Below are 111,917 nucleotides of genomic sequence, written 5' to 3' on the forward strand. Positions count from 1 at the left end.
TATCCTCCATGTGAGGTTAAATACGGGTTGCAAAATAGGGTGTCAACAACCGTAATATTTTGTTACCTTCCACCACCTTTACGCCAGGAATAAAAGATTCCACACGAGCTCCCGTTCTGCGGCGTGGTGGCAAGACTAATAAGGGGATTGGCTCCAAGTGTAGATAAGGTCAAATCCGCAGGGATCATGCAAATACATAGGCCCCTTCCCTTCTCTTTTGGATGAATGGGGTGGTTTAGAAGGTGCTTTCCAATCTACGGTCCCTCGGAGATTTTACACCTAACTCAATTTTATTAAAATCAAAATGCATGGACAGCAGGACAGGGATCATTTTAATAGTAAAAGGAAGCATATATATGTATGTAACAGTTCATATCTTTGCTTTTTGTTAATGACATCGCCACTCAATCCTCTCCAGTCTCCACTCTCTCTCTCTCTCTCAGCTTTCTTTTTGCTGTGCTATACGGCTAGTACAACTGTTAATGGATTTTGGGCCTCATGAGCTAAGTTCGGTTGTAAATGGATTGTTAGTGGGCTATGAAAGTTTTGGACCATGATGCTATTGTAATTTCTATGGCCCGACCTTTTTTGTTTTAGACCAAATTATATTTTAGGCTTTAGAATTTTGGTTAGGTTTTATTTCAGTCCATTTCTGTCCATTCAGTCTAATTCGATCTATTTGGTCTAATTCAATCCATATTGGTCCATTCAGTCCACCTCGGTTTATTTCAGTCTACTTTGATCCACTTTAGTTTATTTCAAACTAATTGGGTCTTAAATTGATTATTTTTGTAGGTTGCCTTTTCAGTGTTGGGCACAAAATTTTTTTTCTTCTTCTTAATTTTTGGATTGGGAAGTATGAAATTTTATTCTATTTGGGAAGAACTCTTTAGTTTTGGGCTAAAAAATTCAAACAAAATAAGCATAATAAATTAAAGATATAAGCCCTAAAAAAATAATAAATATGATAAATATTCAAAAGATTACCTTAAAATTCAAGTTTCAATAATATAGGTATTATACTTATATTTGGAAAGAACAAAATGCTAAAATTGTAAAATTATATAATAATTTAAACTTAATTTAAAATGTTACATGTGTTCCATGGAATGTGAGTGTACATTAAAAAAAAAAAAATCTTGGTTATGTTCAAATTAGTCAAAAAATTATGATATATTTTTTAAAAAATCCTTTTAATAATATCTTTTCCATTTATATAAAACAATACTATAATTATGTAATTTATATCTGATGATGTGTGAAATCAGTAGGCCGTATGTTTCGAACTTCAACGATGGGTCAACAACCTGAAAAAGAAAGAAAGATTATCGAAGGTGATTAGGGTGAACTAGCCAAGGACCCTTCGATGGTTAAGTCAGTTTCTCTCAAGGACTCAAATATAGTAAGTGGATGAATAATAGTACATACCTTGGTTTGGTGAGGCTTGGTCACTTTTATAGAAAGTTTGGAGTATGTCTACTTGTTAGGTGCCACTAACATTGTGGGAGATGTGTGAACTTAGTGGGGAAAGTAAAGCAAATTTAGGGGAATTCACCCCACATCTTGGAATAGTGGATCGTGGTGCAACCGTTCTTGGTTTGCAGAGAAATCCTTAGAATTTACTAAGTGTTTGTAGGTCGTCTACATTCTCTCGTCATGTAGATGATCTATCTTTCTTGGATGACCTTTCTTCTTGGTGTCACCGTTTTTCCTTCTTCCTTTCAGTTTTAGACCATTATCTTGGACGAACCTTGTTCTTGTGGACGACTCATATCGACAATAAACACTTTTTAATTACCCATCAATATCTTTTTATTAAATTACATTTTTCCATATATATACATATATATATATGTGTGTGTGTGTATGTATTATTGTTGAATGCAAAATACATTATATGTTCCATTACATAAAATTAAAACTTGTAAAAATAGAAAAAAAAAAATTTAAATAACACATACACTATTTAACCTACAAATTTTACATTACATTCTTATAGAATAATTATATTACAATTTCCTATATATCACACGAGTTTGCGACTAGTTAAATAAATGACAAAATTTGGCTCCAAACATCTTTAGAGACTTGAGCTTCAACCACCAATAGGAAGATAGCTTTAGTCATGAACATGTACATTGCTCATAACTCACTTAACCTAAGTTACCTAACCAATTAAGTAAGTCATGCGCATTATGCAAGACAAATCAAATGTCATCCTCCTAGTTATGATTGGACCCCAAAGCTTCAAACATGTTTGAAAGCCAAACCTTTACCTTAAATAAAAGGATACTCCAAAGCAAATAATCAACATGTCTAGTTACTACTTGCTGGCTTGAATTTCAAAATCCATTATTCCACAATATCCAATACTTTGTACCTTTCAGTTTTCCTTTTAACTCTCATTTGTTTTCAATATAATTCTTTCGTCTATCTCGATCCAATCTCCATCGTTAAATCCATCAAGATGATGCCATTCTGCTTTTTTTTTTTTTTTTTTTTTTTTTTAATATATCTAAAAATAAATAAAGGAAAAAAAAATTCTTGAAATAACTGTTTTAAAATATACCCTCACATATATAAGGTGTTAAAAATGATATTAAATCTCTCTCTCTTTCTCTCTGTCATGTCATGGTAGTAGTTCCCTATAGCAACCCAGCTCGCCAACAGATAAAAATTGAATATAGATAAAAATGAATATGGGTAAGGATCTATTTGACTCTTGAAATGATAATAATAATAAGATCAACCCAAAGTCGGCCATTAAAAATGATGGGTTGGCGTGGATTGGTTGACAAGTTAAGTGGATCGAACTCTCCTTTTTAGGAAGAAAAAAAAATCACATTTTCTCATATGATTATGATTTTGTTTGTTTCACAATTTCAAACTCTATAATATGTCTCCTTTTCACTATTCTCAATTTTCTCTTTCTCTAAGCTTGATTAGGGTCTATTTTCCTCTAAAGAGTGTCGTGACTCATCTTTGTCTCTTGGTCTCGCATCCATCCATTAATTTTTGCATTTAATTTAACCTTGACAGTATTTTATTTTTTCATTCCAAACACTCCTAATTTTTGAGCTTGTTTCTAGTCAACCTTATATTTAGTCATTTATATTACACCAAAAATTTATTTTTAAATTCACTATTTGCGATATGTATAATTTTTCTATAATATATTTTTTAGTTTTAGTTTTAGTTTTTTTTTTTTAAATTAAAACTAATTTAAATTACTTGGGCTAAAAAAAAAATTGTCCTACAGAGTCCATGTGTAATCCTACTAGCTAGGATTAAGCCTTTCATGAGTAAATAATTTAAAATCCTAAATATCATACTGTTAACTTTATTTCACATTGCATATACCACAACAAATGCATTTGAGGTTGATATTTAGTCCGTAAAATCATGTATTTCTTTTAATGCATTTGAGGTTGATATTTAGTCAGTAAAATCATGTATTTCTTTTATTCTTTTGTGATATTATTAGTTTAATGAGTTTCGAGTTCTAAATTTAAGAATTTATGTGTAATATAACATTCATATTTTTCGTATTTTCATTATTTGTTTTCTACGTTATTTTGAAGGGAAGAGAAAGAGAATATATATACTCAAGTCTCTTTTTTATTTATTTAATTTGTTTGCACGTTGTTAGTGTATAACTTAGACTAGTTTAGCCTATTGGGCTTAGCCCAATATACTGTACTTGTAGTTTACTCCTATTACTTGTACTGCACACATACCTAGCCTATATAAGACTCTCTATTGTACATCATTATACACACATTAATATACAGACTATTCAGTCTCTTTCTCTTACTTTATATTGTTAACATGCTATCAGAGTCATTCCTTTGACTTTCTGGTTCCTGTGGACATCTCTGGCGTTCTTCCGCTGCCCTCGCCTTCATCCAGTAGTCACTGTCAGAAGCGAGTCACCACCGTCACGCCCACAGTCCTTGCAATTCTCGAATCTCATCGTTTTGATCATCCAACTACCAAAGCAAAGACATAGAGTGACAGAACAGCCAATCCCGAGCAAAACCTAACCAAGAATGGGCAGAAAAAAACCTCACACACGCCACCACGCGCAGGTTGAAGTTTCTGCCTCACGAGCACGCGCTCCATGCTCCACCACTCTCTGTCACGCGCCACCATGCGCTCACACGCGCCTCACGCGCCAGAGTCATCTACGTCATGCGCCTCACACGCATCACATACGCCACACGCGCTTGCCCCGTATCGCCACACGCGCTTGCCCCGTATCGTGTCCTGCCACGTCAGCCCTAGAGTGACGTCAGCACACATCATCACCCTGAGGCGTTGACCGAGATGTTGACTTTGACCAAACCGTTGACTTTGACCAAAGTCAAAAATTTTCACCAGGACCTGTCTTGCTTAGTTTTTTGCGTAGATTCCGATTTTGAGCTTCGTTTCTGCATTTGAGGTCTCTAAATCTCACTTTTTGGTCATTATGGCTCAACTAAATGAACGAGATATCATACGCCCTATCACTATTATGTTGGATGGTCCTACTAGCTATCATGCATGGTCTCAGAATATGATTGTCTTTCTCAAGAGCCGTAAACTATGGAGATATGTGACTGGTTCAATTCCTAAGCCAGTACCAAACCCTAAGTCGAAAGCCACAGCTGTTGAAGATGCATCCAAGACTGCTGTTACAGTGGATGATTATGAAGAACGCCTAGAGGAATGGGAGAGTATTCAGAGTAAGATCTTGTCTTGGTTTATTAATACCTCTATTCCCTCCATTCATAATCTTCTTCCTCGTCTTGAGACTGCTGAGGCTACCTGGAAATTTCTGGCCGATCGCTATAATTGCACTAATGATTCAAGCTTGGAGTTCCACATTGAATCAAAACTTTATCAAATGCGCCAAGAGACAGGTCAGTCTATTTCTGATTTTTATTCTCAGACTTCTACTATGTGGGAACAACTCTCTGTTGCAGATCCTCCATTGGTGTGTTCTAAGGACATTGAGCTCTTTGTCAAATATCGGGATCGTCGTAAATTTATGCACTTTATGATGGGTTTACGTGAGGATTTTGAGTCTACTAGGGCTTCTTTGCTTAGCCGGTCTCCTATTCCTTCTCTTGATGCTGCAGTCAAGGAGCTCATTTTTTAGGAGAACCGTCGGCCTACTCATCACATGTCATCATCTGATCACGTATTGGTTACACCCTCTCCACAACCTCCCATTGTTGCATTCACTGCTCCTCCACGAATAAACTCTAGGCGTCCCAACTCTCAGTCTTCCAAAGGTACTCACTGCAAGTTTTGCCGTGCCAAAAGCCATGACATCTCTGTTTGTCGCAAACTGCAGAAATTTGTGCAAGAGCAAAATAAAGCTTCTCTTCCTCGGGCAGCTGTTGTATGTTCTTCAGATCCATCGGTTCCTACAGGTCCATCTTTGGCTTTCTCACTTACTATGGCTGATATTGAGGCAGTTGTTCAACAGGTTTTATCCCGCACTTCCACTACCCTTTCTATCACCTCAGGTAAACAACTTTGGTTTTTTGATATTGCATATTGTAACCATATGACTCCTGATGAATCCTAATTTTCTGATAAGGCACCCTTAGAACATCCAATTATCATTTACACTGCTAATGGAACTCCTATGCCTGTTAGTCATAAAGGAACAATCTCTTCTCCTTATTTATCCCTTAGTGACACTTTTCATATTCCAAAGTTATCCCTCAATTTGCTTTCTGTTGGTCAACTTTGTGAATTAGGCGTAGATCTTCTATTTACTAATCATGGTGTGGATGTGCAGGATCCTCGGATGGATCAAGTGCTTGGGACAGGCCGTAAGGTTGGTCGCATGTTTAAGGTTCATGACTTGAAGATTCCTTCACAAGTTGTTTCTGCAGCTACTACCACTGCCACCTCCTCACCTGATCTATGGCATGCTCGTCTTGGTCATCCATCCTTATCTTGTCTTCAGTTGTTAGCTTCTCAAGGTCATTTAAATTCAGTTCAGTTTCAAAAATTTGATTGTACTTCCTGTCATTTTGGCAAACAAACCAAATTACCCTTTAATAAAAGTGACTCATTTTCTTCTGCCCCTTTTGATCTTATACATTCTAATATTTGGGGTCCTGCACCCGTTCCCACTGAAGGGATATCTAAATATTTTGTCATATTTGTGGATGATTTTTCTCTATATACTTGGATTTATCTGCTTCACCATAGGTATGAACTTATGTCTATTTACCAAACATTTCATAAAATGATTGAAACACAGTTCAATCACACCGTTAAAGTCTTTCGATCAGATAATGCTCAAGAATATAATGATAAATCTTTCCTATCCTTTTTAGACAGTCATGGTACCCTTCCTCAGCGGTCTTGTCCTTACAACTCTCAACAAAATGGTCGTGTAGAACGAAAACATCGTCACATTCTTGATGTTGTCCACACTCTTCTCATTTCTGCCTACACCATTAATCGTATTCCTTCACCAACTAAACACAACAAATCACCATTTAAGCTTCTCTATGCTCAAACTTCTGACTACTCCTCTCTTCGAGTTTTTGGTTATGCTTGCTTTGTCTCTCTTCCTCCTCATGAACGAACAAAGCTCCAATCTCGTACTCGTCTCTGTTGTTTCCTTGGTTATACTGTATCTCAAAAGGGGTTTCGCTGCTATGATCCCATTTCTCATCGTCTTCGTGTCTCCCGTCATGTTGAGTTTTGGGAACATCGTCCTTTCACGAGTCTTCAGCAATTTCCTGCGTCCTCTTCCTCAGAGTCTCCCATTTTATTGATCTTTTCCTCCCTCTCTATCCTGAACCTCTGGAGGATTCTTCAACATCGGCTGCCTCTCCAGATGACTCATCTCCGATTCTGTCCCCGACATATGACCCTCCTGTCTTGGATCCTATGGCACCACCCTCTCTTAAGTCTCCTGTTGGTCCTGAACTTCGTCGTTCCACTCGAGTGAGCATTCCTCTCCCTTATCTCATTGATTATCATTGCTCTTTTACTCTTGCCATCCCCTATGAACCTCACACCTATCGTGAGGCCCATACTGACCCTTTTTGGCAGCAAGTTATGAACGAAGAATTAGATGCTCTTTATAAGAATCACACTTAGGATATGGTTGATTTGCCTCTTAGTCAGTCTGTAGTAGGTTGTTGGTGGGTTTATAAGATCAAGATCAAGGCTGATAAATCTGTTGAACGATACAAGGCTCGCCTAGTTGCCAAGGACTTTACTCAGGAGTATGGTATTGACTATGAGGAAACATTTGCTCATGTTGCTTGCCTTACATATGTCAGATGTCTCATTGTTGTGGCTGCTGTTCGTCGTTGGCCTTTTTATCAAATGGAAGTGAAGAATGCTTTCCTCAATGGAGAGCTCCATGAAGAAGTGTACATGCAACCACCCCCTGGCTATCCACACTCAGGCAATCAAGTTTGTCTCCTTCGTCGTGCTCTTTATGGCCTTAAGCAGGCACCTCGAGCTTGGTTTGAAAAGTTTAGCTCAGTTGTTGCTCAGCAAGGTTTCACTTTGAGTCCTCATGACACTGCTCTCTTTGTCCGAAGATCCTCTGCTGGTATCACTCTTATTCTTCTTTATGTTGATGATATGATTATTACTAGAGATGATTCTGTAGGTATCCGCTCTCTTCAGCACTTCCTTAGTCAGCATTTTGAGATGAAAGATCTTGGCACTCTCAGCTATTTTCTTGGGCTTAAGGTTACCTCATCCTCTGATGGATACTATCTTTCTCAGGATAAATATGCTTCTGATCTTCTCTCCAAAGCTGGTATCACCGACAACAAGACTGTTTCCACTCCTTTAGAATACAATGCAAAGCTCACACCCTTGGATGGTGAACCTATATCCGATGCTACTCGCTATCGTCAGTTGGTTGGCAGTTTGATCTATCTCACTGTTACTTGTCCTGATATTTCACATGCTGTGGGTATGGTTAGTAAGTTCATGGATGCCCCTCTTTCTGTCCACTATGTTGCTGTTCTTCGGATTCTCCGATATGTCAAAGGCACACTTTATCATGGTCTGCATCACTCCTCTCGATCTTCTCTTGAGCTTCATGCTTATTTAGATGCTGACTGGGCAAGTGATCCGACTGATCGATGCTCTATCACAGGTTTCTGTTTCCTATTAGGTACTTCTCTTGTCTCGTGGCGTAGTAAGAAGCAGGATGTGGTTTCTCGTTCCAGTACTGAGGCTGAGTATCGTGCCCTTACCGACACCACTTGCGAGCTTGTCTGGCTTCGTTGGCTCTTGGCTGACATGGATGCTCCACAGCCCACTACCGTGACAATCGTAGTGCTATCTACATTACTCATAATGATGTCTTCCATGAACGCACCAAGCACATTGAGGTCGACTGCCACATCACTTGCCAGGATCTCAAGAAAGGAAATCTCAAGTTGTTCTCCATCTCCTCTACTAACCAGCCTACTGATATCTTCACCAAGACTCACCCGCCTGGTCGTATTCGAGATCTTATATCCAAACTCCAGTTGGCTTCCTCCTTGCCACCTCGAGTTTGAGGGGGGATGTTAGTGTATAGCTTAGACTAGTTTAGCCTATTGGACTTAGCCCAGTATACTGTACTTGTAGTTTACTCCTATTACTTGTACTGCACACATACCTACTTACCTAGCCTATATAAGGCTCTTTATTGTACATTATTATACACACATCGATATACAGACTATTCAGTCTTTTTCTCTTACTTTATATTGTTAACACACGTTAAAAAAAAACCCTCGACACATCAAAATTTGGGTAAAGATTATAGACTCCACAACTAGATCTAAATCCATCTGACTTTCACCAGAATCCGATCTGACTTGTATATGGTTGAATCAAACCTGAACCCATCCAACCCGGCCTGTTTGCTAGGTCATATATAAGAGGAAGATGGACTGCCTCAAATTAACTAGTGCCTTCCCTGGTTCAGTTTGATTACTACCAATTCAAATTGATGACAAAAGATAGCAATAGTTGCCACATGGGCACATATAACAAGATTGTGATCCTAAATATGGAGCTTAAAGCTCTATTTGTAGGTGTGCACAACAAGTAATGTATTGTACAAGTATAGTAGACTGGGCCTGAGCCTGAGCCCAATGGGCTAGGCACATATAATCCCATGCAATGCATCGACAAAAATCATTTTGACAGTAAAATGAAGCATATGTAAGTGTGTGTAACAGTTCATGCTTTTTGTCAACGACACCGCCACTCAATCCACTCCACTCTCACTCTCTTTCTCTATCTTTTGCTCAGTGCTCAACTTTCTTTTTGCTATGCTAGACGGAAAATTCTTAGGTAGTCCCGGAGTATAGTGAAATGGTGCTCCCTCTTCTCATATTCATGATGAATCTCACTATGAATTTAATAAACGGATCCCATCACGAATATGAGAGGAGGGAGCACCATTCTTCGTGCTCCGGGAGTACCTAAAAATTACTCTAGACAGCTAGTGTGTAGAAGAGACGAATTTATTTTTGGGCCTCATGGGCTGAGTTCGGCTGTAAATGGATTGTTTTAGTGGGCTGTGAAAGTTTTGGACCATGATGCATTTGTAATTTCTATGGCCCGACCTTTCTTTCTTTTTTTTAGACAGAATTATATTTTAGGCTTTAGATTTTGGGTCAAGTTTCATTTCGGTCCACTCTAGTTTATTTCAATCCATTCGGTCCATTTGGTCTAATTCAGTCCAATTTGGCTCATTCGGTCCACTTCTGTCCATTTGATCTAATTCAGTACATATCAGTCCATTAGGTTTACTTTAGTTCATTTTGGTCCATTTCAAACTAATTGGGTCTTAAATTGATTCTTTTTGTAGGTTGCCTTTTCAATTTTGGGCTCAAAAGTTATTTTTTTCTCTTGATTTTTGGGTTGAAAAGTATGAAATTTTATTCTATTGGGCTAAACTCTTTAGTTTTAGGCTTAAAAAAATACAAAAAAAGGCATTATAAATTACAGAGGAACCTTTTAACTTCTATAGCAGTTGTGAAAGTTAAGTTTGAACCTTCTAACTTCCATACACGTTGAGGAAGTTACCAAACAAGTAACCACTCCAAAGCTCACTATATAAGGACTCATTCACATCAAATGAAAGTAAGTTTCCACTATTCCTAAAGTTGGAATTCTTGAGTTCTAAAGGAAAAACTAACTTAAGTATCGGAGGGTTCTTGGCCGGTTCACCCCAATCACCTTTGATCTTATGTTTCTTTCTTTCCAGATCTTTCAAGCAACCACTAGCCCATTGAAGCCTGGAGTATTCAACCTACTAGTTTTCTTTGCATCATCAATACTTATATTTGGAAAGAAAAAAAAAATGTGAAAATTCTAAACTTATATAATAATTTAAAATTAATGTAACATGTTACATGTATTTCATGAAATGATAAGTTTTTTTCTTAGTTATGTTCAAATTAGTCAACTGATTATGGTATATTTAAAAAATGTCATTTCAATAAAATCTTTTCCGTTTATATATATAAAACAATATTATAATTATTCAATTTAAATCTTTTTATTAAATTACATTTTTCATATATATATACACACACACTATTGTTAACTTAAAATTACATTACATAAAAGTAAAATTTGTAAAAATAGAAAATACTTTTAAATAACACATACACTATTTAACCTACAAAGTTTAGGTTTTTCTATATATCGTGTGGGTTTGCGACTAGTTTAAATATATAAAAAAAAGATTAAGTTCAGTTCCAAACATTTTTGGAGCCTTAAGCTCCATCCACCAATAAGAAGATGACATTAGTTATAATCATGTGCAATGCACATGATTCATTCAACCTAAATTACCTAACCAACCAAGTGAGTCATGCGCATGACACATAATAGGACACATGTCATCTTCCTCAGTGATGATTGGATCCCAAAGCTTTAAATATATTTAAAGCAAAACATTTTCCTTAAATAAAAGGATAGTGCAAAGCAAATAATCAACATGTCCACTTACTGCTTGCTTGGACTTTAAAATCCATTATTCCACAATATCCAATACTTTGTTTCTTTTCAGTTTTCCTTTAAGGCTTTAACTCCCATTTCTTTTCATTGTTAATGGTCCATTTAGATGGAGGGGGAGGAAGAAAGAGTAGAGTAGAGTAGATTTGACCCAAAATTAATTTATTTTTAGCCAACTCTACTTTACTTCCCTCCACTCCCCCTCCTTCTCCCCTCAATCCAAACAGGCTCTAAATCCACCAAGATGATGCCATTTTTCTATTTTTTAAAATTTCAAAACTAAAAATAAATAGAGAAAAGTAAAATTTTTTTCCCTGAAATAATTTTTTTAATATATACACTGACATATAAAAGGTTTTAATAATTATTTTTGATAGGCCACAAACTGAATGACCCCTTATGATAGAAATTTATTAATTAATTAGCCAAGTTATTAATTAATCAATTTATTATGCAAACACGTGGTAGCACAAAAAAATTACCAATAAACTAATAATGCAGCAGAAAATAAATAATACGGTGATTTGTTTACGAATGGGGAAAACCTAACGGCAAAAACCCCACCGGGTGATTTTTAGGTCACCACTCCCGAAACTCCACTATTATCACAACAAGCGGTTACAAGTAAAGAAATCACAAGTACCTTACCAACCTACAGTTGAATCATTACCCCAATACCCAATTGGACTTGTTCTGTAGTGATAGTTCCCCTTTCAGATGCACGACTCCCAAGTACGTGACTAACCAATTGCGTGGATCCCAGTACGCGACTTCAATCACCAACTAAGAAGGTTGTTGGTTGCAAAGTTTTTCAGTTCATCCACACGATGAAGATCAAGAAGATGCTTGGTCACAAAACCCTACGATGCACATGCATACACAACAACTTCTTCAAGAGAAAGAGATGAACTAGGGTAAGAACTTCGTCTCCGGTCACAATTTGCTTGAACAGAATTTGCTCAATGCTTGTGTAACTTGTGAACTGTTTGACGGCCCTTAAAACAATCCTTTTATATGTCTAGGGTTAGGAGAAAAGAAATCCCAAAGACAAATTCACGGATCCCAAGAAAATCATATTTGAATTCTGAAAATCTTAAACCTCGACAGATAGAAGGTGTCGAGCAGTTGTTGAGCAGGTGTCGAGCACACCGAATGAAGAATAGCTTTCTTAAGCTCGATAGATACAGCTGTCGAGCCAGCTGTCGAGCTTTAATGATTTTGCACTATAAACTTGTTTTCTTGGACAGACTTGAAGGCTTCAATACTTGATCTTGAAACATGGTTTCTTAAAGTATTTAAACACATCCTAAATCTACTCAAATACAAGTAAAGTGTGTTTTGTCAAAAGATAAGCCAATTACATAAAATTATGACATATGTTCTTAACATGTGAAACACATATGTCCTAACAATTTTAAATCTCACTCTATCTCTGTCTTGGTATAGTAGTTCCCTATAGCAACCCAACTCGCCAATACCATTGTGGTAGCATAGCTTTTACCAAACTCATCACAACCCATGCCAATCCTAACAAATTCCATTGGTCCCAAAACCATTATCAGATATATTCCTCTTCTATTGCTATGTTTTGAAATAGTTGTCATTTTCTTTCTTTTTTTTATTGTTTAATGTCCTAGTCAATAGCAATTTTAGCTGTTTGAGTTTAGCCCAGTTGCTAGTTTTTACTATTATAGAGTATTTGTACTACTATATATGTTGACAATTATTGTATTTCTCCTTTCTTTCTTTTTTAGTAAATAATAATACTTATTAGAACACATACAAAAATAGTAAATTTGTATTTTAAACTAGATTTATAATACATTATTTAACCAGAATACAAGTACAAAAGGGCCTAATAACCCCAATCTATGACTACAAAGGTTAGACCCTTTTGTAGTTGTACTCTAGTTAAATAATGTATTACAACCCAGTTTAAAACATTAATATTACATTATTACTATTTTCGTGAGTCACTACAACAAATGTGGACTATGGTGACGAAACCTTTCGTCACAATATGTCCTTATTTTGTCACTTAATACATATGGTGACGAAACAACATTCGTCACCTAAGCTCCATCATAGAATGTATTGGTGACGAAAATGTTTCGTCACCAATAAAAAAATGATAGGTGACGAAATTTTTTTGTCACCAATAAAAAATGATAGGTGACGAAAATTTTTCATCACCTAATATTTTCGTCAATAAACTTTATTTTCAGTGATGGAATATTTCGTCACCAAATGTATTTTTTTTTCCAATTTCAATAGATTAGGTGACGAAGTTTTGCATCACCGATTTTTTTTTTATTTAAAATTTCAATAGATTAGGTGACGAATTATTTTGTCACCAATTTCTACTTATAGTCAGATATGGCGACTAAAATTATCGTAACCAATTTTTTTTTTTTTAATATTCTTTACATTTACTTTCCATTACTTTAACCTGTTCACTTCTAACCAAATCCATAAATAAATAAATAAATAAAAAAAAAGACATCCATTCATTTCTAACCAAATCCATAAATAAATAAATCCATACAATCTCAAAATGCAATAAAGATGTTCACAAAGTAATTACAACCATTTTTATACAAATGATGTCTTAGCTTCCAAACTTTATAGAAAATTATTTGAGTTCAAATAGTCCCACAAAAGCTATCTTTTTGCCACCAATCCCATATCTGCACAAGTAAAAAAGGAAAATACATCAATATCAAACTAGATTGCAAACCTATATCCCTGGTAAGATGTAATACCAAATATATATATATATATATATTTATTTATTTATTTATATATTATTAGTAAGACAATGCAAAAAATGTCCACAAAAAACCCAATAACTAACTAGACAAAATAATCATAATACAACATCATATGAAGCCAAACTATCAAAGAAAGAAGACCCACAACACTCTCATCAAATAAAAACCAAACCCCCATTACAAACCATGGAGAATCATAAAGAATGCAGAAAAATCCCAATTTAAAACAAAACAAATAAAGTGAAATCTAAAACAAAAACCCAACCACCACAACAAATAAAAAATCCAGCCAACACTATTAAAATAAATAAATAAAATAAAATAAAAACTAGCCACCACCATTTACACAAAACCCAACCACCACCTTAAACAAAAAACCCAGCCATCACAATAAACAAAAAACTCAGCCACCACCATAAACAAAAAAAAGGATGTTTACTAAAAAAAGAAATGATGTTTATCCTATATTGGTTGTATATATCTAGTGTCTGCTGTTTATAACCCCAGTCTACAACTACAAAGGTTATGCTTTTTTGTAGTTGTACTCTGGTTAAATAATGTATTATAAACCCGGTTTAAAAATATTACTATTTTCATATGTGTTGTAATAAGTATTACAGTTTACCCAAAAAAAAAAAGAATGTTTATTTCACATTGGTTGTGTGTGTCTAGTGTCTGTATTTCTCCTTTTTTTTTTTATACCAAAATAGGGAGATAAGCAATACAAACGTTTACAAAAGAGTTGGATTAAACCAGCAATAGTTCAATGGCATTTGACATACCAATTTAGCAACTGACCAAACAGATTTTACAATCAGGTGAGGCACTAAGAACATATTGCAACAAAGTTCATTTTGGTTCAGAAAATCTAGATCAGCTAATCTGGTCTGTTGAAGCCAATTTGAGGTCTTCCTATGCTGAAAGACTTGGACTAATTGTCTATTAGCTCCTAGAAACAAAACACACTGGAAATCATGATTCTTAGCCTTGAGTGCAGCTTCTACCATAACATCCAGCATTTCTTGCTACACTGCTAGTTACACCATAGAACATGCTATCTCCCTGCATTTTAATAGCTTCATAAGCAGAAGACCATCTGTTAGGCTTCCTGCTCCTAGCCCCAGCAATTTTAACAATCAGCTGCCACTGCCCTGAGGGTGGATAGTGGTCTGGTTTGGGTCTTATTGGCTAACTGGTGTGGCTTGGTTGATCAAGGAAAGCCTCTTTGTACTTGCAAGCCATAGATTGAGATGTTAAAATCACATTCATAGGATTAGGATTTAAACCATCATAGAGCACCCTATTCCTATGTATCCAGATATGCCAAAGAGTTGTAAAAATGGCTTGTAAGTAGGCCATTGATGTTGTCTCCTTGGTTTTAAACTTGATGAGAAGGGAGGTAAGCCATTGCTGTACACTTGAACTACTAAAATAAGTGGAATGAATAGCCAAAGTGGATCCATGCCAGCAAGCTCTAGTGAAAGGACAGAGGAGAAAGAGGTGAGTTGAGGATTCAACTTTAGAATTGCATAAGGGGCAAGAGGTTTGGGTTGGTATGCCTCTGTTGCTTAGATTAAGGAGGGCAGGGAGTCTATCCTGAATGAGTTTCCAAACAAATGTATTAATTTTCAGTGGTACTTTGACTCCTCAAATCAGATTCCACACACTCTCCTAACCATGTGTATTCCAAGAAGAATGAGAATTAATTCTGCATAAGAATCTCATAAGCTCTTTTGACTTGGTAAGTACCATTACTTTCATTTGAAAATTTCCAAAGCAGCTTGTCTTGCACATCATGAGTTTTGGGTAAGGGAATCTGTAGAATTTGTTTGCTCAAAGGAAAGGGGTATAAAGTTCGATTGAATGAATAATTGATTAAAAAAGAAAAGACAAGAAAAAGAAGATGTCAAAATAAAGAGGCGACCGTCCCAAAGAAACGCTATCTAATTGCTATTTCAGAACCATCTACAACCATAGTTGTCAGTATCATACGATACGCGATACGTATCGTATGATGTACAATACGTATCGTATCGTGTGGAAAAAGTTCGTTATCGTATCGGCGTATCGTAAGTACTCATGAATCGTACGAGCTCATGAATCGTACAATATAGTATGTGTATCGTATAAATCGTATCGTATCGTACGATACATAGACAAATGCTTTAAATTGAGATTTTTTGTTAAAATTTGTACTTTTATTTGAATCTAACAAGTTGTTAGACTTGTTTTTAGCAAAAAATTATTAGTTTACTTAATTTCGCCTACTAAAATAACATATTCATAAGTATTTTTCCCTTCTCTCCTACAATTGGACTACACAGTACATATACTTACCTTCCACTTTAATATTTAAAATTTTATTTAAAATTTATTTTATTTTTATCGTTATTGTTATAAGTCCAAGAAACTATAATGCCAAAAAAAATGTATAAAAAACTTATTAAAATAAAAAGAACAAGAAGAGATGGTAAATGTTAATAACGAATAACGATGAAGAAAATTTTAATAAAGAAATAAATTTGCAAAATTATATATATGATGATAGCGTTGACTTAGATGGGGTTGATTAGGCAATTTGATAAATATGATGAAAATAAATTATTTTTTTGGGTCATTTGTAATATATTATCATTTTTTAATTTAAGTAATTTGAATGTGTATATTATAAACACATGCTAGTTTGATTTATTTAGTTAGCTTATTAAATATTATTACATAAGTGATGAATAAATTAGTCATTAGTTGAATTTATTCAAAATTTATAATGAATATACCCTTTATATATGTATATTTATAATTTTTTATAAATTTTATTAAGTGTTTGTGTATCTTACGATATACGATACGATACGATACACGATATAGAAAAATTAAAAATCGATTCACAAGATTCACGTTTTGACAATTATGCATTTAAAATCATGATGATGCATTAATGGCATTTTATTTTCATATCATACTTTCCTCGTGTCATTATTGTGTTGTCGATTACATTACCTAATCTTTGTTTTATATTCCTCTATAGTATATAACAATACAAATTTATATCCAAGCTTCGATGTTATCAATATCTTTAATTAACCAATAGATAATTAGAGGAGGCCATCATCAAAGTGTAATATTTGGAGTCACATGCAATTATGCAAACGACACGCAACACAAAGAAATATTAGAGGAGGCCATTATCAAAGTGTAATATTAGTCAACCTTATATTTACTCATCTATTACACACACAAAAATTTATTTTTAAATTAACAAAAAGTTAGTCACTTTTTCACTTTTCCATAAAAAGTTTCCTAAAATGATTTATCGATATATACTCTAAGGACATACATTAGTAAAATCCGTATTAAATATGTAACATTTTTTTTATGAGAAATACTAACGAATGCCCTTAAGGCATTGGTTAATAATTTATTTAAAGAAAGTTTTTATGTGAAAAGAAAAAAAAAAATTTAATGTTTTGACAATTTTTTTCATTTCCCATAAAAATGGTTTCAAAACTTTCCTAAAATGGATTTTTAACCATGCCCTAAAGACACTCGTTAGCATGATCATTTTTTTATTATATACTTTTAGTGTTAGTTATTTATTGTATTTTTTTTTTTTTTGATAGGGTTATTTATTGTATTTTGAAAACTCTTTTTAAACTAATTTTAATTAATTAGGCTAATGAACACATTGTCTAACAAAGTCCATGTGTCTACTAGGATTATGTCATTGAGTAAATTTAAAATGCTAGTTATCATATTGTTAATTAACTTTATTTCACATTTTATATACTACAAACAAATGCATTTGAGGTTGATATTTAGTCTGTGAAATCATGTTTTTCTTTTATTCTTTTGTGAAATTATTAGGCTAACGAGTTTCGAATTGTAAATTTAAGAATTTATGTATAACATAACATTCATGTTTTTCATGTTTTCATTTTTTTTTTCTTATTTATTTTGAAAGGAAGAGAAAGAGAATATGCTTAAGTCACTTTTTTATTTATTTAATTTTTTTTGTATGTAATAAATAAATAAATAACCTCTTGACACATTAAAGGTCAGGTAAAGATTATAGACTCCACAACTCAGTCCAAATCCATTCGAGAATCCAATCTGACTCATGCATGACCGAATCAAACCTGAACCCATCCAACCCGGCCCGTACCCTAGTCCATGTTTAAGAGGAAGATGGACTGCCTCAAATTAACTAGTGCCTTCCTGGTTCAGCTTGATTACTACCAAGTCAAATTGATGACAAAAGATAGCAATAGTTGCCAGATGGGAACATGTAAACAAGATTGTGATCCTAAATATGGAGCTTAGAGCTCTATTTGTAGGTGTGCACAGCAAGTAATGTTCTGTACAAGTAAAGTAGGCTGGGCCTGAGCCCAATGGGCCAATGGGCTAGGCGTATATGCACTAACAGTAGCTATGAGATCACTTCCTCTGTAGTTTTGCTCTAAAGCATATATAATCTCATGCAATGCAATGCATGGACAGAAATCATTTTGACAGTAAAATGAAGCATATAAGTGTACGTTCATCTTTGCTTTTTTGTCAACGACACCGCCACTCAATCCTCTCCACTCTCGCTCTCTTTTCTCTATCCTTTGCTCGGTGCTCGGCTTTCTTTTCGCTGTGCTAGAGCATATGCCGGGTACAGGATATACAAAATCGTGCTAGACAGCTAGTCAGCCGCGGTTCTAGGATTTGGTTTTTAGTGGAGTTCAATAGTGCTGTAATTTTGGTGTATTTAAAGTGGTGTAATTTTTTGCTTATGAAGAAGAAAAATACAAGGAAAAACAATTTCATTCCGCGGCCGTCAGGCAAAGTAAGCTAGAGTCCGAAGAGAAGGTTTATTTATTTATTTTTTTATTTTTAAAAACGAATGAGCAATTTTAAACGTAGAGATACTAACACAACACTTTCACAACAAAATCTAAGTGACAAGTTGTTAAAGATATATATATATATATATATTTTAAATGTTAATTGTGAATTTAGATAAAAGCCAATTAAAACTTGTCACTTAACTATTATTATGAAAATAATATTATGAAAGTTACACTAAGATGAACATATTCAAATTTATTTAAGTTGGGATTAAACGAAAATTAGGATTAGAGTGTTCAAAATTTTATTTTAGGGGTCAAAACAAAAAATATATACATAATTAAAAAATTTTATATAATTTTTGTTTTTTGGCCAGGTCAGGGCTGGCTGTAGAGCCGCCCCTGCAGCAAGTGTGTAGAAGAGAAAAGAGAGTAAATGGATTTTGGGCCTCCATGGGCTGAGTTCGGCTGTAAATGGATTGCTAGTGGGCAATGAAAGTTTTGGACCACGATGCTGTTGTAATTTATATGCATGGCCCGACCTTTTTGATTTTAGACAAAATTATATTTGTAGGCTTTAGAATTTAGGACAGGTTTTATTTCGTTCCATTTCGGTCCACATTAGTTTATTGGATTCATTTCGGTCTATTTGGTCTAATTCAATCTACATCAGTTTATATCAGTCCATTTCAGACTAATTAGGTTTTAAATTGATTCTTTTTGTAGGTTGTCTTTTCAATGTTAGACTCAAAAATTCTTTTTTTTTTCCTTAATTTTTGGGTTGAAAAGTATGAAATTTTATTCTATTAGGCCAAATTCTTTAATTTTGGGCTAAAAAATACAACAAATAGGCATTAAAAATTACAGATATAAGCCCTAAAAAAGTAATAAATATTATAAATATTCAAAATTTTACCTTAAAACTCAAGTTTCAATAATATAGACATTATATTTATATTTAGAAAAAAAAATGCAAAAATTTTAAACTTATATAATAATTTAAACTTCTATCTTTTCTCTAAAAAAATAATTTAAACTTAATGTAACATATTACATGTGTTCCATGGAATGGGGGTGTACATTTTTTTTGTAAAAAAAAATTCTTGGTTATGTTTAAATTAGTCAAACGATTATGATATATTTAAAAAATTAATTTAAATAACATCTTCTCCATTTATATAAAACAATATTATAATTATGTAATTTATATCTTTTTATTAAATTACATTTTTCCACAAACACATATATATACACTATGTATTATTGTTGAATGCAAAATATATTATATATTCCATTACATAAAAGTAAAAATTGTAAATATTTTTAAATAACACATAGACACTATATATCCTACAAATTTTTCATTACATATTCTTATAGAATAATTATATTACATTTTCCTATATATCGCATGAGTTTGCAACTAGTTTAAATAAATGACAAAGTTTGGCTCCAAACATTTTTAGAGCCTTGAGTTCCAACCACGTACCAATAGAAAGATGACATTAGTCATGATTGTACGTAATGCATATGACTCACTTAACCTAAGATACCTAACTAACTAAGTGAGTTGTGCACATTACACAAGACAGAACACATATTTAATCTTCCTAATAATAATTGGATCCCAAAACTTCAAACATGTTTGAAAGCTAGACCTTTACCTTAAATAAAAGAATAGTGCAAAGTAAACAATCAACATGTCCACTTACTGAACTTCAAAATCCATTATTCCACAATATCCAATACTTTGTTTTTTTCAGTTTTCCTTTTAATTCCCATTTGTTTTCAATATAATTCTTTCATCCATCTCGATCTAATCTCCATTAAAACCACCAAGATAATGCGATTCTGCTATTTTTCTTAATTTCAAATAAATAAATAAATTTTTTTTTTCTAAAATAATTATTTTAAAATATGCACTCATATATATAAAGTTTTAAAAATGACATTAACTCTCTCTCCATTATCAGTTGGGCAAGGATTTGCTGCAAACTAAATTACAGCAACTCCTATATAATGCACAAGTATCAAGGGGCTATTTGGTGAAAAATTCAATCTTAACAAAGAAATTTTTTAATTTAAATACAAGTTTAAACAAGTGTTTATCTGAGATATTGACATATGTACATTTTTACAGGGGTTACTGCAACTTAGTTTACAGCAAATTTTTCCCCTTATTAGATTCCTTCCTCTTTTTTTTCTTTTCTTTCTATTGTTATGTTTGAAGTTTTTGTTGTTTTCTTTCCTTTTTATTGTTTAATGTCCTAGTCGATAGGAATTTTAGCTGTTTGAGTTCAGCCCAGTTGCTAGTTTTTAACTTTTTACTACTATAGTGTAATTGTACAAAATTGTTGATAATTGTTGTATGGCTCTATTTGATCGAGTGAATAATTGATTAAAAAAGAAAATCAAAGAAAAAGAAGATGTCAAAATAAAGAGGCGACCGTCCCAAAGAAACACTATCTAATTGCTATTTCAGAACCATCTACACCTTTAAAATCATGATGATGCATTAATGGCATTTTATTTTCATATCATACTTTCCTCGTGTCATTATTGTGTTGTCGATTACACATTACCTAATCTTTGTTTTATATTCCCATATAGTATATAACAAGACAAATTCATATCCAAGCTTCGATGTTATCAATATCTTTAATTAGCCAATAGATAATTAGAGGCCATCAAAGTGTTATATTTGGAGTCACATGCAATTATGCAAACGACACGCAACACAAAGAGAATGTTTGCTTTTTACTGAAAACTTTGTTTTGATTTCCTTCCATGTCTCAAACAATCCTAACCACGTAGGCAATGTAGTTGAATTGCTTTTGCAAATAAATAATAATATAGCTCTTAATCACTCACTAAAACATAGAGACAAAAGCATTATATATATATATATATATATATAAAGATCTGATAGACTAAACACTACTATGAGGCTTTTTTTTTAAAACCGGAAAAGCACTACTATATCTTCCTCGAGATTACAACAAAATCCTAGAGCTTTGAATGTCTTACACACAAGACAACAAATTAGAACGAAGAGATCAAATATTAAATTACAAAAAACCAATAGTAAGGCGCTGAGGGCAGTCGTTTTTGGACCATAATGCTTCTCATTCACACTGAGATTGTAATAAGACCACCTTCATAGAAAGAGAAACACAAAAAACAACCTTTCCATCAAAGGCATATAGATACAGAGATAGTTGGACAATCTAAGATTAATTTATGCGAGTGATTAAGTCATTTATCACACCAACCCATGATGATAAACCTTTGACTTTGTGGATAGGTACTCAAGATTAACTAGCTTAAACTAATGGATTAGTCGTGGATGGTCCATAACCATTCATCATGCCAGACCAAGATCCTAGACCGTTGATATAAGCAAACGAGTCCTTTCCAGCATCAGAACAACCTTGGTCTTGCCAATCAAGGGACAAGAGCTTAGTGTTTGGCTTCACATCCATTGCATTATGGTCCTGATCATTTGCATGATCATATGGTAGCATTAACCTCTGGCATGTGTCCATGAAAGTCCCACTATTCCCATCAATATTGGACATCCCAAATGGAGAGCACAGACCAAATTGTGGTGCCAAACTATGACCACTAAGATGATCACCAAGCCCACCAACCATACCTAAGTGATCACCATTCCCCATGAAATCATAGTTCCTAGAATTCCCAACTATAGCTTCCAACTTATTCTCCATAAAATCAATAGGCCTAATGGAATTCTCAAGCATTCCATTATTATTATACTTAGCCTCCATGAAAGTAGGGTTACCAAGTGCCCCATGTGTGCCAAGTATATTACTAAACTGTGAATATTGCACCTCTGGAAATGAAAGCTGAAGATCAGTAGGGTTGTGAGATGATGATGATGATCCAAGGTGGTTTTGGTTGGGTTGGTCATTGGGTTTTTTAGATGAAACCTTCTTGTTCTTTCTACACCCACCACCCACAGGAATGTTCCTGAGGGTGCCACCTTTGGTCCAATACCTTCTACAGGTCTTGCAAAAGTACCTTGGCTGAGAGAGGCTGTAGTTGTTGTAGTAGCAAAACTTGGTGTGCGTTGAGTCACACCTTGGACACTTGAGAGCTTGGTCATGCGGTGGCCTCAGCCGCCTCTCTATCAAGGGCCTTGAACATGTTAGCATGTCCCCAGAGGGTGAAGAAGAATCCATTCCAGATTCATCGTTAATTGTGCCCTGACATACATATCAAAAGGAGATAAGTGATTGAAATAAATTATGGAATTGTGTCAGAAACATATACGCGTTTTACGCGTCATCACAATAATGCAAAGTACTAGACATTCTTTGTCCTTTCAGATATCAATCAGAGTGTCTGAATGCTTAACCTATATAGAAATATTATATTGTAAAGTACTACACCTAACCCGAGGAGTGAGTGAGCAGTGATATGGCAAAATTTTCATCCACAGCTTTTAACATGAATTCATCAAATTGTTTGTTTGTATCTCTAATGTGGTACATGGTTGAAAACATTGACATATGAAGTTAAAAACTTGAACTTTAATTCCTAGAATTGCAACTTATAAGCATGCATTGCTGTTCTAATCGATCTACAATCAAAAGAACTCCATTTCCTCTCCAAATTTTCTGCTTCATACATAGGAGTAATACAATCTGTCAACCTAACTGGCATCATTGCAATATGATTAAGATGAAACTAAATGCTCCTTCAGGCTTAAAATTGAATTGAATTTGTTGTTCTGAGTGGCATTGATTACTAAATACTCTATACAAAAGTGTGCTCAGTGTACAAAATCTTCACTTTTTGTAAAGTCTGGAAGAGATAATTGATAGGCAGTTTTAACCCAATTGATAAATAACAATTTATACTAATTTAATCATGGCCCAGAAGATGATTTTTGATCTGCCATGCATAATGGATATAAGTATATATATAAACTGCAGTTTCAAAAGCATGGCATATATACCTGTAACCAGTCAGAAGAATCCATGCAAACTTGCAAAGAAGTAAGACCCATTAACAAAACCCAATTGCCAAAGATAAGAAAAAGTGCCAAAAAAAACAAAAACACAGGTCTAGCTAGCTTCAACCCCTAGTTAGCTTTTAGAAACACTCCATATATAGCACTCTTTCACTTCTATTTTCTTATCTATCTCAGTGTTTGTGTGTTGGAGAAGGAGAGTGATATTGTAAACTAAGAGAGACAGAGAAAGAGAGCTGAGCTAAGAGTGAGTGAGGAAACTGTTAGTGTTGTGTGTGTTTGGGAGTTGGGGTTGGGCTGTGAATAAGAAGGAAGAAAAAGGTAGTGTAGAGAGCAACTCTACTCTACAGCTACAATGTATACAGCGTCGGTGGGAACACAACATGGTCCCACAGTCTGTCCACTGTCTCTAAAGACACTGGCCCCACAGCATTACCTCAGCTTGACTAAACTCACTAAATGGACGGCTATGATGTGATGCATATTCATGATGTTGGTGGGGTTGGGAAAAGGGAGAACCGTTGATGGGGATAGGAGTGTACGTCAGAGATATCGGCGTGGTCGTCACATTGTAAGTCTTTGTTTGATGTGACACTGTTAGAGAGAGAGAGAGAGAGACAGAGAGAGAGAATATTTGGGACCCCGATAAAGAGCGCTAAGGGCTAGCTAGCAGAGAGAGTGTGAGCAGCAGCAAGAGCATACCGAAAGAGCACTCCACTTGGGGGCCCAAATTTGAGTGGACCCCACTAAGCTCTCTCTTCTCGCAAGCAAAGGATATATTCTAGTTTTACTAACCACACATGACACACGGCGTCTCAGGTGCCTCATGCTTATTGCCGTTCAAATGGGTTTGGAAGAGTAACACGGCCTAATATGCGCCCGTATTCACGACATAGTTAAGAGCTTGTTTGAATTGAATGAGAAGGAAGGGAGAGTAGAAGAAAGTAGAATAAAATTGATTAAAAATAGATCAATTTTAAGCTAATTTTACACTATACAACTCTATTCTCCTTCCTTTCCTCTCAATCTAAACAAACCATAATTGTTAAATTATGATTGGTTTATACAAATAGTATAAGTGGTAGTTCTATCTATAAGCGATGTTGTTTAATCACAAGTTAACATTTAGCCATATTGTTAAATTGGATGTGTTAGTAGGCAAACTGCTCACTAGTTTAGTTCAAAACTCATACGGTTCTTACTTCTCACTTAGTACTCAGGACTAGTCCAGCCATTGTTGAGTATATAGGCTGTTCCATTTCTCAACATTCTTTCAGATCTCTTATAACAATAATACGAAGTCATTAATTTAACAAACTAACAAGTAAATATCATTTGAGAGGTTGGTCGATTTAATTATAACAAAGAAAAAGTAATATAAAACAAAATGATAAGTTTTGTTAACTTGTTACATAAATGGTTTAAGTATAATTGTTGCTAGGATACTTTTTCCTATGTAATCTTGGTCATGTCATTAACAATAAGTCTAGTGACGTTTTTGAAAAGTTTTATATCTCATCCCCGTTTCTTACTAGTCTGTTTGCTTAGCTTTCTAAAAAACTCACCATTTGAGTGCAATTTTTTTTTTTTTTATGCTCGTTCTTCTATGTATGGTTCAGTTTTATCCAACCTAATTTTTAAAGCAAAACAAACAAATAAAAACAATCTCATCCAAACACATAATATGTTTATTATATTGGTATCACATACACATACATTAAATTTGTCTTCAACGTTTAATTTTATATGGAAATGTGCTTCTTACATGAATTAGGGTAAAATGACTTGGAATGTGACATATATGTTCATGTCTTACTTACAGATTACAATGTGCTTTACTTCCAACCATTTTAACTGAAGATTTAACAATTAGTCTATTTCAAATACTTAGAACTTGGATTTAAGTAAACACTATTTTACAGAAGATTCAAACTTTGCATTCAAATCAGACTTCCCCAAGATAGATGCCGAAAGTAACACAAAAGAGAAAATAATTAACCAAATCGATCAACTTTGAGAATAAGAATTTCAATTTCTAGCCTGTAGTTACACTTTTATTTTTATTTTTTTCAAAAAAATATAATCTTTTTGAGATTTTAATCAAAAACTTATAGGATATACAAAGTTTTTCAAATGAAAGTTCTCTTCCTGTTAGGCGGGGTTGGTACAATATATGATCTTAAAATGAAGATTCGAAGGTCTCTCACAAGGAATAAACATGATGGTTCACAATGACACTTTATGCGCTCAGAAGAAAATGAAGAAGATATAGCGTGAAGAACACACTCCAGTCAACAGGGCCCAAAGTACACATTGTCAGGTGAATAAAGTGAGCCCAGTGTCCACGTTCCACCGTACACACACCTTAAGTCCTCACTGGTTCCTTTTTGTGAGTAGTGAATCATGCATTCGATTTTTCTTTTCTTTTTTGATCTCTTCCTAGCTAGTTATGACAAAGTATTAACAATCATGCATGTCAATCATGAGGATGTTATTATTATTATGATCTCAAACCTTTGTCATCCTAAGATGTTTGGCATGAAATGCATGAAGGACCACCTACAATGTTTGGCTATCAAAACACAAATGTTTTCTATGTTTTCTAGATCTATTAGTGGGTTTTATTGGGTCTTAATTAGCTTCTTAATCTGTCTCACAAGAGAGATTGCCAATGCATCATTACATTTGTAGTTATAGGGTCTTGCACAAAATCATGATAGTTTTGTTTAAAAGAAAATAGTAAAATCATTACCAAATTCATTATAAAATATTTAACAATTTGTCATAATACAACATCAATAACATAATAAATAACTTTTTTTTTTTGTCTTTAAAAGTTGATGTATTAATTTGTAAATAATATGTTGCAAAATTTGTAATATTCTAATATCATTCTTCCTTACTTAAAAAGTCTCTCACAGAAACTATGAGGTGAAAAAAAATGCTAAAATCACAATTTATTACACAACTTTTGCTATAATTTGTCATATGACGAGTTATAAATATTAGAGAAAAAATAGTAAATTCATGTGGGTCCACACTTTCATCATTCATAATTCATCATGTGAGAAGTTTTAACAAAAAGTTGTATAATAAGTTGTGTTTCAAGCATTATTCTCGGGAAAAAGTATTGACAAAACTAAGTGAAAACCTTCATGCAATAATATGTGGGAGATGTTTTAGCCGGTTTCTAATCTATTTCAACATCATGGCAAAAAGGGGAGTGAGGAAGGGCGCATTACAAGTTCACCATATATTTTGACACCATTTCCAAAACATAGCACATGCATGCCATGCAATACTGGTTTGTTGTATATATTATTCAACAAATGTAGATTCCTCGTGAAACAATAAGATCACTTTGGAAGTATCTTCACTTTGATCGATTAAGTTAATAACAAATCAGGGAAATCTTGAGTTTCAAGCTACCTCAATCAACCTATAATCTATGATATATCTTTATGTACATTTTGCTTTTACTTTTTTTTTTTCTTTTCTCCTTTAATGTTTTTCCTAACTCAAATGAAAGTTTTGTAAAGGCCGATTAACACATCAATTCAAAAGCCTTTTTTTTTCTCTCTCTTTCAACTCTAAATCCTTTATGCTTTGTTTTTTTTTTTCAAGTATAGGATAGGTCATTACTCATTACACATATACCATACAACTACATTTATACCTTGTCATGTGGCTCAAAGGTAAACTCAAAAATGAGGTGAGGACCATTGCAAATAGATCGAAACCATTGTGGTAACAAAGAAAAGGTGATCCAAAAACACCATTGAATAATAACATTTGCAGCAATGTGTGTCAGTTTGAATTTAAAATAGTTAGGCCTGTGGCTTTTAGACACAGAATCAATGGTTTCAAAATTGATCAGCATCCTCTCTGATCATCAGATTCTGGTGTGCTCTTTGTCATGATGATGGTCAAACCAACAGGGTCTCGTAATTGGTGCAGTCAATCTGATTAAGTTCTAGGCCAATGAATTGGTCCCACCATAGGCCTATTGATCCCAACGCTTTAAGGCCACCATCCACATGTATGGCAATGATGCACTCAATGAACCCACAAATTGGTTTTTATTATACCCTTTTGGGACCAATATCATTGCTCAAAAAGGTTTTGGAATGATATGGAAAAAAATTGTAAACTATATACCTCTGGATCCAACGGTTCCTTTAGTTTCTTGCACACATTATGCTAAAGTGTATATGGGTTTGGTGTGAATTTGAGGATGGACACGTAGATTATATCCGAAGTTGTCTCTGTCATGTATACATGTGAAAGAATATATATATTGTGTGTGACAGTGAATCCCATTGATATATACGTTTAGAGCTTGTTTATATGGAGTAGTCTTTTTCGGTGTGTACAAATTTTTATTCAGAAACCATGGTAAGTATAAGTCTAAAGTGATATATAACTAAGATACGACCTTCACATAGTCCCACCAAGCAACAGGACCCAACTCTCATGCGCATGCGCGACACTTCTAACGGTGACTGCGGCGCAGGGCTTAGCATGTAAGTCACAAAAATATTCTACGTCTCAGAATTCTAATATACACGAATCTATTGGGGTCGGTGGACAGGATCTTCAGTCATACATATTTTAAGCCTATAATATTGTCGTTGTTTGTTGCTTTTGTTTTTGTTTTTGTTTTTTTTTTTTTTTCTCTCTTTGTTCTCTATCTTAATTGCCCTAAGAATGATTGGTGTTTCTCTTAGTATTTTGCAATGTATCCAAGTCATTTGGGACCCACTTTAGCATGGAAAACCCGACCATCAATTAACTTATTGTGTTGTGTCCCTTTAGCATCATCTTCTTCCAAATTTTGTGTCATTGTCCTGTTGGTCCTGGCTTGACTAAGAGGATATCCATTATCCAATGAGTCAAGTGACAAGAGCAAGACATTTTTGGTTGGACCGTATAGATTGGGATTGGAACGTGTAGATTGGGTTTTGGGTTACTGTTTTTGTCTGCAAATGAACATTGGAGAAAATGTTCACACTTGGTTTTATTTAATGGATGGACTAGACTTCATGCTTCAATCTTATAATATAAGACCCACGAAACAACAACTAGACATTAGCTATTGAATTGGTTAATCAAAGTTGACTTCTATGTTTGATAATCACAATGGAGTATCAAGATGCATGTGTATCTGTGAATAATCAACATGATTGGCTTGAAGAGCTATAACATTAATTTGGTTGGATAAGTATAGATTAATGTTAGCAAACTACATAATTAAATGTAGAAAGAATCTTAAATGATGGTAAGATTAGTACCAATCTTAGCACACTTATTGCAGTTGTTGTTTCTTGGTATTGGCCATTTTTTCAAATGGATATCAATAATTTTCTTAATGATGACTTGAGTGAAGAATTCTACATGCAGTTTCCTCTGTCATCTTCGTCATATTGTATGGACTTAATATGTACCTCAGTATGCGTAGTTATTTTCTTGGGCTTGGCATCTTTTCTTCTTCTTTAAATGGTTACTAGCTCAAATAGACCAAATATGCCTCTGATTTTATTTCTCCTCTTGATTTATTGACAACGAAATTATTAGCACTCCACGAGAGTCTATGCTTGACTCACTCCCTTCAGTTTCAAGCCTACACTGATTCTGATTGTTCATGAGACCATACTAATTATAATTAATTGTTGCTTCCCCATAGGTTTTTTATTTTTTAGTTGTAATGGTTGTTGCAAGATATTGGTGTCACTCTCTCCTCTGGCACTTCTTTCTATTGTGATGGTTGTAGCACGATTCAAATTGCATACAATGACATTTTTTTTTATAAGCAAACTAAACGTATTGAGATCGAGTGTCATTTTGTTCGTCATCACTATTAATCTTCTTCAGGGTACTTTGCGGCTTCACTCCATGTCATCTTGAGACTAATTTGCCAACATGGTTTTTACTGAATCTTATCCATTAAGACAATTTTGTGATCATTTGTCCGGACTCAAGGTGTTATCCCTAGACCTAAGCACATTTTGGCCCATTGCACTTACTTTATTCTATGATTGTATTATGTACTATTAGTTCTAGACTCTACTTGTATATATTATAGGCTTCCACTATGCATTATGAAAGTTACTATTTAGACCCTTAAATGGCTTAGCTACCAATTTTAATCAATTGTTTCAAATATTAATTGAGTAATTTATTAGTCAGTGTTTGAGTCATACGAATAATGGATAAATAAATAAATAATATAACTATTAAGAATATACGTAATAAACTTATACACAGAGAGACAACATTCGTTCACCAAGTGAAAATCCAAAATTGTAAAAACACTTTGAGAGTGAACCCCAATAAGCAAATCCACTATAAAAGGTTGTTGTTGTGTAAACAGTACTCACATGACTTCCTATACATGTAATCGAATACTGTATTGGAGCAAACCTGCTCCTTTTAGTTTTTGCAAACTCTACCTTCTGCCTTATATGTTATCTAATGTGTAATGCGATACGCAGCTTGCGAACCGATCTCTCAACTACTCCAAGATCTCTTGAAGATTTGACATAATTTATGTGGTTTCAACTTCAACATCCAACACATATATGGTGATCAAGTGTTTGGAACAATATAATCCATTCAATGATGAACAATAAGAGGGGTCAGAAGACAAAGAATTCTTAGATCTCATTTTTCTTGTGAAAGTGCAGTCGCCTTCCACTCTATGGATTAGTGTTTATTTTTGTCTTATAAAGGTGTAGTGTTTGGGCTTAAGAAGGTTACAAAATTTGTCATGAAAAATTAAGTTGGTGCTTTCCATAATAAGGTTAATTAGCTCGACAGGGTCTCAATAGACCCTCTTAACAAAAATTTATGTCCAACTTCCAACTTTGCTCAACCGATCATAGATTCCCACTTGACCAAGTTCTTCATATTTGCACTCTAAATGAAACTTTCAATCTTCAACCTACACCCATACACAATACAAAGTATAGTATATTACTAGAATTACAACACAAATTAAATTTTGTCATGGAACTAATCAACACTAAAAATCCTCACACATTATATTACTTTTCAAGACATCTAACTAAAACCCTCACACATTGTATTACTATTGAAGATATAATCCATACTTTTAATTTCAACAGCTTCAAATATTTTATCCCAAAAATCTCTCTTATGTCTTAACCCTCCTATTTTGTCACACTGAAGGGATAAACACTGACTAAAAAAATAAACAGCATACCTATTAGGAATATCAAATCTTATAGGAGTGTTTAATTTGATTACGTCTCATTTTCCTTAGAATATAGATGTAGGATACAACAACCTCCACGCCAGCGTGAGACAACCCTCTTATCATGAGATGTAAATGTATACTTGTATATAGAGTGGTGGCAAAATGGAATTTTACCCTTTCCGCACACAACGGCAGCTCCATAAAGTTTTTTCAATGTGATCATTAAAAACACTTAATTTTAAAAAATTTATTAATAATAAAACTTGAATTTATTAACATCACAAAATAAAAACATATTCAAATACATAAAGTTTTAAAATTTTCTTTCACAAGTTTTCATATTTTAAAATTGTTGTGTGATATGATAGTTTCACTATTAATATTATCAGCTTCCTCTTTTTCAATATACACAATCAAACAATTATTAAGCCACTGATCTGCTATTTAATTACTAACATATTGCCTAAATAAGTACTAATATAAACAAAATACATTATCTTTTTGAAAAAATATATCACATAAATCCAAAAAATTCGGTTAAAGACTAAAGCAAATGCTAACAAACTACCTATTTGAAAAGTGTGCATTTTTTTATATAAAAAAATAGCAATTTTAAAATATGCCAGTTGAAAAAAAAAAAAATTTAATCACAATTAAACATTTGATTTGAGATTTTAGGCTAACATGTTTGTTTGAGCAATTTTTAAGAAGTGTTATGTTCAAAGCATTTTTGTAACAATTTCACAACAAAACTTAGGTTGTAAGTTTTTACTAGTTCTAATTTGAACTTACCATTGAAATTATTTTCTATTCATCAATAACAACATGTTATTTAGGATTTGTTATAAAAATATTGCGAAAATGTTGTGAACATAACATTTCTTGCAATTTTTTTTTTCAACATTCAACAGACAAAATTTTTGAAGAGGTTGAATTTTATTTTTAATGGGCTCAATTGTTATTAAGGGCATTCAAGTGTTTTTTTTAGGGTGGTCAAGTTTTTTTTTTTTTTTAGAATGGTCAAAAGACCCATATAAATTTAAAACTCAACATTTTTTAAGTTATATTAAAAAAAAAAATTTAAAATCAAGGTGGTCCTATGACCACCCTGATTAACACTTGGTGCCGCCAGTGTCCACACATATGATAAATTTTATTTATTTATTTTTATTAAGAATGAAAAATGTTGGTCTACTTATAGGGAAGACCAATCCTCCTATAGCCATGCTTGCGTAAGTTTAGAAAAAAATTGCCAAAAACTTTATAACTTAATTGACATCTGTCATGTACACAGAGTTTGTAAGTTTATAAGGGAAAGAGTTCGAGTTGCAAGATTAGTAGTATATTATAACTATTTCAAAAAAAAAAAAAAAAAATTTATTGATAGGGATAAAATCTAAAGTCAACAGAGCCAAATGAAGGTGATAGACTAGTTGATATACTAACCACGAAGTTAATAAATAGGCTCACTACTTGTACGGGCTTACCTCTCAGACGAACTTACCACATGGACGGACTCATTACTCGGACGAGTTTCTTGCTCTAAGGAAGACGAATCCAGGGTAGACGGACGGGCCCAACTAGAGCCAAGTGGCGCCTACGTAGCATGTGTGGTTTCCAAGAACCCCAATATGGAGAGACCTTGCGCCATATGTATAGCCATAAATCCAAAATTTCCTATAAGGAAATGATCCATTAAAACATAGGCATTAATGAAAATCTTCTCTATAAAGAAAGACCTTCCTCACCAAGGAATAAAGGTCAGCTCAACACAACTATAAAAACCCCAAAGGCTCTCGCAACAGGAGGTACGCATAATTCTCCAGTTTTGACACTCTAGAGTTGTAGAGATTTTTTTTCTAACTTAACCTTCGGAGGGTCTTTAACCGATACCACACCAGTACTCTCTATAAGGTCTTCTCTGTGTTTGTGTTTTGCAGGTTCTGTCAAGAGCACGTGAGGACCGTTCAGCTTACTGGCAATTTTGTATATCATCAATTATAATTGCCGTTATTAATTTCATCATCAACGATTGTGTATATGACCCTACAAAGGTGATTGACAATAATAAAAATTGTGATAAAAGCAAAACTACTCACCAGTCACCACGCTAATTTAATAATTCATATTCTAAAGCTAATAACAATCCCATCCAAGCAGAACTTCTTTGTGGTTTGTACTTCATATGTTCATTTCCACGAAGCAACCACACACTGCACTTGCATTTTATTTTACAGATACGACAAAATTTCAATCTATAACATCCGATTTTTAATTATTTCTTTTTATTATTAGGTTAAGATATTAATTAGTTTTATGATGTATGTGAAATTCGAATCTCATATTTCTCTTATTCGATGACAATAAACTTTAGCATTTGAACTAACTAAAACCCATATCATTACACTTGCACCAACAATATTAGGGACACAACCATTTTTACATCAAATTTCACAACTTTTTAACTTGTGTGGTTGTTAAAATTAACAAAATGTGGTGGCTCCATATATATATATATATATATACACACACATGCATAAAGCGTCCATCATTCACAATTGTATATGTTAACAAATTGTGAAATTGGATCTTTAAAATTATTTCACCTGCACCGTATCAATGTAATCATTAAAAAGTGGATTTGGGAGAAAACTATTTGTATATAGTTAAAATTGTTAACCTTTATATAAGATACACTACTGCAAGTCTGCAATGGATTCAACTTACACAGAGTCAATGCAGAAGAAAATGATTATTCACGAGCAAAATAAGAAAAATAATTGGACCTAAAGATTCCCAAAGTCATATCTGAAGTTTTCTTTCACACCAAATGACCAAATAGAATTTTGATGACGACTTGTATATATATCCAGGATAGGTCCATGCATATAGCTAGTCCAGCCTGCTATTTGCCTAAAAAATTGACAAGTTTCAACAATGTTCTTCCCTCTAATTGGATGAATTTTAATGTGATGGAACACATGGATTTGGCTCTTTGTGGCAACATGTGTTGCACAAGGTCGGCGTGGCGGCTTGGTTTATATTTTAGTTTTGGCCTTAATGGGCTTTTAAATTTTAGTCCAATTTGGCTACCAAATTAAAAAAATTACTACCTTAGTAAAATATTTAAATCAAAGTAATGCACGTGTAAAAGAAAGATATATAATTAATCATGGATTAAAGGATGTTTTTCATTTTAACATGGTTCAAGAAAATGACATGCAAAACATACCAGAGAAATATATAATATTGATAGTTATGTAACATGGATAGAGGAAATCCATCGCTGATTGAGTCAGTTGTAACTCATGATGTACTGAATTTATTTTCTTCTTAATAAAGGATGTACTAAATTTATCTTCTTCTTAATAAAGTTACAAGTTTTTCATCAAAAAAGAAAATGACATACAAGCAAGACTGCATCCTAGGTGTCCTACTTAAGCCAAGATTCAATTAATCTTTTTCTTGATTGAGACATAATATGTGCTTAATTTAATTTCTAAACCACATTAGCGTTAATGGATTGATGGGGATGTTGATTCGTTGTATTTAGGGTCTGTTTGAGATTTGCTTATTTTGTTGAAACTAAAAACTTTTTATTGAAAGTGCTGTAAATAAATGTAAATAGGAATGTTCACCAAATCACATAAACCACAAAAACTGCACCAAAACCGCTCGTAAAATGGCATAACTGCACCGCACCACAAGTAATAGTGCACTGTACCACACAACACCGCATGGTGCAATGCAGTTTGCGGTTTTATAATAAGAAAACCGCACAAACCCTCTCTATATATTAATATATTTATTTATTTTTAATATTAAATATATTATTAATAGTTTAATAATCCAAGTTTTCCAAAAAAAAAAAGTTTAATAATCCTAGCAAGTGTTGACTAGAAAAGCCAACCCAAAATAAAGAAAAACTAGCTCAATAATTTAAAACTTTGTCCAAAAAAATTGAAAAATTAGTTTTGGGTTGAGTAGGAAAAGCCCAAAATTTGAAAAATATACTGACTTCAAACCGCATCTTATACATAGTATCGCACATGTGACAATAAAAATAAGGTGCGGTGCGGTTATGGTTTTGGCTAAACTCTAAACCGTACCACACCGCACATGTGACCACAAAAATAAAATGCGGTGCAGTTATGATTTTAGCTAAACTGCACTCCAAAATGCGATGCAAAAAATGGCTCAAAACTGCACCGCGAACACCCCTAAATGTAAATGTTAGTTGAAATAGTACAATAGGACCTATGAATAGTACCAAAAAATATAATGGGGCCCATAAATAATAGTAAAAATAAGTTGAATAGTAAAATAAGCTGGCTTTTTAATTTAAAGTCGAATGCACTTTTAGTCTTTGTTATCAATAATTTGAAGCTCATTGGGCCATGGAAATGAAACTTAACTTGTGAGTTTTTTTTTTTTTTCCCTTAAATGCCCACATTTGAAGTGTGTCCTCAAGGCCCATTCTAAAAGGAGTTTGCACGTTACTTATTCATTTTGAAGCCCATCATTTGGTGTCAATTTTGTCTCGCAATTGCCTCTTGGATCCTTGAAGCCCATCCTTATTAGGCGTCTCTGTGCTGCAAACAAGTTCGGCAAACAATTGTCTCTTGAATCCAAGTTGAAACGGTGAAACTATTGCATAATTTAACTACAAATTCCATAAGTAAATATCACAAACAATTTATATCAACCACAATATCAAATACCAAATCTAAAAGCAATAATAATAGGCGGTTAAACATGTAAAACAAAGATTTTGGTAATAAATAGGAAACCAATGAAGAATCTCTTCCCAAAAAAAAAAAAAAAAAAACCCAAGAGTCCAATCTCATTAGAAAATCCATTGTAAAAGAACATTTATAAAGTGACAAAATTTAACTAAAAAATTAGTTGTAACCTAAAACTACAATCTTACTTAATAAAATAAATATTACTATATATTTTGAAAATTTAACTGTTGAATTACATGTTCTTTATGCTCTTAATACACATGTCAAATTTAAGATTGGTATAAAAACTCTCCTCTAGTAGGAGCTCTCTCCCTCGTTAGGTACAAGTTTCTTCCTCCCTTAGGTTAACTAAGGGTATTGAATTTTGTCTTTTCTTTCTTGTTGGTCTACCCAAGCAATTCACGGGCTTCTATCATGGCGGAGGATGTCATTGATAGTTTGGAGAATATGCGGTTAACAGCGGATGAAGAAGATGTTATTGCTATTCCTGACAAAGAACGTATGGCAGAAATAGAGATTTGCACTTTGAGTCTCATTGGTAAGTTTCTCACTTGTAAGCCCTTCAATAAGAGGGCGGCAAAGAATACTATTCGGAGAGCATGGGGGTTAGATAAGGATCTGCAAATTGTAGATGTGGGATCAAATCTATTCCAGTTCAAATTTCAAACCAAGTTTGATCTGGAACGGATCCTTAAGGGAGGGTCGTGGACCTTTGATAATCAGTTGCTTATGTTGAAAAAATGGCAGAAGGGTATGAGTGCCAATAATGTAAAGCTTGAACATGCTTCCTTGTGGGTTTAGATCTGGGGGGCTCTGTTTGACATGTCATCTCCTCAGGTTGCAGCATTGGTAGGAAGTAAATTGGGAATGCTGGAGGAAGTTGAGAAACGGAGTAGGCAGGATGATCAAAACTACTTCATGAAAGTGAGAGTTGGACTGCCAATATCGAAACCACTGAGAAGAGGGGCATATCTGGCTGGGTCGGAAGGTGAAAGGATCTGGGTTACTTTTAAATACGAATAGCTCCCATTGTTTTGGCATTATTGTGGCTTTCTCGGCCATGATATTCAACACTGTGCGGGTTACTTTATAGTCGAGAAGAAGGAGGGTTCGGTGCAATTCCAATATGGGGAGTGGCTTAAAGCAGTTAGGGGTTGACCCCGGTCTCCACAAAGGAAGACTAAGCCAAGTGGATCAGAGGTTGATGGAGATGGGCATGAGCACGTTGACAAGAATGGTGGAGCTCAGTCGTACAAGGAAAAGGAGACGACGGCGAGAGATGAACAAAAACGGAACCCTAGCAGCACTATGATACGTGAAAAAGGAAACGACGTGAATCATGGAAGTTGTCCGGATTTTCAACAAGATGCTCCCGTAACGGCTGGCACAACTAAGACTAATATGGAAAGGGGAGTTATTGGCGAGGTGGCTGAGGTAAATCACAATTTAATACTGAAGAGGAGTGATGACTTAGTATATTTGAAAGGGAATGACAAAAATGTCAACGGGGCTGATGGGGCTTTTAGGCCCAAACCAAAATGGACCCGTATTGAGTGCATGGAAAGTGGGCCTGTATCAAGTGAAGGAAATGATTTCAAGCAAACAACTGGGTAAAAGGAAGGCCATGCAATGCGCTGATGAGAGCAACTACGAAAACTTGGATGCAGTGGTCTTGAAGCAGCAAAAGGCAAATGGGCAAAAAATAATTATTATTGACAGATCGGCGAGAGTGGAGACGCACTCTTGCTGGGAGCAATGAAGCTTCTAAGCTGGAACTGCCAAGGGCTTGGGAACCCTTGGACAGTTCGAAGCCTCCGCAAAATTGTGCGGGATAAAGCTCCCAAGGTATGTTTTCTAATGGAGACAAGATTAGACAAGGATGGCTTTGAAGAATGGTGTGGGGATTTACCTTTTCGAAATAAAATTATTGTTAAACAATCAAACACAAGAGGTGGCTTAGCTCTAATATGGAAGGAGGATGTACAAGTGGATTTAATCAATTACACCATGCACCACGTGATGGTCAAAGTGACTGAGGCAGATGGATTTGCATGGTTCTTGATGTGTTTCTATGGATGACCGGAAGCAAATCAACGGTTTAAGTCATGGACCTTGCTAAATCATCTCAGATCATTTGTGAACGGACCGTGGATGTGTATAGGAGATTTTAATGCTATCCTAAGCTCATCGGAAAAATTGAGCAAACGTCCACCACAAGCTCGACTTATAGATGATTTTAAAGAAGCATTGGAGATGAATGAGCTAAAAGATTTGGGCTACAAAGGTTACCAGTACACTTGGAACAATAAACGACCCGGAGAAGCTAACATAAGGGAGCGTTTAGATCGGGTTGTGGCGAATGGAGAGTGGAGAGAAAAATTCCCATTGACCACGGTAACCTGTCTATCCTCGCACACCTCTGATCATGCACCAATAATACTCCAAACAAAGTCCCATATGGATCAGATAAAGACTAGTGGTGGGCGTAGCTTCAAGTTTGAAGAATCATGGCTTCTTTGGGAAGATTGTGAGGGGGTAATAAAGGAGGCATGGGAGAATAATATTGAGGATAGCTCGGGTTTGGAAGCAGTAAGGCAGAAAATAAAAATTTGTGGAGATGAGTTGCAAGCGTGGGGGTCATCTAGAACACACCCGAACGCTGAAAAGATTAAAAAACTCCAAAAACGGGTTAAAGTGCTTCAAGCAGCGAAGTGTACAGTGGAAAATAGAGCTGAATTTCTGGAAGTGAGTAAGAAGCTTGATAGTTTACTAAGGCAGCAAGAGATTTATTGGGCTCAATGATCTCAAGTATCTTGGATGAAACATGGTGACAAAAATACAAAGTTTTTCCACTCAAAGGCTTCGCAAAGGAGATGACGGAATTTTATACAAGGGATTAGAGATGAAGGAGACAATTGGGTTGAAGCACAAAAGGACATTGCACGGGTAGCAATTAGTTACTTTGGGAATTTGTTTAGTGCTGGTGTGTGTGATCGAATTGAAGAATGCTTACAGGCGGTTCCATGTAAGGTGACAGAGGAGATGAGACAATCATTATCCAGGGAGGTTAGTGCAGATGAAATCAGGGAGGCACTGTTTCAAATGGGACCAACAAAAGCACCCGGACCCGATGGTATGAATGCTTTATTTTATCAAAAATTTTGGCATATTGTTGGTGATAATGTGGTTTATGCTGTACTTGATTTTTTACAATCTAGTGTTATGGTGTCTGAAATAAACCATACAAATATTGTGCTTATTCCCAAAGTTAAATCACCCGAAAAATTGTCTGACTTCCGACCAACCAGTTTATGCAATGTCATATATAAAATTACCTCTAAGGTGTTAGCAAACAGATTGAAGCAGGTTCTTCTCCAAATTATATCTCCTACACAGAGTGCATTTGTACTGGGTCGACTTATTACAGATAATGTGTTGTTGGCATATGAAACCTTGCATACAATGCATGGGAGGAAAAAAAGGAAAGAAGGGCTCTCTTGCTCTGAAGCTTGACATAAGTAAAGCTTATGACTGGGTGGAGTGGGATTTTTTACGAGGTATTATGCTTAAATTGGGGTTTCTTGAAATCTGGATAAACTGGGTGATGACATGTATTACTACTTTTTCATTCTCTGTTCTCATAAATGGTAAACCTTTTGGAAGTATTTCACCCTCTTAAGGACTCTGTCAAGGATATCCTATTTCGCCTTATTTGTTTCTTTTGTGTGCAGAGGGTTTTGCTGCTTTGTTAGCAAAGGCAGAAATGGAGGAGCGTATACATGGTGTTCCAATTTGTAGGAGAGCACCAAGGATTTCCCACTTGTTGTTTGCTGATGACTCTCTACTATTTTGTCAAGCCACACGAAGGGAGGCCATTGCGATCACTAATACCCTTCAGACATATGCACAAGCTTCTGGCCAATGCATAAATATGGAAAAATCATCAGTTCTCTTTAGTAGCAACACACCAGTTTCACAGAAGGAGTGGATCAAGACCACTCTTGGAGTAAAGGAAGTGGAGCGCTTTGAGACTTATTTGGGGCTGCCTACGATGGTGGGCCGTGTAAAGTACCAATATTTTGCTTATTTTAAGGATAAATTTTAGAGGAAATTGCAAGGTTGGAAGGGCAAGTTGCTCTCAAGAGCTGGGAAGTAAATTTTAATAAAAGCGGTGGCCCAATCGATCTCGACATACACAATGGGTGTCTTCTTGCTACTTGTAAGATTATGTGATGAGCTAAACCAAATGTGTGCAAGATTTTGGTGGGGACAAGCTGAAAATGAAAGAAAGATACATTGGAAGAGTTGGGGGCTGCTATCTCAATCAAAAAGGAAGGGTGGTATGGGTTTTCGTGATCTAAGAGCCTTTAATTTAGCCATGCTAACAAAGCAGGGTTGGCATATAATGCAGAATCATGAGTCTCTCACATTCCAATGCCTAAAACACCGATACTTCCCCCGGTGCAATTTCTTGGAGGCAGATGATTCCATAAATAGTTCATACGTTTGGAAGAGCCTAATGGTTGCTATACCCATTTTGAAACAAGGAAGCTGTTGGAGGGTAGGGAATGGGGCATCAATTAGTGTTATGCATGACAAATGGATTACAAACCATACTACATGTTAGGTCCTTCACCCCCCTATAGTGCAGGAGTGGGAATGGAGGGTCTTTGATCTAATAGATCCGAATAGGAGGTGCTGGGATAGAGAGCTGATCTGGAGTAAATTTCATGAAGAAGATGCGGAAGCAATTTGTCGAATGCCCCTGAGTAATCGATGTGTGGCTGACCGGTTAATGTGGCTTTACAATAGAAATGGCAAGTACTTGGTAAAATCTGGTTACCACGTGGCGAAACAGGTACTTAGAACGGATGAATGGGTTGAGTGCTCATCGGGTTCGGGTGGATTAGAGGTATGGATGAATCTGTGGAAATTGAATGTCCCTAGCAAGATTAAACTGTTCGCATGGAGGGCCTATCAAAATATATTTCCAACACGTGTGAACTTAGCTCGAAGGAAGATTATTGAGGATGACTTATGTGAACTGTGTAAATGTGCTCCGAAAAATGGAATTCATGTGTTATAGGAATGTGGGGTTGCGCGAGGTATTTGGGCAGGAAGCTTGGTGAAATTACAAAAGTTCACTCAAGGCCAAGGTGATGTCTTACAACTTTTAGCTGAATTGTTGCAAAGGTTGTCGACCGAGGAGTTTTAAGTATTCTTGCTTATGTCTTGGCTTATTTGGAACCAGCGGAATTCAGTGATTCATGGAGGCAAGTGAAGGATCCACGATAGATTCTTAAAAGGGCTGAAGATTTCTTAACAGAGTATCATCAAGCGCAAGACCAGTTGGTGCTTCCGCAGAACGTCCAACAACAGTCAAATGGGTGGCAACCTCCTCATTCTGACCATTACAAGTTGAATTTTGATGCGGCTATATATACAGATTTGGGATGTTTAGGGGTGGGAGCTATTATTCAAAATGAGAGGGGAGAGGTTATGGCAGCTCTGTCTGCTAAGGGACCATTTGTTCAGGATAGTGAGGAAGCTGAGACTTTACCTTGTCGAAAAGCACTTGAATTTGCTATAGATGTGGGATTTTCAGACTTGATAATTGAGGGTGACAATGTATCGGTAATGAGAGCCGTGGCATCAAATTGTATGGATGGGTCCAGACTAGGCAACGTCCTTGAAGACATTCATTGGCTTGTAAGGGGTTTGCGATGGAGTTCCGTTAGCTGCGTGAAGCGAAGTGCCAATACCGTCGCCCATTCTTTAGCCCGTTTTGCTAAAAATGTACCAAATGAGCTGGTTTGGATTAAGGATAGTCCACAACCTGCTAGAGAAGCTTTGTATAATGACTCATTGATTTTCAGTTAGTTGAATGAAAGTCCACGTTTCAAAAAAAAAAAAAAAAATACACATGTCAAATTTTGTATCAATCAGATATTATTTATTATGTGATCTATAGCTAATATTAAATATAAAATAATAATAGGACAATTATTCCACATTCATAATAATATATATTTATTATTATTATTAGAATCTAAATTTAAATTAGAATACAAATAGAAAAAGAATGGAATAAATTAATAAATAAACAAATGTTCCACTTTATAACTATAATTAATATACTATTATTCATTATAATAATAACTTATTATCATTAAATAAATCATTAAATTATGAAATTGAATGATCAGGTTTGTTACTTTTTTAATTTTAGTAGAAATACCACCAATATCTCTATTCTCCCTTGAAATAAGAATACTTTGACTAGGATTTTATGAAAAAAGCCAAAGCCCCTTATCGGATTTGAACCAATGCCTTACGCCTTACCAAAGCTTATATTTTATTTATAATTTTAAACTACAAAAATTTGCAATCTAAATAATTTATTGATGACATAACTATTGATCTTTAATTTTCTATAAATTTTGTAAGTATGGAGGATATAAGAAGAAGATGTTATTCAATGGTGAATTTGTCAAAATTCACCTTCAATAAAAAGATATTGAATAAGGTTGTAGCCTTAGGCTATAACTAATTTTGTAGTTAAACTTTATTCTCAACAAATTACAATAGTCTATACTCCTAAAACATTGTCTTAGGTTCTATATGCAACCTCTGCAAAATACCATGCTTGTTTTCCTACTATTATAGTCCCTGAACCACTTTCATCCTGTAGTGATCTTGCATATGAACAAATCTCGCTCGCATGAACTAAAAATATTGGCAGCCTAAAGAACTACTCGAATATTTGTAGCAACAATGAACTCTTTGGAAGCAAATTCTGCACATTTAACGATGGTTTAGTGCCATGGGTGCATAGGAACAGGGCCGGCCCTAGGCTTAGGCCAATTAGGCCATTGCCTAGGGCCCGCTCACTAGAGAAGGCCCCAAATTTGGGGGCAAAATTTTTTTTTTTTTTTATTTATAAATATTTTTAGGAGATATTAAAACATTTTAGTTTACATTTTTTTTTCACTATTAAGAAGGCTCAAAAAATTAAGTAATGCTAAAAATAGAGATAATTAAAACAAATTTAAATAAATAGGTCTTACAAATAGACGTGTTACTAATTACAAGTAATTAAAATAGAAAAATCTTAAAAATACTATAAATTTCACTACATAACTTTTATTTATTTAATTATTTTTATACAAAATAAAAATTATACTATAGTCTAATCTAAGTGTATATGTGTGCGAAACTCTTTTCTAAACACTTGAATCTCGACCATTGCCCCCCACACCCCATAAGAACTTATATTTGTGGAGTGATCACTACACCAAGGGTGCGTGGTGGTCTTTATAACTTTTATAATTTGATGTGACAATGAATATGATAGGTAGATTTTAACAAATTATTGAATGCATTTTTGAATTAATATTTGTGATTTGTGATATATCTTTGTAATTCTCATGTTGTAAATTTTATAATATTTCTAGTATCTTTGTGAGCCTCATGTCATTGATCACATTCATTACAACACCGGTTTGTAGTTAAATTTGTTATAACTTTAGCATTTTCTCCCAAAAAAAAATCATATTAAAGAGTAAAAAAAATGGATTTAAAAAAATTATTATATAAAATGCTAGTTAAATATTATTTAAGTGATAATATAAAGGCCTCATTTGAAAACTTCGCCTTAGGTCTCCGAAACGCTTGGGTTGGCCTTGCATAGAAACACATAATGGTTTTTCTTGTTTTTGCTATAGGCATGGTGATGCTTTTCTATGTTTAGGCTCAAGAAGGATTTAAGATCCGAATGTTTTAGCTTTGGAATGGTACCTTCGTTGCTTCTAAAAATTGTGCAACAAGTTGTTTATATAGGTGTGCTTGTGCACAATAGGGTCAAAAGACTCAAAACATATCAAAATCCCCTTCTTTTAGTAGAATCCAAATCATAGATTCCAACAATTTTGAGTGAAATTCTTAGAGGCAACATAGTACCATCTTCAAAAATTATATCTCACTTGATCATTTGCAGTCCAAATTTGGTCAAATTCGTGTCATCAAAGTCCTGAATTCCACATTTCAATAAAACAAGTTTCACTAAAATATTAAATATAGCACGAAGAAAAGTGGGCAAAATATCATAAAACTTGTTCTCTTTGAGTGAATCGAAATATTGTTGTCTATGAATGAGATTTAACTAGGATCCCGTGCTCACATGATGTAGTAGGGGAACTCGAACCCCTGTCTTGAGGCAATTTGGCCCAACCTCTTACCACCAGACTAATAGTGTGTTGTTTCTCTCACACACACACACACCAAAAAAAAAAAAAGAAAAGAAAAGAAAAGAAAAAAGAAAAAAGAAAAAAAAAAGACTAATAGTGTTTTTTTTTTTTTTTTTGGTGAGAAACACTACTAATAGTGTGTTGATTGCATAAATATCTTGCTTACATGAATATTTCTCCAAACAATAGAGGGAGGTCTTAGAATTACAATAATCTTTAGGGCATTACCATAATTCTCTCGATCTTCTCTCCCACAAAACACGATTTGGTGTATTAACAAAATCTCCGCAAAAATCGACCTCTTCTTCCTGTCCTCTTCAAAAAAAAAAAACCATTTCACATTCATTTATTCACAGTTTCACACTCTCACTCTCTCTAAAACCCCAAACCCTTTCCCCTTCATTTTCCCGCCATTTCTCGCTCCCCAAACACAGCTCGACGAAGAAGAAGAAGATGAACGCACTCTAGGGCATCTCCCCCCTTCACTCTTACCTGCCACTCCATTTTCCATCGCTCTCGGAGGAAAATCGGGCGATGGTTACTTCGAGAGATGTACAGGAGATCGTCTCCAAGCTCTCCTCCGATAAAGCCAAAGCTCGCGAAGTAACTCTCCTCTTTCCTTTCCTTCTTTCACTTCTCTTTTTCTCTTCCCTCCATTCCGACGGAAAAGGAAAGAAAAATGATTATTCGGTTTAAAAAAAAAAAAAAAAAACACGATAATGAAAATTGTTGACTGAACTTAAGACTAAGTTTAAACGATATGCGTTTATTTAATTAGTATGTGATTCACCAAAATTTGAATTTCGGTGAATTTGTACCTTTATTTTTGCTGTTAGTTCTAATACTGAAATGATTAGAGTGAATAGTTCAGTTATACGAAAACCCTATTGTTTGATTTTTCCTGTATTTTCTTGTTAACCAAACAGAGATTTAGTGTACTCATGTTTCTTCTTGATTTCATCCAGAAACCAAAAGAGAAAAAAGAGAAATCCTACGTTCGCAACATTTTCAGTTGTTACTGGTTGATACTGATGTAACAACTTTTACCACCTAGGATTGGCTATGAAAGTGTTGTGGATAGCGCTTTGTGAAACCAAAAATGTGATAAAAAAATATGAACTCAATTGTGCGAAGAAATAGTTGTATGGGGCTTGGTTTGGTGAATCGGTCAATCCGTGATACGAATTATGATTTAGTTTACATGTTTTACTTGGTTTCCAAAGTGAATTTTTATGGAGGTTACTCTCATTGTTTTATTTGGAAGAATGAGTACAAAGCTCTATTCAATTGAGACGGATTGCTTTGGTTCATGAATGCTTGTGTTTTCCTGGCTTAATAGTTGAAAATTTCGGTCCTCTCATTATTCACTCTCAATTATCTACAATTAAATGAATGTTATTCTATGCTTCTTTTTGTCTAATTTGTGTTCTGAGTTAATTCATGCTTTAATATAAGCTTGTTTATTTCTTGATTTCACCCTGAAATTAAAAAGAAAAGAAAAAAAAAGGAACCCATTACGTGAAATAGTTGTATGGGGCTCAGTTCTGTGATACGGTCACACAGTGATACAAGTTCTGATTTATTTTCTATGTTTCACTTGGTTACCAAAGTGAATTTTTGTGTAGGTCACACCCATTGTTTTATTTGGAAGAATAAGTACAATGCTTCATTTAATGTTTGTGCTTTCCTGGCTAAATTTCAGTCTCTCATTATTTACTTTAGATTATCTGCATTTAAATGAATGTTATTCTATGCTTCTTTTCGTTTAATTTATGTTCTGAGTTAGTGTACGATTTAATGTATGCCTGTTTGCTTCTTGATTTCATCCAGAAACCAAAAAAGAAAAAAAGTCAATTATGTGAATTAGTTGTATGGGGCTTGGTTCGGTGAATTGGTCACAATGTGATACAAATTTTGATTCAGTTTCTATGTCTTACTTGGTTACCAAAGTGATTTTTCGTGTAGGTTATTTGATACAATCTGCTCAGGGTAAAACTTTATGTGGATTTGATGTATTCCATTGTTTTATTTGGAAGAATGAGCACAATGCTCCATTCAAGTGAACCAGATTGCTTGGCTTTGTGAATGATTGTTTTCATGGCTGAATAATCATAATCTTTGGTCTAACTTTAGATTATTGGCAACCAAATGAAAGTAACTCTATGGTTCTTTTTTGTTTAATTCATATTCTGAGTTTGACGTATGTGTGTAGGAAGGGATAAAGTTGTTGAATACATGGTTAGAAGGAGAAAGATCGATTGCCTTTTGTAAATTTCTTGGTCAGAACACTGCAAATCTAAGACCTGATGAAATCCCTCATTGTAAGATTGAATTTTAATCAAAATTACATGTATTTTTATGGGCATGGCCTCATTGAAAGCAAAATTAAATGGTCTTGTTTTGGTTCTGCAGCTGAGACATGGCCTTTTCTTGTTACTTTGCTGATTCAATGTACATCATTGGAAATATCCTCAAGCAAGAGACGATTGCCGAAATTGATATATGCAAAAACTCTTCGAATTGTTGTTCAACGGGCTGAAGATGCTAAATTTTCTGGTAGTTATTGAATGACATAGTTATTTATAGGGTTGATATTGATATTGAATGTATGTGTCAGATAATTTTTAGAAAAACATATGTCTGCCTTATGTTTTACAGGTGCATGCTGAAACCTAGTTTCTAGTGGGTATTAAATTGACTTATTTATTGATATACCATAAGTTTTTATTTGGAAACCACTCAGCTTCTCATTGGAGTTCTTTTCTACAATGCAAATCTTCTACTTTGGTGGAAACATGGTTAAACTGAAAACTTGTTACTAGTATGTAGCATTTTAATTAAGCCGATGATGAAGTCTAATAGATGGCTGTCAGTTTTTGGTTAACTGAAGCTCTGTTTTCTTGCTTAGAGAGCAGAGCGTAGGACTTCTTATTTGAATGTAACTTAGTTTATGCTGGTTTTCTTGTATGTAAATCAAAATCCAGTTATTAATTGTCATAATATCTTCCCATTCCATTGCCAGTTTTCTCAGCAAAAAATGGAGGGATTGTTTAAAGAAAGAATTCTATATTGTACCATCCTGACATGATTGTTATTTATGAAGTTATTTGTATGCATTAATAGATATTATTTTTCTTGGAATTGACACTAGGAGATTTTGTTTGGGTTCATCCTCATTTCAGGCAAAATGCTGCCTTTGTTATCTGCGGTTAAATCGCTTTTTAATCACATATGGGATGTCTTAAGCAATGTTCCAAGCTTTCAGTCCGAATATGGGGTTATTCTCCGGCATCTTTTGGCTGTTAGAGATTATCGTTTCCACATGAGAAAGCGCATATATTGCAGTGAGTTTTTCTTTTAAATGATCATGAGGCAGACGTGTCTCCTTCTAATTGTTAAATAATACAGTCATTAACAATCTTCTCTCTTTTTCATATTCTGTTTTGGCAAGACTTGGTGCTTCTTTACATGGAGAAAGTGGAAACAAGTTTGGGTGAGAAGATTGATGGTCAATATAATCCCAAAGAGGAGGTCTTTCGATGCATCCTTACTCTCCAATCACTTTTGGAAAATCCTCCTGGAGATTTCCCTCATACTTTTAGGGATTATATTATTAAGGGGTTTGTTGGGATTTTCTCTTACATAAGGTAAGTCATGAATTCACCCTGCTCCTGGTGAAAGGAAAAAAAAAAAAAAATCACCTTGCTCCCCCCCACTCCCCAAATTGAAATGATGTGCTTTTTTGTGATTTCTTTTTGCTGATAGTGGTTGTGTACATGCTTTTTTCATTGTTTTTACTGTTTCAGGGATGAGGGAAAGATTTCACGCAAGCTTATTGAGTGTGTTAATACATTCTTGTTAAAGGATGGGCCAAATCTGGGCAGTCAATCCCTGGAAATCCATAATTCTGTGCAGCAATTTGTGTTCCGTTGTTGGTTGACAACCCATGATCGAGCACTTAAGGTTTCTTTATCTTATATTTTGTAATGATTTTACTTATCAAAAAAATATTTTGTAGTGATTGTCTATTTTGATGGCTAAAGTAGAATTTTGGTCATTGAAATTTAGGATTGATTCTATTTTAGTCTCTAGATTTTAAAAAAGATCTAATTTTGACCTTGAAAAATTTGGACAATGTAATTTCCATTCACATTGATGATGATGCCGTTATAAAAATTACTGACAAGCTATTGTTTATCGAATGGATGGAAGGCTTGCATCACTCAAAAGTTAAAAATTTCAAGAATGAAATTGGAAAATTTTAAAATTTATGGAGCGAATTGGAAACTTCTCTCTATTTCATGGACCAAAAATATGGTCTATGCATTTGAATGTTTCAAATTGCTTATATATATATATATATATATATATTGTGTTGTGTGTGTGTGTAATGTCCATACTTTATTTTGCAGGATGCACTTATTCAATATGCCAGGTTACAACTAAATTTAACTAGAGGTGGTGCTGATGCGGGTTCTTTGGTAGATCAACTTTTGGACGTAATTTGTAAGGAACTAGATCAAAGCAATATATCCAGCACTGGTGTGCCTTGGTGAGCGTTCTTAACTTTCCGTTCCCTCTTTTTTTCTTTTCTTTGGTGCGTGTTTATTGGTGGATTTTTTTGGTATTGATCTGAGTAATGATTATTTATATATTCTTTGTTGTTCAGGAATGATGCCACTAAAGATGATAAATTTGGGACTTTAAATAGTTCACAATGTGGTTTGGTGGAACTTGCAGCTGTTGTATTTTATCGGGTAGTTATTCGACTCCTTTTGTATCTCGTACTTGTATTCAGTTAGCAAATGATGCTGTGTGATCCAATCGGATTTGTCTTTATCATAGAGCTTCTTCTCAATTTGAAGGTTACATAAAGTAACTTCAAGGACTGTTGCCAACCCCTTTGTGTTTGCTAATTTAGTGGTTTTAGGTGGTACAGTGTTGTAAAAAAGTGCCCGTTGGCCATGTATAATTTTTGCTTACTTTATTTGTTTGATTTCACATTTCAAACAATTTACCAATCATGTCATTTTATATATATATATATATATATATATCTCAACTCCTTATTATCTTTTGTTTGGATAATTTGGAGAATTAGACAACCTGAGAAAAGTTAAGAGTAATGCTTGTTTCAGTCTAGTTACTCCCCAGCTTATCTTGTTTATCTGACTAAGGTACATTTTTTCAAAGTCTCACTTTTTTTTCTTCCTCCCCTGCCCCCTTCTGTTTATTGGTGTAGCTGTACTTTTACATACCTTATTTTTTAATCTATAAGCCAAGAAAATAAGCTACCCCAATTCCTTTATTATTATTATTATTATTATTTTATTACTATTGTTCTTATCATTATTATTGTTTTCCTTTATTTTTTGTGGTGGGAGAGAAGCCCTGGTTACTGGCTAATATGATTTCACTCCACAGGCGTGTATTGGCACAGCCAAAGCACCATCAACTCAAAAGCGCCTTAAGAGGGAGCATGCTTCTGCCCATTTAAAAGAGGCTCTCATGAAAGGAAAATGGCTATGGTAAGTTTTGAGACTGATTGGTATGAAGTTCTCTGCTGTTTAATATTTCATTGGACCTATTGTCTGCAGGTAGATATTAATCAAAGTTCTATTCATCTTCCAATGTCACTCATATTACTATGGATAATTAGTGATTAATATTTTTTTTGATAAGTAATAAAGATGTAAATTCAAAAATACTACCTCATGCAGAAAATCATAAGGCAGAGATAAAAATTACAGAAAAAGATGATAAAAAATAGAAAGAAAAGATACTAATTACAAAGAAGGGAGTTAAGGAACATAGGGAGAGAATCACTAGAGGTGAGTTCCCAAGCCCTAGACCAATCAAAAAGGGAGCCATTGAAAGAAGCCAATAACTGATCATCGGAACTTTCCATGTCCTCAAACGTCCTCCAATTTCGCTCCCTCCACAGACATCACATTAAGCACAGCGGAGCTAAATTCCAAATGCTAGACTAATGCTTTCTAGGCCAATTCCACCAACCAAAGAGAGTATCGGCAACTGATCTTGGCAAGACCCAAGAAATCCCAAAAGATCTAAACACCAAACTCCACAACCGGTAAGCCTTACCACAATGCAGTAGCAAATGATCCACCATCTCCCCATTACAATGACACATAATGCACCAGTCAACAAAGTCCATCCCTCTACCCCTCAAATTGTCACCTGTAAGGATTTTATCCCATACAGCAGTCCACACAAAGAAAGAAACACGCCGAGGGGCCTTAACCTTCCAAACACTTTTCCAAGGAAATATAATGGGCAAGGGTCCCCTTAACTTATTATAAAACGATTGGATATCAAAATCCCTATTCTTTGTCAACTTCCGTCGCATATGATCTCCGTTCTTTAGCGATTAATGTAGTAGTGATTCATGCGTACTTTATTGGATGTCATGATTTGCTATATGGAATAAATAATATTTGGATACAAATGGAAAATTTCTTCCTATCTATATGTTCTTCCCACTCTACAAATTTGTATTTAGTAAAATTTGGTATTGGAAACATGTTGACTTAAAATAATAGAAGATGGATGAAGCCAATGAGCTATAGCTTAATTGGCACTTCCTTTTCCCATAATAATGGGATGGAGGGTGAGGTTGTGGGTTCAAGAGTGAGACCCACTAAGTGCATGTGTCACCTTTAAAAAAATGAAGAAGATGATGAATTCCGCCATCAAGTAATTTCTTTTTATTTTAGGTGAATAGTAACGTGTCTTAACTTTCATTTTGATCATTTTGTTTTGGAGAAGAAAGGTTGACATCATGATCATGAGATTACAATGCTCTGTAAGGGTTGGCTTTGAAGAGGAATTGTCTGTTGTCTTATAAAAAGATCTACACATGAGGAATGTTTGGAGAAAAGAGTTTCCATAAATTTTTAGTCTTTTGAATAAAGTGGAGAAGTGCTTTTAGAGTTTGAAGAAGGATTTGCAAATAAAATCATCATTGTCCTCCATTTATTCATAACAAAAATGTTATGTATGTCAGTTAATTGAGTGGCATGTTCCCATGCACAATTATGATTAGACCTTTTGAATATCAGTTTATGAAATTGAGCATTCATGCATGCTTTTTATTATATTTTATTTTTATAGACAATTGATGCTTGTCAATAATTGGCTTGGATTTTCTTGTTCTCTGACATACTAGATTCAGTGTAACAGAGTTACAAAATCAAATCTTTATATACATGGCCCATGTCCCATATACCTGCTGTTATCTTCTTCTTTTTTTAGAGGATAATTCAGTGAAAATTTTATCATCACAAGAACAGAGAAATACAAAGGTAGAAAGACCCCTTAGGGAACTCAAAGAACCTGATCCAGATCAAACTACAATAATACAGAGCACAAAGCCACGCAATCTATATTACCCACCAGCGATTTGGCATTGCATGGATCATACCTAGAGGGATTCCAGACTTGCTCTTTGTCTGGTGGAATTGGTTGGGGAAGCATTCATATAACATTTGGAATTTAGTCCCACTGTGTTTATTTTGGTGTCTTTGGAAGGAGCGGAATCGGCGAACTTTTGAGGATTTGGATAATTTTGGAGATCAAATGCTTGCTTCTTTTAGTGCAACTCTTTTCGATTGGTCTAGGGCTTGGGAACTTACGTCTAGTGATTCTCTCCCTTCTTTTCTTAGCTCTCTTCTCTTTTGTAATTAATTTGTTGTTTGGTTTCTTTCAGCTTGTTTGTTCTTTTTGTTCTTTTTTGTATTTCTTGGTGTGTTTTGTGCTTTTTATGCATTGAGAAGCCTTTTCGTATATATATCATTCTTACTTATAAAAAAAAAAAAAATTACCCACCAGCTCACAGGAAAGGAAGCACCCAATCAAAACAGAGTTTACACTACTAAAAACCAAAAAACACATCAGGTCTGCTAGTGAGGTAGACACTCCCTTTGGTTATGATGATTAGCTATTACACAATAAAAGCCCCAATTGGAGGCAAGAATGCTACTATTAGAGGCTTGAATATGGAGCTTAGCCTCCATTCTTCCTCTGACATCCCTTTCAATGCTTTTGATCAGCTGGTCTTCTGTTTTAATGCTCCCTCCATGATTTGCAGAGTTACTATAGTTTTTAATTCTTTACTACAACATGTAGATATTAGTACTACTTTGAAATATATGAAACAAAATTCCCTAAATAAATGGCTGAGTATTTGAATGGTAAAATATTGTTACACACTTTTTAGTGTACATTTTGCACAAACAACGTCCATAATTTCACACACGTTGTCCACATTTTTTAAGCATGTCCATACTTGACAGTTGACACATGAAACGGGTGATGTAATGCGGACAATGTACACTAATCAGTTTGCAATAATTAATGCCCTATATGAAAAGACCAAGTTTAAAACTAGTTTTTGGTTGGAATATGTATGTGAAAAAGCCTAAATTTAAAAACTTGTTTTCACTTATCAAAAAAAAAAAAACTTGTTTTGAAAGAACTAACTCTAAAACTATCTTTTTTATGGAAATATGTTTGCTCCAATTTAAATGAAAATGGGTAAAATTTATAACCGGTTATATAGTTCCTAATTAGTAGGATTCTAATCTATGGCATCTCAAACACGTTCTTAAAGTGTTTTTTCTTTCCCCATCCCAGCCCTTAAGTATATATAATTTTTAAAGAAGACATGTATGTGTATAAGATCTAAAGATTACCACAAATAAGAAACAAAAGCAGATTCTGTCATCTACCACAAGTTCTTCAATAACAAAATATAAAGAAATTATTTGAAAGCCCGAAGAACAAGTAATTTTACCTTCAATCTGACACAAATTTTTGTATTAGAAGCTTCGTTGTTTGTTTTCTTTGCGAATAAAGCAAGATGTATGCATCGGCATTTGTTTGATAGGTATGTAAAGCAGCCTTCAGCTTTTACTTAATCAAAAGCATTATGAAATGAATCTATATGACTATAACTATGACAAAGAAATCCCTCCTTATAAGTTTATGTTAAGTTACTGATTGTTAAAAAAACTTAAGTTGTTTATGTTAAGTTACTGATTGTCCAAAAAAATTAAGTTGTTAGGAAATGGTGCATTTAATCATTTAGTCTAACACTCTACCTTCATGCGTGGGCCTAAATTGCCCGTATTAGGTGGGGCCCTACATGTGATTTTATTTTATTTTATATTTTTAATGGGAGGTAAGATGAAGACAAGATTTGAACGTAGGACCTTTTGCTTTGATACGATGTTAAGTTATTGATTGTCCCAAAAACTTAAGTTGTTAGGAAATAGGGAATTTACTCATTTAATCTAATAGATTAAAATACCTAGGTTGTTAAGAACTTGTATTCTCTATAACCATGTAAAATTGAAATCCTATTTTGTAAATTTTGCTTGTATCTTTGATGTTCATAATTACTTTCTATTAATTAACGTGACATCTTGTGATTTTATATTTGGGTGGTTGTGGATGATTGGCATGAACTAAGTTTCATTGATGTACTTGGGTTGGACAAATATGATATATGTTGCTTGGATCTATTCTTTTTTTTTTTTTTTGGATAGATAATCAGAAAACTATTATTAATGAGAAAATAAGGAAAAGTACAAGTTGTTCATGACGATGAGCAACAAGAAATAATAGAAAAAACAGCACAACAAGACAAGAAATCAGGAAACTAAGCTAAGGGAAGACATAAACTCAGAGAAAGAAGAAGAATCAGTAAAACCCCAATAACGAGACCACTCCAAAAGGCTACGTTGGCATAAAACCTTTAACTCATCCAACGTCTTCTCATTATCCTCAAAGGAACGACGGTTTCGTTCCAACCACACAATTCACATTAAGCACCTTGGAACCAAATTCCAAATGTCCGAATTATGTTTCCCAAGCCACTGATGCCAACAAGATAACAAACCCGCCACTAAACTTGGCATAACCCAATGAATACCAAAGGCCTGAAGCATAAAAGTCCATAGGGAATGAGTAACAGGACAATGAAGAAGAAGGTGGTCAACCTACTCCCCATCACAACAACACATACAACACCAAGTAGCCAACGGGCGACCCCTAAGCATTAAATTATCCAAAGTGAGGATCCGACTATGAGCAGCTGTCCACAAAAAAAACGCCACTCGCCTAGAAATCTTTGGTTTCCAAACACCCTTCCAAGGAAACAAAGACTTCGAAGCACCCCGAATCGCAAGGTAATAAGACCGGGTGTCAAACTTACCATCACCTTTTAACCACCAACAAAGAGTATCACTCCTATCCCCCCGAGGAATACGAGTTTGGATAAGCTGGAATAGGGAATAAGATGCAGCTAGCTCCCAATCTTCAAAAGCTCTATAAAACCTTAAATCCTATACTCTAACAGTATCCCCTTCTGGAATCCACAAAACCTCAAAGATACAAGCCTCCTTGACCACTGAGCACACATAGAGCTCAGGATAGAGATCTTTTAGAGTATTATCACCAATCCACCTATCATGCCAAAAGCGGATACGAGTGCCTTCACCCACTACAAAAGACTGATGCTTAGAGAAGCTCTCCCACCCTCCATTAATGCTTCTCCATAGGCCACAACCATGTGTCCTCCTGCACACTTTAGTACACCACCCCCCTTGACCCTCACCATATTTTGTAACTCTACATTGAAGGATATGCTTGTGTCATCGACAAAGTTCTTTAGGACATTTTTTGATATGGTTCTGCATGCATTTATTGGTTTATGTGCAGATGTATGTGCTCATTAACATTTTTTCCCTCTCTTTTTATACGCTTCTGGATATTAATGTGAAAGGGATGTACCACAGGAATGCTGCATTCTGTTATCTTACTCACAACTACAACAACCGCATTAGTAAGGATCTTTTGGTCTATTGGTTCAAGGGCATATGTTCAAACTTTGAAAGGTGATTCTATGCATATTATAGATAGCGTTGATTGTGATTTGCTCTAGTTTTTATTAGATTTATTGTCTCTTTTATGTTTCTCTTTTCACAGGTTTAATGTTATTGCTCTTGAAAAAAATACTGCTTATAGCGTTGAAATATGAACAGAGAAATGCTAGGGTCTTCTCTGTTTCTAATTGTTACCACTTCCATTTTCTTGTTCTTCCGAATTATTGTCACATATAATACTCTGGAAATGTGTAATTTTCTGGTTACTAATAATCAAATCTTGAGTTTATATGCCTCTTTTTTTTTTTTTTTTTTTTTCAGTTTTCTTTGTATTTGTCCTTGATTATTGTTTTTCAAACTCATGCACAAACTCCTTAATTTCATGATCTTTAATGGATGAAAATCTACACTAATTTGAGTGGCACGTGCCCTTGCATGCACAGTTCTAATAAAACCTGTCAAGTATCTATGTGTGAAATTGCATCTGTGCAGGCTTGTTTACATAATTTATGCTTGACAATAAATTGGTTAGGATTTTTTTTTTGTTCTGACATACTGGATTTAGTGTAAAACAGTTACAAATCCGCATTTTATGCATTCCCAAACACAAAGCCCTACTTGTTATCATGAATAAGAATTTGAGCTGTTTTAGTTCTGTTCTTTATTGGACTGACACGTGGGAATATATTGCAGAATTTTGAATGATGCAAACATGGGACATGATTATGATGGTTTGCTGTGGACTCTACGGTACATGCCCTAATTAAGTGTAACCATACATTACTTTTTATTTAAAATTTTGTTTCTTCAGCACTTGTTAGTAATACTGTGGGGATTGCGTGCTTTAGGTTTCAATATTAAAAATTGTTAGTTCACCCCCATTGTAATGTTCATATATCTGCATCAGTGCTCATTGTTGGTTTGGCTTAGCATGCATAGATATGGCTTATCCCCTTCTTCCTTTAGAGCTCATATGTATATTTACTTGCATTAAAAGGAGTTTGCAGGAACTCTCTTCTGTACTGCTGCTTCCAGATTCAAAGGGGGAGATATCATCTATATCATCTTCTACTTTGAGTGAGGTATCTAATTTTTTTTTTCTCCAGCCTCTTTCTTGAATGTATCTTTAACAGACAGCACCTGAAGTCAGCAGACTTTATCACTTTCAGTTATTTTTTTAATAATCAAAATGGTTAGGGTTTTTAAGTACTGTTAATTTAGAGGTGGTGGGAAATTGTCAGTCTGGAGAATCAGGAAAAGAAATTAGGGTGGGATTGTTGGTTCATTTTTTTGTGGGGTGTCACAATTTTGAATAGTTAAATGGTGAATAATTGCAGCAATTAGGAATAGTTGAAGAAGAAATCCAATTCCCTAACCTCTAGATTGAATGACACTTCTAGCCCGCATAGATGGGATGGTGGGTAAGGTCATGGATTCAATAGTTACCTGATTTTTCCTTTGGGCTAGGTCTATCTTTTTATGTTCTCTGGGCATTGTAGAGTTCTATAAATTTCTTGAAGGGATCCTCTTGTGCACTTTTGTGTAGTTGAGTTCCTCTTTTTTTGCAAGAAATGTTTTTATGTATCACAAAATTATAAATGCTATTAATGAACATATATGTCTTCTGTATTGCTCTGATTAATATTGTTATCATCATATTGAACTAAAAACTGACTCTTTTTTGGGAGAAAATTTTGCAGTTTGACTGTAGTTGGCAAGTAATATGGAGTTGTCTCATGCATGGATTACCAATGTTCAGCTCAGTAACTGCAGTTGTAAGTTTTGTTTATGGAATCTTCTTTTGTATTGTCAATATAGCTTTTGTAAGTTCAGTTTGTACAATCATCTTTGGTAGTGTCAATCTTCTTTGGTAGTCTCAGTATAAGCTATTGAGGGTTTGAGTTCTTGTATAGTTCTTCAACTTATTTTTCTTTGAGCACCTTAAATTTTCACTCAACTTAACTCTTTTTTTATTTGTTTGTTTGTTTTTTATTTTTATTTTTTTGTGTACTTTTATTTTATAAGTAAGTTATGCCTTACTGAATTATAGTTATGATGATAGACAACCTTTCTTTGGTTTGTTGACAGTAAGAAATAAATAGCCTAAAAGATCTAATTGTTGGGAAATTTACTAACATAGCCTGCAGGTTTTTTCTAATTGTTTGTTCGAGTGCCACTTTAATGTACATTTTAATTTCCATGCAGGTTGATGCTGCTTTGGTGCTCCTTGGAAACATAATTTCATATGTGAGTGTCAGAACGTGTATCCTCTTAGACTGTGTTCTCACACTTTATTTGCATTATTCTTTTTTCTAAGCAATTAGGCGATGCCTTCTATAATAGTCCATTTACACCAATGTACATACTTTTGTTCTGAAAGTGTTTTATGTCACCTATTCTTCTTTCCAGGATTTAATAAACACATATATCATACCTCAAGACATATGGGATCTTAGGTTATTTAAAAGAATGCCATCAGTGTAAGTGCATTTTACTTTGATTACATGTTAGTGGAAACAAATTCCTTTTGATTCTCCATGCTTGCTTCATTATAGTCTTTTAAATAGAGGAACTGAGGAGAAAATATTTGCATTGCTCAGTACGTTTGTATGTTTTGTCAATTTTAGTTGGCTGTTTGATTTATGTGATATGTGCAGTAAAGACATTTTTGCTAGGTACAAATGTGCATGTAAGCACTCGTAAATTGTTGGTTTTCCATTAAGTGGCAGTCACCATATTATGTTTTATTCTTGTGCAAGATAGAATTTGTTAGCATGATGCACTCATTTTAAAGGTGGAGGGTTGAAATTTCCACCCAGGATGTGTTTACAGCTTATACAATGGCACTGCCATATCAACAGTTAACTAATCAACCTTTTAATTTTTGTGGTTACATTCTAGAATTATTGTATTGGACCTTTGTTAACATTGTGACATATTTTGTCACTTGTAGCCTTTTGTTATTTCTCAAACTCTTATCTCTTGAGGAAATTTTGTGTCGGGAATAGAGTGAAAATTCTGAGCCATCCCGGGGAGGGCAGACGACAGAACTAGTTGGTGACTTGGTGATTGACTTTTGGATTGATAAGTTTCCCAAATTGCATCTGATTGTCCATCTTTGTTAAAACCAAACTGTCATAGAATACCTAATAGTTCAAAACTTTTTCCTTCACACACTAGTTACTGGCAAGTGTTATTCTTTATTGATTTGGCGAATTTCCCATGTAGATATTAATGAGAAAACATAAATGCATGATTGTAGATGTTAGTGTATATTGTTTCTATGAGTATATAACCATGTTTAGCATCCCCCTTACAAGTCATGGAAAACCCAAAAGTCACATTTTGTCATCTAAAATGGAAAAATAGGTTTTTTTTTTTGAGTAAATATCATTGAGATAAAGAGAAGGGTGGTACCCAAGTAGATGAGTTGTATACTGCGAGTGCAACACAAAAACATGAGAAAGCAAGAAACAAATCAATTTAAAGTATAGAGCTAGTGAAAACTTAGGCAATGCAGGCATTCTAGGAATCCCTTGACAGAAAAAAGCAAAAGACTGAAATCCAATCATATAATGCCTTCAGCAATAAATATTTCAATTTCGCTCCTCTCAATTCATGGCCCTCGAAAGACCTAGCGTTACACTCTCTCCAAAGAAGCTACATGAGACACAAAGGAGGTTCTTGCCAAATCCCTCCATTACCTTGATGTCCTACACGCCCTTTCCAACATGCTAGCATATCGTGCATTGACTTTGGCATTTACCCTAGACACCAAAAATACATGATACTTTAGCCCCCTCTTTTCGTGTATACTTATGGAACTTAAAGTCTATCTGTTCTATTTATTATGTGGATTTATCTAATTATGTTTATAATTTTTTTTAGGTCTGTTTTGTACTTCATTTCATGTTACTTTTCAAGGAAAGGTTCTCAAGTAAGTGGCTTAAGCTGGCGTCTTTTGGATTTTTCTTGTCCATTATCTGGCTTATATTTGACTTATGTTTGTTGAGATGGATGATTTTGTCTTTATACATTAGATGAATATCATTTGCATTTTCTTTGGGAGGGGGGTTTTGGGCAGAAAGAAGAGGAACAGGGAGGAATATAGAGTATAGTGTTTGCCTCTTGTAGATTTTCGAGGAAGGAAAGGGAGGAATTTGGAAGGAGAAACCCACCCATTTTGGTTCCCTATCCTTTCTTCCCATAATCGAGCGATTTGGGACAGGTTGGAATGTCTTTTAATGAAACATGTGTTTCCAAAAATACAGCTAAACCAAAAAGAAAGAAAGGTGGGTGTAACTAGGCTTCAAAGAAAGCCCCTATCCTTTCCTCTACTTTATCTTCTACACATGTAAAAAGGAGTGACAGACTCCTTTACTTTGCATTAACTATCCCTCTAAAAATTCCCAAATAATTTATAGGCTAAACAAATGAACACGCAAAAGTATTAGTCATAGCTCTTGCTAGCCCGAACTGAATTAAGCATGTTACAAGTAGTATATAAGCTAGGGGAAAATTATTAATTTTTACCCTACACGCTTCCCTGTAATAACATGGTATTAGAAGCACAACACACCTCCCACCACCTACCATTGCCAACTCTGACATTCCACATCGCCAGTGACCACATCCTTTGTATTTTGTCTTCCTGGATCTCTTGATTGGGAGGAAGACTTTGGGTGGACATGAGTTTGGTGGACTCTACTATCTTGATGCTTGTGACTCCTCCTAGTTAGCAGCACTTGAATAATCTACTTCTCCTCTTCAACATCAATGTCACCACGATCAGCCTTCTCTTCAGTCTACTTCATATTATTCATCTCCTTCCTCTATGAGTGTCAGTCCTCCTCCGTGTCTTCCTTGATTGCCTCCATTGCCTCCTTCACCAGCATTGATAGTTCTTTGGCCACACCGCCTGAGAAGCCATTACAACCTGAGAAGCCATTACAAGTGTTATGAGTAGTATATATGCTAGGAAAAATTATTTATAATGTTTAGAAACTTCATATAAATGAAATGTCTTGTCTTAGGGTAATTTAATTTTTACCCAATTCACTTCTTGAGAATAAAGAAACACAAGGTACTTGTCAACTTAATGAAGCTGGGTTAGAGTTGTAGAACATTTAAGTTTCATGTGAGTTTGGGTTTGATTGACTTTTGTATGAGTTTGGATGTATTCTTGGATTGGCCACGCATCAGATCCTTCTTCAAGGAATCAAGAATGCAAATTTCTTTAATGCTTACATGGGTTGTTCTATGTAATGAGTTTCAGTTATGGGTTGTGTACCAACATGTGTACTTGTATGTATTCACTTTCTTCATTTTTGTGCAGGGTGACATTCGTGACATTTTAAATCTTAGGAAAAGTCTCCTTAGAGCAGTTTTGGGACATGCAAACTGGAAGGTCCGTTTGCTTATAGTATCATGAATATGACATGCTCTTTAGTTTTCTAGTTGTTCTCATTTGGTTTACAATATTTCTAATTTATTGAAGCATTGATGTTAATGTTGATGTTGATATCTGTTGTGGTACTTGTGAATGTGATCTTAAAGACTGGAGCTTCAAATATTTTAGTTTACCATGCATAAATTATCCTTATGTGTTAGAATTCTGAAGTTTTGTCTAAAAGATCTTGCGTCTAAGAAATTTGCATTATTTTTGTTAAACTTGACTTTTAGGTGGTAAGATTACTTTCATCCATTGTGCTTTGTAGTCTCCCTGTACTGGATATCCATGACTAAAAATATCTCGGTAAGCTCAATTTTCCATGGTCTGGTTTTAGGTGATGAAGGAAAGCATCATTTAGTTGATTGTGTTTTCTCATCCCTGAAACTTAAAAGGGCTTGAACCATTTGTAGTATTTGAGAAGTTGACTAGATGTACTCGCATTGCTGGCCTGTGCTCACCTTGATCACCGCAACTACCGTCATAATGTGGCCATGATAAAAGTATTTTGTCCATTATTACTCCTAGAAAACAAAAGAGGCAGGAATTTTCTTTTAGTAGGGTAAGAAATGTGTATAGACCCCTAGGAAAATGTATGGTTATGCCAAAATTATTTTAACTGAACCCTCAGCTTTATGAAACCTTAAATATTACTCCTTCTGTCCCACTTTGTTTGTCCTGTTTGAAAAGTCAAATTTTTTGAGGGAACATCATTTATTGTCTTGTCTACCTTTTAAAAATGTATAAGTTTCCCAAACTACCCTTAAATAAATTTATCAAAAAATTGAATTATTAATAAAATAAGGTTATAATAGGAACATTAGTAAATTAATGACTTTTATTTTTAGAAACAGGACAATATTTTGGGACATCCCAAAATGGAATAGAGGACAAACAAAGTGGGACGGAGGGAGTATTAAAAAAAATATAATCTATACTTCAAAGAGCTAGAGATTGACATGTTCTTCTTTTGGAACTATTGTGATAGACTTAAAATTTAAATTTGCATATGGACCTTAGGTGTTTTATTTTGCTATTAGTTGAAGATGTTTTATATGATGCTTTATATTTCCTTTCTTCTATTTGATGTGTATTTTTCACTTTTGAAGCCTGCACACTTGAATCATTGATAAATTATGTTAGTACTTGGTATGGATCTTATATTTGATTTGTTTTTGAATGTTGTGGTATTATGTATTAGTAACTGTTTTTTTTTAATTATGTAGGAGCCTTCTATATTAAATGATCGGGTGGTATTATTCTTGCCTGCAGCAGTGTATGCTCTATGTGCTGGTTGTGCTCCTTTTAAGCAATGCTACAATGGGTTTCCTCTGTCGTACTCTTTTGTAGATGATACTGAGGCCATACTAGAACAGGTTAAGGTTTGTGTTGACCTGTTCTGATTACCATCCAACTTTGGATCACATGCATGTTGGTTTTCTCTGAGAAACCCAAAATTTGATTATGCTTGTAGACAGAAGACTTTGAGCATGATAGTCTTCATGAAGTGTTTGAGTGCTCTGTTGAAGTTCTTGCGAGAATTGATCAGGACTGTGGCGTTGAGGTGCTGAAATATTGTGTTGAGAATCACTTCATCTCTTTGGATTTTATATGATAAATTTTGGATAAATCCCTCTCTTTTATTTTTTTCAGGTTTCCCCACTTCAAAGCCATCAGGGTGTACGGCTTCCCCGTCAGTTGAGAGATCAGCTGCTGCAGGAAATGGAGACTTATGTTCTTGGATCTCTTGTGGACAAGGAAATTGAAAAGAGTCCTATTTCAGATATATTCTTTAGATGCGCGCTATTTTCAAACTTCATATATGGCTCATGTTTCACGAGGTTTGTGTCATCTTCTGATGCAGGACAGTAGCTTGAATGAGCTTTGATACCAATTCTGATATAGGATCTTTAGGCATTCTGCACTAAATTAGATTCTTGATGTAGGATCTTTAAGGCATTCAGCAATATCAACATTATGGTGTTGTACTTTGATATTTTGCATCCATTGGCATCTGATGTTGGCCCCTTGTGTTTCTTCACTGTTATGTATGCTTACAGGCTTTGTTAATTTTTTCAGGAAAAGTGAAGAAGTTTCACCATTTCTCTCTGAAATGGGCAAGTGCTTGTTAGAGTTGCTAGATCATGCTCGTAGTGTCATTCAAGGAAACTACACTAATTTTCGATCTCTCAGTTGCTTAGGCTCTGACTCCATTTTTGGTGGAACAAACACTCTGGTTGCGTCCTTACGAAGTTTCATTTGCTGTCCAATTTTCATGAAATGGAGAGATCAAGATGATCTGGAAGTATTCCTCTATGGGTCGGTTATGCAATCCATGGAAAGGCTTTTACATGCACTGGTGAAACTATACGAAGAATATTCTGAATGTGTAAGGAACTTCCGTTCTGAGAATATCTTGCAGGACTTATCTGTATCTGATAACTCCGTACAAAATTCTTTTGCATCTGATGGTAACAAAAGTAGGATCATGGATATGGAGTTGGATGTGAATGAAGATTCCAGAGATGTGGATATTTTAACTGTCGGTGTGAAGATTGCCACAGGCATATCCTTTTCTTCAGAGAAGTGGAAGTTTAGCATTATATCAGTCATTTCGAGTTTTTTCTCAGTTTTACCTATTGTTACATGGGATATCCTTTTTGAACTCATGGGAAAAGAATCTGATCAGAAGGTATATTCCACATATATAAATTCATGTAAAATTTTTCTTAATTGATGTGTTAAAGGTTCTATTTTTTAATTCAGGTGTGTGAAAAGATCTTATACAATCTCTGTCAACATCCTTACTGGTCCTCTTCAACAAAAATTACAGACTTGGTAAGAGAATAACTTGATGCTGTTTGCATACATTTCATCTAACAATCAATTAAGATATAAATAATAATATGCTGTACTATTTTTGATCCTTTGCGTCATTTTGCAGGTGAATTTATTTAATGACATGATTGAAATGCAAGTGAGTCTTAAGCTCAACTGTGTTAATATACTTGCTGCTATGCATGGGTTACTTGCTTCTTTATTATACGTGGTGACTGTCAGAAAGGATAAATATGCTGGCCCATCTTTGGGGGAGAAGGATTCTAAACAGGTATTTCAAATCTTCTTGTTGCCAATGAACCCTAGCTCAAATGCACTCCCTCCTCTCATAAGTGTGGGTGGAGGGTGAGGTCATGGGTTCAAAACCTGCTGGGTGTGTTTAACTTACTTACCAGTTAATAGGTATTAAATAAATATGTTGGGAGAGGAGAAAATTTTATTAAATGAGATATTTGAATTTGTTCTTGTTCTGACTTATCATGATGAATGTTGCTGGGTTGCCTTTGTTGTGTGATTGTAATTATGGTATTCATCTAAACTTCAATTGAGAAACTTCTTGATTTGCTTTGCAGAGATTGACACATCTTGGAGATCTGGTGAATAAAGTTGCTGACTTAGATCTTCTTGACTGGTTTGGTCGTGTTAAGCTGATTGATTGCACATGTGATTTTGTTTTACTTTGTCCACAGATTGGTCAGGTGATTATCTTTTGACGCAATTATTGGTGTGAGTGCTGAGGGTGGTGGGGGTAGTGGGACATTTAAATTTACTCATGATGTCACCCAGAAGGATTTCCATAAATTTAGGTTGGAGGACCAAAAGAAAATTGTAGGTTATGGTAAACAATGAGCAGATTTGCTGTGTGTTGAGTTTTCTATGATTTCAGTAAATGAGGCTCAAGATAACAAGATATTGGGCTAAAACGTGAAGCCCTATAAAGATTTTTTTTTAAAAAATTATTATTATTATTATTTTTATTTTAATTGGGAAGGGGGTAGAGGAGGTACTGTTTGAGCTATAACTCTTTGTCATGCTAAATGAAATTGCCCCCCTTCCCCCCCACCCTAAAAAAAAAGAATCTTTGCCACTAGGTGTATCCATGGGTTAGGTTCGTTCAAATTCCCCACCAACCTGCCACTCAGTTTGACTTGATTGGGTCTCAAAAACCCACTATTGATGCTGACTGATGGACTTAAAATTTCTATGATTGAGATCAGTTGAACCAGCTGCCTTTCTCATCGATGGTGGAGTGTGGCAGAGATCTCGCCAGATCCAATGAGATTTGGCAAATCTCAAGTGGCAAAGAGTGGCAGAGAGCTACGAATGGTGGCACTGCTACGGACAACGAAGAGTCAGACAGGTTGGTGAGAGTCAGATTTCTAGATGGGAAACCTATTGCCTGTCTGCCTGTCGTTGACTGACTCACAAGTTGGTTAGTCATTAATGTTTCTGTCTGCTCTCATGAGTAGGATTAATATTTATGAATCTGTCTTAAGTTGCAAGGACATAGCCTGAGGTATTTACCAGTGTGAGAAGGGTGGTATAGGTTCTTACAATACTTTTACTTTGAAGTAGGTATTGTTAGTTGGGTCCGATTCTGGCACGACAATTGGTGTGGAGATCAGCCTTTGAGGGAGGCATTTACTGTTCATTAGCTAGAGAGGTGTCAATGGATTCTTTGTTGGTACGATGACATGGGGGGGAAGGAGGAGCTGGGATATGAGATTTCATATGGACTTTAATGATTGGGAATTTAGTTTGTTAGCCCTAAGGTTGTAATTTTGGTGTTTAGGATATCTGAGGCCATTATGACTCTCTCTCTAATTGCATGCATTGTTTTTTGGAATTTCTTTCAATTCTTTGTTATATGTTTGCTGTGGTGTATCTGTTTACAGGCAATGATTGAAGGGTTGCTTATGTTGCTTCGAGATCCTGATTATCGAGTTAGATTTTTCCTTGCTAGACGAATTGGTGTGCTTTTCCAAATGTGGGATGGTCATGAAGAGCTATTCCAGGATATTTGGTGTGTTCCACCACAAAATTTACTATATGATGTTGACCTTTTTGTTTTTTTTTTTGGGGGGGGGGGGTGTGCAATTTGCTTTAATGTGCCCTGTCGTGGTTATTCCTAATTTTTTTGAGGCCATCCTAGTGGTAGATATTGTTATTGAATTCTTTGGCAAGTGGATATTTTTGTCTTTAGGGAGAAGCAATACATGTTGCAAGGAGAATGTCAGCATTATTCTGACATTTTGGTGTACTGAAATTGTCTTCTGCAAGAATGTCTGTGAATCTGTGATGCTGATGTCTTTAGATTACCATAATCCATAAACGCAAATCAAATCAGATTTTCACCTGATCTCATTCCTGATAACAACTCTGTGTTAGTCTCTTAGTTTGAGCATTAATGTACATCATGATTATCACCAAAAGTACATTATGGATATTGTTACCTTCTCTAATCAGTCTGATCATCATTAGCTGTGATTTCTCTTTGGTGCCCATTTATTTGCTTTGTTGCAATGCCTTAATGTATGTACTCATTTATTGAGTTGCTGCCTAAATTTTGTACCTCTTTTATATTTCTGTTTGCTAGATTGAATCATGACTACTAACTTCACTTATTCTTCTCCGTTTGGTTGAAACCATTACTGTTATTAAGGATTTTCAGGATTTTTAAATATTAGAAAGGCCATCAGTAAACCAGGTCACTGTTGAAAGCTATTGATTTTAATTGTTAAATAATAATATTGGATAGTCATATTCAACTATTACTTTCACCATTTTCCTAAGAATTTCTCTTTGAATAAGTTGATGGTCATTTTGCAGAAATACCAGTTTTAATATTAAGTGGAAAACCTATGGGTTCAAGATCCATTGGGTATGTGTGTAATTTACTAGTTAAAAAAATTTAGAATTTATGTAGAAGAAAGACGTAGTTGACCTATGACTTAAAATGCACTTGGAAATATTAAATTATGAAGGGTTTCATGGGGCCGCAAATAGGAATTAAGGATGGAGGATTTAGTTTTGCAGCATGTATTTGAGGGAATTAGGGTTGTTGGGGTTAGGGATTTGTGGTTGGTAATGCTGGAAAAATAGTTTGATTGAGATTCAATTAGGGAGTAACAAGCTGGGTATATTTTGGAGCTCAACAGTTGAAAAAGGTGTGAAAAAGGAAGAAAAGCAGATCTGGTTGGTTGTTAGCAATAACTCAGTAATGCAGATATAGGTTTGTGGATTATACAAGGGTTTTTATCCTATTCTTTTTAGGGTTCTCAGGGTGTGGAATTATGATCTAGTTGCAAGACTTCAGGTTAATGGAAATTAAAGAGAAAGGAATAAGAAAAAAGAAGATAAATCTAGACATTGCATATATATTTTTTTGATAGGTGACATTGCACCTAGTTTTTGCAGGCGTTACACCTTTGGTCCTTGACATTGCTTAGGGAAGGATTGCATCAAACAAACCTCTACACCATTATAGCTGTAAATTTATCTTTTTTTAACCATTAAAAACCACAAAGAAAAAAAAAAGCCCAATAAAATAACTAAACCCAAAGTAAAACGACCCAATGGTCTGAAACTACAAGCCGTTCTGGAAAACCTTAAAGCTCCAAAAAGACCCTTGAATACGAAAAGAAAATACCACAAAAATATAACAAGACCAACCTTTTGCCACCTGCATCACTAGAGACTCGAAGTGCTGAACCATAAGAGAAGTAACAGAATCAAATAGAATTTTGCACTGTTAAAGCCCTATTCTTGTTATGGTCAATATTTTATTGTCATGTGGTTGCAACCGTATATATTACTGTCACTAGATTCTTCTATGAATGTGAATGTTATTTTGGTTAACAGAGATTGATATTTAGATTTCGAAAAAGTGATTCTCAATACTAACGTCTATTAATATTCTCTTCTAGTTCGAACTTTGGTGTTACATTGGTGGTTTCCTCAAAAGAAAAACTTGTTACAGCAAGGGAGGTCCTAGCTGCTGGTCCTCAGCCTCAACCCACGCTGGAAACTGTTATTATTACTCTAATGCACATTGCTTTTTATAGTGAGAAAGTAGAGCTGGAGGTATACATAGTGCCTTTCATTCATTTATTTATTCAGAGCATTTTTTTATGTGAGGCAAAGGACAATGAGGTAAATACAAAGAAAAATCAAAGACGCAGTAATTAGAATATGAACCAACCCTTCCCCCCCCCCCCCCCCCCCCCCAATTTTTTTTTTCCCAATTATGCAAAATGAAAAATTAATATGCATATGCATATGCATATTTATTCATTACATATCTGAATTTACCAATAAAAAAAAAAGAATATGAAATGGTGGTGAAGATGTCCATTCTTGTAATGCCTAGCTTCGTCAATAATGAAGGTTACCAGATCTCCACCTAAGATTTAGTGCAATCAAAGTGGATGGATACCAGGTAATTTCTCATGATGGATGAGCATGAATTGAATTCTGAACGAGGCCAATTCGTTATTGTTAAACAATTCACCATTGGTAAAGTGGTCAATCTCCAAAAAGCATCTTACAACCTGAATCTTCAATGCCTTTTTGCCTTTATACACGAAATCTTTGTTTATTGGCATCTCTCATCTTGATGTTGAGGCAAAGAAGACAACATCAAGAGTTGATTGATTTGTTCCCCTTAACAAGAGTTAGATAATAAGTTTCATCACAGCTATTGGAGGGTATTCAATTTGCTGGTAGAAGATTGGATTATTTCTTAATGCATGTTCATATATACATACTTTGCATATAAGTAGTCTTTTTCTTACCGATCTGTTTCTTTTCCATGGTGTGGCGTATAAAAAATGCCTAGGATGTTTAAAACTTGCTACAATCCTGTTACTGGAATTTCAAATTCATGCGTATATATCAACTCATTATGTTTATTCACGATTCTTGATGGTTCATCCAGGCTGTATTTATGATGTGTGCAGTTGCTGCTATTGATCCTTGTCAGAGGTATAAAATCCATCCTATTTCTATGGTTTTCATTATCAATTAGTAATGGTTAGTTTCTTATTATTTGCAGCCTTTTTATTTTTTATTTTTTTTCAGGGAATTGGTCAACACAGTACTTCATAATCTATCCAGACAGCTTAAGTACACATCTATGCTGAAGGTAATGAATATAATTTTCTTCTTTTGGTAGTGTCTAAAATTTCATGAAACTAATTGAACTATCTACTTTTTATAGGATCTGTGAGAACATTCATCTTAATGGACTTAAATTTCCTGAAAGTTGAAGTACTTCTCTGATATTCTTGAATTTCCTGTGTTCTTTGGCAGTATTTGGAGGAACTAATGGGATCCATTCTCTTTTGCTGGGTTGCTTGTGGTGTAAGCTTAGTTGCACTTGTGGAGGTAATGTTTGTCTTAGTGTGTGTGAACAACCCTCATTGATAATATAGTTTTCTCCAACATAGGTAGGGAAACTGCTATCATATTTGGCATAGGTTGCACGTCAGTTAATTTGAGGACAGAGTTTGTAGAGATAGGGAGACGAAATTTAAAGTCTTACATCGAAAAAATTAAATTATAAGTTTGTACTAGCTTTTTGATTTTTTTTGTAAGTTTGTCCTTTTACGACTTTCCCCTTTTGTCTTCTTAGACCAGACAAAGGGAAGAACATCTAGAATTGATGTTTTTCTTACTTACAACCTAACATGTTGGAAAAGGAGTTGACATAAACACAATGCTCACAAAATTACTAGGGGCCGATATGTGTCTACGGTTTAATGTATTGATTTAGGAATCAGACAAGGATGGCATCTGCTCCCTTAGAAAGAAACATTAAGTTGTTTCCCACTTTATAAACTGGAAATAAACTTGTGATATTCCTCCTTGCATTATTTTTACATGACATTCTCCAATACAAAGTAGGGTGACCTCAGTTTCAAGTGTTTCAAAAGCTGTCCTTTTGTTGAACTGGAAATGATTCAGGGTTGCATAATTTCTACCCCGTAATCAAATTGTTTCTGTTCCATAAGGCATGGATCTTTTGAAAATTCAAAGATATTGATATATATGCTTGACGGGAAACTTGAATATTATGTTTTAAGTATGTATTTTTACCAAAAAAAGAAAAGGAAAAAAGGTTTTAAGTATGCATTTTTATACTATATTGCCAGGAACCAAATTCTTTACAGGTTAATTCTTTAAGTCATATACTGCCGTACTGGATGCTTCTATTTTTAAGCTAACCAATGTGTTTGATCTTCTGTTTGAGAAATAGATTAAGCAATGGTTATTTTCTTGATTTGAGTTTATCCTAAACTACATTGATTTTTATGCCTGTTTTATTGCAACTATGTCTTGTGCTTTATCCTTTTATGTGGCATGTCCATCTCCTGTTCATGGTATTGCATTTTAACATGTCACATTCTGACCCTGCCACCGCTTAGCAATAAATAAAAAAAAGAATTAATTTCAACACACACACCAAATCAAATCTTGGAAAATATTTGGAGTTGTGGGAATTTCAGAGAATTCACTATTTGAATGCTTTGGTAGCTTTTTTGGTAGCTTTTTGGTATAGTGTGTTGTAACCTGTTTGACTTATTCTGGTGGTTTAATTGGAGTTGGTGCCTTTTGGTATGACCTATTTCAAAAATCCAATATTTTTCATTTGTTTTAGTTAAAAATGATTCATGAAACTGATAAGAAAATGCATTTGTGAACTTTTTTCTTTTTTTTTTGGGATGAAATGCATTTGTGAACTTTATAAGTCTAAATGGCGTTAACCTATAGTCCCTTTTTATTTGACCACCAATGTGTTATTTTGTTATATTAATGTTGTAAACAAAGTTGATGCTTTGAATATTCAATTGCTTGTTGCTTGTGTAGTGCCTTTATGTGTATGCAATGCTGGTAGCTCAACTCCAACCTATATTGAAATTTCCACATTATCAATCTATTGTTGGCTATTTAAAGTTTGTTAAATTACTGATTCTCCCAAAAGTTTAAACTATTAAGAAATGATGAATTTAATTACTTAACCATAATTCTAACACTCCCCCTCATGTGTGAGCCCAAACTCCCCCTTAATAAGTGAGGTCCAATACGTGGGATTTTAACATTTTAAATATGAGGTTGAGTGGAGACAGGTATTGAACTTAAGGTCTCTTGCTCTAATACCATGTTAAATTACCAATTGTCCCAAAAACTTAAGTTATTAAAAAATGGCGAATGAAATCACTTAACCATAATCCTAACAAAGTTTATATTCTTCTAATGGTTTTTTCTTGGTTTGTGTTATGGTGTCCATAAGTGTTCCATCTGACCACATTGCACCTGTTCAATGTAGATACGTCAACTTTTTGTTTCAGATGCCGAACCTAGTTATTTCGTACAGTATTGTTGCCATTGGCTTCTTCCAGCTCTGGTCCTACATGGGGATATCTCCAACCTAAGCTGGGTTGCTAAGGTATGAGCATATTCTAATATCTATCTCATTTTTATAACAAGGGGATGGGAACCTCTAATTTCAGCTTGATATCAAGTTTCTTTGTTGAAGACTTGAGTTTCTAGAATGTCATTGTTAAATATATAAGTTATAACTGTTGTGTTCTGTATATTGCTTGTTGATTGTGCTGGTGTCTGGTTCTTTTATCTGTCTTCTTAAAAATATATTTCCTTGTAAATTTGTCATTGAATCTGATGGTTGTTTGATACCAGGTTGCTTGTCACCCGTTGGCAGTTCTGGTCAAAAATCACTTTGTGCCAATCTTTGCTATTTGTATGGCATTGCATTGCGGTAAGAAATCTGGGTGGGAAAAGGGAGCAGTTGTGCTTCAGAGTTCAATTTTGCGTCTTGCTGAGATATCTGAGAGTGAACGAGACAAACTCATAAAGAAACATATGGTTTGCTCCTGCTTTTCATCTCTCTCTCTCTCTCTCTCTCTCTCTCTATATATATATATATATATAAATGATTCAGGAAGTTTAAGATCTATGACATGCATAAAAATATTAGTCTAATTTAAAAGACATCACATAGTCTCATGCTCTTTGAACTGTGTAATCTTTTTCTTTTTTTGGATAAGTAATGAGTAAATTTTATTGAAAAATGTATGTCACCGATACATCATATCTTTGGTTTGATGAGTATGCTGGGTGTCTTCCTCCTAAAAATAAAAGATCTCTAAAAAATGTAAAGAGGATATGAAATCTACTGAACCAGTTGGTCACCCCGTATCAACTAAAAGCCACGAAAACAATGAGCTTACCAACATCAACTTAATTCTTGTAGTTGACAATTGCTGCGCCCTAAAAATCCTTTGATTACTTTCCCTCCACAAAGTCCACATCAAACATGGTTGTACTAAATCCCAAGCTCTGTGTCAGAAAGAGTTTGGCTTCCTTCTTCAACCTTCAATCAACAAAAGCACAGTCTTGGCCATCACCCACCAAACTCTGAACATCCCAAGGACAAACTTGCACAACTCCCTTTAAAAAGAGCAGTGGAATAGGAAATGATCCGGGTTCTTGCCCCTTCTCTTGCATATGCAACTCCAATCGACTATTATCTGATTTATTGATATGCTAGAAGGATTGAGAAATTATGCTAAATCCTAGAAAGGAAGGCTTATGCTAATTTAATATATTTTTTAAAGAAATAATTGGTTATCAAATGTGTGGTGATTGCTATGTATTAGTATTTTGTCGATTTTGGTGTTATGTTAATTGAAACAAGGCAGCAGCTGAGTCCTGCACCTTCTAACTCTATTTTGGGGAATAGGGGTTAGGGTTGATGTAGAAAGTGGTAGGGCCAATTAGGATTTGACAGTGAAAAGTATCTGGAGTAAGATTTAGGGTTTAATAGGCTTCTAGGGGTGTTTGCACTTTGCAGATCTGATTTGATCTAATTTTTAGATCAAACAGTTAAAGTAGAGAAATAAAAAGAGTAAATTAAAGAGCAAGTAGAAGATGAATGAGAAAGAAACAGAATGATAGCAAGATACTGGGAAATCAAATGTAGCTCTAATCTGTCAGTTCTCAATAATTTGCCATATTGTTAAATGTGCATATTCTTAAATGTGAGTGAATAATGGTTAAACAATTAAATTCACCCTTCCCATCAGCTTAATCTTTAGGGACAAGTGGTAGTTTATCATGTTATTGGAGCAAGTGATCTTGAGTTGAAAGCTTGTCTCCACTTTACCTCTAATTTAAAAAATTAAAAATTCTACGTGCTAGACCCCACATATTAAGGGAGTTTGGGCCTACACGTGAGGGATAGTATTAGAATAAAAGTTAAATGATTAAATTTACTATTTCCTATTAGTTTAAACTTTTGGAACAAGCTGAATTTTACATTTCCTGTCAAAATGAGGAAATTCTTTTAAAGATCAAGGTAACTTCTAGTTTAAACTTTTGAGATGGTTTGGTCATATCTAGAGAATAGCAATTAATGCACCAGCTAGAAGAAGTGAATTGATTCAAGTTAATGGAATGAAAAAAGGTCGAAGAAGAACAAAAATAACATAAATAGAAGTAGTAAAAAAAGGATGTGTCAATTAAGGAAGTAACAGAGAGTAAGACTTTGGATTGAATGGAATGGTGGAAAAGAATACATGTGGCCAACCCTTACTAGTTTGTTGAGGATCCATGTTTGAGCCCAAAGTGTCTGGACTAAGGCTTGGTTATTTTTGTTGAAGGTTATTTATTAGAATTTCATTTTTTTTTTTTTTTTTGTAATGCTTAAGAAAACCCTAAGAAAAAAAACTCTGGCCCCACCATTGAGTAAATCTGGCCCTACATTAAAACCTTAATTTAAAATCCTGAAAAGGCATAAATGGTCAAAACAATAATCTACTATATATCAGCTGACTTCCATGGACTCTTATTGGATTAAAAGGACTTCTTAAACTTAGTAGGGTTTATGAGCTAGTTTAGGGCATTGACAATGGAAAATTCTTCTCCATCCAGCCCAATGGTACATCATCACTAATTTCCACGTGCATCTCTCCATGAGAGGTTCATTATGCAAATGCTGATTTGTTCTGATCTATATTATAGTTGATAAAAAACTAATTTATATTTCTTGTTAGTCAGGACTGAGTGAATTTTTTAAAGATTCTTTAGTTATAATTTGTTGTCTGGCTTCTTTGATATTTGTAGGTATCTATTGTCAGCCACATTCTGTCTCTAGCCTCTTGTGCATCAGATCCTCCGGTCCCTTTATTTTCCAAGGATACCATTGTGCATGCGGTTCAAACAGTTGTTGATGGTTTTTTGGAAATGTGCCTTGCCTTTCTACACTCTTTGATTTCTTTGTGTTCCTTCGTGGAGCCTTATATTCATATTTGTTCTTACTGGACTCATGCAGGGAGGACAATCCTATAACTGCTGGTGTTGTCGATAAGATAAACATTTTTCGCCCAGATAGAGTTTTCATGGTGATGTTGCATTTTCATCTAATATGCTTTTCTGTTTCTGTGTTTCTGAAAATTTTCATGCAAATTCCAGGTCTCTTTCTTATTTCTTAGAGTTTCCCTGCATTGTGCAGTTTATAGTAGAAATGCATTATAAAATAGCAGCAGCTGTTCATCATAGGCATAAATGTCATCGGTTGGCCGGAATTGAAGTTATTATAAATATTCTCGGGCACAGAGCTGCTGTTTCAAGTACTTCCAAGTGAGTTTACATTGAAAAGCTTTATGTTTTAGTTGTTAATGTGAAGTACTTAGAATTTGCCCATTAGTATCTATTTTGGTCTGTTAAGCTGTGGTTGAGGTGCACAGGAAGCGGAGCTGTTGTTTAAGGCCTCATATGTTTAAAATCCCCTTTCAAAAAGTCTTCTCAGATGTTGTGGGGCCTAGAGGTTTGGATTTAGGCTTCAAAAGATTTTATTTTACTAGCTCTGTTCAAGTAGATTTGAAGTCAGCTTGCAGCTGCTTTTGTTGTCTTTTCTTCTCTCTTCTTTCTTCTATGTTTTATAATTACTTTGTCTCCCCCCCCTCTTTTTTTTTTGAACTTGTTCTCCAAGTTTCAATTATTAGCGAGGGTATTAGACTTCACCTTGTGGGAGAAAGAATTAACTTCCTTCTTTGGATTTAGCTTCTATGATTAATTAGAAAAGGTCAAGAGGATGATCACTTGCTGGATGTTCTTAATGTAATTTGTGATGGTTGCTTTCTGGTTGGCTTAAAAATATTTCAGATTTTCTAGGTCGGGGAGTGCTTCACTATTTTTTTCTTTATGATTGGTGGATATTATATTTTCACTTAATGCTGTGAATTTTTACAGTGTTGTTGTTTGAAAATTGGGCTATTAATTAATTTTCATGTTATACAGTGCTAATTTTGTTCAGTTATGTCACATTGCAGTTAATATGACTTCTCATTTAGATTTTCTAATGTTGAATTTATGCAGTTATCTTTTCAACTTAATTGGGCAATTCATTAGTTCTCATGCTTTACAAGACCAATGCTGTGGTATCATTTCCGCATTACTGAGGACTTTTAAAAGTAACCCATCCGAGGAAATGATCAGTGTGCTGGGTGAACAACTTCAGGTATATGTCATATATTGATCATAAGATCTTTAGTAGTTTGCCCTTTTTCTCAGTCAAAAGTTACTGCTCTCCTTTGATTGTGTGTTGCAGTTTTTGGTGTCAAAATTGGTGGCTTGTTGCATTCCATCAGAAGCTAATGGGGAGGATTCTGGAACTAGATCGTCTCAAGTTTTATCTTTGTTACTCCAGCTAACTGTAGATTCTGATCCAGCCTTTTATGATTACATCAGAGTAAGGTTTTTAGAAGCAGATTTATTTCATTTGTAATTAAGTCTTGAATTCAATTTAGTTGAAATATTGTCTGAAAATTGACAAAGATATCTTTATGGCAGGAATTGGAACCATTCCCTGAAATAGATATCTTTGATAAAATACGAAAGTTCCATCAGGAATTATGCCGTGCCTACTCTCCAAGAGACCACTTATTGAAGGTAGAATGTGTTCAGCTTTTAAAAGGTTTACATTGGTGTTCAAGTAATTAGATATTGTTCACACCTTGTTTTCACTTTTTTTCCCCTTCTATTGGTCCCATTTTCAGTTTGTGAAGAGATCTTCCTATCTTCCACCGAGGTTACTTTTGTGGAGGTGATTTTCCTATTTACCATTATTGTCTGTACTCATGAAGGACATCAAATCTGAAGTTATAAAATGATATTGCTTTAAATGTTCAAAATAAGGAATAGAATTGCATAGTATTAACTTTCTTTTTTGGTGAAGAGTATCAACTTTTGATGTACTAGAAAGTTGGTTTGATTGCCTATTATTAAATTATTCAATTTGCAATGTTCTAGTTCTGTTAATTGAAAACTTGTGATCTTACATGGCTTGTGAGATCCTTTATAAACTTGGTATATTCTTGCAGTCTCCAAGCACTGCACAAGAAGTTACTCATGGGTGAAACTTGTCTGAGTGGAAAGAATTCAGAAGATCTTGTGACAGATAGATATTGGAATGGTGACCATGAGATAGTGCATGCAGTCTGGACTCTTGTCCGTATGTGTGGTTCAGATGATGCTGATAGTGTTAGAGCATTGGCTTCGGATTTCATTTCTAGGGTATCATTATTAGATAGTTTCACTTCATATTTTTTTATTACAGGTTCATGTAATTGGGCTTGTGACATAATCTCTGTTGATTGACTGCAGGTTGGTATTGGGGACCCACATTGTGTTGTTTTCCATTTGCCTGGAGATTCTAGTCACATTCATGTTTGCCAACCAATTAATCATGACACTGCTACAGGAATCAACTTTCACATGTTTACTGGCATATCTGATGAACTTTTAATGGCTATTTTGAAACTTCTGAAAAAGTACCTGATGGATGATTCTGTTAAAATAATTGATATGACATCACAAGCTCTTCGGGTGAGTGATAGACATAACTACATAGTTTTGTGCGCTATGTTTGCTTCCCCCCCCCTCCCTCTCTCTCTCTCAACTTGCTTGATACCTGGTCTCTGATTTGGTTGTATAATACAAAATTCATTAAAACAATAGATAAATCATTTTTTTTTTGGGGGGGTGGGGGGGAGTTTTTAACTTATTATTTTGAAGGCTTGTGGTAAGGTATAAAATAATATCTTCATTAGCTATTCGATTAACAAAATCATGTTTGTTTGTTTAAATCTCAATGAAATTTAGTTTCAAAATTTTTAAGATGATACAGTCCTTTTTCCTCTGTTGTCTTGGTACATGGAGCAAGAGAGGATATAAGTTTGACTGGAGGGTTTCACGGTATTTGTTTTGCACAGGAAGTCATTTTTGGATGTAAAAATAACTAAATGTTCTACAGGGTGTAACTTGATCCTTAACGGGACAACCAATCCCAGGTGAAGGTGTGATGTTTGGCAAGTTAGCCTGCACCTTATGATTAATATATTTTTATGTCTCTTGGTGTCTGTTCTTTATCTTTTGCAGATATTACTTGGTTTAAGAAAAGTGATGATGGAAATGGAAAGGTTTAAAATATGGTTACTACTCTTAAATGCATAGTCAAAATGTTAGCCATTAAGACTAGAGTTGTTGAAGGGCTACAAGACAAAACAACTACAAAGAGAACTGTAATTGTAAATCATTGTAAAATGTACAGACCAATGGAGTTTTAGTTCATCATCCACTTTCTTAACATAAGGAACATTGTAAAAGCTAATGGATTGTTTGTAGTTGATCAATTGATTAATTATAGATGAAAATTGTCAACAGAAAAACTCATTGGAAAAGTTTAGATTAGAGTGTTACAATGTTGATGAGAGTAATAATTGAGGGATTTAGATTGGGGGAAATGAAATGCAAGGACTTGGAGATTCATGGAAAGTATCGGAGAGCTTATCAAGATGGGAATAAGGCAGAGGACATAAGTTATTCTAAAAAAGATGAAGAAATTTCTGGTAAGGATATGCCTTTAGGACTGCATTGAGGCATGATATGATTTTCAATTATATCATTATTGTTCAAAAATTTGGAATAGTTATGAGAAAGACTAGAAAATAGTAAATTTTTTTGATTAGTAATGAAACTTCATTGAAAAGAACTGAAAAACAACAAGCAAGCCTTCATGTACACAGGTAGTATACTAGGGACAGGAAACAACAGAAAGTACAAAGATTTAAAAATTCTATAAGAGAAGAGAAAGAATGACCACTCATCATATACATCTAATCATACAAAGAACAAAAGAAAAAACGCTGCACATCCAACAGAGTGTTCCTCCTTTCAAAAGTGCATTGATTCCACTCTCCCTAAATTGCCCACATAATTATTTAGAAAAAAAAGTTGGGTTCCCTTAGTTGAAATACTTACCTACATGCTATTGTATGACGATATAAGATTTTGACAAAGTGATCTCCTGCTGCATACTCCTTAAGGTTTGTGGTAGCTGTCATGTTATTTTTTTTCCGTTTCTAGACTTTGAAGCTCATGACAGTTGAATGTATATGTGGGAAATCTAGTTTTAGGACCTGTGTTCAAAATGTTTTGTTTGAGAATTAACTTTGCATGTATGCCTTTTGTTCATAATCTTATTTTGTTACTAACAGTGCTTCATATAAAGGTGTTTATTTTGCAAGATTGACTTTGTTCCTGTTGAATTGTCTTCTAGTGTTTATTTTGTTACTAACAGTGTATTTATGTGTTTATGATTGTTTCTTCGCCTAAACCAGGGAATTCTTTCAACTGAAAGTGGTCAAAGAGCTTTAATGTCATTTGATTCTTATGAGAGGTCTCTTATTGAGGCAAGTATTCTTCTATTTTAAATTTCTATTTTTTAATATTATTTTTTTCAAGCCATAAAATGCTATAAAATCATTTTGGCAATATGGTAAAAAGGTTCTTGTTTTGGCTTAAAGGCTTCAAATCTTATTGTTAGGGTATCAGTAACAGCTTCCTCAGCGTCACTACTTTTATCACTGATTCATATTGAATTTTCCACGTTAAAGATGAGTCAAAGTTATTTTTAGGGACTTTCAGTGGTTAGGAATTAGATGCAATGTGGTGGGGTTTGGAATCAAATTTGTATGAGATTTTTGTGAAATATTATTTTGATTACAGAGGAAAACCAAAAGATGATGAATCAACCATGTTGGAACCTAGTGCGCAAATTAACTTTTACTTTCAACATTTTGTGAAAATTGAAAATTCATGTATATTTGGTCGTCTTGCAGGTTCACTCAAAAGGAATAAACATCGATCTAGTGGAAAAGTTCCTTTTGGATCTGGAAAGGAAGTTCAAAGGTACACGGTGCTATATTTTGAAGCTTATTTGTATTTCTGATGTGATTTTTTGCATGTGATGCTTTTTCCTTATGGAAGTGTTTTTGGTAATTTTTTTAATGTGTAATTACATGGTGTTGTCAGCTCTTACTCATTATAGTCAACGTTTTTCTTTCTCTTAGGATAGGTGGATGAATGATTCTTTTTTCAGTTGCTTTTTGGTTGTTTCTTTTCAATAGCCTGTTAACCATGTGCTTTATATTTTCCAGTGAACCTCTGTTACACCCTCCGCCCCTTAGAAACTTATTAGAAGTTTTCTTCTCTGTCTTCACTCCTCTTTTTTGTCCATCTCCTTTCTACTCTATTTTAATTCCTCTTATGGTCTCTTTATTGAGACTACAGAAAATGATTGTTCTTTGATCCTTTATTTTGGCCTTGAATCGTTGGTTTTAAACTTGCATTACCTGTATTTTCCTATCAAAACACACATATTCATATGTACTATGTATATGTGGAGTCCAAATGTAGGAGTAGCCTTTAAAATTACACGACAAATTGTTGCATAACCATGTCTCTGGTGCAACGAAGTAAAAAGGATTTGAAGAGATCTAAATATAATAGTTGACAAGTGATGTTCAGGATTATCAATTTGGAATGGATATAATGTCATCCAACAAGTGTTTGAGTAAGGATGATAACTATCTTGTATTTATTAATCATGTAGCCCAGCTTTGCAGGCCCTTATTTAATTATCATAATTCTACCATCTGTTTTTATTGGAACTGTAAGTGCCTCAGTATTTCACAACTATCATCTGAATTTAAAAAAAAAAAAACTAGAACTAGGCTAATTTATGCCTTCAGTTTGGTATAATTCACATTCTGATTTTATTTCCTTGGTACATTTTAGTTTATCCTCTGGAGTATAGATCTCCCCTTCTTTTTTTGATGATTAGTGCATTGAATATTCACTAATATGATTGTATTTATATTATCAGCTGGAGCAATTTCGTTGGAGAAATCTACTGCATGGGTGACACAGGGTAAAACCTTTGAGATGTGGATTTGTCCACTTGTGTATGCACTAATTGGATATTGCAATGATGTGATTCTAAGGTATTGTATTTATACTTCCTAGAGATATCCTGCGAGTCCTAAACCAAATTCTTTTTACTGGTATTCATTATGGTTGCCTCATATTTTGGTTAATTAGGTTCAATTTTTGTATGCAGATTATGTCAGGAAATTGTGTTGTTGAAAGCTGAGGTTGCTGAGCTTCTATTACCAAGTGTTATTGTCAATCTGGCTGGTAGGAACGATTTGGAAGCTGGTCTTCACAAAACTATCTCCTTGCAGGTTGTATTCTTGAGCTCTTTTGGTTGGTTTCTTGTTATAAGTTTTTGAAGTTTATTTTACTTTTAAAATCAGTGGAATATTTAGACATTTTCTGTTTAAAACCGATCACTCTTTGGGAGGCAATAACTCAGGGAGTGTCTGTGGAAAGAATTGTCACTTGTTTCTTGTTTGTGGGCTATGCCTTTTCTTGTTCTCAAATAAAATGGGAAGATATCATGAGGTGAGTGTAAGGTCAACCATGCTCTATAATTCCAACTGCTTTCTGAAGCAGCTCTGAAAGGAGGATTTTGACAAGGACAAGTGATATCCAAACAGAGATAAAAGATTAAGAATTTAACATAATCCTTGTATATTGGATGTGGAACCATTTGAGGACAATATGCAAATACTTTATGCATGAGAAACAAAGGTACACTGCACTAGGTTGTACTGGCCCTTGTAACTGTTTGCAAGTAGCTGGGTATTGGCTTTGTGGTTGAGTTGTTCACTGACAAATGTGCATCAGCATCATTACAATTAAGCTTAACGTAATTATAGTCTGATGTGCCATTCTGCTATATCTTTTGCATTGTTGCTCTCACAAAGTTGCTTTTTAACTTGGTTTCACTTGCAGTTGCAGGAACATATATTCACAGAGTCTAATAAGTTGATCAAATCAATTCAAGTTTTCTTGAATGCCCTTAATGAACTCCGATTATGTCATGTCATGGAAAGATCTTCTCTGCCACCAAAGAGGGAAAGTTCTAAGGTGAATTTGTTAAACTATCCTTGAGTTGTTTGTATTTGATGCTCCTTGAGTTCTTGGATTTTCTCAGATTGTTAAATTTTAAATTCAGTAAATAAATAAAATATTGTCCTCTACATCCATCAATTCCCACTTAATTCATGACTTTGTGATGCATTTGTTTGTGCTAAATATATATAGCTTTATTTATTAAATTTGCTTTGGGTTATCAGAAATATATGAAGGAAAAAGATAAGAAGAGGTTTTTTATTTTGTTGATGCTATGATTGTTGAGAGAGAGTTTTGAGGAAAATAAGTATAGATAAAGTTGGGACAAAGTTTCCTGATTTTGGTCTTTACATTGCTTTTGACGGGATGAGGCTTTGCTTATATGGTTTTGTATAAATTAATTGTCATAAGACAAACAAATTAATTCCGTCAATCATTAGCTGTCAAAGTTTTTATGGGTCATTACTTAGTGCTCGTTCAGCCAAGTGGGGTGTTAGAAGGGGTGAGCCAGTCCTATTTTCTTTGTCTTACACACACGCGCACACACAGATATAAACGCATTCACAATGTATTTGCCTTCAAGAGTTTAATCTGCATATTTGTGCTTGATAGACTGATGTTTTGAACACTAAAAAACTAGGACACAGAAATTAATTAATTAATATTTATTTTTAGGCAAAATGTTTGTAAAACTATCTAAAATTAATTTAAAAGTAGTAATAAATACCAAAGAAGTATAATGATACCCATAAAATGCTGTTTAAAGTACAAAACAAGAGTTCAAATTAAAAAAAAATTAAGTAATTACACAATCATAACCAAACCAAATCTCTATCATAATTTTTTTTTTTTTTTAAAAAAAAAAAATTATTACCACAATAGTTCCAAAACAATTTTAATTAAAAAGTCCAAACCAAATAAAATCTCTCCTCTCACAAGTCACTACCTGGCAACTAGTCTTCCACCTTTGAAAACCAAAAAAGAAAACAGCTTAGTCTGAGAAAAGAGAATGGAGGAGTGTGAATAAGAGTGGGAAAGTCCAAAAATTAACTGTGGGTCACTGGTCCCCAAAGAGGTGGGTTAGGCTTTGATGGATTGTTGGTCACCAATCTGATGGTTGATCTAAGGTTGGTCGGTTGAGAGAGAGAGGGAGAGAGAGAGAGAAGCTTGTGCTAAAACCCTCAATAGATGATGGAGGTGGTGCTAGGTTAGCAAACCTGTCGCCAAATCTGGCCTTCTTCTTCCCCCTTTTTTTTGCATAGTTTCATTTGTTAAAGTATTGGATTTATATTGATGTAATGGCCCAAGAGGTCCAATTATGTTATAAGCCCATGTTGTGCTATCCCTAGCTTCTAGTCTCTATATATACCCTATTAAGGGTTTTTACTGTAATTGATGACTTTAGTATATGGTAAAGATGTAGCCACTAGGGCTTTATTTCATGGATGTACCAAGTAATCTCTTGTGTTCTTCTCTCTTTCTTGCTTCAGCTTTTATTCTCGTCTTTAACAACATCCAATTTGTGTTGTAAGCGTTTCCTATTTGTGTTACAAAAGTGTCCACATTAAAAAAAGAATTATTTTTGCTTCAAAAAAAGAGATGCTCGTGGGAGATGCATGTGTTAGGCTATGTTAAGCCTGGTTTGTGTTCAATTCGGTTTTGACCAGACTTGACTTGGAAACTTTATGATTTTAAAAGTGTTTTTTATGAGACTTAGTTCATGAAGTGGAGGCTTGTCTTTGGCTTATATATATTGTCGCTTCAAAATTAGGGTTTGATGTTTTGTAAGCTACCTCTGTATTATTCTTTCTTGACATAATGAAAATCGCTGCAACTCATGGATGTAGCCCTAGTGGTGAACCATGTAAATCTTTTTCTTGTGTGATTGTTCTTTGCGTTCTCTATTTTTGCTTCTCATAGGTTTTGGGAATTAGAGCCATTCCCTTCAACATGTAGTTGTGGCTGTGTCGGACTCATGTTGGACACTGACATTTTTCTTATTTTGGCATGTCTATGCTTTATAGATTGCTTTAAATGTTGGTATATGAGACTCCTTAGGTTTCTCCAATTATATTCAACTCATATGGTTGAGTTGTGAAATGTGAGATATTATAGGTAAAAAAGAGAAAAAGAAAGAAGAATGGAGATAGGGAAAGGTTTGAGAAAAGATTTAGGCTACTCCAATCAACCCTTCACCTTAGCACATATTTATATTAAGGTTTATGACATGATTACAAGAATACCCTTGTTAAATTACTGATTCTCTCAAAAGCTTAAGATGATAGGAAATGATGAATTTAATCATTTAACCATAATTCTGATCCCCTCTCACTTGTGGGCCTAAACTTCTCCTCAATAAGTAGGGCTCAACATGTGGGATTTTCATAATGTTTTAAATGGGAGATAAAGTGAAGAGTGAAGATAAGGATCGAACTTAGGATCTCCTGCTCTGGTGCCAGGTTAAATTACTAATACTCTCAAAAGTTTAGGTTGTTATGAAATAGTAAATTTAATCATTTAACCATAATTTTAATAACCTTTATTAACATGCTAATATAAATAAATAGCAAGAATCAACTCTTAACACTCACCTCAAGGTGGAGAATATAGACCAAACATGCCTAGCTTGAAAGGCAATGGCAGAAAGGAGTTACAAGCTAATGAATTTGAGAGATTATCACCTAATAGTGTGTTTGGATGGAGGGTGGGGAGTAGAGAGAAGGGGATGGGGAGTCTTTGATTGACCTTGTTTGGATTTTTTTTATGGGGAGTGGATTCAGAGGGGTAAGATACACCCGAACCCCTCATTTTTAATTCTTTAGAGTCAGGGGAATTTGGAAGGGGAGAGATTCTACTTGTATTAAAATTTTTCTATGGACCTTTATGATGTCAATTTATATATGTTTCTTTAAATTAAGAAAGAGCATGGTGTAATTGTCAATTTATATGATGTATTATCATTTCTTCTCCTTCCCATTTTACTTTTTAAAACATCCAAACAAAAGGGAGGGGTATCTATTCCCCTCCCCATTTATAATTTTTAAAACATCCAAACAAGGAGAAGGGAGAAATATGAGATACAAAGTTCAGTTGTCAAATATGAGAGAGAGAGAGAGAGAGAGAGAGAGAGAGAGAGAGAGAGAGAGAAGGTTTAGCTACTCCAAGCAGTCCTTCACCTCATCACATATCTATAATAGGGTTTATGGAATGATTATAAGAATACATTATTGACATGTTAATATAAAAATAATAATAAGTAACTCTAACACATATATTGATGCTGTTACCTACAAAAACTCTTTACTTCAAATAAAAAAAATACTAATGTGTTCACAAATCCTTAACAAATTTTTTTAATCTCATGAATTCAGCTTGTATCATTTGGGTCAGTCGTGATAATCTTCCCATTGAGTGTTAATTACACTAGTTTAGCCAGTGCATGGTTTATTTGGAGTTCTTTTTGATGACCCCACTGCCCCCTCCCAAAAAATAATATACTGCTTTGTTCTGCAGTCTGCAAAGCCTTCAAGTTATAGCTCAAAATCCCGTTCCACCACAGTAAAGGCCAGAGATTTAGTTACTACATCAAGTGCAGTAGAAATGGCAACATCTTTATGGGACAAGGTATTATCTACATACACACAAAACTTATAAATTTGTGTTCATATTATGTTGTAATATTTGGCTTATAACATCATGAAAATTGGATTTAGTTATTTATCAAAAAAGAAAATTTGAATTTAATGCGATTTAGTCTTTTACGGAGATCATGATATGTGACAGTTTTTTACTCCATTTTACTTTTTTCTAACATGTTACATTTATTCCCAGGTTTATTGGCTTTGCATTGATTATCTTCGTGTAGCTAAATCAGCAGTTGTGAGTATCGAAGTTTGCTTCTTATTCTTTTGTTTTCAATTTTGCTGCCCCAATCCATTTACTTCTTTAGCATTTATTTGACAGTTTCTGTGACATGGATTGTTTACTTTATAGATCTGCGGTTCATATTTTACTTCTATGATGTATGTTGAGTATTGGTGTGAAGAGCATTTCAACAGCCTCATACTGGGGAGCCCAGATTTCTCCCATAATGAAATGGTAAGTCTCATGGAGATACTGTGTGTCATACCCATTTTAGATATAGAGGTTTTTTTTTTTTTTTTTTTTTTTTGCTATTCAGGATCATGTTTATGGTCCAATTTGTTGTAGAAAAATAGACAGCCACCAAGGATCCATGTAATCTTCAAGTACATTTGAACTTTTCTTATTTCTATTGCTCCTCTGCATTCTTGAAGATTCTCATAATTCCAGTCTTTTTTGTTTTTATGGGTCTTCTTGATCACCAGTTACCACTTCATGTTGAAATACTAGTCTCAGCAGTCACTCAAATCAATGAACCTGACAGCTTGTATGGGATCATCCAGTCACACAAGGTTAGTCTATATTATTTACCTTTCTAAATGTCCTTACGACCCATTATCAGCATCTTTTGTGCCCTAGTGCTTATTATTTGTGTAGTGCTACCTTTTGTGCTGTGCTTAGGAGGATTTTTTGTGTACCTCTCTGTCCCCACTCCCAAAAAACAAAACCCTCCCTAAACAACCCAAAAGGAGAAGGGGGGGGGGGGGGAGGGTGGAGGACAAACAGAACAAAAAAGAGATAAAGGGAAAATGGGAGAAAAGGTCTAATAGTACAACCCTTTGCTGTCCCTGATATGGAAATAAATGGCAAATGGTGCAAATCAGTAATTTTTTTGGCCCCTGCTTAGATGTATTGTTTACTATGCCTGGTTAGATTCTTTTTTATTTATTTTTGTATATGTGTATGCATGTATGTATATTAACAAGGGTAATCTTCGTGTATGTTACCATGCTGTTTGGAATTTGAACTTCTGTCTGGGTGCTGTACACTGAATAGTCTACACGGATGTGACTCCATATTTCTTTTTAGTGACCTATGGGCCACCCCTTTGATGTATTGACTGCATCCTTGTTTTTGAGTCTGATTTATCTAGTTAATTCCGACCTGCTGTTTCTATTCGTTGGATTCTCAAACTACTTTTGGGTAACAGACTCTACCACTCTTCATGTGGTGGCGTTTAATGCTCACCCAGCCAAAACTTTATGATAATTTAAAATTGTCTTTGTTTTATGGGTTTGACACCTCTCCACTGATTGGATCCTCCATTTAGTTGGTTTGTCAATTAGCGAGTTGAACTGCCAAAGTGTATATACATCACTTAATTGGTAGATTTGGTCAAACATTGTGCGATTGAAGTCATTCAATCTAACTGAGCTTTTGTGGATCTAATGCTCAATTTGATGACTTGATTTAATTTACACTACTAAATGGCCAAACTTCAGTAGCAATTGTAATGGCAAACTCATATAACTTTCATCAGTTCTTCTGGATGATGCTTAGCTGACAGGGACCAAAACATCATCCAAATATAAACTGGTCAATGAAAGTCTGAGCTTGTAACTTTTTTTCTGCTACAATAGTTTGACTCAATATCTGTGTTGGTTTGTAGCTTGTATTTACATTCGCAATATAATTATATTCTCACACTTCTGTACTTTTGTGGCCTTTTGGTAATGGCTTCAAAAGTTGATCTCTCAAATCATTACCTTTGAGCACGAGGGGAACTGGAGCAAGGCCCTTGAATATTATGACTTGCAAGTACGATCAGATGCCTCACTACAAATGGATGGTAGTTCCAGATATTTGTCATTGGAAGAAACTCAACCAACAAATCATCTATCGGTATCCAAATTGGAGGATGAGATGACACACAGGAAACCTTATAAAGGACTGATTAGATCTTTGCAGCAAATTGGCTGTATGCATGTGCTGGACCTATATTGCCAAGGATTGACTTCTGGGAAGGGTCAGTTTCAGCATGATCTGGAATTTGCTGAATTGCAGGTTTGCCTTCTTTGTTTATTTTGTCTTGTTATAAAGCTATGATTAACAATATATGTCACCCATCTTTCTAGTTGTAGTAAGTTATTTGGATAAATTGATGCTAAAATTTCCATTTTCCTCATTTTTGTTTGTAGTATGAGGCTGCATGGCGTGCAGGAAACTGGGATTTCTCTTTACTTAATGTGGGAGCAAATTCTCCATCTTCTAGTCAGCACATAAGAAGTGACCATTTCAATGAAAATTTGCACAGGTAATTTGTTTTGGCCTTTTGTTTAATAGGAGTCTATTGTAAAGTTCTAAATTTTATACCTTACTGGCTGGAATTCGGAGAATTTTTCGTACTGGCCACCCAACTAGTACAAGTAACCCCCTGTTCTATCTTGCCTAAAATACTGGCCCTTAGGTTTCTTATAGCTGTTTCAGCCAAAATATTTGTTTGACACGAAATGAGTTTCAAAGCCACAACAATGTCACCAGCAATTTCATGTCTGAGCCACTGCGCGACATCTTGTTCTGCGCCACTGTCAACCTGTTTGTCTCAATGTTTTATTAGTCTCCGACAAGGCTGCCATATTCAGGAGATCTTAGCCTCAATTTTTCTATTGATTTGAGTTTTGAAACTTTAGGAGCAGTCTGTAGATGAAGCGAATGCCGGCAATGGTGGTGGAGTGTGGCATGTGAAGTAATCTGAAAGTGAATGTGGGGGGTTAATGAATGGTTGGGATCAGTTATGCCTTCATCGTATATTGAATTTACCTTTGGAATCTTGAAGGATCTAGACTCTAAAATTGTGGGAAGTGGACCATAACGTTTCACTATGACTTATTTTCATTTTAATTTTACTTTCTTTGGAGTTTGGACCTTGGAAAATGAGTCATGCGATGGACTTGTTATATTGTTCTTTAGCAAGGTCTTGAGCCAAAGTAGAACTACTAGTCCAACTCAAACATGGCTTATGGTTTTTTTTTTCTTTTTTTCTCTCCAAATCACCTTTTTAAGAGATTAATCCCAAAAAGTACAAACAAAATAATATTTATAAATTAAATTAAGGTTTTGATAAATAAAATAATCTTATTCAACAAGAGAAAAAGAAGAAGAAAAGAAATTAAGGTATATTTAGTTTGGTTTTGTATTTTTACAAATACACACACATATTAGCAATAATCTTGAAACAGTATAGTGGTACACACCAATACCAGAACATTTCATTCTAGTGGCCAACTTGAAAGAACCACCAATATGGTATTTATGACATTGGTGTATTTTAAACATTTCAATAATAAATTTCTTGATTTGAAATGAATACTCTTGATATATAATAGCAAAGAAACCATTTCCCCCTTTAATACATAGCCAAAATTGAGAAATCATTTGAACTATGCTGCATCAAGTCACACTTTACCATAGGTTACTAATTACAAAGTATAAAAGAAGGCTAATAAGTAGCTCATGATTCTAACCTCACATCACACCTAGGAGTATAATTTTTAATGTTTTTCACCCATAGATATTTCATATTATGTAGGAAATGTGAATGTATATTTAGTGCACTTAATAGGGTAGCAAGAAAAGTACGTATTTTCATCAAATTGTTGCTAATGCAATCTTTTTTATTCTACAAATTAGTTGCTTGAGGGCATTGCAGGAGGGAGATTTTGATGAATTTCATAGAAAACTGAAAGATTCAAAGCAGGTAATATTCATCAACATTTAATATCCTTAAACCAGCAATTGGACTTTATGTAATCAACTTATGTTTCATTTGTTTTAGGAGCTTGTGTTGTCTGTTTCTCGTGCAAGTGAAGAGAGCACTGAATACATCTACTCAACAATAATCAAACTCCAGGTACTTATAATACTTGTATTACAATGCTCCTAAAGTGGAGAGCACTGAATAAATCTACTCAACAATAATCAAACTCCAGGTACTTATAATACTTGTAATACAATGCTCCTAACATAAAGGGCAATAGCCAGTATGGCTTCATAAATTTTGAAGCATAAACTAGTAGTAGCAACCTTTTGGAAATCAAGTCCAAATTATAACTTGTGGTTCTTTCTGACATTGGTATAGTTCTCTTTGGATAATTAGAATTGATTTTAGTCAATCCTGGTAGTTGCTGAACTTCTAGAAAACCTAGGTAGATATATTAACAGATTTTCTTTCAATAAATGTTGATTTTGGTGGGTACCAACACAAAGTCTAGCAGGTATTTGAATGGTTTGAAATCCTGTGAAATTTTAGAACCTAAATCACTGTGCAGGTCTCATGGTTTTTTTTTTTTTGGTTGCTAATAATGAATATAAAATATATTTATTTTTCTTTATATAGTGTTTGTTTCAAATTTCTGCTATGTCAATGTCCCCTTTGCAGATTTTTTATCATCTAGGCATGTCTTGGGATTTACGTTGGACAACATCTTCATGTGAGAGAATAAAATTCTTTCTGGAGAAGCAGAAAGTATTTTCTGAGCCTGCAATTCCAACCACAAACCAGGTATTTTGTTATCAACCTTGCTTTTGTGATGAATGAAATGCAAGCATCTGTCTTTTATTCTATAAAAGCTCACTCTTCTTCTGTTTTGTTGTTTTTTTATTTTGTTCTGTTGATGATGTTGGTTCCTCTAATAGATCCTTTATTCCTAAACCATAGAAAATGCATTGCCTTTAATAGATTGTTCAATTCCAGTCATGTTCTAATGTTTAATTTTGTGGCAATATACTTCCTCGATCCATTCTTAAATTGTAATAGTGACATGTCAGAGGGCTTTGAGGTCTTTGCGGAGTAAGATTAGAGCCTGTTCTATACTTATCCGCAATGATAGGGTGCTCCTAGATGCTTAAGAAAAACCGTTGTTACAATATTTCCTGGAAAATTGCCATTTTTATTCCTTTAAACCAAATTTTCATGTAGAGAAGAAGCTCCATAATTATCATAATAATGTACGTTTATGGCAGAAGTCTATTGTGATTGAATTTTGAAGCATATTTCCATTTTCACACCCAAAACGTATGTATATATATATAGAGGAAGGGAGACTGCAAAGGAAAAAGAAAAAGAAAAGAGAAAAGATATTCTGTTTTTTCTGTTCTTCTGATCGAAGTTTTTGAATGTCAACTAGTTGTCATGGTTGAATACGGATTGGAATTCCATTTTGGAAAGATCACAGCTACATATGAATCTGTTGGAACCATTTATAGCATTCAGGCGAGTACTTCTTCAAATCCTTAGTTGTAAAAACAGTAAGATGCAACATCTATTGCAATCTGCATCCACACTTCGTAAGGTATGAACAATGGTTATTGTTATTTAATTTATTTTTTAATCCATAAACCTTGACTTAATCCTGTTTCTGATATCTTGTTCTTTGGTTATAGGGCTCCAGGTTTTCTCAAGCTGCTGCAGCTTTGCATGAGTTTAAGTTCCTATGTCTTGAAGCCACAGAGCAATACTCAACCTTGTATTGGCTTGGAAGGGTAGAGTTTCCAATACTTTTCCTTATGTCTGGAACTTTAAACTTTGTTTGAGTGTAAACTGTTAGAGCTAGTATTAATTTATTTTTATCAACTCTCCATCATATTGAATCTGACTTTACTAGTTTCTTGAATTGTTTTGAACAATTTTGTGTTTTGAAATTATTGCATGTATGAATCTGTTTTGAATTGTTTAAAACTCATTTGATCTCAGAAGCAATGCAATGCAAAGCAGAGTTGACTGTATGTCTACATTTAATTAATACATCAGTAAAATAGTTTTAAATCTTTTGATATCAGACAGATATACAGTGTGTCTGGGTTTACATGTGATTGCATGTGTATTGAGACTTCATTTACTACAGGGATCATTTTTCTTTATCTTTTATCTGAACACATGAACCTCTGGATCTCTAGATATTAGGCACTTGCTCATTGTTAAACTTATTAAGTTTCTCTAATGAGCCTCACCTAATGCTTCATCTTCCTATCCATATATGCAATATCCTTTATATTTTGGGTGACAGTTGTTTAGTTTTATACCATTTCCAGACTTCCAATATGCTTCTGACCCAAAAAAATTGAAACTAATATCTAGTTTGCGTTTCTGTCATGTCTATGGATTTTATTTGCTACTATAACTAGTAAACTGCATAATTTGCTCCCTTAGAACGTTTGCTAGCCTTTGTGCAGAAAATCTTTTGACAGGCCCTTTTTTCCTGTGGAAAGAACATGATATTTCTAATCATTATCCTTGGTTTGAATGGAGAGAAAACTAACTATCAAAATTTTTGGTTTCTATAGAAACTTTGTGCTTATTCATTTAAATACATTGATTTCTACCCAATTGTAGACATCTATTTCATGTGTATTGCTGATATGCTCAGACATAATTAGCACATGCATTATTGTAAGTACTTGTGTGATGGCAGCTTGAAGAAGCAAAGCTTTTGCGCGCCCAAGGTCAGGATGAGATTGCTATCAGCCTTGCAAAATATATCATACAGAATTATGAGTTAAATGAAGAGGCTTCAGATGTATATCGCTTGGTTGGGAAGTGGCTGGCAGAAACTCGAGCTAGCAAGTAATACTCTAAATTTATATATTCAAAAAATTTGTTTTGTGCCCCTTTAGGTTTTATATGTGCTAGTATTTTTAATTTTTCTAATTGTTTTGCACACTGTGCTTGTGGTTCAAAATGCAGCTCCAGAACTATTTTAGAGAAGTATTTGAAACCTGCAGTTTCGCTTGCTGCGGATCAGAATACGACAAACAAGAAGTCTATCGAAAGACAAAGCCAAACTCATTTTCATCTTGCTCATTATGCAGATGCTCTATTTAGGAGTTATGAGGAAAGACTTACCTCTAATGAGTGGCAAGCAGCAATGCGCTTAAGGAAACACAAGGTATCAGTACTAATTTATGAGATCCTTGGAATCCTAAGTTACACTTTTTCTTTTCTTTTTTTAAATATTTCATGGGTATGTTAATTATGCAGAAAATAGAATTGGAAGCACTTATTAGACGTTTGAGAAGTTCATCAAAGGTGAACTCCAATGCCTAATCCACTTATTTTACTGGTGAATTCTGTACTGTTGGTTCCATAGTGGTATGCCCACTAAGTTGCTTTACCTTTCTAATAAGATTTTCATGTACAATATTTTAGGGGGAGAAGACTGACTACTCTGTAAAAATACTAGAATTACAAAAGCAGCTTGCAATGGATGGGGAAGAGGCTGAAAAATTGCAGGTATTGAGAATTTGTCTATGTCACATGTTCTGCTGAACAGGACCTTTGGTGAACTGAACAGTCAGTAATCTGCTGAGCATATGAATGTACAAACTTGTTTCTGTATTCAAACCCACTTGATGGAGTTGCCAGTGAAGCATACTTGGAATATTTATGTTTAATTTTTACATGGATGCTTGTTCATATCTAACGGAGAGGAATTTTAAGCCTATAAACTTTTGTTTGAATTAATTAAATTTTGTGATTGGTTTCATTTAATCTTGCAGGATGACAGAGACAATTTTCTCAGTCTAGCATTGGAGGGATATCAACGTTGTTTGGTTATAGGTGACAAATACGATGTGAGAGTGGTATGCAATTATTTATCCATGTCCTCTTTTCAACAAATTGAAATATGTTATGCACTATTTGGGTGAAATGGATAAAGTTGAAAAGCTTGAATCATGATGCATGAGAATATATGACACTGAATCTGAATTACTTTACATGAATTTTAATTAAAGTGAATTTAGCTTCCTTGGAGGACCTAACATATGTGGTTTCAGGTGTTTCGACTAGTTTCCCTGTGGTTCACTCTCTTTTCTAGACAAAATGTTATAAATAGCATGCTTAGCGCAATTAATGAGGTACATTGAAATTAGCAGGCTTGGTTACTTCTTAAATTTCTTTTCCCCTTTCTTAAAAATGTTTGATGTCTTATTCTTATATATATATAAATATAGGTTCAGTCTTACAAATTCATACCACTTGCTTACCAAATTGCATCAAGAATGGGTAGCTCAAAGGACACTTCGGGGCCACATAATTTTCAGGTTTGAAACTGAGGTGATATTTTTATACTTTATAGAGTTGGGTGTTCGTTTTTAACCAGGATTGTTGGACAATGCAGTTTGCTTTGGTTTCTCTGGTGAAGAAAATGGCCATTGACCATCCATACCACACAATCTTTCAGGTATATAAGATCCACTCCTTTTGCTGGTCTGAAGCATATTATATGGCTTATGGTTTTCATCCGCGTAATTTGCCTTTGGATTACTTCTGTATGGAATTGCAACTGATAAGTATAGTGCAAAACTTGAACCTTCACCTTATCAATGATATATTAATATGCACTTTTGCATGTTTGACTGGAGGTATTGTAAATGTGGCCTTTTGCACCCTTTTCATATTTTAATGTTTTACTTCTCTCTGTGTTACTAGCTTCTAGCTCTGGCAAATGGTGACCGTATTAAGGACAAACAGCGTAGCAGAAACTCATTCGTGGTAGATTTGGATAAAAAAATTGCAGCAGAAAATCTATTAAAGGAGTTATCATCATATCATGGAGCTATTATAGTACAAGTAACTTCCATATGTTTAACTTCTATAAATATACCTTTGTAAGATTCCAGTCTTCTGTAAAATCTTATATTATTCCCTCTCTCTCTCTCTCTCTGTATAGATGAAACAAATGGTAGAGATCTATATCAAACTTGCAGAACTAGAAACGAGGAGAGAGGTTAGTCAAATAGGTTCTAATTTCAGAATTTGTTCTCTTCCATTTATTTCATTCTTAATTATGGAAGTTAAAAACTCAATATTGTGTTCCTAATGTGAAAGCTGAGAATTTGTTTTGTTGGCACCTAACTAACATGTTTTGTCAACAGGATACCAATAAGAGGATGACACTACCAAGAGAAATACGTAGTCTTCGACAGCTAGAACTTGTAAGTACAAAACTATCATCTCTAGTTTGGGATTTTTGTGTTTTATATTGATTTGATGATGCACTATTAGCCCAAGATAGTTTCCGTGATGAGAGAGAATGGTAATGTGAAGTTGAAGTCGAGCTTTTAGACAAAAAACAAGATAGGTTTGTGGTCAGCTAGATCCTTTTATTTGTCTCTCTCTAACTGTGCCATGTTAGCAATTCTACTATCTGATTTCTAGGTGCTCTTTTTTTTCGTTTCATTAAATACACGCCTTTGACACAAGCACCCACAAGATGCAATGCAAACCCCTCCACATATATCCACAACCACATTTACAGGCAGGCAATTACTCTCTTATACATGCCCTTGGCCTGCTTTGTATATACATTAGACAGATGCTTGCCAAGTGATGGTCACCTACAGTTTTCCCCAAATGATCAAATGAGACAGATTTCAGATGTTTGGTTGGTTGGGCATGCATGCCTTCATTCTCACTTTGTACATTGGACTATATCAATATCTACTCTTTCAATTCATTCTCAAGTATCTCATGCCAAGGGCTTTCCTATATCAATCATATATTTCACAGCCACAGCAGCATTACATGATTGTTGGATGTCTACGATGTAATGCAGTTCAGTTCAAAGTTTTCATTTTGTTGCAACACTTCTGTTTCAAAGCTAAAAATGTCCCTCAGTTTCCCAAGAGGATAAATTTCAATTTTCCTCCTTGTGGTTTGGCCCTATCAGAATTTAGTCCCACAAACTTTTCAATATTACATTTTCACTCTACGGTATGGACTAAAATGAAATGTTGGGGATCACATGCCTCATGTGTAAAAGGTGCCTATTTTGGATGGAACCCTAACAATTTCATTTTTATCAACCCCCCACCCTCCCAAAAGAAAAGGAAGACTTTTTTTTTTTGGTAATTCTTGGAACCTGAAATAGCCTATACATTTATGCAAATTCATCAGAGAGTTTGTGAGTGATTTTTGTGACTCTTGAGACTTATGCTTGATGATGTGTTCAATATTTGCTTCTTATTTGGCTTATTGATGCAACATTGTGTCATTGATCTTGCATTACTTTTCTTTCCTTAGTCCCACACTTAAAGTAGTAAAAACCTTAGAAGTTTTGCATTTGTGTTGGATCTTCAGGTACCAGTAGTGACAGCTACCTTTCCAGTTGATCGTAGCTGTCAGTATCATGAAGGCTCTTTTCCTTACTTCAAAGGTTTAGTGGATTCTGTAATGTATGTATTAGCCAGATAAATCAGTTTCATACCAATTTATTTATTTATTTATTTATTTGTGACAAAAATGTAATTTAGACCTGCCAACTTTTTCCAAAAATCATTTTAGTCCTTTAAGTTTGAAGTTGGTCATTTTGTCCAGTAGCTTTACCCAAAAATCATTTTAGTCCTTTAAGGACTAAAATGATTTTCTATGACCAACTTCAATCTTTAAGGACTAAATGATTTTTGTGCTAATTAAGTGGGTGTAAATTGCAATTTTTTCCTCACTATAATAGCAGTACTTGATGTGATGCTAATAATCTAATATATATGATGAGACATGCAGGGTAATGAATGGTATTAATGCTCCAAAAGTGGTAGAATGCCTAGGTTCTGATGGTCGCAGATATCGACAGCTTGCAAAATCTGGAAATGATGATCTGCGACAAGATGCTGTAAGAATTTTAACTACACACTCTTCATCATTTTTTTTACTCTGTTAACATTTAAACATTGGGAAAATATGCGATAAGTTTTCAATCAATTTGAATGGGAAGCATAAACTCCATGTGACCATGCTTGGCAATAATTGATCCAAATTCAGTCCTTGCTACTTCTATAGCTGATATTGGCATTACGTAAATGAGTATGAATTTATTGTTCTGCATCAACCACCTGCCAAGTTCTTCTTCCTTGTCTTGAGGTAAAATATTTCTATAAAGTGTTACACAAGGAGTGCGAGCCTATACCCATGGAAGAGAATTTGGGGGGTTAAAGCTCCTTCTAAGGTGTGGCTTTCTTTGTTTGGACTGCTGCTTTAGGGAAAATCCTTACTATGATAATTTGAGAAGACGGAGGATTCTTTTTGTTGACTGGTGTTGTATTTGTAAGCAAGATGGGGTGTCTGTGGATCATCTGCTGTTTCATTGTCTTATGGCTAGAGAGATATGGTCATTTGTTGTCTGCTTGTTTGGGGTGCAATGGGTTATGCCTAAAAAGGTGGTGGAGCTGTTGGTGTGTTGGAATTGGCGGGATTCTAGGAATTGTATAGGAGTTATTTGGAATGCTATCCCTCTATGCATCACGCTGATTATCTGGAAGGAATGGGATAACAGGACATTCGAAGACTTGGAACATTCGTTGGCAAGTGTGAAACTGAGTTTGTTACGTACCTTGTATGCTTGGATGGCTGCACTAAGTGGTCATTCATTCTCTAGTATGCTGGATTTTCTAGATTATTGAAATTTTGTTTGATTATCCGTTACAGTATATGTCCTGTTTACTGTTTGGTGTTTTTTTCTCATTCAGGTTTATTAAAGTTTCACTTATTTATCAAAAAAATAATTGGCACATTTTAAAATCAGCATACTTGCTGCTTTTTGTTGGGATTGGGTCTATGTATACATATGATTATGATAAACGTAGCACTTCCTCTGTAATAGTTTCACCTTAGTTTTAAAATACATTTTCTTGTCTCTCTCCCTGTGGAAATACTTTTGATATATATATATATATATATATATTTAAGAATGCTGGAATAACTTATTTTTTAGGAATACAGGATGCATGTTTTATGTCTCATCACCCTGATGGTATATCTCTAAATCATTTACAGGTTATGGAACAATTTTTTGGTTTAGTTAACACCTTTTTACAGAACCATCGGGATACATGGAAAAGAAGATTGGGTGTGCGTACATACAAGGTATCTTCTCCTTTCAAATATAACAAAAGACACGGTTGAGATTAAATTTGATGGATTTTCTTATAGATGAAAGTTTTGGTGAAAATGAAAAGTCAGTTCTGTTCAAACTTTAGCACGAAAGAAAATTGCTTTGGATTTCCATCTGGAAACAATTGATTGTTGATAAGTGGATGATATTATTCTTCCATCTTTCTTTTGATTTAACTCTTTGACCTGGTCAATAATTAAAAATCCTTTTCAACTGTTAACCCTTGGAATTGTGTTTGGGTTAGTTAATTTACTGTAACACATATGCATCTTATTTACATGTGTGTAATTATATTGACATTAGAATATTACTATTTTACCCTTCACATATACATTCTCATAACACCCCCAAACTGGGACAAATATTATATAATCCCAGCTTGTTACCTAACATAACAAATCCAAAATGTGTATTGCACAAAGGTTTAGTAAATATATTAGGGACTTGAGCTCCTGTAGAGATGTGGAGTAGCAATTACACCTCTTTCCACTCTTTCTCAAGGTCTGCTCATGAAACACATGATTAGAAGCAACGGGATTCACTGCCTGATTGTTGGCAGCCAACATGTTTTTTTAGGGCAATGTCATATTAAGTCTTGGAACTTGTGTTTGGGTTAATTACTTTACCTTAACACAAGCATACACCTTATTTATATGTGGGAAATTATACTGATTGCAATTTTATCCCTCACGCATATGTACTCTTGACATAAACTTCTTTGGGCTGTATCATTTTTCTTGGTTCTAGTAATTTGTATTCTTTCTACAATGGGACAATTTTTCTGTACATGTACTGGATATCCAACTTTTGAAGAACTTGACCCATAGTTGGACATTACTCTAGTAGTCTTGACCCTTTACTGATCTTGGGGTAAATGGAATCTTGTGTATAAAAAGATTGCAGTTATTGCTTAATTGTTACATACATATGTGCATAGAACTTTAATGTTCATTGTTAATAATTATGGTGCTCATGAAGTTTGGAAATTTGCATCTCTTACATTAAATAGGTGGTTCCTTTTACTCCGAGTGCCGGTGTTCTTGAATGGGTTGATGGCACCCTTCCCCTTGGGGAATATCTTATTGGGAGGTCAGTTAAATTCCAACAGGTCTGGTCTTTTAGTGTTGCCTCGGTATATCTGGTCTTTATATGTTAATATCACATTCTTCAAATTGCAGTACCAGAAATGGAGGTGCTCATGGTCGGTACGGATTAGGAGACTGGTCATTTCTTAGATGCCGAGAGCATATGACAAATGTAAGTACCATACTTCTGTACTTTTTAGGTAATAATAACTGCTTTTTTTTTTTTTTTTAAGTGATAATGAATTTTATTAATAAGAGGACTCTAAAATACAAGTCTCCAGAATTGCAAATGGAAATATAAAAGATCCATTACTACTAATGAATTAATAGATACCCCCTATTATTATAAAAGATTCAAACAAAGAACACAGGAGAACAGGCTTGGTGTTCATTTGGTATGGCTATTTGAAAACAGGCTTTTTTGAAAAATCGGCTATTTCAATAATTGCTAAATGAAAAAGTGATTTTGAAAAATCAGTTGAGCATTTGGTATAATTTGTGAAAAGTTGTTGTGTTTATTAATTGAGTGTCTGGCTAACATTGGTATAAAAGTGTTGTTTCAAGTGCAAACATTCACTATTGATGATAAAATGACTTTTGGAGAATAACAGCCAATGGGAATTTTAAGTAAAGAAAAATTAATAGCACTGCTTTAGAATAATTATAATAATAGTGATTATTTTATGCATCTTTATTCTCAGATAAATGCTTTGATGTATTGATATTATGACATTTTCTGAAAGGGTCAATGGCCTTGCCAAGATTCAATTCTCCGGTGGGAGATTTTTTGGGAAAGGATTGTAATATCATTTTGAGCCCTTGTTCTTTCTTTTAAAGGATGGGTAAATACAAGGCTCACTACCAAAAAGTCTGACCATAATCTTTAAACTTTTATTCATGCATGGCTCAGCATTCCTTAATATTAGTGCAGTGCTTATTCTTACAGACCAGTTTAACGAATGCTTTTAAAACTCTGGTAATTATGCAATAATTAAAGAAGAACCTTATACCAAAAGCATGTATGAGAACACCCTTCGTTTGAACTTTACTTCTTGTGAAATATTCTGTTGCCAGAGTAAACAATTCAACACCTTACCATGATAATTTGAAAGTAGCGTTAGTGAATTGGGAAAGTAGATTGAAATTACTCTATCATTTGCTCTTTTAAAATATTTTTTTTTCACCTTTAAGTGTTTTGGTCTTTTTGATAGGAAAAGGACAAGCGCAAAGCATTTCATGCAGTCTCTGAGAATTTCAGGTTAATCCTTTGTCTGAGTAGAAAATATCGTTTAAAATTAAAAACAAAACCACAAAGAAAAAAAATCAACTGGACAACTTTTTCTTTTTTTTGTGACACCACATGCAGGCCTGTCATGCATTACTTTTTCTTGGAGAGATTTTTACAACCAGCTGACTGGTTTGAGAAGAGGCTTGCTTACACACGAAGTGTGGCTGCTAGTTCCATGGTCAGTTTGTTCTACCCTGGCTATGATATTGATGTTGTCCATTATTTATTGAGATGATCATGGTTTCTATCTGTTATGGAATCCAAGTTTGCATTTTCATCGCAATCTTTTCCCCTCTAATATATTTAATATGGTTATATAATACTTGGAAGTCTATTAGATTGTTTTTTCCTTCTATTTTAGTGGTGAGATGAATACATGCATGTACTTGTAACAGAAGCAGGTGAAAGATGGATGAATTTTCCTAAAAGCTTATCTTGCATGTCTTTTTCTTATTCTTATTCAATGGCATCGCCTGCTAATTTGTGCCAACATATGGCTGCCAAAACAGTTTTGCCATGGACATTTCTGATTATACAACCAAACCAATGTGGATATGGTTCTCTCTGATAACTGTAACTCTTGCACCCCAAGTTCCTTAACTAACCAAACAGCGGAATTTCATCCTTTGAGGCAAAATCCAAATCCTACTTTTAACTCTTTCCCTCTGGAAAAAGATCTCTTTCTATTGAAGTCAGCCAAATTGTACATATGCGGTGTGATTATCGTCTTATCTTGCAACTGTATTAAATGCCAACAAACTTGCTCCATATTCAGGTTGGTTATATTGTTGGTCTTGGGGATCGACATTCCATGAATATTTTAATTGATCAAGCGACTGCTGAAGTTGTTCACATAGATCTTGGTGTTGCCTTTGAACAAGGGTTGATGCTAAAGACGCCAGAGCGGGTTTGTTTTTCCCAGTCCTTATGAAGATTTCTTTTTTCCTTTTCCTCTGTTTACTTCGTCACCATTTTATATGGTCTCCTTATTTTTCATTTCTTAACTCATAATATGCCAACTTTGGCAGGTTCCATTCAGGCTCACAAGAGACATAATTGATGGCATGGGTGTCACTGGAGTGGAAGGGGTTTTCAGGAGATGTTGTGAGGAAACACTTTCTGTTATGCGGGCAAATAAAGAAGCATTGCTGACCATTGTTGAAGTATAACTATTGTTGCCAGTTTCTTTCAATAGTGAATCAAAGTTGCAATTTCTTAAATCCTTGATAGCCGATGGGAATTCTTTTCAGGTTTTTATTCATGATCCCCTGTATAAGTGGGCATTATCTCCTCTGAAGGCTTTGCAGCGTCAAAAGGTATTTCAGAAATTTTTCTGATCATATGCATATATATTGGGTCCAGGACTAATTTGCCTCTGGAAAATAAAGAGGGAAAGGGACAAAGGTTTTTTTGAAATTTTGTTGAAGCTTGTGAAAGACTGGTTATAACAATAATGATATTGGAATATTAATGACTTGAAATAAACAAAAGGGTAAATTACATTATTCTTCTTATAGTTTGGGGGTTGTTTCAAAATAAATTACTGGATTTTAAGAAGTTTCAAATAAAATCGTGAACTTTAAAAGTTGTTTCAATTTGGCCCCTTAATGATTCATTAGGGGTAAAAACAAAAAACAAAAAATCACATAAGCTGTAATAAAAATCTATCTAGCACAAAAAATCCTTCCATCTGGATCACATATTGTATTTTGGCACCCAAAAAAAAAAAGCTTAGAAAATGACTTTAAAAATTATAATACAATTCAATGAAGATGTGATCATTACAAGGGCTTTTTTCCCCCGCTAAAATGCCACATGGTGTTCTTTGTTGTGTTTTTTAGTACCCAGATTTGTCCCTGGTGCAATTTACTTGATGACTACTTTTTAGTTAGCTGTGACTCTTTGGTTGGGATTGGTTGCATTACTGTTAGAAAATAAAATTTATTTTCTATGAAAGTGGAGCAAATCAAGACATTGATTGCAGAGAAAATCTTGGGACAATCAATATCCAATTCAAAATTTAAATTATCATTGACTTTTGTGTGTAAATTCCATTATAAATATGAATTTCATTGCAATGTACTATCAAGAAAAGTATATGAGAAAATGTAGCCCTTTGGTCTCTTGTCCCGCGGATGTAAGCCATAAGGCCTTAACCATGTAAACTCTCATGTTTTCTCTCTATTCTCTTTATCTTCTTCTCAATTATATATTTCTAAACGTATAATTGCCCCAACACGTCTATATGTTGAGCATGCTATACACAATTGGTCATGCAACATTTTCTTTTTTTCTCCTCAATAGGAAACTGATGACGATATAGAGACAATCTTGGAAGACTCACAAGATGAATGTGAAGGGAACAAGGATGCTACACGTGCACTGATGCGTGTCAAACAAAAACTAGATGGATATGAAGAAGGTGAAATGCGAAGTGTACGTGGGCAGGTAATTTTCCAATATTAATGCATATTCCCATATGCAAATATGTGGCTTCTATGTTTTGCAGTATTTGCTGGTGTTTACACTGAAAAGAATATGTTGAAAAGAAAAAAAAAAACAAAAATGTCTTGTTGAAGGTTTAGTCAACCTGGATATAACAAGGCTGAGTAACCTAAGTTAGAAGCAGCTGATTGGACTTCGAAACAGAACTTCAGAAACCTTGCAATTTCCTTTTCTAGTACTTGGGGCTATAATTTTGGTTAGTAGCCAAAAGTGGAATATGAGATTTTAGGAAGTTTATTTAGTAGCAAAATTAATCCGCTCTATTCAGGCAAGGAAACTTTTGCAATTTTTTTGGGTTGGTGGCCATAATTTGTGCAAAGGATGAGATTGGTATTTTAATATGTGGTAGCATATCTGATGTAAAATCAATCTGAATATTCCTTTGTAGGTTCAACAACTAATACAAGATGCAATTGATCCTGAACGTTTGTGTCATATGTTTCCTGGATGGGGAGCTTGGTTGTGATAAAATCTGTTTTCTTCAGCCAAACGGCAGTCAATTTTGTACAGGCGGCTTTTCATTTTGCAGAATATTGTTGAGGCGATTTTCTTTTGTGATCCGATTCCTTGTAATGGTTGTAAATTGGTGTATATATAACGAGATACCTGAACAAATAACCTGTACAGAAGCAGCGTATAGTTTAAAATTATCATCAGCTTATTTTTGTGGTAAATATTCTGATCAGGACTAGGGGTTCACTGGGATGATTTAATTCTCTGCCTCGTTGCTGCCCTAACTAGAACGGAAAAAGGCACCAAACTCGTGGTGGTGCAATATAACTTTGCTGTCCTATCTGTCTCAATTCTCATCATCTGGGATTATGCTTGATTTTCTTGACACTAGCATGATTCAAAAATTAAGTCACCAGTACAATGACATTCTAATGCAAGCCTCATGGGCCGGTTTGTGTTCCTCTACCGTGACACCAGCTTGATACTCCTTCTTGGGCTTGTTTGGGCTAGTAACTTCATGAGAATTTTCGGCCTCATAGAGTGGGAAGCTCACTTTAGAAAAACCATCATTCACTTCTTTCTCAACACCCGCATCGGTGCAAGTTTCTGAGCCATGTGCTGTCATATCATCACGTTGGCTAAACCCCATATCCTCAAAAGTTGATCACCTTTTTCCAAGCCGTCCCATCTGCCTCCCCAGTCCCCTATCTGCTGCTTGACACATTTGGGCTTCAGAAACATCACCTCCGCACGTGTGATCAGCAATTTTTGAATTTCGAATTCTACCACTTCTTGCGTTATCTACTCCACTATTTTAAAACTTTACGCCTTGTGAATACTGAATAGACAATCCCAATGAGAATTTAAAAAAGAAAGGGAATCATAGTATCTATGGTATTCCTGTAATATTTAACATAGGGTGTGGCTTGTATTCATTGCTTTAAAATCTTGCCCTTTTAATAGACGACCACCTTAGACTTAGAGTAGAAAATGTAAAATCCAACAAAAAATTGAAAATAGGGCATTATCTCCTTTCATGTTCCATAAGAATTCTAATTTTTTCTAGAGTTCACTATATGGATGTGGGATATTAATGCAGCAACTTAAGCTCTTCCAAGTTCCAACAATCCGGAGTTATGTTAAAGCTTGTTGGGTGTACATGATTGTGTGGAATTATTTTTAGATGAGTCAGGCATTAAATTACCACATGAAATTTACATGGCAGCTAAATTTTAGTGCTTGATAATGAGAAAATACAAATGTAAAGGAAAATAAAACATAGATTATTTTACGCGGAAATCCTCTATATTTGGAGAGGGAGAAAATCATAGGTTAATGATCCACTATTGTTTTGAAAATTGTTATAGTAGTGTATATACTTACAAAAGAGTAAAGTGAAAAGAGGGAAAAAAATTAGAGAATAAGAAAATGGATAAAGACATTATTAGATGTGCAAACCATTGTAGCAAAAGGGAGAGAGTGTGTTTTTCTTGTGTCCATCATCCTTTTGTAACGGTAGGAATTTGTTTTCCTATTAGAAAAATATATTACTTCATGTTCATACATTTGGTGCTCATGCACAAAGTCTTGACAAAAAAATAGTACTCACGCGTATAGTGCTTCCTGTACATGTCCTTTGTATTGTTGCCTCTCTAGTAGAGTTGTCTTTTACAAGTATATGGCCAAAATTTATTGTTGTAGTTGTAGTTGTCTCTACTTGTAGTTAGCATTTTTCTCACCCTTGCTTTCATGAGAGACTATGGAGTACATGGTCAAGGACTCTTGCAAAAAGACTAATGGTTAATAACTAAAAGCATTCCCATTCGTTCATGCAAAATTTTTTCTCTATTTTAGCATAAAAGGTTACTTTTTATTATTATTTTACTTACTCATTTTTCAAAATATCTTACATAAGATTGTATATTTTACACTGCATTTCATTTAAACATCAATTTTTCTTGTTTTTTATTAATTGTTTTTATTTCTTCATAATAACAACTACCATCCGTTATTTTCTTTCATCCTCGGGATACATAAAGAAAGAATAAAAAACTAAATGCAAATAAATAATACTAGTATAAATTTAAAACGTTACTATGACAACTATGCATTTTTACACAATTTTATATGACTTGATGTGAGTAAATTTTAGATTTAATTAAATAAAATGTAGTACTTTTTTCTATTATACAAGCATTGATAACGGCCACATGCTTTTTTTCTCAATCTCTAAAGGTTAATGGCCACATGCCTTTGCATCTGTGATCAAAGGACAATGGCCTAATGACTAATAATTAATGGCTACGAACTTTTTTCAATATCTAAATGATAATGGGCACATGCCTTTGCATCCATGCAAAATGCTATATACCTAGCTATAAAGAACAAACTAAATTAGACAATATGAGCCATTAAATATGCTCACACTACTCTTTAATTCACTGAGCCATAACTTTAAAACAAATCTTTGATTTTCTCTTTTATTTCTTTTTTTTATAATTATTTTATTTATCCTTAGACATGTGTCATTTACAAATTGATCCTTTATTTTGTTAAGGATCACCATTCTTTCACTTCAAGGTTCTTGCAGTCTCTTCTAGCAATAGAATATATAGTGGGAATCTGGATAAAAGCATTGTACATCATATGTTGTCATGATTTCTCAAATGACAATTTGCTTCCTTCATTTTCTTTTGTTTTCTTTTACTATTTTCCTTATTATTGACCATCATCAATCGGTATCGTATAATAAAAGAATGCAGTGTGGAATGATATACGTGATCCTACCGCTGATATTGACATGAGAATAACAGATACTTCACACATCAATTCTCATTCCTTATCGTAGCAGCCAAGAAATTTATAATTATTTCAATAACGAAGATATGAACCATATATATATATATATATATATATTCCTTTCTTTTTTTCTTCCCTTACTATAATGAGTATTCTTCTGCAATATACCAGAGGATATTCTTGCCCCTTGTTTGTCTAGAAAAAACCTCACTTGAGTTCTTTTACCTAAGCTCAACTTTTTAGTGATTCTAATAGTTGTATTCAGTTCAAATCTCCTACTTCACTTATGATGTATTAAAAATTAAAAAATGAAAGCTTTAAATTTTTTGTTAACTTCTTCTAATGTTGGTACATAAGTTTTTGAAAGCTCACATTTTCTATAAATATACTTAAAACAAAAGTCTTTAACTTTCGATAACTTCTTCTAATGTTGGCACATAAGTTTTTGAAAGCTCACATTTTCTATAATATATATATATATATATATATATATATAATGAAAACCTTTAAACTTTTGTTAACGTCTTCTTATGTTTCTCACATTTTCTTTTAAAAGGTTGTATTTTCTCAAATCATCATTATAAGATATATTTTTAATTTGGTGTTTAGAAAATATAAAAAAAAAAAAAACAATTAAAGAAGTTTATTAATTATGATGTTTATGTGGCACCAATCGTGTCAATATGAACTTCTACTAAAGCAATTAAAAGTTATTGAGGAACTAAGCTGATCTTTAAAATTAAATAAACTAGAATCAAGGTTTGATATAGTAGTTTAAATTAATTAAAACCACCATAATTTTTAAAGCAAATAGAATTTTTTTTAAAATTAATTAAATTTGATTTGATTTTCTATAAACAAATTCTAACCAAATTAGGTATATACTTTTCTACACAATCTATATTTGACTCTTTATTTATTAATACTTATTAAATAAATGTATATCATGCACGAAATTTTTTTAAAATATATATAAGACAGCAATGTTGAATACTTTTTTCCCCCTACAATTTGTTGATGTGATAAGTTGTGATTTTGAACAAGTCGTTACATATGTAGCTACAACTAACACTATTTTTTTTTTTTTTTGATAGGACAACTAATACTATTTTTATTATGCACAAATTATATATAATAAATCATGACAATGATTGCAATAAAAGTTTTAAAAAATTTCATGTTTCCTGTAGTTTATATAAAACAAAGATGGCTATTATCTTTCTCTCCAAGGCAAACTATATATAGTATAGTCCACATAGTTTCTGACTTAGCTTAGCAGTAGCTGCCCCACTGAGGCATCACCCACAGATTCTCCATGACTCTACCACACCTTTCGGGTGAAATGCAATTATGTAGTTTTTCCATGTTATTTATTTAAAAAGTTTGAGAGTCATAATTTGAAATCTTAGTTATTGTTCACGCCTAAAAATTCATAAAAATATGATATTATAATGACTTTTGTAAGGACACGATTCGCGACGGACCGTAACAGTATCGGATTCGCGCCACGTAAAAAGGCCCAAACAATATCATTTGTAAAGCGTGGGTTTAAAAGGCTAGGACTTGATCGCCAGGCGGTGGGTTTTTTGTGGTATTCGTGCGTGTCTAGGTTATCTTCACCCATGGAGTCTTTCTCCTGGAGGTGGGCTGGGAGGCTCTGGTTTTTGGCCATTTTTCCCAGCCTCCTGGTTGGTGCACCTTTCTTTTTATTATATAGTCCGTCTTGATTGATCCTGACCCTCCACTTGTAGGTCAAGCAGGAGCTTATTTCTGTATCCATCCCATCAACTGTCCCGTCTAACTTTCTATTAGTTGCATGGATCGAAGTTTACACCGTCCAAACGTCTTTTCTCATTAATCAGTTCTGGGTATTGGCAGGTGCATTTACTGAAGAGGGGACGCATTTTCCTTGGTCCAATTTCACATCCTGTTTCCCTATGGGCCCCATTCCGTTCACATCCCCTTGAGGGGGCTGTTTGGGGATTGCCTCTACCATGATGTTGGTCTTCCCATTGAAACTCTGGAATGCCGAGAACAGGGTAAGTTCTCAGCCGTTCCCCTTGCTACCCCGGCCATTGATCATTCGTCATCGGCAAGATACCTCCTCGGCATAGGCCCTGGGCCCAGATAGAGTTTGGGCCGGATTGCAGACCTCTCGGACCCACAACTTTCATTTTAAAGCTATATCTTAATAGTTAATACCAATTATTATGTTTCAAAGTGAACAATATGTTTATCTTACAGTACTGCTTAGATTAGTTTTATGTCAATTTCCTGAAAGCGCACAAATTTGTTGATACTTATAAAAAGCAAGGCCTTTGAAACTAATAAATTTGAATGCGTTTTATTGTTTGCTTATTTGTTAAAAGTATTGTGAGAAAATTTTCTTTTATTTTTTATTTTTTTTGTGTAAGCCCACTAAAATAAGCTCAAAACTATAAAAGTCCAAAATTTTGGGTTTATCAAATTTTTTTTTTTTTTTTTTTTTTGAGAAACTAACCCGTACATGCAAGAAAGAAGGAAGTAAAGTGGTTTTAAGTTTTAAGTAATTTGCTTTAGAAATACAAAAGGTCATATTTTCTGTCACCTTTAAACAAATAAGGATAATAAAACACGTGCAAGTCAAGAGTTTTATAATTTAATAACATTGCTTGGTTCCATAGTTAAGAGAATCATCTGACGTGCAGTAAAATTGGTGTATTCCAGCCCATTATCGATAATAATTTGATATGGATTCTTTTTTTCGGCTGAATAATTTGATATGGATTCTGATCTCCGTATATGGAATCTAAATATGAAATTCAGAATCTGAAACAGACCAAGAAGCCCATAGGCCTAGCAGTTATCTTCTCCAAAATTCTTGCTGCCTGTTTTTAGCTGTATTTATTTCAATCACCATCTTTTTTTTTGAAAAAAAAAAAATTACAATAATTTTAGTGTCTATCGACTATCAGTCCACGTATAGTAAGAATATCAGGAATTTCCTTATTAAGTAAAAATAAAAAATAATATTTAAAAAGAAGAAGAATCAAATATAATAATGAATAATATAAAGAGAAGAAAAAGATGTGCATGGATATAGAAGAGTAAGTTTGGCATTATAAACTTTTTCACAACTTTGTCACAACTTTGCTTTTAAAATATTGTATTTTCTCAAATCATCATTATAAGAAATATTTTTAATTTTTTTTTGAGAAATAAAATATTTTTAATTTGGTGTTTGGAACATAACAAAAATAATCATTAAAGAAGTTTATTAATTACGATGTTTATGTGGCACCAATCGTGTCAATATGTACTCCTATTAAAGCAATTAAAAGTTATTGAGGAAATAATCTGATATTTAAAATTAAGTAAATAAGAATCAAGGTTTGATATATTAGTTTAAATTAATTAAAACCACCATAATTTTTAAAGCAAATAGAATTTTTTTTTTAAATTAATTAAATTTGATTTGATTTTCTATAAACAAATTCTAACTAAATTAGATATATCATTTTCTACACAATCGATCTCTAATTGATTCTTTATTTATTAATACTTATTAAATAAATATGCATCATATATGAAAAAAAAAATTATTGAATATATATAAAAAGCAACATTCAAGACTTTATTTTTTTTCCTACAATTTGCTGATTTAGTAACTCAAAGTAATATCGATTTCATGTGTAAATACGATTAACACTATTTTTATTATGCACAAATTATATATAATAAATCATGACAATAATTGCAATAAAAGTTTTAAAAATTTTCATGTTACTGTACTTTATATAAAACAAAGATGATTATTATCTTTCTCTCCAAGGCAAACTATAGTCGAGTCCACAACTTTGTTCTGACTTTGCTTAGTAGTAGCTGCCCCTCTCAGGCATCACACACAGATTCTCCATGACTCTACTACCACACCTTTGGGGTGAAATGCAATTATGTAGTTTTACCATGTTATTTATTTAAAAAGTTCGAGAGTCATAATTTGAAATCTTAGTTATTGTTCACGCCTAAAAATTCATAAAAATATGATATTATAATGACTTTCATTTTAAAGCTATATATTAATACCAATTATTATGTTTCAAAGTGAACAATATGTTTATCTTACAAAGTGTTTAGATTAGTTTTACGTCGATTTCCTAAAAGCACACAAATTTGTTGATACTTATAAAAAGCAAGGCTTTTGAAACTAATAAATTTGAATGCACTTTATTGATTGCTTATTTGTTAAAAGTATCATGAGAAATTTTCTTTTTATTTATTTTTTGTGCAAACCCACTAAAATAAGCTCAAAACTATAAAAGTCCAAAATTTTGGGTTTTTATTTTCTTTTTTGGCAATTGCGTATGCATTTGGATAAATATATAAATATATATATATATATATTTTGTTGGATATATTTCAACAATTTACTTTGTGATAAAGCAAAAGGAATAATAAACAGATCTAAGAATAAGCAATAATACAAATAGATGTGATAGGCAAAAGTAATAAATAAATACTGAATAAATATAAATAGAAATCTGTAAATAATTAAAGACTCATAGACCAAATGCGTGAAAGGATGAACAATTGAGATTAAGTCTTATGTTTTACACAATCTCCTAAAGCAGATTTCGCCCCTCACACAATTACTGTGATGCTTTGAGACTTATGAACGTCTGGCTCCTAAGATAAAATGATCTACAGCACGAAAATGAGGCACACAAGGTCGTGCTTTGCGAACTACTCAATGACTCTTTCTCTCTCTTTGACACAAAATGAATGAACAAAAATTATTCTCACACTGAGAGTTTTTACTAAAAAGTCGTTTTCATGAATGAGGGACTATGAAACTTTTCTGAAAAGTCGTTTTAAGGAGATTGTGTTTTACACAATATCCTTAAAGCAGGTTCGGCCCCTCACACAATTACTGTGCTGCTTTGAGACTCATAGACGTCTGTCGCCCAAGATAAAATGATCTACAGTATGAAAATGAAGCACACAAGGTCGTGCTCTGCGAACTACTCAACGCCTCTTTCTCTCTCTTTGACACAAAATAAATGAACAAAAATTATTCTCACGTTGAAAGTTTTTTCTAAAAAGTCATTTTCATGAATGAGGGACTATAAAACTTATACGTTACTAAACATGTATTATGTTTCAATGATAACTGCTGTGTCCAGACTAACTGACTCAATAATAAAATATTATTATTAATTGGATAAGTAGGCCTAGTCCACACATGTTTAAAGTCCAACCCAATATCTAGTCCAAAGCTCATATTTTCTATTATTTCCAATGTAGGACTCAAGAATTTTCACCACTTATAATAACATCTTCAAGTAAACATAGAAAATATCAATTTCTTATTCACTCCATACAATTTTTCCAATGTATATATATATTTTGAGAAATTAACACGTGCGTACAAGAAAGAAGGAAGTAAAATGGTTTTAAGTTTTAAGTAATTTCCTTTAGAAATACAAAAAGCCATATTTTGTGATAGTTTGTGTCACCTTTAAACAAATAAGAATAATAAAACACGTGCACGTCAAGAATTTTATAATTTAATAACATTGCTTGGTTCCCTACTTATGAGAATCATCTGACGTGCTGTAAAATTGGTGTATTCCAGCCCATTATCGATAAGTATTTTGATATCCGATCTCGTATATGTATTATGGAATATTTTTTTCTTTTCTTTTTTTAAGAATCAAAGGTTAATGTATTATGGAATCTAAATATGAAATTAAGAATCTGAAACGGACCAAGAAGACCATAGTGTTGGAAAAAATTCTATATAACTGTGAATATTAGTAAGCACAATTAAAGCATAACCATACAAGAACACAAAAATTTACGTAAAAATCCTTTCTCTTTGAAATAAAAATTACGAAACAAATTTTGAATAATTTTACTATAATAAATAAAAATTACAACACTTAGATATATAACTTTAAAAAAATAAAAAAAATAAAACTCATTTTCTATTCACTTACTCTTTCTGACCGCGTATCTATCACAATTTTCTCTTTTTCTCTCTATTTTTTTCTTCTCTTTTGCTTGCTAACTCACACGCGCAGTTCTGCCAGACTGCACTTAGTCCTCAGTCTCACTTGCTGGGACTTCTCTCTTTTTCTCTTCTTCAAATGGCCGAATGGCCTCTCCCTTTTACATCTTTCACCTTTTCTTCTTTTCTTCCTTCCACACTCTTCACATCAAATCACAATAAATACATGCCACTTATCTTAACTCTGCTTCAACCAAAATCTCTTACTTCAGCTCTCATTGGCCGAATGGCTTTTACTTCTCATTAAGAGAAAATCAGACTTATGACAAGGCATGGAGTGACATGCTCATTAAATGAGCTCTTGAAAAAGCATGTGAGCTGGACCATAGGCCTACCAGTTGTCTTCTCCAAAATTCTAGCTGCCTGTTTTTAGCTGTATTTATTTCAATCACCGTCTTTCTTTTTTTAAATTACAATAATTTTAGTGTCTATCAGTCCACGTAGAGTAAGAATATCAGGAATTGTCTTATTCAGTACAGTAAAAATAAAAAAAATAATATTAAAAAAAAAAAATAATAAATAATATAAAGAGAAGGAAAAGATGTGCATGAATGGAAGTGTAAGTATAATGCTACGAATTTTTTCACAATTTTACTTTTAAAATGTTATATTTTCTCACATCATCATTATAAGATATATTTTTATATTTGGTGTTTGGAACGCAACAAAAATAATAATTAAAGAAGTTCATTAATTATGACGTTTATGTGGCACCAATCGTGTCAATACGTCCTTCTATTAAAGCAATTAAAAGTTATTGAGGAAATAATCTGATATTTAAAATTAAGTAAATAAGAATCAAGGTTTGATATATTAGTTTAAATTAATTAAAATCACCATAATTTTTAAAGCAAATATAATTTTTTTTAAATTAATTAAATTTGATTTGATTTTCTATAAACAAATTCTAACTAAATTAGGTATATCATTTTCTACACAATCGATCTCTAATTGACTCTTTATTTATTAATACTTATTAAATAAATATGCATCATATATGAAAAAAAATTTATTGAATATATATAAAAAGCAACATTCAAGTCTTTATTTTTTTCCTACAATTTATTGATTTAGTAAGTCAAAGTAATATCGATTTCATGTGTACCTACAATTAACACTATTTTTATTACGTACTAATTGTATATAATAAATCATGGCAATTATTGCAATAAAAGTTTTAAAAATCTTCATGTTCCTGTATTTATATAAAACAAAGATGATTATTATCTTTCTCTCCAAGGCAAACTATAGTCGAGTCCACAACATAGTTCTGACTTTGCTTAGTAGTAGCAGCCCCACTCAGGCATCACCCACAGATTCTCCATGACTCAACCACACCTTTCGGGTGAAATGCAATTATGTAGTTTTACCTTGTTATTTATCTAAAGGGTCCGGTTAATGTGTGCCCTTAGGGCACACATTAAGTCACTTATATTTGGAAATATTTTCTTGAAAATTGAAAAAGTATTGACAATTTTTTCAATTCTCAAAAAAAATGTTTCCAAAATTGGATGATTTAATGTGTGCCCTTAGGGCACACATTAGTAAAATCCTTATCTAAAAAGTTTGAGAGTCATAATTTGAAATCTTAGTTATT

The 111,917-nt window shown here is 34.1% G+C and overlaps 2 protein-coding genes across 4 annotated transcripts; one reads left to right on the top strand and one right to left on the bottom strand.

The window, feature by feature from the left end:
* Positions 1–21,902: 21,902 nt before the first annotated feature.
* Positions 21,903–23,901, bottom strand: LOC115965448 (dof zinc finger protein DOF5.6). Its single transcript, XM_031084677.1, has 2 exons — positions 23,583–23,901; positions 21,903–22,827 (listed from the first exon to the last, which is right to left on the bottom strand). The coding sequence occupies exons 1-2, from the start codon at positions 23,631–23,633 to the stop codon at positions 21,925–21,927; spliced, it is 954 nt and encodes a 317-aa protein (XP_030940537.1). The 5' UTR covers positions 23,634–23,901; the 3' UTR covers positions 21,903–21,924.
* Positions 23,902–44,006: 20,105 nt separating this feature from the next.
* On the top strand, positions 44,007–101,693 carry LOC115965445 (serine/threonine-protein kinase ATM). 3 transcript variants are annotated; one of them, XM_031084670.1, is made up of 79 exons: positions 44,010–44,407; positions 46,017–46,125; positions 46,217–46,360; positions 46,987–47,148; positions 47,256–47,451; positions 47,611–47,767; positions 48,217–48,356; positions 48,474–48,561; positions 49,229–49,332; positions 54,622–54,720; positions 55,402–55,458; positions 55,706–55,790; positions 56,409–56,483; positions 56,914–56,955; positions 57,118–57,188; positions 58,597–58,645; positions 60,044–60,115; positions 61,384–61,539; positions 61,632–61,721; positions 61,811–61,998; positions 62,237–62,849; positions 62,924–62,995; positions 63,102–63,266; positions 63,568–63,693; positions 64,891–65,018; positions 66,922–67,078; positions 67,932–67,978; positions 68,075–68,138; positions 68,306–68,380; positions 70,323–70,442; positions 70,694–70,879; positions 73,139–73,260; positions 73,347–73,416; positions 73,527–73,654; positions 74,393–74,534; positions 74,625–74,765; positions 74,867–74,965; positions 75,073–75,119; positions 75,397–75,589; positions 75,680–75,901; positions 77,695–77,766; positions 78,196–78,265; positions 79,242–79,359; positions 79,476–79,599; positions 80,213–80,347; positions 83,846–83,956; positions 84,164–84,211; positions 84,326–84,430; positions 84,679–84,765; positions 85,940–86,257; positions 86,392–86,507; positions 87,884–87,950; positions 88,029–88,103; positions 88,632–88,754; positions 89,380–89,544; positions 89,636–89,734; positions 90,664–90,815; positions 90,936–91,137; positions 91,230–91,277; positions 91,398–91,481; positions 91,748–91,831; positions 92,027–92,107; positions 92,204–92,293; positions 92,371–92,433; positions 92,682–92,822; positions 92,923–92,979; positions 93,128–93,187; positions 94,332–94,426; positions 94,755–94,863; positions 96,024–96,113; positions 97,151–97,230; positions 97,320–97,398; positions 98,438–98,484; positions 98,593–98,692; positions 99,290–99,421; positions 99,543–99,677; positions 99,765–99,830; positions 100,819–100,962; positions 101,408–101,693. In XM_031084670.1, exons 1-79 carry the CDS (start codon positions 44,339–44,341, stop codon positions 101,483–101,485), a joined length of 9,120 nt encoding a protein of 3,039 aa, XP_030940530.1. In that variant the 5' UTR covers positions 44,010–44,338; the 3' UTR covers positions 101,486–101,693. The 3 variants fall into 3 exon arrangements, with proteins under 3 accessions (XP_030940532.1, XP_030940530.1, XP_030940531.1); XM_031084671.1 differs by having other exon boundaries at positions 61,384–61,533; XM_031084672.1 differs by lacking the exons at positions 94,332–94,426; positions 94,755–94,863; positions 96,024–96,113; ... (7 more) ...; positions 100,819–100,962; positions 101,408–101,693 and adding an exon at positions 93,258–93,335 and having other exon boundaries at positions 44,007–44,407.
* The last annotated feature ends 10,224 nt before the right edge of the window (positions 101,694–111,917 follow it).

The sequence above is a fragment of the Quercus lobata genome, chromosome 10 (assembly GCF_001633185.2).
Source record: "Quercus lobata isolate SW786 chromosome 10, ValleyOak3.0 Primary Assembly, whole genome shotgun sequence".
NCBI classification, from domain to species: Eukaryota; Viridiplantae; Streptophyta; class Magnoliopsida; order Fagales; family Fagaceae; genus Quercus; species Quercus lobata.

Excerpts from the sequence above, each read along its gene's own strand:
- LOC115965448 (XM_031084677.1), bottom strand. The coding sequence starts at position 23,633 with ATGGGTCTTACTTCTTTGCAAGTTTGCATGGATTCTTCTGACTGGTTA. Across the intron at positions 22,828-23,582 it reads ATTCTTCTGACTGGTTACAG|GGCACAATTAACGATGAATC; the intron begins GTATATATGCCA and ends TATGTATGTCAG.
- LOC115965445 (XM_031084670.1), top strand. The coding sequence starts at position 44,339 with ATGGTTACTTCGAGAGATGTACAGGAGATCGTCTCCAAGCTCTCCTCC. Across the intron at positions 70,443-70,693 it reads ACCTAAGCTGGGTTGCTAAG|GTTGCTTGTCACCCGTTGGC; the intron begins GTATGAGCATAT and ends GTTTGATACCAG. Across the intron at positions 94,427-94,754 it reads GGTTTAGTGGATTCTGTAAT|GGTAATGAATGGTATTAATG; the intron begins GTATGTATTAGC and ends TGAGACATGCAG.